We start from the raw sequence: 144,179 nt of genomic DNA on the forward strand, positions 1-144,179 counted from the left end.
ATTGCTTCCTTATAGCGATCGGATATGATCAAGGAACTGTCCTAAGTACAGTTGTCTCCTCTGGACACCATGCCGCAGTGATGGTCACAGGATGCCCAGTACTCGCAAAATTCCAAACAGAAATGCGACAAAAAAGTTGAGCAAATACCGAGCACGGGCTTCCAACATTATCGTAGCAGCGCATGCGCAGTAACGCCTGTTTTCTGGCGCTCTCTGGCAACCGCTCAAACCAACCGATACGAAAGACTAATACAACATCCGTCTAAAAAGTGTTGTATTTTTGATTTCAACCCATGATGGTCTTTGGCGTGGTGTCCGCGGTTTTGAAAATTGTTTTGAATTTGCATGGATTTTTACGTAAGATGCTCTTGAGCTGACAGAATTTGCGTATTTTTTTTGTTGAGCAGTAAGAAAATGTCGCAGAGAAACCTTTCGCAAGATGCATCTGAGGAACGGCTGGATGCCTTAGCGTCGGAAACATTAAGATACTTGTTGGGAATGGCACATACTAAGTTACCTGTGAAACGACAAGATATTACCAAAAATGTGCTGAAAGATTATAGTAAGAACTTCAAGGCAGTTATGGAAAGGACGAAAAGATTTTTAAACGAGGTACATTTCTTGCGTTTTCATTAACGATATCGAAAATTTTGTGACAAGTATGTTGTCTCTGTAACAAAGGCCAACTTTGATTTTGGCTAATTGTGAAAGTACTCATTGTGTTGGTTAATCTGATTGACCTTTCTTGGATTAATGTGATTTCACCATATATTCAGTCTTAGTGTTACTTAAAAAATTTACATTTATTTGCTGGTTGTAGTATTGACCAACAGTTAGGTGCATTACTCATGTGCATATACGTCTTCGTTAAAGTATGTTGCTGTTGTTAGCAATATATTATCTGAGAAAGCGTCTGATTTTGGTGCTAAAAAAGATCTATTTTCTATTGATTTCCGACAGATTTCTATGTTACAGATTTAGCTACGTTTGAACTGAGTGCGTACTGTGTGGTGAATAATTTCAGATCTGCCCCAAAAGTTAACCCATTTTCACTTATGCCTAACACAATGTACCATATTTTTTGCTATGTTTATCCCACAACTATTGGTGGCATTGGAGGAGATTTAATCTCTGACTCTTATTTGTGCACACAAATATAACTTTCTTCTCTGTTGCTAAATTTATATTCATTTGACCGATAAAACACGTTCACTACTGTATCCAGATTAAGACCCTTGGATCAGAAATTGATGGCCGTCGCCCCATCCACTTCTCTCTGACACCTTGGCTGTGGCTACAAGCTGATTAGTAACAGAGACTGGTCTATATTAGCTGTTGCCAGATTTTAGTTTCATATTTAATACACATCACCAAGATAGGGAGTGAACCAAACTTTGTGACTGATTGTCATTCCAAAATTTCAGTGAAGGCAGTCTGTGCCAACATTCAGTTCATATTTCTATGTAAATAACTTATGCATATTTTGCAGAAATGTGTCAATTTTGGGAAGTATTCCCGATTAACCATTTCAATTTTAAGTGCTTTGTACTTGGAAAATCTTGGGTGGTTTCAAGACTTTATATATCTTAAAGAAGAAATAAAGAGAGTTGACAAATTTTAATCAACCCTAGAACAGTGTCCATGTGATCATCTGAAGCCCTTGTGAAGGACAATAAAGTGAAAAGCTTTTTCTGTACTTTATTGTGAGCTATTCGATTTAGCTGCCAGAATATATTCAACAATTTCAGCACACACACACACACACACACACACACACACACACATGTGGTTTTTGTCTTCAAGCATTAGAGACTTCTAGATGCACTCATTTTCAGGCCCAGTGGCTAACGTGAACTGTGTTTTAATTGTTTATGATTGCCAAACCATTAAAATGCTAATTCCCATAGACTATTACAAATCAGTGCACTTTAACTAATTTGTTGTTGGCGACAAGTGTGGGGTGCTTGTGCTAGTACTTGAAGTACTCCTGATACATCTGTCGGTAGCCATCTTTTTGAATTATTTCTGGCTTGGCTTTCTGTTGGTTATAATTAGATGTAGATCAGAAGCAAGAGTATTAGCAAATTTAACTATCTTAAAACAACTAAAATCGAACAGTGGAAAATCTGAGATGAAACACACACACACACACACACACACACACACACACACACACACACACACAGAGAGAGAGAGAGAGAGAGAGAGAGAGAGAGAGAGAGAGAGAGAGAGATGAACATGCGCATGTGGTCACTGCATCTCCATGTGCTAAGCCCTGATTGCAGTAAGCAGTGACCTTGCTTTGGGTGGGTAGTGGGGAAACAGAAGATGCACTGGATGGGGAAGGGGCTGATAGCAAGGTGGTGTTGGAGGAAGATGCTGTCTTGCTGCTTATGTGATGTGTGGGGAATGGCAGTAACAGTTTTCTAAAAATCAAGGGATGTGTTAACTCACCGATGAAATTTACATTGTTTGGTTTGCAGGTGGCAAGCTATTGGTGCAGGATACCATACAGTTGGTCCTGCAAAACTGTATAATGTAAAATCACGGTGAAAAGCAAAATGAACAAAAACTTTGTTTAGGCCTCACTTTGTTAAATCAGTTACAACCTAAAACATTTTTATAGTTTTCAATAAAAAAAACACTGATTATGGCGCATACATGCTGAAGCATGTTTGGATAAAAAAAAAAATAGTGTTTGCATAAAGGCATAACCCATATCGTATAAGATCTTTGATAATTGCATAAAGGCATAACCCGTATTGTATAAGCTCTTTGATAATTGCAGTGGGCTTTGCACAGCTGTTTCATGTGCTTGCATCAATCAATTGCAATGTTGTGTGTGTATCTATGCAATGCCTCAGTGTTGTTAACATTCTGTAGACAAATAAGGTTTCACCTTCAGCTGTGTGTAATTGAAAGATGGCAACAGTGCTACCAGCTATAGGATATCTTTTCTCGCTAACTCTGCTAAAGTAGGGTACCAAGCTCATCAACTGGATGATTCAGCTGTCCCATGGCCACTGTTCAGCAGTGGGCATTCACACAGACAGACAGCGTTCCAGTAGTTGTACCCATATACCATGCCGTACTGTGGTCGCATGTAACTTGATACACTGCATGGCAGTTTCAACAGGTTACCCTGCTTTCGTTGAGGTAGAAGTTGTGTGTCAGGACACAAGTAGATGATAGTGGGAAGATGTGTGGGACAGGTGTTGCATCTGTGTCTTTTTATGCCTTTTACGTGGCTGTGACACATTGCACAAGGGGCTGACAGCAGGGGTAGGATAAGGATGGGTCACAGCCAGGCCACTGTACTCAGAAACAACAGTGACCATATGTGTGCGAGTTGTGGGTGTATGAATGTGTTTCTACATTTAAAAAGGACTTTGCACAATAGCATAATAATATCCAACCGTCTACTTTCAATGCTGCTCAATGTGTCCACCATGTAATGAGTGTTAATTTGACCAATTTCACATTGCCGGTAACTGTTATACTGTCCACTCACTTTAATGTGACCACCTGCCCGAAGCCTGAATAAACACCTTTTGCAGTGCTGGCCATCACGAGATGTGCAGGAAGAGAGTCAGTGAGGTTCCCAAAGGAACGCACAGGGATGTGGAACAATGCTGAGTGCCATGGCCATGTGCACTCGGTTTCTCGGTTGAGGATCCGTAGGACATATAGCCCAATCAAGGTGGTCTCATAGATTCTCTTGGGATTAAATCTGGTGGCCAGGGGAGTATGGTAAATGCATCCAGATACTCTTAGAACCACACATGTACACTATGAGCTGTGTGACATGTTGCATTGACCTCCTGGGAGATGCCATAGTGCGGAAGGAAAGCATACTGCATGTATGGGTGGATGTAGTCCTCAAGGATAGATGTATATTTGTGTTGATCCTTTGTTCCTTCCATAATGGTGAGACCACCAAGGGAATACCACAAAAATATTCCCCAGACTGTAATGTTCCGTCCTCTAACCTGGATGTTTGCATTCGGAAGTTTCATGCTGCACACGCTTACAGTTATCTGTCCATCGGATGCATCTGAAAAAGCCACCTGTTGCCACTCAGTTGATGTCCAGTTGTGGTACTTACATGCAATTCCAGTCTTCGTCACTGATGGACAAGAGCTAGCATGGGTGCATGAACTTGGTGCTTGCTGTAGAGGCCCATATGCGGCAAGGTTCACTGAGTGGTCGTTGAGGGAACACTGTTGGTAGATCCCTGGTTCATGTGGGTAGTAATTGCTCAACAGCTGCACATCTATTCGCCTGTACACATCTTCACGGCAATCATTCATCTGTGTGAGCTATGACCCATGGTGCCCCTCAGTTGCCTTGGTGCTGATTTTGGATAGCACCATTCTGCCATACACTGTATGCTTCAACTATGGTGGCATGTGAACAGTTTACAAACTTAGCCGTTTTGGACAAGCTTTCACCCATGGCCCGTAAGTCAACAATCGTGCCCTTTTGGACATCAGATAAATCACTCCATTTCCACATTACAACAACAATAGTACTGTTTTCCGCGATCCCCTTTACACAATTTGTACACCCCACTCCTATTGCTGCCATCTGTGAGTGTTACTGCGTGTTGATGTGGAACATAGGTGATAGCACATTAATGTGACTGGACCATGTATATATTACACACAACAATTGTTTGCATATCTTTGACAGTTGTATTTTCAATCTGTTTGGTAACCTTATTGAGAGGGTCTCCAAAAGAAAGAAAAGAAGGATTCGCCATTCAGAAATTCTTTTAATTTGTTTTTAAATGCTGATTGGCTATCTGTTAGACGAGAGACTTTTGTGGCAGCATAATTCACCCATTTCTGCGCCATTTAGATTTAACCTAGAATGGTGAGGATCAGCCGTTCTCCATGCACTTTGCTGTTTCTTTTGAATTTGGATGGGTTATTAATAACAAATTTTAAACACACACACACACAGGGTGGTCCATTGATCGTGACCGGTCCAAATATCTCATGAAATAAGCACCAAACGAAAAAACTGCAAAGAACGAAACTTGTCTAGCTTGAAGGGGGAAACCAGATGGCGCTATGGTTGGCCTGCTAGATGGCACTGCCATATGTCAAACGGATATCAACTGCGTTTTTTAAAAATAGGAACCCCTATTTTTTTATTACATATTCGTGTAGTACATAAAGAAATATGAATGTTTTAGTTGGACCAGTTTTTTCGCTTTGTTATAGATGGCAGTGTAATCATCACAAACATATGGCCCACAATTTTAGACGAACAGTTGGTAACAGGTAGATTTTTAACATTAAAATACAGAACATAGGTACGTTTAAACATTTTATTTTGGTCGTTCCAATGTGATACATGTACCTTTGTGAACTTATTTCTGAGGACGCGTGCTGTTAGAACGTGATTACCTGTAAATACCACATTAATGCAATAAATGCTCAAAATGATGTCCGTCAACCTCAATGCATTTAGCAATACGTGTAACGACATTCCTCTCAACAGCGAGTAGTTCGCCTTCCGTAATGTTCGCACATTCATTGACAATGCGCTGACGCATGTTGTCAGGCATTGTCGGTGGATCACGATAGCAAATATCCTTCAACTTTCCCCACGGAAAGAAATCCGGGGATGTCAGATTCATCGTGTTGGAAGTAAATCGCCATTCTGTCATGCAGTGGAACATCGGTAGAACATTACGTAGGAAATCAGCATACATTGCACTATTTAGATTGCCATCGATAAAATGGGGGCCAATTATCCTTCCTCCCATAATGCCGCACCATACATTAACCCACCAAGGTCGCTGATGTTCCACTTGTCGCAGCCATCGTGGATTTTCCGTTGGCCAATAGTGCATATTATGCCGATTTATGTTACCGCTGTTGGTGAATGACGCTTCGTCGCTAAATAGAATGCGTGCAAAAAATCCCTTCATCGTCCCATAATTTCTCTTGTGCCCAGTGGCAGAACTGTACACGATGTTTAAAGTCGTCGCCATGCAGTTCCTGGTGCATAGAAATAGGGTACGGGTGCAGTTGATGTTGATGTAGCATTCTCAACACCAACGTTTTTGAGATTCCCTATTCTCACTCAATTTGTCTGATGCTGATGTGCAGATTAACCGCGACAGTAGCTAAAACACCTACTTGGGCATCATTATTTGTTGCAGGTCGTGGTTGACATTTCACATATGGCTGAACTCTTCCTGTTTCCTTTAATGTAACTCTCCATCGAACGGTCCGAACACTTGGATGATGTCGTCCAGGATACCGAGCAGCATACATAGCACATTCCCGTTGGGCGTTTTGATCACAATAGCCATACATCAACACGATATCGACCTTTTCTGCAGTTGGTAAACGGACCATTTTAACATGGGTAATGTATCGCGAAGCAAATAGTCACCACTGGCGGAATGTTATGTGATACCACATACTTACACGTTTTCGACTATTATGGCCCCATCTATCACAAAGTGAAAAAAGTGGTCCAACTAAAACATTCATATTTCTTTACGTACTACGCGAATATCTAATAAAAATGGGGGTTCCTATTTTTTAAAAAAGCAGTTGATATCAGTTTGACCTATGGCAGCGCCATCTAGCGGGCCAACCATAGTGCCATCTGGTTTCTCCCTTCAAGCTAGACGAGTTTCATTCTTTGTAGTTTTTTCGTTTGATGCTTATTTTGCGAGATATTTGGCCCGGTCACTATCAATGGACCACCCTGTATATACATTTTGTGAAGTTACTATGATAAATAAATGTGTGTAAGATGGATCTTGGGTGGGCTCCAGCTATTATTATGATTGTATTGTATTGTGTGGAACTGGAGACATAGAAATGACGGAGAGGCTTTGTCCCTGCCGTAGCCCTCAGTGGTTCACAACCCCACAACAGGCTACAGCAGTCAACTCACCCCACCGCCGTCCCACACCGAACCTAGGGTTATTGTGCGGTTCGGCCCTCAGTGGAACCCCCCCTCCCCCTCCCCTGGGAACGTCTCTCACCCAATGAGTGTAACCCCAATGTTTGTATGGTAGAGTAATTATGGTGTATGCATATGTGGAGAAAGTGTTTGCGCAGCAATCGCCGACATAGTGTAACTGAGGCAGAATAAGGGGAACCAGTCCACATTTGCCAAGGCAGATGGAAAACCGCCTTAAAAACCATCCACAGACTGGCTGGCACACCAGACCTTGACACTAATACACCAGGTAAAGCAGTGCATTAGGCTGCACGGCTAACCGAGCGGGCTATTATTATTGTTATAAATATATGCTTTTGTGCAATAAATGATGAATTACTGCAAAATATACTAATACAGTGGAACCTTGGTTAACGAGCTCTTCCCATAATGCGCACTTCGCATAATGAGCAAAACAAATTGTAAAAAAGTGACTCACTTAACGAGTGATGTTTCGCATAACGAGTGACGATGATTTAATGTGACGTCATCAGCCGTTCGTGGATGGTTGGAGGAGAAACTATATGAACACCTTTCAGTGTCGGTAGTGGCAAATGAATAGTGTATTTAGTAAGTACTGCAGTCTGGGCTTAGCGATCTTTCTGTTACCATCTTAGTGCAGCTTGTGAACACACGTTTTTCTAAACTTGTGTTCACAAAGTGTTTTTTTGTGTACAAATTTTAATTACCTTTGTCAAAATGTCCCCAAAGATAAAATCACAAGAAGACAACCATAACAGAAAGAAAATGACTTTAGAAATGAAACTTAAAATCATCGAAAAATGCAAACGTGGCATGAGCGTTGCTGATTTAGCATGCACATAAAATCAGTCCACATCAACTTTTTGCACTATCCGCAAGAATAAGAACCAGATTAAGGCGATAGACGCTTCAAATGAAGCGACAAGAGTACAATACAACAGCTTTGTATTCTGGATGAGGGCAAAATGCTGCTCCTTATATGGATAAATGAGAAGCAATTGCAAGGCGACACTATTAACAAGAACATCATTTGTGAGAATAATTTTTGCCGATCTCGTTAAGACGACGTTAGGATGATCAGTAGCTCAAGAAGTTTTTAAAGGAAGTCGTGGGTAGTTTGAGAAGTTTAAGGGAAGAACCGGCATCCACAGCATTGATAGGCTCGGCAGAGCACCCAGCTCTGACACAAAGGCAGACAGCAACTTCAAGATGCATATAGGTTCTGAGGGTTATTTGGCCCAACAGGATTTTTATAACAGCAGAGGAGAATTCATTGCCCGGTCACAAGCCATTAAAGACTGACTCACATTGCTATTCTGTGCCAATGCAAGTGGCAGTTTGAAAATTAAACCATCGCTTGTGTACCATTCAGAAACTCTACGTCCCTTCAAGAAGTGCAAATTGCAACAGAGTGGGGTAAATGTGATGTGGAGGTCCAACAACAAGGCTTGGGTGACACCTGATCTTTTTGTGATTGGATCAATGAAGTATTTGGTCCTTCGGTGAAAAACAATATTTGCTTGAGATGAATCTGCCACTCTGTGTCTTGCTTGTTATCGACAACTCTCCTACCAATCTAGGCATTGGAGATATTAATTCATCAAGATCCAATCTTCCCAATACCACTCTGTTATTCCAGCCTATGGACCACCTTATTATTTATAACTTTAAGAACCTTTGTACTAAAGTACTCTTTGAGCATTGTATTGAGTTGACTGGAGGTACCAGTCTCACTCTGGAAGCTTTGGAAATATCACTTCAGCATTGTTGCCTGCGTCAAGATGATCAAAAGGTTGTGGGAAGGGGTACCAAGAGAACTCTCACTTCTGCTTGGAAGAAGTTTTTGTCAGAGTGCATTGTCAAATGTGACTCTGAGGCATTTGAATCAGTACCTGCGGAGCCTTAGTCAATGGGATTGTGTCTTTGGCCAAGAGCATGGGGGTAGAAGTTGATAACAATGATTTCAATGAACTTGTGGATGATCACAGCCAAAAAATGACCACTGAAGAGCTTATGGAGTTGCAGTGTTTTCACAGCAGGAAGTTTGGAGAGGAGTTCTCCAGAGGAGGAGGAGGAGGCAGTAAGCAATCTTCTGGTGCAATAAGAGAAATGCTGAAAGCATGGGAATGGTTGCGTCAGATTTATTTGACGATAATGCCGTCGCATTTTCGCAAGGACATTGAAGCATCTTCAGAAACGAATGACTATAGATAGCTTCCTAGTAAAAGGAAATTAGTTACGTATCATGAATAATAAAGTACATAATACGAATATAATAGAAAGAAAAATTCCACATGGGAAAAATATATTAAAAAAAGATGCTGTGACTTACCAAACGGGAAAGCACAGGTGGATAGATACGATAACATACACACAAACACACACACACAAATATCAAGCTTTCGCAACCCACGTTTGCTTCATCAGGAAAGAGGGAAGGAGAGGGAAAGACGAAAGGATGTGGGTTTTAAGGGAGAGGATAAGGAGTCATTCCAATCCCGGGAGCGGAAAGACTTACCTTAGGGAGAAAAAGGAACAGGTATATACTCGCGGGCGCGCGCACACACACACACACACACACACACACACACACACACACACACACACACACACACACACACACACACTCTGTGTCTGTATATGTGCAGATGGATATGTGTGCGTGCGAGTGTATACTTGTCCCTTTTTCCCCCCAAGGTAAGTCTTTCCGCTCCCGGGATTGGAATGACCCTCTCCCTTAAAACCCACATCCTTTCGTCTTTCCCTCTCCTTCCCTCTTTCCTGATGATGCAACTGTGGGTTGCGAAAGCTTGATATTTGTGTGTGTGTGTGTGTGTGTGTGTGTGTGTGTGTGTGTGTGTGTGTGTGTGTGTATCTACCAGTGCTTTCCCGTTTGGCAAGTCATAGCATCTTTTTTTAATATATAAAGTACATAATACTGTATGTATAATTTTCTTTGAATAAATGACATGAAAAAGGTTAAACTTTTAGTACTTTTTCTGCCTGGAACACATTATCATGTTTTAGGTTAATATATGTGAGTAAATAGTTTTGCATAACAAGTAAGATTCTGGAATGAATTATGCTCGCAATGCGACATTCCACTGTAACTGCTAGAGCACCCACAAAAAATGCTGTAGCGTAGTAGAATTCATAACGAGTAACTTCGCTGTAGAATTACGAAACCCAGTCTGTTGAAAATTATGGCAGTTACAAAATGGTCAAAAAACTGTCAACCGCACGTAGCACAATTCAGTGAGCTTCTGAAAGCCATTTAAATCCTTAAATTTTTGGTATCTTGATTGCAAAATTTGTTAGGTTTAGCCCATTCTACAGGGAACATCTGAGAAAATTTATTTTAAAATGGAAAAATAAGTTGGCAGTGATTTCTGAAATTGATCCCTTTATGGAGAACATGTATAAAAATATTGAAAACTTTCTCTGTGGTGATATAAAATGTCTCTGAATTTACCTTGTGATTTAAGTTATTTATATATGAATGTTGGCACAGATAGATTTTGCTGAAATTTTGAAATGACAATTACAAAGTGAGGTTCACTCATTGACTTGGTGATGTGTATGAAATATGAAACTAAAATGTGGCAACAACTAATCTAGAATATATAACTAAACTAGAATATGCAGATATAAAGAGACAAATTGTATGAAACTACTAATGTTGAACTTGGTTCTCATCTGTCTTATAAATATGTTTTAATATATTGTGTTATTTACATGATTTTCTATGCCACCTAGAGAAATATATGCTGTAAACTTTTACAGGACTATGGCATTGATGTTGCTGAAGTTGGTACATCAGCTGGAAACAAATCTTACATACTAATAAACCAGTTTAGGTACAAAGATATACCAAGCTCAAGCAGATTTGTATCAGATTCTATGAAGTCTCAACAAATACTGCTTATGATTGTCCTTTCCTTTGTATTCATGAAGGGAGGTGTAGTTAAAGAAGGTAAGTTTTAGATTTTTAATTATTTTCGGATTTTCTCATTTTCTTTATACCTTTGTCAGTAACTGTGTGCTGCTTACAGTTAATTTGTATAATGTGATGTAAAGCAACTAGCAATTTTTGCTCCTAATTAACTTCCTAAGATATGGGCTACTTGTGCGGTGCTATGCACAACAGGTAGATATCTGTTACTGACTAATTTAAAATGTATGGTGTTGTATGTGCAATAGATATAATATAAACTTGTTGCTGTGTTCTTAGAACATCAAAATCTGGGATCTCCAGTGAACTGAATAGATCATATGATGTGGGAGGAAATGAGGGTCCTTCCTGGGGGAAAAATATCTATAACATATTTTTAAGAGATCCTCAGTTGAAAATTATGGTATACAACCATTGTTCTGCTTGACGTAAGTCTACTAATCTCACAACACAACGAAACACAAGGCTACATTACCATTCCTTGTTGCACCTCTCAGTTGCTTGTAAAATGTACATTGTCTGTTATGAAGCAATCAGATCACAGAAGCTGAGGTAATGTGGTCCTATCATGGAAAGCAGGAAAAGTTAACTTCAGGGATTTGAGGAACATTTTGCTAGTCTACATTTTTTGTGGGAAATTTTAATTTTTCCAATGAGTAGAACATCTTTATTTATTCCATCACATATATTTGCTATTTAGAGTAGCATCAACAACTGATACAAGTGTGAGCTACAATTGCTGTGACCAACATGGGTGAATGGTGTTAGTAAAACATGTTTGTTGTTGACTTCTGAGAATAAACTGCCATGTACGGATGAAACCAAATGTTGACATTATTTCACTAGTGTACTTGTATAGATTTGGTACCTGTATGTGAGAGAATTTTCTGTTAAATGTGTATTAGAGGCACAATGTTAATCTCTTAGCCTTGTTCTTTAATATTTGTTTGAAAACTGTGTGGAGAGTTCTGCTGTTCACCAATATGGAAAAGAAGTAGGACAAACAGATCGTAAAGTACACGCATTTGACGCTTTCTTTGAATTATATAGAAAAAGTCATGCATCATAACTCAAATAAAATCCATTTACAGTGGGTCCTTTTGAAACAGCGATATGGCTTGTAAATTGTACCATTTATCCTCTCTCCAAATTACACTTCCAGAATACTTGTTCAAAGTGAATATTTATTTTAATAAAAAGTAACTGTCGTGCACCAAATACATTTTATTTCAATGGAACAAACAAGTTGCTTGCTCTCTGTTCTTTGAAACAGTACACCCGCCCACCCATCCTCTCACCAACCCATCCTCCACCCACCCAAGTCGCTGCATGATGGAACAGTAGGCCCAGTTTCTTATATTGTGTTTGAAAATTTGAAACAGTACCTGCATCTTAGTGCACTTGTTAAAGTAATGTGATGAATGAGCAACCCTTAGGTAAAGAGATGCTTAATGATATACTGATAGTAATGTTGGCATTAGACTTGATGCCTGACTTTCAGAAATGTGGATGGTAAGATTGTGGTGATAATGTCTTTCTTCCTAGAAGCACTAGTAAGTCAGTGGCATTGATAATGATAAAATTAATGTTGTAACAATGAAACTTGTCTGAAGTCCTTGATGTTACTATCTCTGGTTAAACAATTGTTGTTCAGTATGAAGACTGGTTTTATGCAGCTTTCCATGCTACTCTATCCTGTGCAAGCCTCATCATCTCCGAATAACTTCTGGAACTTACATCTTTTTGAATCTGCTTACTGTGTTCATCACTTGGTCTTCCTTTATGATGTGAATTCACTTGAATTGTCCAGAATGTTTTTCAAACCAACCATGAACAGTTTTGGCCCATGACGTGGCGCATTGACATCCATAAAAATTCCATCGTCGTTTGGGAACCTGAAGTTCATGAATGGCTGCAAATGGTCACCATTAGTCAAACATAACCATTTTCAGTCAATGATTTGTTCAGTTGGACCAGAGCACCCAGTCCATTCCATGTAAACACAGCCCACACCATTATGGAGTCACCACCAGCTTGCACAGTGCCTTGTCAGCAACTTGGGTTCATACCTTTATGTAGTCTGCATCACACTCAAACCCTACCATCAGCTCTTACCAACTGAAATTGGGACTCATCTGACCAGGCCATGGTTATCCAGTTGTCTATGCTCCAACCGATATGGTCATGAGCCCAGGAGAGGCGCTGTAGGTGATGTCTTGCTGTTAACAAAGGCACTCGCTTCAGTTGTCTGCTGCCACAGCTCATTAATGCTAAATTTCGATGCACTATCCTAAGAGATATGTTTGTTATACATCCCACATTGATTTCAACATTGTTTCAAACAGTATTGCTTGGCACCGACAACTGTACATAAATGCTGCTGCTCTCAGTTAAGTGAAGGCCATCAGTTACTGCGTTGTCCGTGGTAAGAAGTAAGACTGAAATTTGGTATTCTTGGTACTTGGATCTCAGAATACTGGATTCCCCAACAATTTCCTAAATGGAATGTCCCGTGCTCCAACTACCATTCTGTGTTCAGGGTTTGTTAATTCCCCCCATACAGCCATAATCAACTCTAAAACCTCTTCACATGAATCACCTAAGTACAAACGACAGCACTGCTAATGCACTGCTCTTTTATACCTTATGTTCGTGATACTAACACCATCTGCATATGTGCGTACGCTATCCCATGACTTTTGTCATCTCAGTGTATAGTATTGCCATCAAGTACATCTCCCACGAATAGACCCTTCATGTTCTCCTTCCACCTTCCATCTTTCCCTTCTTAGCTTTGGACTGGTTTTCAATCTTAACACTGGATTTTAATACAGCTGCTTATCTTTTCTCCAAAGGCCTCTTTAGTTTCACTGTAGGCGGTCTCTATCTATTCCCTAGTGAAGTATGCTTCTAAATCTTTACATTTCTTCTCTAGATTCTTGCATAGCCATTGTGCACTTCCTGTCAGTCTCATTTTTTAGACATTTGTATTCCCTTTTGTCTACTTCATTTTATGCATTTTGTATCTTCTCCTTTCATCAGTTAAATTTGATACCTCAAGCAATGGAAAGTCCAGGATGGAATATGGGAACATTATGAAAAGAATAGTTGCTACTCACCATATAGCGGAGATGCTGAGTTGCGGAGAGGCACAACGAAAAGACTGTCAGAATGTAAGCATCTGGCCAACGAGGCCTTCATCGGAAATAGTAAAACACACACACACACAAAATATATACATAGAAACACAACCCTTACACACACATGACGACACACTGTGTATGCTGAGACCAGACTGCGAGTAGCAGTGCATTGATGGGAGAAGCAACCAGGTGATGAACTTAAGGAGGAGACTGGGGCAGGTAGGGGGAGGGATAGAAGGTGGGGGTGGGGAACAGTGAAGTGCTGCTTGTGGAAGCATTCAGAGATGAGGTGGAGAGAGGGTACGGCAGCTGGGTGCAGTCTGGAGGTTAGATGTGGGGCAGGGGTAATGGAAAAGGAGGGAAGTAAAAAGATTGTGAGTGCTGTGTAGTACTGGGATGGGAATAGGCAAGGGAGTAGGTGGGTAAGAACAATTGAGGCAAAGAGGGTTCAGAAACATAGGATATATTGCAAGGAGAGTTCCCCGCCTATACATCTCAGAAAAACTGGTATTGGTGGGAAGGATCCAGATGGCACAGACTGTAATAGACCCAATGCAAGACCTGTCCCCTGCATCCTCTCACCACCACCTACTCCAGTCCGGTCACGTGCATCACTTATACCATCAAAGGCAGGGCTACCTGTGAAACAAGGAAAAATTATGGCAATAATCTGGATGATTGACTAATCTGGCCTTGTAACATCAACGAAAATGGCCTTCCAGTGTTGGTTAAACAGTCATGTGACAGGTATTTGTGAATGTGAGTTGTGGTCGGTAATCCAAACATAACTTTTCTGGTGCTGCAACATATGGATTCCCTGCAGCAGTATGAGCTTTGAATTTTTTTTTTTTTTTTTTACAAAAACAGTGAAAGAAAAGAAAAAAACAGTTTTGCATGTGTTTGATAAACCAGATCTGAGCTCTCTTGTTAGAACATTTTTTTTTAGATTGGTTGTAGAAAGATTCAACAGCTTCTTGAGGTGATGGAAATCACTATACATTGTGTGTTTGTTGTAAGGGAACTAAATGAAATTGTTTGCCAATAAATCAAAATTATTCAATGTTTTTCTCTGTCGGGCAATCATTGTTTGACATACTCTGTGACAACTTGTGTTGTCACTATGTAGAATGATTTGACAGTTTTGATAGTTTTCCGTGATCAGTTGATAATTCGTGGCAAACAAATTGTTATACAGCATTTAACATTAACTGTTCTTCAGTCCTCTGATGCAATGGTTGTGGCATGTCCAGAGTAAACAATGAAATGAATGCTAATTTTCTTGAAAGTGTTTTGTGAATGAACCACTTTTGTTGGCTTTTGTCCGTCCTGAAATGCCCAGACTGTCAATTGCTGCGTAGTTTCCAGCTTGTATGAATATATCAAACAGTTACAGTGTTGTAAATATGAATTTTGCATTTCCATGATTGAAATTTTTGAGCATATCCGTATGCAATTGACTCGTGCATGTTTTTGTGCTTCGGTCAAATTATGTGGAATCTGCTGGGAACATATCTTTTTCACAGCTCAGTCTTTTTCATTTGCTTGTGCCTTAGTCCCGGATCAGTGCAGGGTCGGCATGGTTATTAATGAATTTGGCATGCTTAGTTAAATGGGTGGTCAGATGCCCTATCTATTGCCACACAGTTACCCTCCAAGCCCCCTCCCTCTTCCAGGTTTGGAACATGTGTATCTCAAGTGTATATTCATATGACAGTGAGCGAAAGTTTTTCTAAATGTCTATGAATCATGTAGGTGACGTGGGACTAGAGTACCAGCAAGGTATTCACATAGTGGTATGTGGGAAGCCTCCTAAAACCACATTCAGGTTGGCTGGCACAGTTACCCTCTTCGTTAACCTGCCTGCTGGATTCAATCTGGGGTCAGTGCGCATGTGTGTTTATTTTTCCCCCACAGCTGAATGTTAATGCAAAATGGAGTGTTTTTGATATGCTTGTAAGTAACATACCAATTCTCTTCACTCACATTGTGCACAGTAGCAGCATTTTTTGGAACAACAATTGACTTACGTTGACCTTCATGAAACTCATTGCGGATGGAAGCACGACCTAGACAAAATTGTGAAAACCGATCATAAACTGTCTTTTCTAAAGATGATTGTTTACCAAAAATTGAATGAAGAGATTAAAGTCATTGTTATTAGTTAGACCTTTCACGAAAATCTAAAAAATAACCCAATAAAAACCTGCAAGTGAAACTTCCACTCCTTTTTTTTTTCCTGCAACACTGCTTCTTTAATCATGCATTGTTAACAAACTACTTGGCCAGTTTTGAGCTGCTTCATTTCAACAATAACAAATGTCAAATTTTAATACAACAGTAATGTCATACTTCAGTACAACCATCTAGCGGCCATCTGAATAACTGGAAAGGCCATTTTAAATGATCTGTTTCTGTTTCTTGCCTTTGGCAATCTGTGTTCTGCGTGATTGCCACGTCATGATGTGGAGTCTTGCAGTGTTGAGACTTTGAGTGAGATCTTTACCATTACTTGCCTTGTTAGTTTGTAGGTTAGATGATGTATAGGTCATTTCAACTATGGGATCAAAATATTTGCATAATTATTTTGCAGTAATTCTGCGTACAGAACTTGAAGTAAATTGTAATATGAAGTAGTACCCTTCCCCTCTGAGATCGCTGATCTCATCTTTTATTAACTGGAAGTTGATTTATAGGATCGAGTAATATTGCAATATATATTTAACCTTATGTATTTTCTCCTGCTTTACAAATGGTTTATTGACTTGCTGGAAGATGTTATTTCATGGTGGTCTGTGTGATCTATCTGCACAGTTTTGAGAACAATACAGCTACTATTTGTCGTATTTCTACCAATTAGTTTGCTCACCCCAAGTCACTCCTGTTATTACATTGAGTAGTTACATGCAAGCAGGCCACCATCTTGCAGACACCTATTGTTAGTCTTTCTCATATCAATCACCAATCACCAGTGTTTGAATACTCACTGTCTCAGTCCATTAATAATAAATACCCAGTTCTTTTGCATGAGTGAGTTTCATTGTACCGAGAGGTAGGTCATTGGTCACTGTTCTGGAAAGCAGATGACTGTTGAAGATGACGCATAGTACTTTTACAATAGTGAATTTTTCGTGGAAGATATGATAATAAGGCATTTTCTGTTTTCAGTAGTAAGTGCAGAGTTTGCTAAAAGCTTAGTTAAACATTTCAATAATCAGTCTTTTGGAGATTACAGAAATGAGGAAACGACGTCATATTGCCGGTTTTGGCTATAAGCTGAAAGTAAACACTGTATGTAACTTTTGGATAGGATTTGAAAAGTGATGATCTAGAATTAGTTGTTTGAGTACATAGCTATACGAATTCATTACTGTTGTGCATTTATTAAGTAAGTGTGTGTGTTCTGTGACTACCTTCAATTACTTGTGGGGTCAGCTGGTGTTTTCAGTTGTATACTGGCATGCAAACATTCATATAATACAGCATAGGAGACCAGAGTTTTGCCTAGCTACTCATGGTGGTAGCTTGTTTATTAATCCATTTCTTCCCCATGTTATGTACAGGGTGGCGCAGATGGATCGGGTGGTTTTGAAGTGGACTGTACGTCTGGAGGGGGGGAGCCAGGTGTTCGGCGACTTCGTCCTGTGGTGGGGGGGGACAGGAAGTTTCAGTTGCAGGCTGGCAGTCAGTCGCGATGGCTACGTGGTCCGTTGAGCATCGTGTTTTCGCAGTGGAAGAGTTCATACGCAATAACGAGTCAATTGTTGCTGTGACGCGTGCCTTTCGCCGGCGTTTCAACATCCCACCTCGCGGTAGTGTTCCTAAGCGAGATACGATATTGAGTTGGGTGCATAATTTCCGCACTACTGGTTCATGTGCTCCAAAATGGACGCCTAGACCGCCAACAATAACAACGCCTGAGAACGTGGAGCGTGTGAGACGCGATGTCACTGCGAGCCCACGTCGATCAACGAGACGTCGTGCTCAAGCTCTTGGAATGTCACGTCGGAGCCTTCAAAGGATTCTTAACGAAGAACTGAAATTCCACCCCTATAAAATCCTGTTGGTACAGAAGATTCTCCCAACAGACCATCTTCAAAGGCTTCAGTTTAGCCAACAGATGTTGGAGTTATTGGAAGATGTAAACCTGATTATCATGATGTCTGACGAGGCTCACTTTCACATTAACGGATACGTAAACAAGCAAAATTGCCGTTACTGGGCCGACACTAACCCAAGAGATCTACACCAACGGCCTCTCCATAGTGACAAAGTGACGGTTTGGTGTGGGGTTTCTAAGGTAGGGATAATTGGTCCTTACTTTTTTGAAAATGAAAGGGAGCAGGCGGTTACTGTTAATTCGCAGCGTTATGTGAACATGATTGAAGATTTTCTTCTCCCACAACTTGAAGAGAACAATTACGACATGGGCAATATGTGGTTCCAACAAGACGGGGCAACTGCACATACCGCTAGGATATCAATGCAAGCTGTACGCGCTCTGTTCCCTGGCCGTTTGATTTCCCGTAATGGAGATGTCCATTGGCCCCCTCGCTCGCCGGACCTCACGGTATGTGACTTTTTCTTATGGGGCTATTTAAAAGCAAGGGTCTACATGAACAAACCCCGGACCATTCAGGAGTTGAAGGCAGCAATTCACACCGAAATCACATCAATTCCTGGTGATGTGCTTGAGCGGGCAATGCGGAACGTTAAGGACCGACTCCAAGAATGCGTCGCTCGAGAAGGAGGGCATTTGATGGATGTAATTTTTAAAAACTAACATTACTATTTTTTTGTTAATAAACTTCCATTGTAACTACACGTTTTGCACTTTATTTCAATCCAATACCTTTACAATTGACAGTTTGACAAGTATTTTAAAACCACCCGATCCATCTGCGCCACCCTGTACATGCAACACGAAGTTTCCATTAATTAATTTTTTTCGTGACGTGCCAGACTAATTGTGTAATATAAAAAACAATAGACTGAGAACTTGTGAATGCCATTTAACGTATGCGTGATGACTTTTGTGCAATAAGTTCATTTTGACTGCATTTTGCTAAGTTTAGCTTAGTGTTGAGTGTGCACAACACTGGGAAGAAATGGATTAACACAGCTTAACTTACATTTGGTGACCAATCTGACAGTATCTTGTATTACGCACAAGCCTTGTAATAGTGGTGATATTGCCAGAAAAAAGAGAGAGGTACAGGGAATATAATTTCATTTTATTCCTTTAGTGACAGGATGTAGTACACTGGAAGTTCATTTTAAATTTGCAGTCCACAAGATCGTCCTGCTTTAGTGGTCCAAAAGAGTTTACAGTTTTTTAATTACCCTAGGTTTGAAGTTCCTTGGTCTGCCCATCAGGACTTCTGTGAAGAGGTCAGTCTCTAATTTTGCTTGATCCTTGTTGGGCACTTTCTATGAACACAGATACCAGATTGTGTGTGGATGTCATTTCTTAGGTAAGCAACTCTGTTCTTGTATGAACTGAGTTAGATTATTATAAAGGTAGCTGGGCTTTCTGCCATGATTAGCAGTACTTAGCAGATGCAAAGATATGATCCAGAATTCATGACTTGCTTAGGTGAATATGGTTGCTGCTGTTTCAGTTTTGCCAGTATTTGGTTCATTACTCATTTTGTCAGTAAATACTCAACATACAAGGTGTATTTTACAGACTATAAGATGCTATGGACTATACAGTGGAAAGACCCGTACCCAGAGATTGGAAAGTTGCAGAGGTCATACCAGTATTCAAGAAAGGTAGTAGACGTAATCCACTAAATTACAGGCCCATATAATTAATTTCAATATGCAGCAGGATTTTTAAACATATATTGTGTTCAAACATTATGAATTACCCGAAGAGAATGGTCTATTGACACATAGTCAACACTGATTTAGAAAACATCGTTCTTCTGAAACACAACTAGCTCTGTACACACACAAAGTGTTGAGTGTTATTGACAGGTGATTTCAAATTGATTCTGTATTTCTAGATTTCCAAAAGGCTTTTCGACACTGTACCATACAAGTGGCTCTCAGTGAAATTGCGTGCTTATGGAATATCCTCTCAGGTATGTGACTAGGTTTGTGACTTCCTGTCAGAGAGGTCACAGTTTGTAGTAACTGGTGGAAAGTCATCGAGTAAAACAGAAGTGATTTCTGGCATTCTCCAAGGTAGTGTTATAGGTCATCTGTTGTTCCTTTTCTATATAAACGATTTAGGAGACAATCTGAGCAGCCGTCTTAGGTTGTTTGTTGATGATGCTGTCATTTATCACCTAGTAAGTCCATCAGAAGAGCAAAACAAATTGCTAAAAGATTTAGAAAAGATATCTGAATGGTTCAAAAATTGGCCATTGACCCTAAATAATGAAAAGTGCGAGGTCATCCACATGAGTGCTAAAAGGAATCCATTAGACTTCGGTTACGTGATAAACCAGTCTAATTTAAAGGCTGAAAATTCAACTAAATACCTAAGAATTACAATTACGAACAATTTCAATTGGAAAGAACTCGTAGAAAATGTTGTGGAGAAGGCAAACTAAAGACTGTGTGTTATTGGCAGAACACACAGAAAATGTAACAATTTACAAAAGAGACTGCTTACGCTACACTTGTCTGTCCTCTTTAGGAGTACTGCTTACGCTACACTTGTCTGTCCTCTTTAGGAGTACAGCTGTGTGATCTGGGATCCTTACCAGGTAGTATTAACAGAGTACATCGAGAAAGACAACGAAGAGCAGCATGTTTTGTATTGTCGCAAAATAGGGGAGAGAGAATCACAAACATGATACAGGATTTGGGATAGACAGCATTAAAACAAAGGAATTTTCCATTCTGGTGGAATCTTCTCATGAAATTTCAGTCAACAACTTTCTCCTCCAAATGCAAAAATATTTTGCTGTCACTTACCTAGGAAGAAATGATGTTTACAATAAAATAAGGGAAATCAGAGCTCACACGGAAAGACGTAGGTGTTTGTTTCTTCCGCGTGCTGTTCTGGAAGGGAATAGTAGAGAATTATTGTGAAGGTGGTTCAATCAACCATCTGCCAGGCACTTAAGTGTGATTCGCAGAGTATCCATGTAGATGTGGATGCAGAAGATGCCCCTCAGTTTTTAAGCAGTTTTTAAAAAAATTAACACTTTTACAATTTTTATTATTAGATCACAAAGGCAGACTAAAAAAAAGTTTGTTACACCGAACTGACCTTTAAAATCCCTGAAAATTGTCATCTGAATTTTCTTCTTCTTCGTCATTGTTGTCCTTTCATATATAAGATGATCTTCAGCACCTTTGAGAGTGTTACTTCTGCTGCACTACTTGAAAGATTTAACAATAATGTCTTCTTTCACTCTAGACCAGTTGTTGATTGTAGGTCATTTTAAAGCTTCCTTCGGCGTAAATTTATGTTGAGTTTCATCCGTCATCTGTTTCTTACATTCCTTTCTCCTATACACTTAAAATGGTTTATTTATCGGAATAACAGTAAGCTCTGTATTTCCCTGACTCAATTTCTCTTTCACAGAATTTTTCAAGTGACTACTAAACTGATTTAGCACAAGAAGAGAACTCTTCTTCAATAAAGCACTTCTCCTTCTATCCCACACTCTTATTCATAATTTCATTCCAGCCTCGTCCATAAAATCCTTGTCACATATATGAACAAAAACACCTGGCAGTGTTTCAGAAGATTTTGGCATTTTTTTGCACTTTAAAATGATCATTGGATTAAGTTCGGTACCATCAGCACAACATGAAAGCACAATAGTGTAGTGGATTTTTTCGTGTCCACTAGTTTTTATAGTTAAAGATTTAGCACCTTTCATGGCTACAGTTCTGTTACTCGGCACCCAAATGTCAGAGGTATTTTGTCCAGATTTGCTATTTGGCTTAGTTCCACACTGGTTTTCTTTTTATGTTGAATAATATAGTGATGGAAAGATAATATTTTCACTTCATACATTTGTGGCTTTTCTGAGATGTTTTGATTTTGGTTCACGTGCTGAGTCCATAATGCTTCATAAACCTGTAGTACAAACCCACTCCAGCTGTAAATCTGTTCAGTTCACTGTAGCGCTAGCTTATGAGCATGTTTTTAGTCATTTTTGCATTAATTCCAGTGGCATTTTGATGGTGTCTTCCATTTCAATATGTCATCTTGTAGATTTGGCCACTTTGCAATTAGTCCTCAATTTGCACATTTAGTCTTCCTCATTTTTTTCAGTTCTTCTTTACTAGCTCACCAATCGTGAATGGTTTTTTTCTGTTGATGGAAGGCTGAAATGCCGCTTAGTGGCTCTCCTCCCATCTTCTTCTGCATATGCTGTTACTTCCAATTTATAGCTCGCGTCACATGAATACATTTATTTTTTTCCATTGCAAAACTAGCAACTAACAAAAATATTGTACTTTTATCAATAACACAAATCACTTTCTGTTCAGGTTCCCTTGTTCTTTAGACTGCAACAACACATCATAATCTGGACAGCGTTCTGGGTTTGTGATGTCGGGTTGGGAGGGAGACAGTGTTAGCAAGCTTGTGGATCCCTGCAACTCGTGTTCGTTGCATCGATACGCTGCTGCTGCCAGTTGAATGCGATGTTGCCAGAGGTCTCCCTGCGGTATGGAATATATGGCCATTTTTAAGACTGGTGGGAATTTCAAATGAAACACAGGATTTTTTTGTATTAATTTTGGGTATAAGATGCACCTGAATTTTGGAGGCAGTGTTTTGAAGAAAAAAAGAATCTTATAGTCCATAAAATACAGCAAAGGATTTTTTTTAATTTTGCGGGCTTTATACATCTGATGTTCAAATTTTTTTAAAAATCTTGTTGGTACACGTGTTCCTGATGTTTGTAGTTTATTGTTGACAGTTCAAAAGGTTGTACGTGGTTTTCAATGCTTGGTGAATTTTTACTTTAGAAGAAGATGCATCAAAGAATTTGCATTAAATTTTGCTTGAAAAATTGAATAAAGTGCAGCACCACATTCAAAATGTTCACTGTGCCTTTGTCGAATCGACCATGAGTAAGATAAGAGTTAATGATTGATATAAACATTTCAAAGAGAGCCGAGAAGACGTTGAAGGTGACAAGCATCCTGGATGCCCTAGCACGTCAATTACTGATGAAAATGTGGAAGAAGTAGCAAATGGTTCTGGAAAATTGGCAAATCACCATCAGAGAGGTTGCTGATGATGTCAGCATATCCTTTGGCTCACGCAAAGCAATTTTTTCATATGTTTTGAGCATGAAACGTATAACAGCAAAGTTTGTTCTGAAATTGTTGAATTTCAGCCAAAAACGACATTGTGTAAACATCACTCAGAAAGTGCTGAATGAAGTTGACAGTGATCTAAAACCTCTAAACAAGGTTATAACAGGTGATGAAACATGGAAATACAGGTATGACATCAAAACCAAGGCCCAATCAACCCAATGGGAACTGCCTGAAGATCCAAGGCCGAAAAAAATTCGGTAAGTTTGACCACATGAGAAGATTCTTGTCTCGGTTTTCTTTGATTACTATGGGATAATGCATCATGAGTTCCTGCCTTATGGTTATACGGTCAATAAGGAATACTACCTTGAAGTTATGCATCCTTTGTGTGAAGCAATCAAAAGAAAACTACTAGAATTCTGGCAAAACACAGTGGAAATGTGTGCCACGATAATGTTCCCACCCATACCTCGATGCTTGTTCATGATTTTTTGGCAAAAAACAAAACCGTTATGTTGCCTCAGTCACCTTATTCTTGTACATGGTCCCCTGTGAGTACTTTCTATTCCTGAGGCTGAAGAGAGGATTGTCATTCTGCCATCATTAGATGAGAGAAAAACAGAGTTGCTGAAGGAGCTGAACACCATGACAGAAACTGAGTTGCAGAAGTGTTTTCAAGATTTAATAAAGCTCTGGTACAAGTATATTAGATCTGAGGGGAATTACTTTGAAGGAGACGAAGTTGATGTTGATGAATAAAGATTCTTTGAGGAAAACAAAAATTCCCATTTCTATGGGATTACACCTCGTATAATGCTGGAAGTTGCTGCTGTGCTGAAGCATTGTTCCAACATGAAGGCTGACAATTGCAAGCATATAATTTGTAAGAAATCTTCAGTTTCTTTCATTTTAGGGATAGAAAGCTTCTTGTGTGGATGGTTTTCTGTATATATTCTAATTTGTAATGCCTATTTATTGTGGAATGACAATATTATGAAAAGGATAGATTGCTATTCACTATATGGAGGAGATGTTGAGTTGCAAACAGGCACTAAAAAAAAAAATAATAATAATAAACTGCTGTACATTTGAGCTTTTGGTCTGAAGGCAGTCTTCTGAAGTAGAAAAAGCATGAAGGCATCTCACAGAGATGTAACCACTGTGGCAGGCTACAGAGGTCTCAGCAACCAGCAACAGTAGTGTGTGTGTGTGTGTGTTTGTTTTCGAAATTTGTGGTAAGGTCTTATGGGACCAAACAGCTGAGGTCATCAGTCTCTTAGCTTACCCACTACTTAATCTAACTTACACTAAGGACAACAAAAACACACACACACACACACACACACACACACACACACACACATTCCCCATGCCCGAGGGAGGACTCGAACCTCCGAGGGGGGGTTGGGGGGGGGGTGGACCGTGACAAGGCGCCTCAGACCGTGTGGCTACCCCATGTGGCGTGTGTTTTTTCTACTGTAAAAGAAGACCTTTTGGCCAAAAGCCCAAATGTATAGCAGTTTTATGCTTGTTGTGACTCAGTGTCTCCTCATCAGATTAGTAGCAGTCTATCCTTTTCATAATGTTGTTGTTATTCTCTCCGGGATTTTTCATTATGTATTGTGTAGGTAAGTACGTGTGAGTGGAAAGTGGGAGCACTACATCAAGCTTCCTCTAAGTGAGTGCAGAAAACTTTGTAAAAACCCACATGCAATCAATTTGTTGCACTAGACAAATAACCATTAATCCTGTAGGTGTCTTAGAACCTAGTTTGGTTTAACCCCGTACTGGGAATAGCTAGTCAGTGGAGTGTCGTAGACAATATGTTGTGTAGAGCAAATGTATACAAAAATTTACTCTCCTTCTCTAGTTGTCTGTATTTGGTTATGAAATTTAGTTGGTAATTGCAATATTTGCCAAGTTGATGCTTTTTTCTGATAGAATGTTAGTAATTGGTTTTGCAAATGATTTTTGACTGAATGTAAAAAAAGTAAATTATTCAAAAAGCATCACCTGTGATGACAAAACCTGACTGAATTAGAACAGATAAAGTCGGCATTTTCTTACTCATACAGTTTAAGTCTGAGGTGAGTGCTTGAATACCATTGCTTTATTTCTGGAGAAAAACTGCTAGTGTTTTGACATTCATGTCTGAATGGTGCAATAACTTGAAAAATGCAGATTTAAGATTTACAGCAAATAACAGCTTTTAAAGCATAGATGTAAATAGTTATGTGCATTCAGAGCCATTACATACTTTTGCATTAAAATTGTAAATGGTTTACTTGCATGCAGAATGCAAAGAGTGGTGAAAGTAAAAGTAAGGGGTGGTGGTGGTGGTGGTGGTATTGTCTTCAATCTGAAGGCTGGTTTGACACCTGCCCAAGGTCACTTTAAAAGTTTTTCCATTCTTTTGTAAATAATTTGTCAGTATATTGCAATGTTGACTCATTAAATTGATGATTTTGTAGTACGAGGTGTATTCAAGTTCTAAGGTCTCCGATTTTTTTTCTAATTAACTACTCACCCGAAATCGATGAAACTAATGTACTTCTCGACGTAATCGCCCTGCAGACGTACACATGTTTCACAACGCTGACGCCATGATTCCATGGCAGCGGCAAAGGCTTCTTTAGGAGTCTGTTTTGACCACTGGAAAATCACTGAAGCAATAGCAGCACGGCTGGTGAATGAGCGGCCACGGAGAGTGTCTTTCATTGTTGTAAAAAGCCAAAAGTCACTAGGAGCCAGGTCAGGTGAGTAGGGAGAATGAGGAATCACTTCAAAGTTGTTATCACGAAGAAACTGTTGCGTAACGTTAGCTCGATGTGCTGGTGGGTTGTCTTGGTGAAACAGCACACGCGCAGCCCTTCCCGGACGTTTTTGTTGCAGTGCAGGAAGGAATTTGTTCTTCAAAACATTTTCGTAGGATGCACCTGTTACCATAGTGCCCTTTGGAACGCAATGGGTAAGGATTACGTCCTCACTGTCCCAGAACATGGACACCATCATTTTTTCAGCACTGGCGGTTACCCGAAATTTTTTTGGTGGCGGTGAATCTGTGTGCTTCCATTGAGGTGACTGGCGCGTTGTTTCTGGATTGAAAAATGGCATCCATGTCTCATCCATTGTCACAACCGACGAAAAGAAAGTCCCATTCATGCTGTCGTTGTGCGTCAACATTGCTTGGCAACATGCCACACGGGCAGCCATGTGGTCGTCCGTCAGCATTCGTGGCACCCACCTGGATGACACTTTTCGCATTTTCAGGTCGTCATGCAGGATTGTGTGCACAGAACCCACTCTGCCAACTCTGGAGGCGATCTGTTCAACAGTCATTCGGCGATCCCCCAAAACAATTCTCTCCACTTTCTCGATCATGTCGTCAGACCGGCTTGTGCGAGCCCGAGGTTGTTTCGGTTTGTTGTCACACGATGTTCTGCCTCCAATAAACTGTCGCACCCACGAACGCACTTTCGACACATCCATAACTCCGTCACCACATATCTCCTTCAACTGTCGATGAATTTCAATTGGTTTCACACCACGCAAATTCAGAAAACGAATGATTGCACGCTGTTCAAGTAAGGAAAACGTCGCCATTTTAAGTATTTAAAACAGTTCTCATTCTCGCCGCTGGCGGTAAAATTCCATCTGCCGTACGGTGCTGCCATCTCTGGGACGTATTGACAATGAACGCGGCCTCATTTTAAAACAATGCGCATGTTTCTATCTCTTTCCAATCCGGAGAAAAAAAATCGGAGGCCTTAGAACTTGAATGCACCTCGTATTTACAACTGTCATGTACTGCCTTCTTTAGAATTGGAATTATTATTGTCTTCTGGAAGTCTGAGAATATTTAATCTACCTCGTATAACTTGCACACCAGGTGGAATAATTTTGTCATGGCTGGCTATCCCAAGGATATCTATAGTCCTGGGGGAATGTTGTGTGTTCCAGGGCTGTGTTTCCATTTTAGTCGTTAAGTGCTCTGTCGAATTCCTCTTGCACTATATACCACCCATCACATCTTCACCTACTTCAACTTCTCTTTCTATAATACTTCCCTCAAATTCGTTTCCCTTATGTACAGCCTCTGTATATTCTTTCCACCTTTCAGATTTCCCTTCTTTACATTGAGTTGGCTTGCCATCTTCGTGTAGTTGCTTCTCTTTTCTCCAAAAAACAAATTAATTTTCCTGTAGGCAGCATCTATTTTTCCCCTAGTCATGCATGCTTCTACAGCCTTGCATTTGTTCTCTAACCATTCCTGCTTAGCCATTTTGCACTTTCTGTCAATCGTAATTTGTAGACATTGTGTCCTTTGTGTGCTGCATTTTTTGTTCTCTCCTTTTGTCAATTAAATTCAATATCTCTTGAGCTACTCAAGGATTTCTACTAGGCCTTGACTTTTTAATTATGTGATCCTCTGCTGCCGTCCTTGTTTCATCTCTCAGAGCTACCCATTCATTTTCTACTGTGTTCCTTTCCCCTGTTTAAGTCCAGTGTTGTCTAGTGTTACTCCTGAAACGTCCAACCACCTCTGGTCCCTTCAGTTTATCCAAGTCCCATCTCCTTAATTTCTTATTTCTTGCAATTTCTTCAATTTTAATCTGCAATTCGTAATCAATAAATTATTGTCATAGTCCACATTTATCCTTGGGAATGTCTTACAGATTAATATCTGCTTTAGAAATGTATGTCTTACCATTATATAATCAATCGGAAATCATCCAGTGTCCCGAATAGAGATCAGAAATGGAGTGAATACAAGTCTAAAGCTGCGGGTAGTATACATTAGAAATCGAGGCATTGCTGTTACCTTAGTAGTTCAATCAGTATATTAAATCTGAGAACGTTGGTTTTTTAAAGAAAAAAGGAAATTCACACTTGAATTTTGCCATTGTATAATATATACTATGTTTTTACTATACTGAGAAATGTTCTCCTTGCCATTGTAGGCTTAAAATATATATTCATTTGTTATCAATGAACAGTTGGATTAAAACTGTAACATAAAGTGTTGTGTTGATTAGAGTGTTGTATTGAGGTGTTACATAATAGTAGTTAATATCAGATTTTCTCACTGCTTATTTCTACCTTTTTAACATTTTTCCAGATGTGCTGTGGGAATTTCTTATAAGACTAGGCTTAATTAAAAAAGGAAGCAACTTCATACATGAAAGATTTGGGGATGTTAATAAATTTGTGTCTCAGGTGAGTATCTTTCATAATTTAATTTGTGTAGCTTGTGCCTTGTGCCTTGATTCCTTCTCCAAACTTCATAATTCTCTTGCTACTATACTGTCCCACTACTCCTGTGTAACTGGATTTTCCTTTAACTGCTGTCTGATTGTCTCCATTTGAGGGGGGGGGGGGGGGGGGGCGGGCTATCCCATTCATTCCTGTATCCAGCCAAGTCCAGATCAGTGCTTGTGTGGTACTTCCCCAGTTTCACGGAGAACCATATGTGATATAGTCTATTATTACTATGAGATCATCACATGCAAAAGCATTTTAAAGCTTCTACCAGCTTCTCCTTCCTGGGTAGGAATCCATGTCCCCCTCCTGTCTACATCTGATATAGGCTATATTATATTGTCAGATGTGACATTGTTTGTGCAGATTTTCTCACTGCTTATTTCTACCTTTTTAACATTTTTCCAGATGTGCTGTGGGAATTTCTTATAAGACTAGGCTTAATTAAAAAAGGAAGCAGCTTCATACATGAAAGATTTGGGGATGTTGAAAACGGCCTAAAAACCACCATGCCACACAAGCCCATCAATCCACAAGGCAAATTTGATCTGGAGCCAGCATACCCTCTATCCCATAAGCATGTGCTTTAATGCGCTTGACTACCTGGGCAGGTTGATTTCATGCTCATTCTTGCCTTCCATTCTTTATTTTCTTCTTTGCTCAGGCCACACCCTTCTCTCTTTTGCCTATTACCATTATAGTGCCTGTTTGCTAGCTGTGTACTTAGTACAGGAGTTCCTGGATACCCAGTGCACGATGTTTTGCATGTAATCCTGCACATCACGAAACTGATTTTTTCAAGTTTTTGTGATAGTGGGTGTCGGGATGACTTGAAATGAGCGAGTGATTCTCTACCAGAGATGGAGGCGAGTGCAGCAGAAGAAGGCAGTCTGTAGCTATAAATGCCCTTTATTGCTCCAGAAGTGCAGAGTTGGGAGGACCTTATTTCGAGCTCCGGAGGATGGGAAATGGCTGGATCTCAGCATGTGGACCTGCAGTGGTGGCAGAGGGCAGGGCTGCCAAGAGCTTGATCAGTCAAGTAGCAGTCAGTGGTTCAAGGCTCAGTGATGGTGTTGGCATCATCATCTTAGGTACTTTGTCCTCTTCATGGCATTGTCCAACATGGGGTGGGTGTCATAACATAGCCCAGTTGCCCCACAATGACTGGCTGGTCCCTAGAGGTATAAATATTGCTGTCTGGAGACTGATTATGCAGAAGAGAAAGAAGTTCTGCATTCTTCCATTTGATTCATCACATTCTTCCCTCCTTGGTTGAATTTGGCCATCGTAATTCCTGTTTAGAAGTTGACTACAACATAAGCACTAGAATGTTTACACTTATATCCACTTTGTGTCCTCCTACATGAGTTATATGAGTAGTGTTGTTGATGAAATTCACTCTTAGTATCACTGTTCCTTATCCATATTGACATTTTTATTGTTGTTTCACTAGTACTAGCCACGTACAGAGAGCTTTTATTTGTAAATTGTGCTGTTGTATGTCAGTCAGTTCTTTTTTGGTACCGATATTACTGATATGAGTTTATTAGTTTGAAGGTTGGTAGTGCTGGAACTTGGGCAGTTGTGCACGTGAGCTGATAGTAAGCAGTACTTGTTATGACTAGGAAAATGCAGATGGCTGACGTTGTGGTCCTATGGTTATGGGTTATTGATGATAATCTGTACAATACTTTTTTACATTGCCGAGTGGGTGTTCCATTGACATGTGGCCATTTAGTGCAGCTAACATTGGATATAAGGAGGCAAGAAGGGTTGGCTCTAAAGTATTATTTGGAAGGTCAAGTTTCCAGTGGGTGGGATCGCGAAAGGTAGGTCAGGTAGGTAAATGTACGAGTCATATTCAGGGTAGTGGTTCTAGTGATGATTGCAGGTAGTCAGTAAGTTGGTCGAAAATGACACATTTGGTGTCATTGATCAATAATCTTTGTCCCTGTAATTCTATGCACTGTCTGTCAATGTAATGTCGTTCTTCAGAACAAGTACAAATGATGACCACTGGGTTTGTCATGGAGAACTACCAGTGCGACCTTATCCTTTGTAAAAATTGTTTTATTTTTGATCACCTCTTTAGGTAATTCCATCCTTGGAGTGGAACACGGTGAACTCTCGTGACCCAAGGGTGGTGGGTATTCGGCGCATGGTACAGATGTTGACTGGCTTGGTTGAATAGCGCAGTAATTCCCGCACGCAGAGTGGGGCATGGGACTTTGTCATGTGCCACTAGTAGTATTTCTGGTACCGCACGCCGCGGAATTTGAATCCACGCCAGACGTCATGGATGTCGAAGACCCCTAGAGGTCTCTGCACCATCGCGCTGTAAGCTGTGGTGGTGCACGCCTCCTGGCCCACATTTAGCGTGAGGGCGCCACAGTGGAACACGTGGTTGCAACGGCCAATAGCGGCGTCCCCGATAGAGTACTTAAGCACCTGCCTTTCGCTCAGCCAGCCAGTCTAACATTGCATATGTCTCTGGACATATTGCCTCACCTTAGACAGCATATTTACTTTCGGGTTTTGTTTATGAGTGGACGTGGTTGTCTAGTTAGGTTTTCTTGACCCTGTTGTCTCGTCCTTGTTGTCGTAACGTCCTTCTTTGGTCGTGTCCGTCCTCTCCATTGTGTTGTTGTTCGTGGGCCGCTCTGTGGTTCCCGCCGCATTTTCTGTCACTTCAATCCTGCAACTGTTCCGGTCGCCGTTACAACGTATTTCATGTATTTTCAGATGCACAAGAGCTTTGCAGGTCTCTCCATGCTACTGGGTAGGTATGGAGCCTGTAACACTCAAATCTGTAGTACCTGTATGTTAATTGTATTTGTGTTTAAATCTTCAAGTTTGCTCTTGTGTACTAGTGACTATGGCCATGTGATTGTACGGCGATAAAAATTCTTCCTCCACTGTCGCTAATAATTCCAGCAGTTTTTTCAGTTTTACCTGAACTGTGCATAACCCTTCTAGGAACTGATTCAGAAGTAGGAGTATTGCAGTTGCATGACTGGAAACTACACGTTAAAATGCTTCCTACATTTTGGTGATTTCTGTATGTGTATCGGTAATGCAGTCAGCGAGGGTGCAAAGGAGATTCATAGTCATTAGCTGGGTGTCCATGTTACACAAATGGTCCCTAAGTATGCTCAAGTCTTGATTGGTGGTATCTACAAGTGCTTGAATGCGGGTCATGAGTCTGGTGTCCAAGGAGTGAAGCAATTTAGTGTTATTTACCATGCCCTTTTCAAGATGGCGAGTTGGATGGTGTGTAGTTCTAAGATTCACTGGTTGTCTTCTACATCCACTTGTTCGTGCTATAAAGCCCTATAGATCTTTTCCAAGTCTTCTGAACTGGCTGTACTGAAAACAGTTTTCAGGATTTTACCGCCCGCGTCAAGCCTGCCCCCCCTTCCATTAGTACTGTAAGTCTAACTTCATAGTTTGGTGTAGTTGCAACTTTGCAAAAGCTGACTGCATATAGTATTTTCCTATTTTTCCTTTTGTTCTGTATTTGATGCCTATAGCTGGAACTGCTACCCCTTACTTTGGGTGGATCTGGACTGAGCGCTAAAGGAATAGGAAATCCTCTGTTAGCTTACCATATCTGCTTGTGATCTAAGTACATCGGGATGAGTTGGGGTAACCATAGTCGTGTTCTGTTTCAGTTGTTTTACTCTGCCTTTGTTTTCTTTCTCTTCTGCTACTCCGCTTCCCCCTTTGGAAGGTGCTGCTGATAATGAAGGCAGCACCCCCAGGGTTTCTTTAAGCGGATCAATACTCCCTATGTGCACTATTGTGGTGCGTGTTGGGAGCTCTAATTTAGCCTTAATAGGCGATTTCAAGTCTAGTATTTGGTAATGTACTTGGTAAGGTGACCATACTTTTTTGTCTTCCTCCTCAGCACTTACGGATTGGTTTGCATTGCCCATTGTCTGGCGTGATATTTTGGTAATATTGCTTTTTTATTAAGTGTTCCTAACTGCTGTTCCAAGGCCTTAACATTTGTCTTTTTAACTTGGTGCCAAATAATTTTTAATAATCTGGAAAAACAACCTCATATGGGTATAAGCGTATATTCTCATCGACATTTGAAATGTATGCCTTGCGCTACTGCATAAGGGAGCAGGGTAGCCCCATCATTATGGTGACCATTGCCAGAGTAACTCAATTTTTCATGGGTTTTTAATGCATAATGGTCTACACAACCGTTTTACTAAGACTGACATAAAATTTGTGCCTTAGTCTGTTGTCACTGTCTCAGGTGTTCCAAACTTCAGTATCCAATGATTAACCATTGATTGTGCCACGGTTTTTGTCTGCTGGTTTGGTATGGTGATCATGGACACGAAAAGTGAAGAATGATGAATTATTGTCAGTACATTATTGTTCCCTGCTGGTGTTTGATCGAATGGTCCAGATATGTCCATGTCGATTATCTCAAATAGGTTATCTGCCTCTGGTAATGTCTGTTACACAATTTTTGGAGGACTGAGTTCTGCTCTTTGTACACATGGGACACAGTTTTTCTGTGTGTTGTTCTATATGTTGCTTATGTGTGTTTCACCTGTAGTTTTCTGCAACTTGGTGTTCTGTGGCTCGGCAGCTACTGCGTTTTGCTAAAACTGAGTCACAAACCTACCACAACAGCTTGTTTCGTAATTTTGCTTGTACCTCTAGCCACAAACCACATCTTGTATGAATATACAGCATACCGTCTTCATTACTGAATTGTGGTTGCTTCGCAAAGTGCTGACTCTCTGAGTTAGTAACTTGTTATTTCTGCCATTCTTCTGTGTGTACATTGGTGCATTCCACAGCACATACTTCCCCTCTTAGCCTGTCCACATTTCCAAGTAGTTTACTCAGTCGATGCCCAACTTGAAAATCAAATTTGCTTAATCTTAATGCCCATCTAGTTAAACAACTTGTTGGTTCTTTTTAAGTCCCATTAGCCATTTTAATATCTTATGATCAGTTATTATACCTTAAAATGTTGTCCATACAAACAACAGCAGAAATAAGTGACTCAGTATATATATAAGTCCTAGCATTTTCTATTTAGTAGTTAAATAATTTTTTAGTTGAAGAGTTTTTGCTGCCTTATTGAGTTATCTTCAAATAACAGATAGTCTAGGATGGAATAACAATATTGAAAGGGCAGATTGCCAATCACAGCATAGGGGAGGAGCTGAGTTGCAGACAAGCACATTGATAAAGAGCGCTAGGAATATGTCAGCTTTCGAACAAAGTCCTCCTTTTGAAGTCAAAAACTTGCACACAGTCCTGTATGAAACACACACACATGGCCACTCTCTCTGGGCCTTAAAGACCAATTGTGACTACATCTGACATGTGCAGAAATTGCTGCTCGTGTCAGGTGGACACTATGTGCTCATACAGTATTATCTTCATAAACAAATCTGTTGTCGAAGTATTGACTGTAACACCCCTCAAATTATGCTCAACAGCAATGAGAGGCATCCAAATCTATAGGTAATAGCAACCCAAAGTGTGACCAACATACCTCTCTGACAAACCCATGTGAACCCATGTTGGAGATGTGCATTGATACGTGTCTGCTTCCACATTGTTCTACAGGGAAAAAAATATGACACCACTGACCATGTTCCATCCCGGGTTTTCCCTTGCTCTTCTACTTCATGCACCAGGGTGCTATGGGGTTTGTACTAGACACCTTGAGGCACAAATTGATGGTGCACAGTTGCGTTTGATGTAGTCCTCCTGTTTTCCTTTCACTTGTGATACGTACAAGCCATAATTTGTAGGTAGCAGTCATCATCTGGTCTCACTGTAGTGTCTGAAAGTTCAAATGATATCACTATGATGTACACTAACTTAGATGGTAACTTTATGCTGGCAAGCCTTATGAAGTGAGAATACTCACACAGTCTGAGCTCGATGTGATGCTTCAAGACAAGTTGACAGACTGAACTATCACATGTCATGTTGTTCTGTTCACGATTGGAGGCACAGAGCACTCCACTGAACTGTAGTACCAATGCAGTTTGCCTTTTGCACCATTGAACAGTTGGCTGTGCATAGCAATTTGCTTTTTTAAAAAAAGCTTACAGAGAAAAAAGTTTCTTATCTTAAAACGTTGAAACAACCAGGAGACCTCATTGATAACAGAAAAAAGTAATAAATATTCTAAAAGAATTAACTTCTCAAAAATAATTAATGTTGTTTGCGAAATGACCACCTTTCCCATTCAGATATACAAGCTAATTCAGGCTTGTATTTTGTCATATACCACATTAAAACATTTCTGCACAAGTTCAAATGGTTCTGAGCACTATGGGACTTAACTTCTGAGGTCATTAGTCCCCTAGAACTTAGAACGACTTAAACCTAACTAACTTAAGGACATCACACACATCCATGCCCATGGGAGGATTCGAACCTGCAACCATAGTGGTCATGCGGTTCCAGACTGTAGCACCTAGAACAGCTCGGCCACCCCGGCTGGCTCTGCGCAAGTGAAGGATAAAAAAAAAAGGTGAGGCAATACATTGGATTTTGTGTATGGGCAATGTTATGTGCATGATTGGCATCTACCAACCAAGAATCTTTTAAGTAGCATACTAAATGTTAAAGAGAAACTAAGAATTTCCAGAAGTAACAAGATTGCAAACAGGCAAAAAAGACAACAAACTCGTTGTTGTTGTTGTTGTTGTGGTGGTGGTGGTGGTGGTGGTGGTGGTGTTCAGTCCATGCTAGTCTATTGTGTGTAAGCCTCATTATCTTTGCATAACTTTTGCAGCCTACATCCATTTGAAACTGCTTACAATATTCATCCCTTGGTCTGTCTCTAAAATTCCCTCCTCCCTCCCTCCCTCCTCCACTCCCCTCCATTACTAGACTGGTGATTGATTGATTCCTCAGGATGTGTCCTATAAATCCATTCTTTCTTTTCTTCCAGTTGTATCATAATTTTCTTTCCTCCCCAGTTTGATTTAGTACCTCTTCATTAGTTATTTGATGTAACCATTTAATCTTCAACATTCCTTTTTGTGGCACAACATTTACAAAGCTTCTGTTCTCTTATTGTCTGAAATGTTTATTGTCCACATTTCACTTCTGTACTAGGGTACATATTAGACAAATACCTTCAGAAGACACTTCTTAATGCTTAAATTTATATTTAATGTTAATAGCTTACTCTTTTTCAGAAATTCTTTTCTTGATATTATCATTCTTCATTTTATATCATCTCTATTTCAGGCGTTATCAGTTATTTTGTTGCCCAAATAGCAAACTTCATCCACTACATGTGGTGACTTATTTCCTAATTTAATTCCCTCAGCAGCTTTAAGCCTGGTGTGATTTAATTTGCATACATTCGGTCTCCCTTGTTTCATTTTTGTTGATGTTCATCTCGTAACCTTTCTCAAGACACTATCCATTGAAGAATCGCACTATCCATTCCATTTAACCTTCTTTTCCAAGTCCCTCCCTATCTCATACACAATTGCAATGCTTCAGCAATTCTTAAAGTTGTAAAATCTTCTCCCTTAATTCCAATCCCCTTTCCAGTTCTCATTGATTTCCTTTACAGATTTAATAAGATCGAGGATAGGCAACAACCCTGTCCCACTCTCTTATCAATTAATGCTTCCTTTCATCATCTTCGAACTCTTATAACTACAGCGTGGTTTCTGTACAAGATGTAGATAATCTTTTGCTCCCTTTTAAGTTAATCATTTAAAAGAGTGTATTCTGGACAACATTATCAAAAGCTTTCTCAAAATATACAAGTGCTATAAAGTATAGGTTTCCTTTTTCTATCGTGTTTCTCATGTGTTGTTGAAGTTAAGTCGTAGGGTCGGCGTTGCTTCATCTGTGTTCCTACATTTTTTCTGGAACTAAAACTGATCATCTCCAAAATCAGCCTCATCAAGTTTTCCATCTGTAAACAATTCATGACAGTATTTTGCAACTACGATGTAAAAAAAAATCTGATACTTTGGTAAAATGTACACCTATCACCACCTGCCTATTTTGGAATTGGAATTGTTACATTCTTGTTGAAGACTGAGTGTATTTCACCTGTCTCGCATATCTTGCATACCAGTTTTCTCATGACTGGATCCCCAAGGATCTCAATAATTACGAGGGAATGTCATCTACTCCTGAGGCTATGTTTCAGCTTAGGTCTCTTAATGCTCTGCAATGCTTCACAGTGTCTCTTATCTCCCATGTTAACTACATCTACTTCCTCTCTCCTTTCTGTAATATTGACCTAAAGTTCATTTTGCTTGTATATTCCTTCTAAATATTCCATTTACCTTTCAGCTTTACCTTCTTTGTGTAGTACTGGCTTGCTGCCAGAGTTCTTGACATACTACAGCTGTGTCTTTTTTCTCCAAAGACCGCATTCCTTTTTGTATTGGCAGCAACTATGTTTCCCTTAGTCATGCGTGTCTTGCATTTTACTCTTTATGTCAATTTTATTTTCTAATTGTGCCTGCCTGTGTGAATATGTGTGTTTTTTTTTTCCTTTCTTTTCTGAAGAAGGCTTTGGTCAAAAGCTCAGTGTATAAACAGTCTTTTTGTTGTGCCTGTCTGCATCTCAACATGTCACCTTTATGGCAGGTAGCAATTTACCTTTTAATAATTGATATTCCAACCTGGACTTTCACCCTCTGCCATGCACCTCTTGGTGGTTTGCAGAGTATAGATGTAGATGTAAATGTAGACTGTCCAGTGTGTGATTTCATTTCTTAGTTGTCTGTATTCCATTTTGTCTGCTTCGTTTGCTGCATATTTATATTTTTTTCCTTTTTTCGATTGTTGTTGTTGTTGTTGTTGTTGTTGTTGTTGTGGTCTTCAGTCCTGAGACTGGTTTGATGCAGCTCTCCATGCTACTCTATCCTGTGCAAGCTTCTTCATCTCCCAGTACCGACTGCAGCCTATATCCTTCTGAATCTGCTTAGTGTATTCATCTCTTGGTCTCCCTCTACGATTTTTACCTTCCATGCTGCCCTCCAATACTAAATTGGTGATCCCTCGATGTCTCAGAACATGTCCTACCAACCGATCCCTTCTTCTTGTCAAGTTATGCCACAAGCTCCTCTTCTCCCCAGTTCTGTTCAATACCTCCTCATTAGTTATGTGATCTACCCATCTAATCTTCAGCATTCTTCTGTAGCACCACATTTCGAAAGCTTCTATTCTCTTCTTGTCTAAGCTGTTTATCGTCCACGTTTCACTTCCATACATGGCTACACTCCATACAAATACTTTCAGAAACGACTTCCTGACATTTAAATCTATACTCGATGTTAACAAATTTTTCATCTTCAGAAATGCTTTCCTTGCCATTGCCAGTCTACATTTTATATCCTCTCTACTTCGACCATCATCAGTTATTTTGCTCCCTAAATAGCAAAACTCCTTTACTACTTTTAAGTGTCTCATTTCCTAATTTAATTCCCTCAGCATCACACGACTTAATTCGACTACATTCCATTATCCTTGTTTTGCTTTTGTTGATGTTCATCTTATATCATCCTTTCAAGACACTGTCCATTCCGTTCAACTGATCTTCCAAGTCCTTTGCTGTCTCTGACAGAATTACAATGTCATCGGCGAACCTCAAAGTTTCTATTTCTTCTCCATGGATTTTAATACCTACTCCGAACTTTTCTTTTGTTTCCTTTATTGCTTGCTCAATATACAGATTGAATAACATCGGGGATAAGCTACAACCCTGTCTCTCCCTTCCCAACCACTGCTTCCCTTTCATGTCCCTCAACTCTTATAACTGCCATCTGGTTTCTGTACAAATTGTAAATAGCCTTTCACTCTCTGTATTTTACCCCTGCCACCTTCAGAATTTGAAAGAGAGTATTCCAATCAACATTGTCAAAAGCTTTCTCTAAGTCTACAAATGCTAGGAATGTAGGTTTGCCTTTCCTTAATCTTTCTTCTAAGATAAGTTGTAGGGTCAGTATTGCCTCACGTGCTCCAACATTTCTACGGAATCCAAACTGATCTTCCCCGAGGTCGGCTTCTATCAGTTTTTCCATTTGTCTGTAAAGAATTCGCGTTACTATTTTGCAGCTGTGACTTATTAAACTGATAGTTCGGTAATTTTCACATCTGTCAACACCTGCTTTCTTTGGGATTGGGGTTGTTATATTCTTCTTGAAGTCTGAGGGTATTTCGCCAGTCTCATACATCTTGCTCACCAGAAGGTAGAGGACTGGCTCTCCCAAGGCTATCAGTAGTTCCAATGGAATGTTGTCTACTCCGGGGGCCTTGTTTCGACTCAGGTCTTTCAGTGCTCTGTCAAACTCTTCACGCAATATCACATCTCCCATTTCATCTTCATCTACATCCTCTTCCATTTCCATAATATTGTCAAGTACATCACCCTTGTATAGACCCTCTATATACTCCTTCCACCTTTCTGCTTTCCCTTCTTTGCTTAGAACTGGGTTTCCATCTAAGTTCTTGATATACATGCGAGTGGTTCTCCTTTCTCCAAAGGTCTCTAATTTTCCTGTAGGCAGTATCTATCTTACCCCTCATTAGATAAGCCTCTACATCCTTACATTTGTCCTCTAGCCATCCCTGCTTAGCCATTTTGCACTTCGTGTCGATCTCATTTTTGAGACGTATGTATTCCTTTTTGCCTGCTTCATTTACTGCATTTTTATATTTTCTCCTTTCATCAATTAAATTAAATATTTCTTCTGTTACCCAAGGGTTTCTACAGCCCTCGTCTTGTTACCTATTTGATCCTTTGCTGCCTTCACTATTTCATCCCTCAAAGCTACCCATTCTTCTTCTACTGTATTTCGTTCCCCCATTACTGTCAATTGTTCCCTTATGCTCTCCCTGAAACTCTGTACAACCTCTGGTTCTTTCAGTTTATCCAGGTCCCATCTCCTTAAATTCCCAGCTTTTTGCAGTTTCTTCAGTTTTAATCTACAGTTCATAACCAATAGATTGTGGTCAGAGTCCACATCTGCCCCTGGAAATGTCTTACAATTTTAAACCTGGTTCCTAAATCTCTGTCTTATCATTATATAATCTATCTGATACCTTTTAGTATCTCCAGGGTTCTTCCATGTATACAACTTTCTTTCATGATTCTTAAACCAAGTGTTAGCTATGATTAAGTTATGCTCTGCGCAAAAATCTACCAGGCGGCTTCCTCTTTCATTTCGTTGCCCCAATCCATACACCTACTATGTTTCATTCTCTCCCTTTTCCTACTCTTGAATTCCAGTCACCCATGACTATTAAATTTTCGTCTCCCTTCACTACCTGAATAATTTCTTTTATCTCATCATATATTCCATCAATTTCTTCGTCATCTGCAGAGCTAGTTGGCATATAAACTTGTACTACTGTAGTAGGCGTGGACTTCGTGTCTATCTTGGCCACAATAATGCGTTCACTATGCTGTTTGTAGTAGCTTACCCGTACTCCTATTTTTTTTATTCATTATTAAACCTACTCCTGCATTACACCTATTTGATTTTGTGTTTATAACCCTGTATTCACCTGACCAAAAGTCTTTTTCCTCCTGCCACCGAACTTCACTAATTCCCACTCTATCTAACTTTAACCTATCCATTTCCCTTTTTAAATTTTCTAACCTACCTGCCCGATTAAGGGATCTGACATTCCACGCTTCTTTCTCCTGGTAACAACGTCCTCTTGAGTAGTCCCCGCCCGGAGATCCGAATGGGGGACTATGTTACCTCCGGAATATTTTACCCAAGAGGACGCCATCATCATTTAATCACTGTTGCCCCTGCAACTACTGAAAAGGCTGCTGACCCTCTTCAGGAACCACACGTTTGTCTCGCCTCTCAACAGATACCCCTCCTTTGTGGTTGCACCTACGGTATGGCTATCTGTATCGTTGAGGCATGCAAGCCTCCCCACCGACGACTAGGTCCATGGTTCATGGTTTTTCGATTAAATTCACTATATCCTTCGTTTTTTTTTTTTTTTTTTTTTTTTTTTTTTTTTTAAGGATTACTGCTCAACCTCATATTTTTGCCTATTTATCCTCTGGTTCTTTCACTGTTTCACCTCTTAAAGCTGCCTCTTCATCTTCTGGTGCATTCTTTTCACCTGATTCAGTCAGTTGTTGCCTAATGCTCCCTTTGAAACTCAGCAGCCTCTGATTCTTTCAATTTATCCAGATCCCACCTCTTAATTTCCTACCCTTCTGCAAATTTTTTTTTTTTTTTTTTTTTCAATTTTAATCTGCTGTTCATAACCAATAAATTATTGCCAGTGTCAACATTTGCCCATGACAGTGGTTTGTAGGTTAAAATCTGATTTCGAAATCTCTGTCTTACCAGTATATAATGTGTCTGAAACTTATTGGTGTCTTTAGATCTTTTCCACATATACAACCTCCTTTCGGAAACAAACTGCCACAGACAGTGCAATTTACTCAAATTAATCGCAGAACAAAACAACCATTTAACTCTGATGAATGCCTATACGCAAAAAAAGACCAGTGAGGTTTGAAAACAGTTGATAATTCAGAGTATATGGTGATAAACTCGTACATATTACACTTAACACCATAAAACACGGAGACAGAAAAACAAAAGAATGGCTTACATTAAAATAACAAAGAAAATCAGTAAGGTTGTTTATAAATAAAAAATAATTATCAGTAACAGATTAAGTGCTCCAGAAACAACACAAGAAACACATTTACTGCTTGATTTTTCAGTTTTTAAATAGGCTAAACTTCCCCAATGTTTCCTATCCAGTTCTCTTACACAAGTAGACAAAAATACACTGAGCTGATGAAAGTCATGGGATACCTCCTAATATCGTGTTGAACCTCCTTTTGAACGGCGTAGAGTAGCAACTTGTTGGAAGTCCCCTGCAGAAATAATCGGCCCTCTATAGTCGTTCATAATTGCAGAAGTGTTGCAGGTGTAGAGTTTTATGCATGAACTGACCTCTCAGTTATTTTCCATAAATGTTGGATGGGACTCACGTTGGGTGATCAGGGTGACCAAATCATTCATATGAATTGTCCAGAATGTTGTTCTAACCGATTGTAAACAGTTGCGACCTGGCGGCATGGTGCATTGCCGTCAATAAAACTTCCATTGTTGTTCAGGAACATGAAGTCCATGAATGGCTGCACATGGTCTCCAAGTAATCAAACATAACCAGTCCATTCCATGTAAACACAGCCCGCACTAGTATGGAGCCACAACTAGCTTGCATAGTGCCTTGTTAACAACTTGGGTCCATGGCTTTGTTGGGTCTGCACCACACTTGAAACCTACCGTCGCCTCTTACCAACTGAAACTGGGATTCGTCTTACTGGACCATGGCTTTCCAGTTGTGCAGAGTCCAACCAATAAGGTCATGAGCCCAGGAGAGGCATTGCAGGCAGTGCTATGCAAAGGCACCTGAGTCGGCCATCTGCTGCCATAGTCCATTAAAATCAAATTAAATAGCACTGTCCTAATGGATACATTCGTCTTGTGTCCCACATCAATTTCCGCAGTTATTTGACATTTTGTTGCTTGTTTGGTAGCACTGACAACTCTATGGAAACCTGCTGCTCTCAGTCATTAAGTGAGGGCCGTTGGCCACTGCATTGCCTTTGGTGAGAGGTAATGTCTGAAATTTTGTATTCTTGGCTCTCTTGATGCTTTGGATTCGCTAATGATTTCTGAAATGGAAAGTCCCATGCTTCTAGTGCCAACTACCATTCCGTGTTCAGAGTCTGTTAATTTCATTCGGACAGCCATAATCACATCAGAAATCTTGTCACATGAATCACCTGAGTGCAGATGACAGCTCCGTCCGTGGAAAGTCCTTGTATATCTTGTGTACGTGACACTACCACCGTCTGTATACGTGCATATCGCTGTCCCATGACTTTATCATGCTTATACAGTGGAGTTATTTTCAGTTTATTGAGTACTTATTTGCAGATGTTAAGTGAGATATTATTTTAAAAAGTCAACAGCCAAAGCTGTCAGCTGTCTACCAGACTGAAGAGCGTGCCCCAAGTGTAACCTGCTGTGAATGTGTATTGATAGTGTTGATTTCATTGTCTTCCCTAACAACAGCTAGGATACTTGCCACAGCATGGGAGACATCAAATACATCACCCCAGCTGCAGCTCTTACAGCATCTGAAGAGGCTCAGAGGCTTCTATTGGCTCCCCCTGCAACACATGTAGGCTACATAGATGTTATTGAACATCATATATTTCAACAAAAGTTTAGCAATGCAATACAGCAGATTACTGTTCTACACCTGAACGTAATCAATCCCATTCAGTCAGACATATGTACACACACATTACAAGATATACTGTGGATGCATGGCAATTGGCTCCACTCTATGCATTCCGCTCTAAAAGAGCCAGAATTTTTGAATGGAAGGGATTTATGCAGTCTGCCAGTAACATAGTTAATGTTGAGAGAAGCATAACAACTTTATGGTCACTCTTAATTCACTACCACTTTTCAATACACTGTCAATAAAAGTCTGCAGCGAGGTGCCACATTTACCGATTCAATACTTCTTGCAACATCATTGCACAGATCACTAACCACATCACACTTATTAATTAAACAGCTGTCAGCCATTTTTTTATAGGAACATGTTTTATTTAAAAGCTCACTTAAAAATAAATACTCACATAATAAACTGAAAATAAGTCCACTATATGAAAATAACAAGCTCGATGAATTTTATCTATTCACATGAGGGAACTGAACAGGAAATACTGGGGAGGTATAACTTGTTTGTTAACTGAAAAATGAGCGGCACTCATGGTCATTCGCCTTTCCCAAAGAATGCTACAACTGCCATATAACATGTCTAGATGACTGAGAACAAATTTCTCCTCTAGCATGTAGAAGAGTGTGCAGCGATGTACATAGAGTCTGTCCATTTGTATTTTGTGTGTTAGTATTATCAGTAACTCATTCTGTATTCCATGTCAACTAGGGTTGCCAGGTTGTACGTTTTTCCCGTATTCTTACATTTTTTACTGTTAATTTCATCTTATGTTTTTTATTTCCCCGTACAGCACTTTCTTCTGTTTTTTTAATATTTGGCGCTAAACTATCACAAAACCCAACGCAATTCTTCCCCAGTATATATATATTCACATTAATTTGGTTATACTTGTTATTATTACCATTCAGATATAGATTTTAGGCTGGTCTACGTTTAAATTGGTACTTCACACGATCACTCGATCGCATAATCGATAATGTTGTCGATATACTTATTTCCGATTCTGATGTTTACAACTGCAGATGTTTGTAAACTAATAAACTTCGTTGCAGTGATAATTTCTTGAATCCATACAGTCAAAAGTCTAGTTTTCTTAATTTACTTTTGTTCAAGAATTGTAATGAGTTCACCAGTGAAGAAGAAACGCGGCAAGCAACAGCAGTACAGTCAAGTGTACTTGTTAGGCATGGTTTAACGTCTGATAAACATGCTTTTTGTACGTTGTGCAGGAAGGAATTCAGCATTTCTCGTGGTGGACAGTTTGGTCTCAAGCAACACGCTCAGTACAAAGGACATCAGTTAAAGGAGAAAGCAAGTAGTTAAACCACAAAAGTTTCCAAATATTTTGTGAACTCTAAGAAATCTGAAGCCAACGTTGTCATAGCTTGTGAGTTAGGACTTCTGTATCACACAGTCAGACACAACCTAAGTTATTCAAGTTTGGATTGTAGCATTAAATTGATGTCATGTATATTCACAGATTCAGAAACTGCTGTAAAACTTTCCTGTGGCAAGACGAAGGCAGAAATGTTGGAGAAAAACATATTAGCACCTAAAAGTGTCGGTGATGATGTTAATATTCTAAAATCTTCTTAAAATAGTAAGTTTTTCTCAGTAGCAACAGACGCTTTGAATAGAGGCAACAGAAAGATGTTCCAAATTTGTATAAGATACTTTGAACCTTTAGTAGGTGTACAGAACAAACTGTTGACATTTATTGAACAGCCTGATGAAACTTCAAATGCAGTGGCAAAGTTAATTGTTGATAATCTGGAGAGCCATTCACTAAATATTAATAACTTAACTGCATATAGTGCTGACAATGCTAATGTGAATTTTGGCAGGAAACAATCTGTTTATCAATTACTGCTTTCCATAAATTCCAACCTGCAGAAAGACAGTTGTTCAAACCACATGGTTCATAATGCGATGAAGCATGCTATGGAAGAGTTGGAAATGGATGTAGAGAATCTTGTTTTGAAGATCTATAATCATTTCTCAGTATCAGCTAAAAGGCGTGAGGAACTGAAATCATTTTTTTTTAAATTTATGGATTTTGAGTGGTCTGAGATATTAAGGCATGTGCCCACAAGATGGCTGCCCTTAACTCCTGCCATTAACAGATTGAGTGAGTGCTGGCCAGCTATAAAGAGCTATTTCAGGAGCATTGATGCCTGTCCAAAGCAACTTGCATCAGTATTTTTAGCTGAAGACCCAGTGAGAGGAATTATTCCTGAAATTTACTTGCATTTTGTGTCAAATATAGGAGGTCAAATGCAAACAGTATCCAAATACCTAGAGAAAAGGGAGCTAAGCATAATTGAATCACATAACAGTCTGTGCATGATGTATAAGAAGATTACACAAAGAAAGTGTAGACTTGCCAACACTACGCACACTAATTGAAAGAGGCGGCCAAGATGCACGCGCTAACTCACGAAGGATGGAGTGAGGTCTGAAACAGGATACGTAATGAATGTTATAAAGAAAAGTACGTAGCTCCTTGAATACTTAACTTTTAATATATCCTTGTATACATCGTTCTTGATGAGACATCTGGAGATTATGGCGATACAAGTGAGACTCTTTAGATACAAGCTATCTAAGGCTAATGGCGCCTTGCTAGGTCGTAGACATGGACTTAGCTGAAGGCTATTCTAACTGTCTCTCGGCAAATGAGAGAAAGGCTTCGTCAGTGGTAGTCGCTAGCAAAGTCGTCGTACAACTGGGGCGAGTGCTAGTCAGTCTCTCGAGACCTGCCTTGTGGTGGCGCTCGGTCTGCGATCCTGACAGTGGCGACACGCGGGTCCGACATGTACTAATGGACCGCGGCCGATTTAAGCTACCACCTAGCAAGTGTGGTGTCTGGCGGTGACACCACAGAAAGAAGGATAAATTCTATGGGAGTGAAACCAAGAAATTAATGGGAGAGATTTCATCAACATCTCTTAATAAGATTTCGTGTGAATTAGATTCTTTCTATCACACATTGTTGAAATATCTTGAAAACCATTATGACTCCTCAGCTAGTAACAAGTATGCAAGGATGGAACCTCTTTCTTTGAATGGGGAATTACAATATTGTGATTTTGAACTTGCAGTGGAAACACTTAATCTACAAGATGGGATCAACCTGGATCAGCTATATGAAGAATTTTGTGAAGTGAAAGATAACTTTACTAACTGTATCACTAAGGATAGTGAGGTTGCATCTAAGTGGGTAAAATTCTTCACACTAGTGCCTCAACAAAAAGTGACAAATATCTCTCGGCTCATGTGTTTTATACTAAGCATACCAGGTTCAAATGCATTTGTGGAACGAGTGTTTTCGATGAAGAAGAACAAGTGGACTGGTGTTGGGAACAGGTGTTCACCAGAACTTATAAAATCTGAGCTTCAAATAGTAATAAATTTTGACATGTCCTGCAAAGATTTTTTTAACCAACTAAAGAATGATAGTACATTCCTACATAAAGCTAAATCAGTTTCAAAATACCGTAGTGATATGAAGGAATAGGGCTTAAGATGTAAATGTGAGCTATTTTTTGATTGAAAATGGCATTTAATAAAAATATGAATGCACTAACCATTAAAAATATGTCCATGAAAAATCTTCCTTTTTTTGTGAAGAAAGTGGCAACCCTAATGTCAACTCACCATGTGAAAAATAAACACATTCGGGCATGTATATGCACTGCGTCACCCGTGATTCGTAAGACAAGCTGCGGAAGAGTCCGTGTAACCGTATGAAACCCCTTGAAGTTGCTTTTTGTGACATAGTGGACTGGAGAGAGTGAGGACTTGCTGCTCACAACACCGAGCAAGGTGGCGCAGTGGTTAGTACACTGGATTCGCATTCGGGAGGACGACGGTTCAATCCCGTCTCCGGCCATCCTGATTTAGGTTTTGCCTGATTTCCCTAAATCGCTTCAGGCAAATGCCGGGATGGTTCCTTTGAAAGGGCACGGCCGATTTCCTTCCCCATCCTTCCCTCAACCGAGCTTGCACTCCGTCTCTAATGACCTCGTTGTCGATGGGACGTTAAACACTAATCTCCTCCTCCTCCTCCTTGCTGCTCACTCTTCAGTTTATAGACCTATGATAGAGGGAAATGCGAAACCACAACCAGGTGACCCACAGAATACAATTTATCCCTTAATAAGGTTCTACGGCACTTAGCTGTGGTTCACACATTTAATATTTGTTCTCAGCCCATTTCATTTAACTATAACAAATAATTCCATATCATTAAAGCAATATTTTTGATAATCTGTGATTTTTCCATCCTCGGCAATGCAGAAGCTATTAGTCCCAGAGAAAAAAGTTTCATTTTGTACTAGGAAACATTTTTGCTAGGAGTAGTGGCATTAGTTATTAAAGAAAAACATCAAATGTGACCATTGAACTACTCATACCCATATTCGTATCCCACCAGTCAGTTTTTTTAATAAGTTCTTCATGGCACTACCTTCTATCACAATAACTACACAGATTTTTTACCCTTTCGATCTTTTTTGGGTCTTCTTTGACTGGGCTATTCTAGTTTGTACAGGTATTATGTTTTAGTTTGCTTGTAACTTGCTGCTTATTGAACACTCTGCTGTTTCAGTGTCAGCTATTAGCTAATACACTTTACTGTAACTCCCACGTTCTCTTCTTCTTATCCCCCCTCCCTCCCCCCCCCCCCCTCTCTCTCTCTCTCTCTCTCTCTCTCTCTCTCTCTCTTTCTTTCTCTGATTTTGCCCTTAATGTACTGCCAATAAAGCCTCAACAGTGTTTTTTTTTTTTTTTTTTTTTTTTCCCAGCTCCCCTTCCTTTTCCTTCTTGCTTCCAATAAAAGTTTGTACCAATTAAGCTCTTGTATTCTGAACGTTAATCTTGTTTTTTACTTTTTGTGTATTCATTTTTGATTATTATTGATTATTAATTCTTTTTAGTCATTAACTGTATGTGTTCTTGTTTCTATCCACCAGGATTTTATTCGACAACTGTATCTGGAATATAGAATTGTTCCAAATACAGATCCTCCAAAACATGAATTTGCTCTTGGAAAGCGGGCAGAGTTAGAAGTTTCATATCGTGGCCTCTTGGAATTCATGAGCTCTGTATGTGGTATATTTTGTTTATAAAAACTTTATTTATGTAGCAAACTTTTTAAAAACATAATCAGAGACAGGGCTGCCTACTTATCAGTTGTTGAGACAGGTACATGGATCATTCCAAGTCATATCGTCTAATTTCGGAACATTTTCCTGCTTGACCATCATGGATTTCGATGGTATTTTATGTGAATATTTACTCATGTCTCCAGTGAACATTGGTGAAGTTTAACATTCATCAAAGCAAGACTGCTGACCAAGATACAGTCACTTTTTTTGACTCTATGTGCAACTTTGGACAGAACGAATGTGAATTATTGGCGATTTTGAGGTGTTAAAACTGGGACACTGTTTTTTTTGAAAGAAATTAAATTTGGCCAGTTTTTGTACAACATTGTGAGTTCTCTGAAGAATAAAAATGAAAAGATTTTTTACAAGCCTTATTTAGCTACAAAATTTTAGGCAAAATCGTCCAAAAAATTTTCAAAGTTGGACATCTTATGTCTCAGGGATTAAAGGCCTGACAGATTTGAAACTTGGCCTGTAGTAACCTAACAACATAAGGCTCTCAGATATTAAGTTTCATTTATGTACCACTGTACAGTACTGAATAAATTAAGTGCAGAGTTCAAGATTCCATAAAAAGACAAAAAAGGTGGTATTTTTTACCTGATTTATGTGTGTTAGATTATCCAGTGCGGGCCAACAATGTTAGGTAATTTACGAGTGTGAAAATCGTGGCAAAAAAAGTAAACTTAATACACAATATGTCAGAAGCACAAGCAAGTCGAGTACAAAAGTTCATTCACATGCTACTTTCTAATAGTCTACAAATTGTCGATAAGATGACAATTTTTGTTGAAAGGTGAAAATAGAGTATATTTGACACTTCTTTTATAAATATCATTTCCTGTTCAGGCTTCAAACCGTCTCATTCAAACAACCCTCCAGAAGGATTTAATTTCCAAACTGGACTTACAATGCTACATAAACTGAGGCAAAGCAGCTGGAAAGATTGTGCTGTGAATGAAGTTTTAATTTCAGCTTCTTCTATCCTGTTGATTAAATGTGTGATAAACATATACAAAACAACTTAACAATATTAGGTTTTCCACTGTAAAATATAATTCACACACTGCTTTCCATGTTCTATAAAACCAGTTCAAACTTTATTTCTGTAAAAATTACAAAATACGATCACATCCAGTCTACTTGTAGAAAATCTGTTTTTTGTAACTGATTTGAAACTAATCGCCATTGGAAAGAGTATATTTTTAAGAATGCAGAAAATCACATTCAATTTTCCAATGTGCACTACCAATACCTGAAAATGACAGATGAATTTTAGGGAATATTCCACAACAATGGGCTACATTTCAACAACCTATTGATTGTGTTTAGTTGCATGTATTTTTTTCATTTGTGTATTGACAAGTAATATATCACTATATTGTGTTGGTCAATGGTTTGAGTACTATAAGCACTTCTCCACTGGAAAGTCTGAGGTTAACTGCTAGAGATTAACCTAAGTATATAAAAAGGAAAATTGAACACATGAAGAATCTGATTACAAACAAAATCATGTCTGCTGCCGGATTTTCTGCGTGAGAGGGGCAACAAAGCCAATTTGAAAAAGATGTTGCCACTTACGTAAAGATTATGTTGGTCTCATTGAAGAACTAAGCAAGGAAACTGATACATCCAACAAGCCAAGAGAACTAGTGCTACAGACTGGTCCCAAAAAGTTGGTCAGTACAGGAAATAGTAGCAAATTTTGGCATTGCAGAGCACATTTCAAATCAACATGAAAAAATGAGAATGGCTTTTATGCTGTTTAGTACAGTATGGTACAAACAGCTCTTTCAGATTAAACAAAAGCAAACACTTTTGTATCTGTATTTGGAACCATTTAGCCAAACTAAGACATTTTCTTTTTTACCTGAACACATCCTACTGAATTCTTTGTCTTCCTAAATGTTTACAACTCTATCAGTGACTGATTTTGCCATCTTTCACTTGTGGTATACATGCAAAAATTGACAAAGCTCTGGCGAAATAGCATGTGGTATGCATGTTAAAGTTGGCAAAACACTGGCACAATTGGTCATGAGTAGAGTTGAAGACTTTTATGAAGACGATGAATTCGGCAGGATACGTCCAGGTAAAAAAGATAGTGTGTCATTTCAGCTAAGTGGTTCCAAATAAAGATACAAAAGTGATTGCTGTTGCTTAATCTGAAGGAACTATTTGCAGTGTACCATAATAAATATGGAGCTGAAGTTAGCTTTTCAAAATTTTGTGACCTCAGACCCATGTGCTCTGCACCATTGGTGGTTCCGGTACACATTCTGTTTGCATCTGCACTATACGCCAGACTGTGAAGCTCATGCACCAAGATGCAAATATCAAAGATGACTAAAAACAACCGACAGAAAGACCATATATAGTGTGAATTCGAAGGATTGTGTGTTACAAAGATGGGAGAATTATCCTGGTGGATAAGCACACTTGGAAAAAAGTGTTTAATGACTGGGATCGGGAAGGATCAATAGAAATCAAACAGTGTGTCCACACTGACCATGAGACATTGGTAACAAGTGTATTAATTGTTGAAAACGTCATTGAAAAACTTACCGTCAAATTTTGGAAGTTGACTAGTCACCATTAATAGCAAAAACACCAATCAATATTTGAAGTTGTTGAAGTGTGACTTAAGAGAAAATGAATTGATTGCTCTGTTGGACTTTGCTGAAAGTTAGTTGTTTGTTGTCCAAAATGATGCTCAGGGATTTTGTTGGGGAAATTTCAAGCTGCATAGTTTGTTGTCAATGAGGGCATGTTGTGAACTGTTAGTTGTTACATTATTTCAGATCACTTGCAACATGATACAATATCTGTACATGCATTTATTTGAAAATTGACAGACTTTAAATTGAAGAGAGCAAAAAGTTTCAAGAAGACAGATGATGAGGTACAAAAAAGCTTCATGAATTTCAGCCAGTTGATTCAACCTCAGTTTATATCAGCAAAGTTTCTAAGGACACAAATTTTGTTGCCAGAGTATTCAGTGCAGACATGCTTAGTCTGGAATTGACGGAGTTGTTACCTGGCCATTACATTGCCTGGGTATTGGATAACAAATGCTGGATTGGCAACATTATTGACATATAAACGCAACAAAATGATGCACTGATGAAATTTACACATTCTCATTTTATTGGCCCGGAAGATAGGATACTTGTTGGGTACCAAAAGAGCACCTCATTTGTATGCTCTAGCTCCTTCAGTATCATAATCTGGCTGACAGTATCAGTTTAAAGAAAACCAACTCCAGAAAGTGGCTCAGAAATTTCAAAAAATGTAAACAACAATGCTGAAGAGTTTGAAATAAAAATTGATATTTCCTTTTACTTGCTGCCTATGTGAGGTATACCTTCAGATCTGAGAATCAGAGAAAATGTACTTAGCAGATGGCTTTGTAAGCAGACGGGTATAATCACAAGGCTTTGGAACCTAAATTAAGAAACCAGATTGCAGGCTTGGGAAGTGGAAGTGGAAGTGGAAGTGGAACAGGCACGTAATGATTGTATTGGGGAAGGCAAATGGCTGACATCGGTTTATTGGGAGAATTTTAGAAAAGTGTGGTTTATCTGTTAAGGAGACAGCATATGGGACACTAGTGTGACCTGTTCCTGAGTACTGTTAAATTATTTGAAGCAATCCAGAGATGAGTTGCTCTGTGTTGCCGATGGATTCAAACAATATGCAAGTATTACAGAGATGTTGTGAGAACTTGAATGGAAATCCTTGGAGGGAAGTCGGGGTTCTTTTCAAGGAACATGTAACAACCATGAAGGTATAAGACGAGAGATAATGGCTTGTACATAGACATAGATATAGTTATTTTCCCTCATTCTGTTCGCGAGTGGAACAGGAAAGGAAAACACTAGTAGTGGCACAGGATACTTTGTGTCATACACTGTGTGAAGGCATGTGGAGTATCTATGTAGAATTATAAGAAATCCATCCATAGCTGGTATTGCCCAGCTATCGGGCGTTACCCGTATGGAGTTGCTGGTTCATGTTCTTCAACTGATAGTGTCAATGTTACCATGGACCAAAGCAGTATAGTGAGGTATTACTTGTCAAAAGTAAAAACCTTGTGCAACAAAATACAGAGAACAGTTTACTGCAATGTATGTACACTGTTGCCCTGGTACGTTCCCTCAGATTTGTCCATCGTTTCAGGTCTTTGTTTGCACATATTGGAAAATTGAATGTGATGTTATAAATTCTTGAAAACATGCTCATTCCCACTGTGATTAGTTTGAAATCAGTTGTGGAAAACAGATTTTCAAAAATAGAGTGAATGTGATCTATTTTTATAATTTTTATGAAAAACAAGTGTGAACTCATTGTGTAGAAATTTATAAAGCAATACATGAATGACATTTCATATTAGAGAACCTTGTGTCCAAAGTTTCATGTTTATCACGCCTTTAGTAAATGAGATATAAGAAGCCAAAGTTAAAACATTATTTGCAGTGTGATTTTTGTGGCTACTGTACGTCGTTGGCCCTTTGGCAATTAATCCCACCGTTCGAGGGGGGGGGGGGGTGCTAAAACATTTTTGAAGCTTTTAACAGAAAATGCTATTTGTAAAAGAAGTGTGAAATATACCTTATTTGCCCATTTTCACAAAAATCATCATTATTTTGACAAATTTGTAGATTGTTGGAAAACAGTAGGTGAATGAGATTTTGTATTCCAAATCCTTGTGCTACCCACCTAGTGTCTATTAATTTACATGTTCAGCAAGCATTTATTCTAAGAGGTTTAAGAATCTGAAATTTACATTTTTGTCGCACCACAATTTTTACGTCTTGCTTTGGTTCAAATTATGTAGCATTTTTACCCCACATTGTATAATCAAATGCACTTTTTTGTGGTTAAAACCAAACCCTTTCCAATGAGCCCAATTTGGAAAGTTATAGTTTTTTGCTAAATTGGTTCATAAATACCGCATATTTTTTTAGCCTTTTACGAAATCTTCAACTTTGCACTTAATTTGTTCAGTACCATAAAGCAGTACGTAACTGAAACTTTGTATTTGAGAACCTTGTGTTGTTGGCTTACCACATGCCAAGTTTCATGTTCATCATACTTTTTCTCTGAGGTATAAGAACCTACACCCAGAAATTTATTCATATGATTTTGCCTAAAATTTTCTGGCTGAAAGTGGCTTGTAAAATTTCTTTTAGTTATTATTCTTAAGAAAACACGCAAAGTTGTACAAAAAATCATATTTCATTTCTTTCAACAAAATATTGCCTCAGGTATAACAGCTCAAGATTGCCATAAACTCATGTTCACTCTTTGCGAAGTCGTGCGTGGAGTCAAACAAGTGACCATATCTTGGTCGGTATCATTTCTAAGAATGTTAAATTTTACCAATGTTCATTGGGGACGTGTGAATGTTCACATAAAATTTCAACAAAATCTATTATTGCTGAAACACAAACAAAATGAAAACAGAAATAAAAATAGTTGAATTTCGTAAATTTACCACATTTCTCTAATTTGTGTTGTCAAACTTTCTCCAGTTGTTCCTGTTTCAGCAACTGTTTAGTAGATAAACTTCTGTCTTACAAATAAGTGATCTGATCTGCCTTTCATCAAGTAACTTTTTTTCCCTTAATCATAGTTAACTTTCTGTAAAATCTACATCCAAAATTTTACTTGAAAATAAGTATCAGAAAGTACTTTTAAAAAAATAATGAAAATTTTTGTTTACTTGTTTGGCATGTGCAGTAAAGAGATGGATACTCAGAATGTGGTTAGGTAACTGTTATTTTGACAAGCATAAAGCACATGATGATGAGAGATATCCAATAGACTTGCTAGAAGTGTAGTGCTCCTTAAAGAGGAATGTTTCATTCACAGTGTGTTAAAAGAGGACCTAACAGGAGTTTTTGTGACTCTGTCTCTTAGTTTCTGTTTAGTCCTTCTGACTAAGGTTTGAATCTCAAAAAGATTCTTTGTATTCCATCTTGCATACAGATAAGGAGGAAATTTGTAGACTTTGTGCAGCTTGCAATGGTGATCTACAAGGACCACCAACTGAAATCATAATAAACAGGAAACACTCTTGAAGATTATGTGATGTACAAGATGGTGGTTAAACTTTAAGGTGAACATTTAAATAAATCAACTCTGATTCAAGTAGCTGGTAATATGGACAGCAGCCATTACAGCATTAAAGCCAGTGACTGCCCTATCTTCAAGGTCTCCATAATACCTTTCAAGATAAAAAGGGCCACATGTAGCCTGAGCTCTTCTGACTTATTTCCATGCAGGTGGTGTCCAACTATTGTCGTGACCAGCATATACTTTTATTATCTCACCCATTGAAAACATCTACAATTTATGAATTTGGGCATAGAGTTGAAGCAGTGTGGAATGATGTACCTAAATCTGTAATAGAAGTTCATTTCAGTTCGCTATCTAACTGAGTGGCAGCTCTTCCCACGAAATTGCACACACTGTAAAGCTGCAGATCACCAACAGATTGAGTCATATATTCTTCCTACTATGCTGTATATGCACGATAACTAATTTTTTTTATTTCTTGTCCTTCCTGGCAATGACCTTTTAACGACTAACAGTGTAATATCATTCTATTTATACTAACACAAATTTAGCTGATATAGAAACAGTATTAATATTTTGAAATAAAAAGCAACCATTAGTGTTAGAATATTAAAACTACAGGTGCTCACAAGGAAAGGGGGGGGGGGGGGGCACTTGTCCCTTTTGTAATATGACAATATCTAATTTTTATTCATTCCAAAATTCACGTATTTCTGGTAATGATAGTCTGTGAGTCTACTAAACCACAGATCTAGCAGTTTTGAGATCTGCAGGAAATAGGCTTTAGCAGTCACTGTACACATTGAGTTTATTTGATTGTCATGCTATTCACAAAAAATTATGCCAGTTTGTCTGTATGGCAGTAGTTTATGACTGCTCCAGAGGTATGTATGAGCCTTCACAATAGTGTCTCTGACCTTTCCCATGTCACTTCCTTGTATAGTTCTTATTGAGTTGCAGGGGAAAAAAAAAAGAAAAACCTTGTTGGACACTGGGTCATGTAGATTTCAGTGTCAGTTCCCAGCACAACACGAATATTGCTCCAGTACACCTGCCAGACGTCTGTACCCAATTTTCATAAGGATATTCCCCCTCTCCCCACCCCTCTGCACAACTTAGTCTAATTGTAGTTCGCCAATTTCTGTGAACAAAGGAAAGCTATGACAATTGCTGAGTGTTCATTCAATTTTACATGGGAGAGCTATTGTTGTTGGCTCAAGAACAATAGCCGTGCTGTAATGCGTGTGTCTACATCTATAGAGCTATGGAGTCATAAGCAACAGTCAAGAACAGAGGAATAACAGCAAAATTCCAAGTTCAAAAGAATGTCCTGTGCAGGAACGGGGAAGTTCTCATACTTTATGGGTTGCAGCACATCACAATATGCATTAATAGAGCTACAAATGCTATAGTCCAGTTGACATGGTTGCATAATAATAAATAAAGCTGGGGAGACAAACATTTGGTTTGTTCGCAGGCTGTTAAGGGGCCCCTCACACACTCAAGATTTATTGTACAATAATATTGACTGACTGAGAGAGGTATTAACAGTTACAGTTTGTGCAATATATTGAAGGAGACTGCAGAGCATTAAAAATATTGGCACTCACTCAATATATTTTATTGTGTAAGAGTGATATTGCGCAGTACACAGCATTTGCTGCTGACGTTTTGTGACATACACACATGTAAGCGACTGATAAGAGTGACATCATCTGAATATGAGTAGATCAGGAAAGACAGATGTAACGAACCATCTGTTGAAGTGCATTCAGTTGGGTTATATGTTTACATATTTAATACTTTTTCGGTAATTAGCTATAGAAACACTCCACAAAAGTGTTTAACTCCGGGGAAACAACATTGCAACTGCTTATTTGTTTGTTCCAGAAACTTGAATTATTTGTTGCTGAAATACGTAACAGCACAATCTATCTACCCTTTACCATAAAGTATATTATTCTTTTCATATTTATAGATCACTTCCAGCCTTGTGGAAAGTAAAATCCTATAAGTATATGACCAGTATATTTTCTGTTCATGTAAGGTGTAACAGTGTTCACTAATCAGTTGAAACATTCCTTGTTCATCCTTAACAAATTCCAATAGTCATCCAGCTCTTCTGCAAGTTCTTTTACCATGTTAGTATGACAGTATGTAGAACACATTCCAGTCCACTTTTTTGCCAGTCAGTGCTTCCTCTTATTTGTGTTTCTGCAGCATGTAGTATTGCAAATACGTTCGATTGCTGACATGTTCGCTATGAAGGCAGATGTGTTCTGGGCACAAATATGGAGCCATAATGTTGCAGTGTTCTTGGTCTTGCACTTTCATGCAATATATTGACACCATAGTATTGCATATTAAATATTGAACGTGTGATGAGTGCCCCTTTAAGTCGGTTTACCAGCCAGTTTGAGGATGGTGTGAGTTTCCTGCATTCATTTAGTCACTGTGTTACTGTTTATCCAAACAAGCCAAAAAATATAGTTTTCAGAACACATTTCATTTAACTTAAGTCATCCTAATCTACATGAAGTAATAGAAGACATGAAAACAATGCAATAACCATTGTCAGATGTCAAGGTTTGCAAGCAATCAGCAAGGAAAATAAGGGAGAAGCTACCACTCTCCTATATCGGACTGTTGTGTGGAGTATAGATAAATGTAACAGGAAGCAGTGTTCACTTAGCTTGTGAACTCTTGCTCCTTTTCTAGTAAAATCTCACACACAAATACGTATAACCACACAGACGACCAAATGCATACTCCTGCAGTCATGGCAATTATTGATGTTCAGTTATTGGAAGTAGTTGTCTAGGTTAATGGTGGTGAGGAGGGGGTGTTGGGATAGAGGCAAGTCTTTTGGCAGATGATTCAGTGGTACATGGGGGAGGGGGAGAGGCACATGGGAGTGGGAAGGGGGGTCAGATGGGAAAAGGTAAGATGAGGCAGGGGGTGGTTTAGGCCAGGTGTAGTGCAAAAGTGCTAGAGAGATGATTCCCACCTGCATAGTTCAGAGAAACTTGTGCTGGAATGAAGTATCTAAATTGCCTGCCTGGTGAAGCAGTGCTTTGTGTTGTGGTTTGTAGCATGTACGGTGACTGGATGGTCAAGTTTGGCAGTGGCCATTCACTATTGGATAATTGTTAATTGTTATGCCCACATAGAATGCTGTGCAATAATTTCAGTGAAGCTGATATATAACCTGGCTGTTTTCATATGTGGTTCTTCCTTTTACTGTGTAGGAAATGTCTGTGACTGGACTATAGGGATGTGGTGGGTGGATGGGTGCATGGGACAGGTCTTGCACCTGGACCAACCACAAGGGAATGGCCCATCGGATGCAGGATTGGGAGTAGGATTGGAATAGCGAAGGAAAAAGATAATATTTTGGTAGGGTGGATGGCTGAAACTACTTTGGGTGATGTGGGTAGGATTTTGTAAGCAAAGTGTTGTGTATAGCAGTAAATTTGAATAAAATTGTTGTAGATAGCATCAAAGTTGAATAAGAAAAAGTGTCTGTCTGGCCAATTAGTTGATCCCACAAAATAATTGTCCTATAACTTTAAGCCCATAACCCCTACTTGCAGCTTCATGAATAATAAATAGTAATTCAGGTTAAAGTCACTATTCGGAGGACCTCTGAATGTGTGGTTGGATTCCTAAGAGTTGCCTATGCTGAGTCTATAGGCCAACCAATGTGTTTGTCATATACCTCTAAAAAAGAAGTCACAAAGTTCCAATAAGTGCAGGCAGGAATTTGCGTTGAAAAATAATGCTCACTACGCACAAGTGTTTTGAAGATTTAGCAAAAATGAGTTTATTCAGTTTACTGTTACACTTATCACAGGTTAATAATTATTTTATCGTTGAATTCGTGAATATCTGAGTGAGAGGTTATATCAGGGCTGGCCATGGCTTGCCAAACTTCACCCATGCAGGGTGTGCAGACCGCACGTAGGCCCAAGGCTTGGGCTTTCTCAGTTTTCCTTGGCTCTTCTTGGAAGTACCCAGAACAACACGACTTGTCATTGAGTATTGTGGCGTGCCATTTTTGGTCACCACTGTTCTCTTCACTTTGGCAGACTTGCAGTGTCAGCACTATTTAGCCTTCGCTGTTTGTTCATGCTATGAAGGACGTTCAGTGGCTATTTGCACAAAGAGAGGCAGTGTAGCGATCTACTGTCACAAGCTTTTAAAAATTAATGGAAATGACAAGAGAGGGATGAAAATTCTCCCAGTATACAGGGTGAACGTTAACAAAGCTGACAAACTGCAGGGCCAGATTCATGACTGGAAATGGAGAAAGAAAGCTCCTATGGAAATGGGTTCGAAAATGCATTGTTGCCATGGTAGATGACGCTGACAAATGACATTTCCTCTGACCACGTGCTGTGTGTTCCTTATGTATTGCAGGATGTGTGACTGACACAGCATATTGAAAGCAGCAGAATGGTCTGGTAATCATGTTGGGAACAAGCTGAGATGGTGTTTCTTTACGGCCAAGCAGTTGGAAACAGTCAAGAGGCAACACTGCTATGTAAAAACAAGTACCCTCACAGGCAACCACATTACACAGCATTTCAAGCCCTTTTTAGGTATTTGTATGATTACACATGTTCATGTTCATAAGACCTTTTTTCCTCTATTTCCAGTCAGGGGTGCCTGCAGTTTGTTGGTTGTATTCATGTTCACCCTGTATGTTATCGCACAGAGGATGGGTAATGCAGAGTTGCTATGAAATGATATTAGACTACCATCCAGAAAGAGTTGAAAGATTTAATTGGCAATTAAAGAACAAAATCTTAAAATGATCGACAGATGGGATTCATTGTTCTGTCATCAAGAAGCACTTTGTGGTAAATTTGCAGACATGGAGCATGTGAAGAAATTGGTGGTATGGATAGTAAAATTTCTGTAGTCACATGCATTATTCCATTGTCAGTTGCAACCATTCTCAATAGAACTGTATAAAGATTATAGAGACTTTATATATTACTGCAAAGTGCATCAGTTAAGTCGAGGTGCTTGCCTGGAATGATTTTCAGATTTTACACCTGCTGTTGTTGAATTTTAAAAGAACTGCAGACATGAAAATTAGAACATTCGGAACGGATTGCAGACCTCACATTTTAAGTAGATTTGACTGCATACTGCCCACAGTAAGATATTGCAAGTTGAGAAACAACTTCTTGTTCATGAAATGGGGATGCAGTTAGAAGAAAAATTGCATTTACAATTGGCACATTCTGATAAACACAGTCCAGTTCCTAAGCTCACTGGTGTTGAAGAAAACACAAAGTTTGAAGAATTTATTGTGGCCTTAAAATAATTAAAAGGATAGTTTCCTAAATACTTTGAGGACGTGTGTTCTTATATTTTCCCGGCAAATGAGATGCTTGAAAGTCTCTCTGGCATGCAGCCGGGTTGACTGGTCATTGTAGAATGAATTTTTGACGGCATAAAGTGTCATCATCATCAGGTTACTCCTGTTGACTGACATCTGTTGACTGACATCCTAGGCCGGCGGGTGGTGTGGTATATATACCTGTCACCTCTCCCCTCAACTGACTCTGCACATGGACCGAGGGATGTGCAGGCCGCGGTGGTGGGGGTAGCTCGTGCTGACGAGGTGACTGATGGGCGTCAGTACGCATGCCACCTTTGGCGGGTGCGGTGCCCCGTTTCCGCTGCTCCTGCAGAACTTTTATTGCTGGAATCCACGCTTGGCTGAGTTGAAATCCGTTGTCCTTGTTTCTCGTGCAGCCGGATTTCAACACCTGAACTCTATCCACCCCCAAATTCAGTTCACCGTGGAGGTGGAAAAAACGGGCAGCTACCATTCTTGGATGTTCTGGTATGGAAAAAACATGCCCGAGAGACGTTCAAGTACTTTGAGGACATTGTCAACTTTACATCGGTTTTCGGGGTGTTTTCAAGACCAGTTGCAGTTTCAGTTGAAAGTGCTCCTGTGCAAGTTCAGATGTAACTGATTAATCTGGAAGGTAATTCCAATTTTAGAGACAAATTCCTTTAACATTACAACTGTTCAGGCCATCAAGTTGATTTCCTCGTGTAGGGTTTGCATGTGTCTAGAACGAGATTGCAAAAGTTTCTATTCTCTACCGCTCCCCCTAGTGCAGTGGAAGTTATTCCTTGATATCTCAACAGATGTCCTATCTTCCTGTTCATCTTTTTTTCAGTGTTGTTTTGCATGTATTCCTTTCTTTGCTGATTCTGTGGAGGTCCTCCTCATTCCTTACCTTATCAGTCTGTCTGTTTTTCACCATTCGTCTGTAGCATCACATCTCAAATGCTTTGATTCTCTTCTGTCCTTTGATTCTCTTCTATCCTGCTTTCCCCACTGTCCATGTTCTTTGAAATTTCTTCCTCATATTACAGCCTACGTTTGATATTAGTAGACTTCTTTTGGCTTCTCTGCCCCGCATTTAACAGTGGCATTCCCATTGCCCTCTTAATGTTACTGTCCTTGCTTCTGATTTCATCAAAGATTGTTTAGACTTTCCTGTACGCTGAGTTAGTCCTTCTGACAATGATTTCTTTCTCTATTTCTTCACATTTTTCATGCAGCCATTTCACTGTAGCTTCCCTACATGTCATATTCATTCATTCTTGAATGATTTTTATTTCTGTATTCCTGAATTTCCCTTAACATTTTTGTACTTCCTCCTTTCAGCAATCAAGAGAAGTATTTCTTCTGTTACTCATGGTTTCGTCGCACTTACCTATGTTTGTCTTTCCAACTTTTGTTATTGATGTTTTTAGAGATGTCCTCTTCAGCTAAACTGCCTACTGAATTATCAAGTATCACAGTATGTATAACTTGGAGAACTTCGAGCGTATCTCTTCATTCCTTTGCACTTCCGTATCCCACTCTTTTGCAGTTTGTTTCCTACTGACCAGTCTCTTAAACTTCAGTCTACTCTTCATCATTACTAAATTGGGATCTGAGTTTATATTTGCTCCTTGATATGCCTTGCAGTTCAGTATCTGATTTCGGAATCTCTGCCTGACTGAAATGTAATCTAACTGTAATCATCCTGTATCTCGTGGTGTTTTCCAAGAACACATCCTCATCTTAATATTCTCGAACAAGGTATTCGCTATTACTAGAGTTCGCGTCATGTAAGAAGGTGCCCCAATTTTCAGCTGTTCTGCGCATCCCCCCCTCCACTAGCCACTGGCAGCCAATAATATTCAATCTCTTTCCGGGCGGCTAGCAAAGAGTTACAGCTAAAGAGTGAGAATGTTGCTCCTCCATGCTGCACTGTTGCCGTACTTCATGACAACATGTGTAGGCAAGAGAACTGTAAAAAGAGTCGTAAACAAAAGTGTCAGACTGTGAGAACTGTAGAAACAGTTGGTTTCGTATTGCCTGGAAAGCATCAAAATCACAAGGAACCTGTAAAACAAATTGATGCTTTTAACAACATTGTTTTAAAGTGCTTCATGTGAATGATAAATGCGCAACATCACAAAAATGTGTTACAGTTACGCAGCTTCGTCAATGTAAAGAATTTTAAGAGAGATTGGTGCCAGATATGTTAAGAAGAGAGGTTTTAGTTCAAAGAAATGACATAGGTGCTGCACAAACTATGTCCCGTATAAAGATTCACAACACAAGAGGAGGAGTTAGTTCAGCATGGGTCAGTTAGAATCATTCAATGATCTGCTGGAAAATGAGTGATGGTACTGGCAGTTTAAAGTACTCATAGGAATAGTTTCTTGGATAATTATTCTGAATGCTGTCTCCTCTTCTGGTTTTGTTTATGGGAGTAAACTTGTGTTTACGTGTAAGAAAAACAGCAGTGATTACCATTTGGAAATGAACGCTGTCATTTTCGTGACGTGATTCACAATTCTTGTCATACCTTGCTTTGAAGTCGGTCATTGCCAATTATAATTCAACTGTTATAGAGAAAACATCAAGTACAAACACCAGAAAAGCAGATATTTTTCCCCGGCTTAAAAATACAAATATTAAGCACCATTTAAACCAGACTCATGCTGATCTCCTGCATCTTGTTAATTTATACAAGTCATGTGACGGAACACACACATTTGACTTCCATGCGCGTGAATGGGGTCTCACAGTTTTGCATGTTATTGTCAGTGTAGCCCCATAGAATTCATTTGGGCAAAGGGTTTTAAGGTTATGTGTGTGTGAGAGAGAAACCATTGAAGATAACGCACAGTGATTCACTTGTGCATGAGACAATAGACAGTGAGTCAATAGACAACATTCCACGTGCAGCATGCGCACTATCTGTGCGACATGCTCTAAAGCTTCATAAAGAAGAATTTGACAAGGAAGTGATGATAGATGTAAGCTTTGAATCTATCATAAATTTACAATCAGATTGTTCGTAAACAGACTCAAATAGAAGTGACAATGGTATTACAATACAAACTTTGGAGCAAAGTAATGATATTTCTTAGTTTTAAAGACTCATGGTTTAAAAAATGTGTTTGTCAACATATCAGTTGCGTACACAATAATGAGAACTTCCTAGCCTTTTTGATTAGGAGTTTGTATCCTTTGAATTATGCAGGCTATAATGTTCAACATATTGCCAAAGGAGAGGTTAAGCTTCTTCCAACCATGTTGTATGCTCTAATAACATGTGAGAATGCGGCTGGATAAATTTGTCAAAAGTCCGATATTTTCACATGTAAACATCTGTAATTTTCAAGACACGAACTGGATAAGGCCTTAAAATGACAGTAACTGTTACTTGTCGAGATATCAGTGGTTTTCGATGTTATCGGTCAGCATTCCCTGGAGTTATTTGCAGATGATTGATAAATATTTGCTTCTTCAATGGATTATAAACGCGGTCTCTCACAGTAATATCAAATGTGTTAACAGTGAAAAGTATGACATCTTACTGACAGTTTTTACGATTGTCTTTTACATTAGTCTCCTCTACCAGTAATTCTTTTCTACACAGAGCGATTACACTTAACTACAGTCAAACACACACACACACACACACACACACACACACACACACCTTACACATTTTTAAAAATTTTATTGAGTAGAAGCAATTGTCAAGCAAATATAATGATTTTGGTTTGTGCTTGAAGTTAATTTTGTTGTGTATTTAATTTTTACTCATAATGCAGTTCAAATCGCAATGAATGGTAATTATTGCAAGCAGTTTCAATGACCTTGTTGTTAGACAATTGTCATTTTGAGAGAAATTGTACTTCACAAAGCTGTGTCAGCTGTTCTCGCCTCCCGATGTCAAGTGAAGTAAATCTGTGGAGCAGTAGACGCAACGTCGTCAAGATGTGAATTAATATTTCTCTCATGACGATTGATTGAAATTGTTCTTGATATTTATTATTCCTCTCATATATTTGAATGTATAATACAATGTACCATAGGCAAACAAGCCTGAAAGTTGTCTGCAGCAATGCAGTTCGGCAACATGGACTTTATTTGGCCACTCTCTGCTGCCGCACATGCGCAGTTCTCATCCCCCACGCTTCCTTTCCGCTCTGCCTCTATGTGCTTAAGCGCCATCATAGGTGACGCGGGCTTTAGTGAAATTTATTCCAAAACTCATTAGTCATTTCCCTCTTTCATTCCTACTACAAAGCCCATATTCCCCCTTAATTCTTTCTTACTTTCTTTCCTCTACAACCACATTCCAACCATCATAGATATTAGATTTTCATCTCCCTTTACGTACTGAATTGTCCATTCAACATCCTCATACACTTTATTGATCTCTTCAGCTTATGCTTGCAATGTTGGCGTGTACACTTGTAACATTTTTGTCTGCTGGATTGCTGTCGAATCTAATGAGAACAGCCCTATCACTGAACTCTTTACAGTAACTCACTCTCTGCTCTACCTTCGTATTCATAACAAATCCTACTCCTGCTATACCATTTTCTGCTGCTTTTGATTTGGTCACCTCTCACTTTGCAGTCCATTCCCGCAAATCTGAATGGGGGGACTAGTCCAGAATCTTTTGCCAATGGAGAAGTCATCTTGACACTTTCTCAGTTACAGGCCACTTGCAGTATCGATACACATTGTGTCTTTAACCCTTAACTACTCTAGTGAAATGCTTATACACTAATACTCTAGTGGGGTTTCAGAGTATCCCAATAAGTCAAACAAAACTGTAATTTAAAGAAATTTTATTTTGAATTGCCCTTTTATCACTGAATATTATAAACATTTTTATGCATTTGAGATGTGATTACAAACAATTTTTGCACGCTGAAACATGTTTTTGAGCATTTTTCACACACTATTTTGGTTTTCTTGTCTGCATTTCATGCACACATGTAGCATCTTGCTTTTCTCATGGGTTCTGGCTGTGAGATGTTAAGGCAAGAGGAGTACCACCAAGTTTAACATCATCTCTCAGTTCACGAGAAAGGGGTAGGACATCTTGATGTTGTATATGGGATTTTACTAAATCCATTCCAAGCCTCTGTAGCAACTCTCTTCCTTTTTAAATCATCAGTTTGATCAAGTTGTTTGGTGTGCTGAAGTAAAACAGCAGCATTGACTCCTACTATGTTTAAAATGGCATAAAATACAGACACTGGCCGTCTGCGTGTTCGCCGTGATACTGAATAGTTGGCGCACATTTGGTCCAGTGTGTCCATTCCTCCTTTTGTGGCATCGTAATCAATGATCATTTCAGGTTTTTTATGATCATAGTTCATAGATGGAAGCAACACAACACTCGTCCATTCCGAGGAACATAAGAACAAATTGTCTTTCCTTCATTGTGCCCAAATAATGCTGATTCTACTGGGCGCTTTCTTTATGGTTTGAATTCTTCTGGGATCTGCAGTTAATTTAGCATTAGAGTGCACAAGACAGTCAACTTTTTGGCTTCCAGTTGGTCACAGAGTTCAAGTGACATGAACCAATTATCTACTGTCACATTTCTATTGCTTTCCTCAATTGGTGTTATTAATTTCAAAACATCCTGTGTTGGAATTGATAATATACTTTTATTTGTCCCTTTGCCTGTGTAGACAAGTGCATTGCCTAAATAGAATGTTCGTGAATCACAAAGGAACATAACTTTGAGGCCATATATGGCTGGCTTCTTAGGCATGTACATGCAAAATGTGCACCTACCACGAAAGAGTACTAACATTTCATTGATTGGCATGTTTGCTCCTGGAGTATAATACTTTTCACATTTGTCTATAAAGAGTTCCCAGACATCTCTAATAGCTGCAAGTCTGTCATCAGCCTTCCTAGCATCTCATGTAGTAGTACAATTGAAACACAAACAAGACAAAATGAATAAAAATCTATGAATGTTCATAGTGGCTCGAAACGCATCACAACCAGTTCCATCATTAACGAAAAGTCCAACAACATTTTCGTGAGTAGATTTCATTACTCCAGATAAATAAAGCAGACCTAGAAATGCTCTCAGTTCTATTATATCTAGCGGCTTTTGAATGCTGATTGAGGAGCTCTGTATTTGATTGACATGTCATGTATCTTGACTTTTGTATTGGTGACTATTAGTTGTAATAAATCTTCAGTAATAAACAATTCCCAAGCATTTAATATGTCAGTTGAATCAAGCATTTTTGCTTCACGTCTAGCAGCTGGAAGGTGACTGACTATATTGTGAGCATGGTCACGAGATGTAGGAGGAGCTTCTTTTGACCATTTGTAGCACAGCTTTTTTTCAAAAAACTATTTCTCGGCGGAAGGCCTAATACATGCCACTTCATTTGATTCTTCACAACTACTTTCTGATGTAACTTCAGAGGTGGAATCATGATCATGTAGTATAAATTCATCCTAATCTTCTGTGCTCTCCTCATCAGATTGCAAAAGCGCAGGATCATTCACTATTCTTTCCAGCTTGTAATCTGTTAATGACTTCGATTGTGCCATTCTGAAAAATAATGCATACATACTCGCATAACCTTAAAAATTGATGATGTTCCCGAAATTTTGCTCTTTTCAGAGTACTCTGAGTTCAGTTGCGTAAAACAGTAATTGAGATAATGAAAAACAATTTTATGTTAATACTCTGGTGGGGTATTCTGAGACCTCTTTCTATTTATCTCACAAAATATTACCGGAAGCACCACATCTGACGCTCTGCGTTACACGGCATCACTTCACTGAGGACTGCCAAGAACACAGGCGCTAGCTAGCTGTTGTTCCGTTCACGTACTGTGTATTGTATTCATATTGCCTGGGGTTCTCCAGGACCCCACTAGAGCAGTTAGAGGTTAATGCATTGGTGTCCATTGCCTTCTTCATTCTCATGCCGTTTGTCATTGCTGATAAGATTTCCCACCCTTAGGACAGTAGAGTGCCCTGAGCCTCTGTCTGCTCCTCCGCCCTCTATGACAAGAACATTGGCAAAAGGGGGTGACTCTTGTGCCAGAAGTCTTCAGCCACCACTGCTGATGATTTTTATTCAGAATTTAAGCAGTGGTGGTGTTCGAACCCAGGACACAGGATTTTTTGAATACTAGTCAAATACGCTACCCTTGATTGATGTTGATTATGGATCTAAATAAGTCACAATTACATGGCAACGTGAGTGTAAAAACCTGTGAAATTGTCTGCGTCTTTGTGTATGCCGACAGTTTGTACCAGATAAAAATCATAGTATCCCCTCAGCATGCCAAAAATGATTGAGTAATACTGAAAATTTGTTTGGTTTTTGATCAGTATTGTTGAGGAATTTGAGATAAAAAACCCAGTCAGATACAGTGCAACTGCTATGGCACTCATTCCAGGGATTAGGTCGCGATCCAAATTCTTGATCACACTTTGATTGAGCAGTATCTCACATTATGTATTGCGTAAAGTCCTGGAAAAGTCTCAGAAAGAAAGTGAAGTCCGTTTAGTACAAGTTTAAAATTTGAAGTTTCACAACTGCAAACTAGGTATATTCGATTACAGATCACTTGTAAATTATTGTGTTAAAATTTGAGAGTTCAGACTAGTTTGCATAACACAAAGTAGTGAAGTCCACATGTGTAAGATATTTCAGAGTATTCACTAGTGACGTGTCAGTATTAAAAGTCCAAACAAAGTGTTCAGTGCAAGACGGCTGTCCCTATTTAAGCACTCGCTTTGACGCGAGCCAAACTTCTGCAACATGAATTATGAATTTAATGTTTTACACGTATATTCACATCAGTTTATGTGTAAACTTCCTCAGATGTCTATTGCTTTTCATAATTTTTCTTGTTAAGTTAAATAGTCTGTTCAGAAATAACGATTATGTCAAGGAAAATGCTTCCTTATGCTGTTTTTGTTGCTAATAAATATAAACAGACACAAACTTACACATTAACACATGATCTTCTATATGGAATTAATGAATGTTAGACCTAACCGCAACTTTCCCAGACGTAAAATTTTGAAGTAAACAACTTTTCTATATTAAGTTCTGTATGGAAACCACAGAATCTGGTAACGAGGTGTGTGTGTGTGTGTGTGTAAAACTTCGTCTGTTTTTCAAGTTTGTAAATACTTCCTTAAAAACTCAAATCTGTATGTGTAAAAGTATTAAAGAACATTTTTCCTGTTTAATAGAAGGAAAATAAAAGCTGACTGATGATATACTGAAAGTGCAACAAAACAAGTCTGAGTAATAGAGGAAAAGAAAAGAATTGGGTTTGCTCAAGGAGGACCTCCTCCAAAAACAATTTTAAATTAGTCCTGTGGAACATATGCTATATTGTACTTTCATTTATACACTGAGATTTGTAGTTACAGTTCCACTTAGAGATCTTATATTCAACACCATTGCATCAAATTCACAACTAAACATTCAGTGTTCCAGATATTTTTAATTTATATCAGGTGTTTTGAACATCACAGTGCTTTACTAGGCATGGTCCTAATGAATGTGGCATAGGTACCCTTGCATTAACCCAGCCTGTCAGGTCACTTACTTAGTAATAGTGGAATCTGGATCTTACTGTTACTTGACTTTTTCACAGATGCAAAACATTGCCAGATGTAAAAGTTAAATTAATTACTAAGAGAGAACTGGACTGATTGGAAATCATTCAAAACCTTTGGAATTTAGTGCTCCACAAACATGCTTTCAAAACTGAGAAATTGAATGAAAGAATGATCTTTCTCTATTCCTGTACCTATTATAGAAACCAATTTTTTTTTAATTTTTAAAAAACAGAGTCCAAAAACATAGAAGAAACATGTATATTCTTTAACATTTTGGAGACTGGCTACTTAGAACAATGTCAGACCTAGGAAACTTGTATTTATGCTGTTATTTAAAGCGTTACTGGCATGTATGTGATTGATGTATCTTCAACAGTAATACAAGCAGCAAGATTTATTTTCATATTTACTTTAGTTCTTTGATAGACCACAAATGTTAAAATCATGACAGAAAGTGTATTTATCCTCCCAAGAAAAGTGTGCAACGTGAGTTATTGGGTAATTTCTTCCTCTTGAGCTTTCCAGGTGTCTTGCTCACCTAACAGATGTGACATTTATTGCAGAATTATACAGAACTTTGAAAGTACATGTCAGTGTGATCATATTGGTTCAGCCATTTGCGATAGCAGCTGTTATGTTCACTAATTTTTGTTTGAAATATGTCCAGAGATTGGCAGCAGAAGGCTGAGTCCAGTTTTCAAGTGATCGGTGGCTCATGCTTTGAGAAAATGGCGGCCCAACTCATAATCGGGTGCTGTCTTTTTAACACAAAGTTGTGACCCAAGTTATGCTAAGGCTTGGTGTCCAAAGTGTTAACACATTGACTGCCACTCACACAGCGATGGATGCTTCACAGCTAGGCCAGACCATGGTGTCAAGCATGAGATGCTGCTGCGGCCACAGGCTACCTCATGAGAGTTAATGTATTAAATATTGTTCTAATGCATTACTCATTTTACGTGGCTATTCAAATAATTTGAATTTAATGTTTGTTTCAAAAGTTAAAAATTCCTATAATTGCTCTTGAAGACTTAAATAAACACAATTTGCTCAAATGTAAAAATATTAGAGAAGGAAAGTTGCTACTCACCATACAACGGAGATGTTGAGTTGCGATAGGCACAACAAAAGATTCACACAATTATAACTTTCAGCCATTAAGGCCTTTTTCAGCAACACACACACACACACACACACACACACACACACACCACAAATGCAATTTGCACACATGTCTGCAGTCTCAGACAACTGAAACCACAAGTGTGAATCTTTTTGTTGTGCCTATCGCAACTCAGCATCTCCACCACCATATGGTGGGTAGCAATTTTCTTTCTCTAATATTATTATCGTATTTTATTTCATTAAGAAACATTGCCCATCACTGGTGTTTTCCAAAGGGAACTTAATATTTTCAATTGACATTAATGTTTTAAAAAATTTGGATTTGGGGTTGGAATGAAACATGGACGGACATATTTGGCAGCATTTTCATACTTTTGTATCAGAATTTTTGATTTGTTGATTTTACCCCTGTGTTGAGCAGTCAAGGAAGTATAATTCCCGTGAATTATAATCATTGCACTGTCAGTTTCATTTTCTGCTAATATCGTGATTCTAATTTTTTGGTATAATTCTTTCCAATTTAGTTTAATGGTAGGTCCAGATTGCCAGGTAATGAAATGCATAACTTTTATACATAATTAAATGGCACAGTTTCAGAAATTGTAAAATGTGCAACACCAAAAGTTGACTACAGCTGGCAGAACAGTTTGGTGTATAATAAATGGCATCATCTCTGAGCAGTTAGCAATAATCAGTAGAAATAACACACTGAGAGTTCTGGTTTGGATCAGCAATACAATACTTAACTTGATAGTCACTTTTAGCAAGAAGTATGGAATGACTGTGATCTTGTCTTCTTGCACAGCCTGTGCTGTGTCAGCCTCATCCAGCCAGCCATCTCTGTTGTATATAGACACTCACAAATGTGGCTAATATGCAAATATTTGTAAGAAGTTGTAACAGTTACAAAAATATTAAAGTATTTCAAAAACTTTTAGTCTTTCTCATTGGATATGGCATCAGTGCTGTGCTTTCTTAGCTGTACACTATACATGGTTAGCTCTTAGACATTTAAAAAAGAAACTACACTAAGGTATTAATTGTTGAAAGATTGGGAAAACATTGCCAATTACAGCCACAATACTGCCAGCACTAGATGGCAATGCTGTTCACTTGCACGCGTTCATACATGTGCACTGGTCTGAGTAGTCACCTTTGTAAAATCAAAAAAGAAAAGTGTCAGTGGGTGCGCACGCCTTTGTTACAAGTGCCACTTATTGTTTCTCTGCGCTTTGGTCTGTATGAAAAGTATGCCAGATCACAAATGAAATGATTCTATGTCCCCTTACTTGCATATATATTGTTGCTCCCATTCATCTCAGTGGTTTTGCTATATCTATTGTGGCATCCTTACCAGTAACAGTATTTCCTGATATGCTTTTGTGGTATGTAATCAATGTGATAATTAATAACTGTTAAAATGTTAGAATATTAGTAAGTAACCAAAAACTCATTTCTTAAGTTACATATTCACATTAAATAGTGCTGTTTAATGTTGTAGGTTTATGGAAACTCTAACATACAAGTGTGGAATACCCAGTATGAAGCTGTTATGCAGCAAGAACATATGTGGATGCAAAGGAATCGTGGGGGAAGTGAACTATTCACTTCTTCACAATCCTCAACCCAGTGTGATACATCGCCACCTTTGTCCCAGACAGCAACAAATTCATCTTTGCGGTCCAGACAGTTCTCATTGTCACAACCTGGTCCTTCTGGCTTACAGAGCAGAGGAGCAGGCAGCAACAGCAGCAGTCAACCATCTGGGACATTCTTGCATCCATCTAGCCTTTCCCAAACAAGACAGCGCAGCAGATCCAACACTTCTCCGCAAGGGCCAGTGAAAAAATTGCGGAGCTAACAGTGACAGATGATACGTTGAGGAGGAGAGAAGTTCTTATACTACTTTCCAACTCCTTTTTTTCCCCCACAGACATTGGAGATAATGGCACATTTGTGCAGGGGCCAGTATGAAAACTCAGTGTTCATTGGTTTTACTACAAATAAACGTAATTTCCATGTACAAATTTTTTGCAGAGGACAAAAACTGTTGGTATAATACATTCTGCAGATTCCCTATGCAAATATTATTATTAGAGAGAAAAATCAATTGTTAAAAAGCATTGTCCTCAGATTGTTAAGTGTAAATGAATGTGTAATCCTTGTATTTTATGACCAAGATGACACACAGTAAGCTTAACATGCTTAACTCTAATTTGAAAAGGTTAGTTTCTTTTGACCTTTTTCAAACAGTATTTAAAGTGATTAGTTCTTTAGCTAATTATGTGAAGTAAGAATTTGGAATTAATTGCAGATTTTGTTCTGTAATTAATCTGTTCCTCTGCATCCTTGTACTTCATCTTTTTTTTCTGAGTGTCTTGTGTAATTTATAAGCAACTTCTACCAGGCAAATCAGTTTTCAGAAACTTTTATTATTTCAAAATATTTGGCCTTTTTAACAGAGTATGTCTTTACAGGTGTTTTAGTATTCTAGTCAAATAATTCTTTCATTGTTAATTCAGGAGTGGAGTCATGACCATAAGCACTATTTGATTAATGAGTCCCTTTTACATTTCATTTTGTCCAGTTCCTCACTGTGTTAAAGCATCATACCAATGTTTATAATGGTGAGCTTGAGGTACATCTGGAGGCTATAACTGGATTTGGCGTGTACAAGCAATCTTTTGAAGGTTTCACTTCTTCATCATAAGATGGAGGAGGGAAAATTGTTCTGAAACATGTGGTGACTTATGAGATGCTGGTACACGTTTGTACTTTGAAATCCATTGTTTAGTTTGTCCTTTTGTGTATTTACTTGTGCTTATCAACTAATTCCACAACAAAAGTAGCAGACAGTGGTTGGCCAATGCCAAACATCCACAAGCTTCTTTAGTAGTTCATAATTCTCATAAGATTTGTCAGTAGGACTTAATATTAGGTATGTTAAGCATACTATCAGATAGTTGATGATATCACATTGCAGTGGCTGGTACCCTTTTTAACATTTTTAATAGCAAAATTTTTTCCATTACTTGACTGTTGACATTGGTCTGTTTGAACAGATTTGATGAGGAGTAAACACCTCTTTTAGAACTGGTTTTTGAAAAAGACTAAAATGTTCAAGCTGACCTTCAGGCTGTCAACTGCTTTACTTTTAAAAAATTGTATATTGTTTGTCCAGCACACTATGCACAAACGTGGTTCTCTTTGTGCAGCTGTGATGGTGTAGGTGTGTAGATTGATTTTATGACAACACTTATATTGTTTTCAAGGAAAGATAAAAATATTAGTACCAAGCACATTTTTTAGATCTTCATTATTCAGTACCATATCAGTTCAAACATTTAAACTTTCATCCATAATTTACTTAGCTCAGTAGTAGGACCTGGGTCACTATTGTGAGATTTTGATTATGGGTACTTTTAAATAAATGTTATCTGTGTTATTCATATGCAGCTTGAGAAATGTGAAACACTCAGTCTCATTGCTCTTGGTAGCAGTAGTGCAGTGTCAGGAGAGCTTCCTGAAAGTGTTGCAGGAAATGCATGCAGGTAGTAACTTATTTTGTCAGCAGGTAGCAAATGATGTTCCACATAGTATCTATGCATGTGGATATGATGGGGAGTGATAGGGACAGTGTTGCTCTCAAGTATGTATATTTTATCCTATGAGTTGTATGTTCTGTGATACACTATGTGAAGTTTTCTTAGGAAGTTGTGAGACTATTTCTATTGCACTATTATGTTGCAGTTTTACCATTTCACGGGAAAGTCTCATTACTTTCTAGAAACACCAAATATGTGATATTCATGTCACATCTAATGTGACAGAGGATATTTTTGTAACATGCCAGTGCAAGTGTGTACAATATAGCAGCCATGACTATTGTCATGTTGCAAGGAAAATGTATTTTATTATTTTCGTAATAAAATTTATGAGGAAAAAATTTTCTAATGCTTGCCTTTGTAAATTCAATACCACTATCATATTCTGAGGAGAAAAAAAGGAAATACCAGGATCACATACAAATGTTCAAGGGACTTGCCAATCTTTGTGTGAGTAAACCACAGCTTTGTATCGTAGGCAAGTTCATAAGTTTATGTTTTTATATAACTAAATTGTATAGAAATTTTCTGGTATGTGAAAACAATTATTCATATTAAATAAGGATTTTATGGTTCAAGATACCCAGAAGTTTGTTTTTGGTATAAACTGTTGATGATGCGACCTGTGCGCACACTATGAAGCTGTGAATGTTCAGGGTTCAATCTTTGATATGTTGTAGAATTTTTACTGTTACTTCTCACTTCTTTCATCTCTGACATGATTTATACATGCAAAAAAGAACCAGGTCACACTGTGCATTGGAGCCCACTTTAAACTGTAAGTCTCTATGTAACTAACTGGGTAAGTTCATTTCAGTGGCTAGATGAAGGGAAGGGCATCCCATCTTCAATAGGACTATGCCTAGTAAAGCATTGCAGTGTTAAAACCAATATTTGGGTTGGAGATAACTTACCTAAACTGTTAGTGTCTGAACTAAAAGTGGATTTCAATGAGAATTTAGTCTTCCAGTATAGTAACAGTCTAAAGACTGTTTCTTGATCTAAAGCAATTAAACAGGTAAACCACACATCACTCATCAATGAAGTTCTTATGCAGTGGCTGTTACGCCGGTGTGAAATTGAAACATGAAAGACATTTATTGGAACCTGTGCCACATGTTTGAAATTTGTTGAAAGTTGGAATGCTTTTTATTGACTGACAATAACATATAAACATATTGCATACTAAATATGGATGCCCCAAGAAGAAATTTGTATATAAATGAAGTGTTGTTAATATGATGCCGTGACAGGTGCAGAATACATTCTCATAAAACTGGAGGAGGAAAGTTTAATCATATTTTGTGTGAAATGATGTAACTTTTATATGCAGTGGTAAATAATTAGACATGGACTCTACACACAAAATTTATATGCAGACACTGCATGCTACATCTCTGAATTCAGATTACTTTAAAGTGAGATGGCAGTCATTTTGTTATGTTACCTAAATGTTCATATAATGACAAATGCAATGGGTGGGCAGTTCAGATGTTTTAAAGGGTGTCAGTATTTTCTGGAAATGTGAGGTGTGGGGAAAAGGACTGTGCATGAAGGCTGTTCTCATGGGCTTCTAATCAGGAACAGTGGGGAAAGTTGTACCATTCCTGACTTGATTTCCATAGACTCTCCTTGGTAGCAAGTCCACAGCTAGCAGCCCATGGATCCCGAAGTCAGACTTGAACGGCAGCGATGCCATGGAGGCAGCTCTTCTGTGAAATCCTGTGTGATGGAATCCTTGCAGAATTGGCACCTGGCCAAGAAAACTATTTCAAAGTGAACACGTCTGGTCTGTCCCGATCACTGCTCTAAATACTTCTCAGCCGGGCCTATTTTTGATCACATGACTTGTAGAAGAGAATAAGAGCATGTGGTCCACAGCCTCTAGCAGCACTTGGCTCGCCTCCTGGTGTACAGTTGGAGCATGGCTGTCTGTCTTCTGGAAAACTGTCACCTGTCTGTTCAACATCTTCAAAGCGCTGATGTGACATTGGTTGCTGACGCTGCAGGTGTTTAGCCTTGGTACAGCATTAATTATCTATATTAGGCACAATAAATAGTTCAGATTTAGGTGAAAAAGTCATAGTTTACAATTGAGCACTATTGTAGTAATTTATCAGAGAAAAACAAACTGTGGCAGTTCAGTTTAGTCAGTCCACAATGAGAATCACAATGTCAAACAATAACTTGCTCCAGTGGCAGTGACATCACACACATTCTTGTTACCTGCAACACAGTGCAGTTAAAATGTTCATTCATCTGATATACAGAAACTGCTTGAAAGGTTTCATGGATATCTGTGCACTTTTGTGTGTACAGGATGTGTAGTGTAGTGTTGTTAGTCAACACTGTGAGGACACTCAACATAGAGCCTACTTGTGAGCTTCCAAACCACGAACTGCCAATTTTACTTGATGTCTGACTGCTTGAAGATGGGCATAAGAATGAAATGTTATTTCATGAACTATGTTATGCTTTGAAAATTGCTTAGGGTGGATTTTACTGTTTTGGATGAACTACAAAAACAAATGTAATTTTTGGCTTGTAGAAAATACTGCTGGTTAGAAATTTAGAAGAATATGTCGACACTATTATTCTTCCACAAAGTGGCTCTCCTCATATACAAGTGTAAGCGCTATGTTGCAAATAAGTTTAAATCACATGAAATTGTCAACTGATGAGTTGATTAATCAGACCTGTATATCACTTTGCGTAGAAAAATTAAAGTGAAATAAGTATGTAGTCATAGTTTGGAATATAGCAATAGCTATGACAAAATCTGCAGTGGAAAATAACAGACTGGTGGTTTGATGTTCATTATAATGTATGCAAAATACTTTCCAGGAAAGTGGGTCATCTTTCTCAAATATACTGATTAACTCATAGGTGCGAACTGTAATACTGACATCAGTTAATTATATTTTCAAATTATGAGTGCCATAATGAAAACTAATTACATCAATGAAAACGGAAGAACCAAAAGGATAACCTGAAAAATTAAATTCAAGAGAAATTAAGTCTAAATAAGATATTGATATTTTCTTGTAAGCAGTACCAAGCCAGCAGATAAAAGTATAGAAAATAAGTTAAATGTTAACAAAAATGTCTATTTACGGGAGTAGAAAAACATAACAAGTGGGAGAATGCACTTTGCTGTGCCACACAACAACCACATTGGGTCATATAGAAATGTATTACTAAATAACTGACAACATAATCCAATGTTAAGACATTTAAATATAAATCACAAACAAAAAATGTAACATTTTCATTAACCATGAATTCACAGTATTAGACAAGCAAATGAAATATATACAAATAGTGGTCATTGAGAAGCTATAAAATATATACATTTTATATAAACAACAATGTAGGAAAAGACAGATTGCTACATACCATAAAGAAGACATGTCAAGTTGCCGATGAGCACAATTAAAAGACACTTACATAAAGCTTTCGTCCACAGCCTTCATCAGTAAAAGAGAAACGCACACCATTCATACACACAAGCAAGCACATCTCATGCACACATGATCGCCAACTCCATTCCCTTGGGCCGGCATGCAACTATCATGTGGGATGCAAGCAGCAATCTGGAGGGAAGGGGGAAGGTATGGTAGTATACGTGTAGGGGGAGAGACGAATGCTGTGTGGTGGAGTGTGCAGGTACTAGAACACCAACAGGCACAGTATCAGAGGTTGTGGGGCAGGGAGGTGGGAGAAAAAAGGAGAGGAGTGGGGAAAGACGGACAGATGCGTTGGCAGTGGATAGCAAATAAACAGGGTGAGATATGAAAATGTGGAGGAGGTGATAGGACAGAGGGGTTGGAAACTGTTGGGTGGAGGATGTGAGAATAGTATGTTACTGTAGGTTGAGGTCGTGATAATTATGGTAGCAGAGAATGTGTTGTTAGGATAACTACCATCTGTGCAGTTCAGGAAATCTGGTGGTGGAGGGAAGGATCTAGATGGCTCAGGTACTGAAACAGCTATTGAACTCAAGTGTGTTATATTCAGCTGCATGTTGTGCCACAGGGTGGTCTACTTTGCTCTTGGCCACAGTTTTCTGGTGGTCGTTCATCTGCCTGGACAACTGGTTGGTAGTAATACCAATACAAAAACCTGTGCAGTGATTGCAGGAGAACTGGTAAATGATGTGGCTACTTTCACAGGTGGCCTGGCCCCTGATGGGGCAGGATAAATCTTTTACATGTCTGGAATAGGAAGTGCTGGGTGGCTGGATTGGGCAGGTTTTGCACCTGGCTTGCACAGGGATACGATCCTTATGGTAAGGTGTTGGGATTTGGAGTGACAGGGATGGACTAGGATGTTGTTGAGGTTGAGGTTGGGTGGGCGAAGGGGGAGCCTTTAATCAGATATTGGATAGGCTCACTCTGGCAGAATTTATAAGTGGAGGAGTCAGATAATTGGCAGAGGCCTTCTGCCAGGTAGTCATCGCGTTTCATAACAGCAGTGGAGGGACCTTTGCAGGTAGATAATTAGGTCAGGATTTGTTTTGAGGTTGTATATGACTGTTCTTTCTTCTCCTGAAATGTTGGTGTTCTGAGGAAGGGACCTGGGGAAGGATGGTAAGGCAACGTTTGAGGCAAGGAATTCCCGGAAGGTGACTAGCGTGTGGTTAGGTGCACGGGGGGGGGGGGATCGTGGTTGGATGGTGGTATGAACTGGAAGAGGCAGGGTCCATTGTTGGAATGAGGGTGATTTTTGTTGGAGGGATTGACAGTAAAGAAGTGCTTACATTGCAGGGATCGGGAGAAGGAGAGTAGGTCTTTGACATGTCCAGCATGGTTAAATTTGGGTGTAGGGCTAGAGGTGAAGCCTTTGGATAGAACTGAAACTTCTATGGAGTTGAATGTTTTGGTGCGAAGGTTAACGACAGTGTTACGGGAGTGCTTTGGTACTTGATTTGGTGGGGGTGTTTTGGAGGTGGTGACAAGTTGAAAAGGTCTGGTAGGTCGGACAACTTATGGAGGTGGTATCTGGATTGCTCCTCCAGTTGCTGGAGAGCAAGGTATTCAATTCCAGAGATGTGATTTATGTAGTAGGGATTGCAGAGTAGTAGTATCTTGTGGAGGGAGCACGATGGTTCTGGGATGCCTGTGCCATGGAAATGTGTTTTTGCCGTACCCGTTTGTGAGGGTCAGGTATTGGAGGAATCTGAAAAGGTGTATGTCATGTGAAAGGAGAGGTGGGATCCAGAGAAAGGAATCTTTACGGTTACTCTGTTTGCAGGGATTCCATGGTGGAGGCAGCATTTGAGAAACAGGATGTGGGTCGAGGTTTTAACCAGGGAAAGGGATACTTTTCGAACTGGTTTAGGAAGACAGAGTAAGGGTCCTTTGGTCCAGGAATGGTGTAAAGGAAATGGGAATGCACAAATACTTGAAACCACTTAAAAATATAAACAAGTACATTAAAAATGTATGTAAATGTGGGAGAAGAGGAATGATGAGGTGTGTGTGTGTGTGTGTGTGTGTGTGTGTGTGTGTGTGTGTGTGTGTAAAGAATCTGCGGCATCAGATGCTGCATCAACAGCCCGCATAGTCAACGAAGTCTGTGTTGTGCATGCACGATCATTGATACAGTGTGGCTTGGAAGTACATGCAATATGGAAGGCGGTGAATAAACATAGGAAAGGAGAGGGAAACAGATATTGAGAAGAGTAATTATGTTGAGGAGTGTAACAAAGGAAAATATCACAGAACTGTAGAATGGAAGAAAGCTGTTCAGGAAAGTCAAACAATGCAATATCAACAAAGCAGAAAAACCCAGATTGTGACTTATAAGGAAGATATGTTAAGTTGCAGACAGGCACAATTAAAAGACACTCACATAAAGCTTTCGGCCACAGCCTTCTTTGGTAAAAGAGAAACACACACCTTTCATACACACAAGCAAGCACACATGACCGCCAACTCCAGCACCTTGGGCCAGAACGCATCCATCACGTGAGATGCTAGCAGGGGGCAAGGAAGAGCAAGGGATAGTAGTGCATGGATGGAGAGCGAGACAAATGCTGTCTGATGCAGAGTGCAGGAATTAGAAGGCTAAAAGGCGAAGCATCAGGAAATTATGGGGCAGGAAGGTGGGGAAAAAAGGAGAGGAGCAGGGAAAGACGGGCAGATGCATTGGCAGAGGGCGGTAAATAGACAGGGTGGGAGATGAAAATGGGGAGAAGATGGTAATACGAGGTGGAAACTGATGGGTGGACGGTGTGGGGACAGAACATTACCGTAGGTTGAGGCTGGGATAAGTACAAGATAAGAAAGAACAGCCACACACAATCTCAAAACAAATCATGATTTAATTATTCTACCTGCAGACAAAGATTCCACCGCTGTTATGAATTGCAGTGACTACATGGCAGAAGGCCTCCGCCAATTATCTAACTCCTCCACCTATAAACTCTGCCAGAGTGATCCCACGCCAGAAGTCCAACACAACCTCCAGTCCCTGCTTAAAGCTTTAGGCCCTTCCCAGAACATCTCCCAAAAATCTATTTCTCTCCTCACCCCTATGACAACCCGCACACCCACCTTCTACATGCTCCCCAAAATCCACAAACCCAACAATCCTACACACCGCATTGCGGCTGGTTACTGTGCCCCTTGAAAGAATTTCCACACTCATTAATGAACACCTCCAACCAAATGCCCATAATCTAGCCTCCCACGTCAAAGACACCAACCATTTCATTCACCAACCCCTTTACCTCTCGAATTCCCACTTGTCACTGTTGACTCCACATCCCAATGCCCCAACATCCCTCATGCCCATAGTCTTACCGCTACTGAAAAGTACTCCAAACCCGCTACCTCATTCCTCATACACCTTACTAACTTTATCCTAGCCCACAACAATTTCTCCTTTGAAGGGAAGGTATATAAACAAATCTGTGGCACAGCCATGGCCATCTGCATGGCACCCTCATATGCCAACCTTTTTATGGACCACCTAGCTGCGTTCGTAAGTGTGAAATTCAATACGCATCCGCAAAAGACTGAAGGGCCAGGTAAAATCACTTGGGCACCTACTCCATTCTTCGTACAGATAGCAATATTATCAATAGCTTTATGTACTTCAAGGTGGGAACACCTTCTCCTTTAATAACGCAGCATCACTAATCTGTGTCACTGCTGCTTTAAGAGTGGCTGCTCGACGACTGATGCAGTCTTAAGAGAAACGTCACTTATATAGCACTTCCTTATCTAACCACAGTGCGGCTTACCCACCCTACCGGAAGTGACTTTCAGCCCGGCGGAGCTCAAGTAATAACTAGGAGCTCTGCCTGCCAGGCTCCTTCTTTAACACACTTTCTTAAGTATCGCAGATAAGCATATTACATTCTTCTATGGAACTTATATATCAAAGTATGTTGCAGTGGCGGTGAGACTCAGAGATGCCCAGAGGTGCCTCACATAGAGAGCGTCCCAGGGTGCCCATGAGAGCTACAGCGCCAAGAAGAATCGCTTATCGGCCTGCCAAATGACTAGTGCAACAGATTAGTGATGCCGCGTTATTATAGGAGGAGAAGAAATTCGTGCCTTACAGTAATAATAAAGCTATTGATAATATTGCTATTAGTATGAAGAATGAAGTAGGTGCTCAAGGGATTTTGCATAGCCCTTCAGTCTTTTTGCAGATGCATATTGAATTTTACGCTTACAAATGCAGACGCTAATTGACATGGTAATGGTTAGATTACAATGGCTGTAGTACGTGGCACTAAAATAGACACTGTAGCTGGTCTTGAGACTTTTAACAGTCGAGAGATTATTGCGTACCAGACATTTCAGATTTGTGACATCTACAATAGAGACATAGGTGCATCTTATTATATGTCTACAATGCTGTTGGCTCTTGGTACGAGCCATCATCTCAAAATAAATGAGTCAAGAGTCTGTGTCTGTATGGCTAAAGAAGCTCTTAATTGCAGCAACATCAAAGTTGTTGGTGATATGACACATTATTATAGAAATTGAAATAAAGTACTTATCCTTTCCTTATCTCCTCTGAGATAAAAAAAAAGACTTCACATTGATTTTGCCAAGAGCCGAGAAGCAATTTTTCTTGGTGTTGTAGGGGCACCCTGGGATATTCTCTCTGCGTGAGGCACCTCTGGGCGTCTCTGTGAGTCTCGTTGCCGTTGCAACATACTATGTGTGTGTGTGTGTGTGTGTGTGTGTGTGCGTGCAATAGAATAGTGTAATATTCTTATCTGCAATACTTAACCATTTTGCAGACCTTCGTAGCCTCCCAAAACACCAAACCTATAGCCTGGTTCAGGTTTATTGATGATATCTTCATCTTGGGCCCTAGACACCCTATCTTCATTCCTTCACAATCTCAACACCTCTCTCCCATCCGCTTCACATGGCCCTCCTCAACCCAGCATGCCACCTTCCTAGATGTTGACCTCTTCCTCTCTGATGGCTCCATCCGCACCTCTGTCCACATTAATCCCACTGACCACCGACAGTACCTGCATTTGGACAGGTGTCGTCCCTTGTACACAAAAAAATCCATCCTATGTAGCCTGACTACATGAGGATAGCGAATCTGCACTGACAAAAACTCCCTTGCTCAGTATGCTGAGGGTATCATAAAAGGCCTTCACACACAGGCACTATCCATGAGACCTAGTCTGCAAACAGATCCTCTGTGGCATTTCCACTCACACCTCCAATCCTCCCACCACCCTGAGAACCATCCAAAATGGGGTATCCCCTTTATCACACGGTACCACCCCTGACTGGAACAACTGAACCACATCCTTCACCAGGGCTTTCATTACCTATCATCATGCCCAGAAATGAGAGACAACCTACCTACTTTCCACCCCTCCTAAAGTGGTGTTCCGTCACCCACCCAACCTCAACAACATCCTAGTTCGTCCCAGTGCCACTCCCAATCCCAACTCCTTACCTCAAGGATCATATCCCTGGGGAAGACCCAGGTGCATAACCTGCCCAGTCGACTCACCCAGCACTTTCTGTTCCAATCTTGTCAAAGCTTTATCCTATCCCATCAGAGTCCGGGCCACCTGTGAAAGCAGCCACGTCATTTATCAGCTCTGATGCACTCATTGCACAGGTTTTTATATTGGTATGACTACCAATCAGTTGCCCACATGGATGAATGGCCCCCACCAAACTGTGGCCAAGAGCAAAGTAGACCACTGTGTATCACAACATGCAGCTGAACATAACACACTTGAGTTCAGTGGCTGTTTCACTACCCAAGTCATCTGGATTCTTCCCTCCACCACCAGCTTTTCTGAACTGTGCAGATGGGAGTTATCCTTACAACACATTTCCCACTCCTGTAATAATCCCGGCCTTAACCTATGGTAACATACTGTCCCCACACCCTCTGCCCAAAAGTTTCTACCTCTTCTGTCCTATCATCTCATCCACATTGTAATCTCCCACCCTATTTATTTGCCACCCTCTACCAGCCCATCTGCCTGTTTTTGCCCACTCTTCTCCTTCTTTCCCCACCTCCCTGCCCCACAACTATGTGACACTGTGCCTGTTGGCATTCCACTTCCGGCACTTTCCACGAGACAGCATTCGTCTCTCTCCCCACCTGTACACTACAGTCCCTTCCCCGCCTGCTTCAGATTGCTGCTTGCATGCATTCTGGCCCGAGATGCTGGAGTTAGCAGTCATATGTGCATGAGGTGTGCTTGCTTGTGTGTACAAATAGTGTGTGTTCCTCTTTTACTGATGTATGCTGTGGCTGAAAGCTTCATGTAAGTGTCTTCTAAGTATGTATTTCTGCAACTTAACGTGTCTTCTTTATGGTAAGTAGCCATCTGTCTTTCCCTACATTGTTGATATTCATACATTTTATACAGTATTTTTATGTAAGTGTATACATTAGAAGCAAAGGTTTATAGGCTTTTATAAAAATGTGCTATAACAGTAATTTCAAACTTTTGACTCACTATACTCCATGAGTAAACTATTGGATTACAGGCATGCACTTCTATTCACAGCTCAGCATTGTCCAGGTGGTGAGTTTTATTTCCAATGTTCATCGTCATCGTCATGCTCAGCAATCAGTGAGAACATTACCTGCAAAAAAGTGCTTTTCTTAAAAGAAAATTTCATTCTGCAAGTTATCACTTAATACTAAGGCTCTGTATATATTACATAATCAGTCCAGTTATGGTACTGGAACCTATCTCTTAATTTCAACCAATTTTATTCAGAGAAAGTTCTACAACTTCTTTGAAAACAAAATTGCAATTATTGTCATTTAACGCGTGTCAGGCAGTTCATGGTATCCCTTGTATATAAGAATATGTCATTCAAAATTTTATCTCTACTCTCTTTTTGTTAATGAAACCAGAGCATGGAAGATGTTCCAAGTGCAGTAACTGTAAGAAGTGTGTAAAACCAAGAACTCAGGTCATAACCCTGTTTGGGGACTGAACCCTAGTTACTCGAGAGATGTAACTAAAATAGGATAGACCCCGGGATAGAAAAATTTAGGGCACAATGACTTAGAACCCAGTACAGGACAAAGGTAGCTGTAAGTGTATCAGAAAGGAAAAATGGAAACACTTAATTACTTTACTTATCACTAAAAATGTCTCCAATTCTCTTTACAAAACAAATATTTCATTAGATTTAGTTCAAAAGCGTCATGAGTAATTCTAACTACTTTGAACTGGTTTGAATGGACCATGAAACACATGCCATATTTTGTTCTCTCTTCAGTTACCTTACTGGATTTATCCTTAATCTTCATAAATACTAATCCCTCGTAATTGAACTGGGTAGGTTGGACATAGTTTGTCTCTCCTCTTCCTTCCCTTGACCTTTTCATCATCATTTCTTTAGCTGCCCTAATCTTTTCATCCGTGATAATTTCCCCCCCAATATAGGAAACTCCATCTCTTCCCCAATAATGTTAGTAGTGAGGAGGAAGTTCGGGTCAGTTACATCAAACAACACTCTCATTTTGCAGTAGTTTGTTTATTCACCTGAACACATCAAAGGCTAACACAGAACTGACATGCGGAACTGCGCAAAGATAATGTTTAGCTTAGTTCAAAGACAATACTCAGATCGATGCTGGTGTCGACCTCATCAGCGCCTCATAGTCCCCCCCCCCCCCCCCCCAGTGTGGAGTACTCTTGGGAGGCTGGGGGGGGGGGGGGGACTATGGCGTCGGCAGGGGTGGTCCGCAAGAGCCAGACCACGGTCAGATCGACAGCGTCATCAGGGAGTTGTGTGGGTAGATGTCGTGAAGGAAGGTTTGGCCACCGGACCTGGAAGTCGTTGAAGCAAGCCGGGCGTTGTGCTGGCCATGCGGCATCAGGTAGGCCGGCGGTTTGCGGGAGAAACGGAGCGACGATGGCGATGTCTCCTGTAGGCATGGCAAACACACGAAGCATGTCCAGGTCGACGTCGGGTGAGAGGGGAACACATTTCACCAGGTGGCAGGGAATGGCGGAGGTTGTGTCATGAGCACCGGATGAAGGAAACAGATGACGAACAGTGTCTCATCGTGTAGTATTATAGAGATGTCATGGATTATGTCCAGGGGGACAGGCACAAACACCTCGAGTGAGGGCACGTCTAAGATGGGGGGCCGTGAGAAACCTCGACAGGGCGAGGCAGGCGACGGGGGAGACGTCGAAGGGACCGGCGAAGGGCCCGGCGGCGAGGGCGTGATCATAGGTAAGCTCAATGTGGGGAGCATGTGATCAGTCGATGGAGTGCGTGAGACCGGAGTAGAGGGTGAGGTCGGAGAAGAGCTCGATGATTGGAGCTGGAAGTCACTCGACCGAGTGTGTAAGTCCGATGTGGAGGGAGTGGTTGGAGCGTCGTGAGCCACGACAGTGATTGGCGTGGTCGTGGCCTGAAGGGGGGTAGAAGTGGGTTCGACATGAGCAGGCTTAAGTCTGTTGAGAGAGACTGTAACAGCTGAATCTTTTATCTGGATGTCATAGGTGTTGGCTGAGCTCCGGAGAGCTCAGTATGGGCCGGTATATGGAGGTTGGAGGGGAGCACGGACAGTGTCATCTCGGAGCATGACGTATTTGCAATTGTCCAGAGATTTCAGGACGTGAACCTTAGGGCGGGAATGGCTGGCGGGCGGAGGGATGTGGAGGTTGATGAAGTGGTGTCTGACGTGGTCCATGAAGGAAGGTAAGTCAGACTGAGGGGGAGAAGCAGAAGGGCTCATGAGTTTGCCAGGGAGAACAATGTTCTGGCTGTATACAAACTCGGCTATTGTGCCTTATAGATCGCATGAATGCCAAGTAGCACAAGGGGAAGGGCCTCCGTCCTTAGAGAGTCGTAGCATCGAAGAGCCGCCTTGAAAGTGCGGTGCCAGCTCTCAACTAGCCCATTACTTTGTGGGTGATATGCTGTGGTATGGATGCTTCGGATGCCGCAAATGTTACAAATCTCGTTGAACAGGGCCGACTCAAATTGTCTGCCCTAGTCAGTTGTGATGATAGCTGGACATCCGAAATGCTATACACATGGCTCGACGAAAGCTCGAGCAACAGTTTCTGCTGTAATATTGGGGAGGGGGACAGCCTCGACCCAGTGAGTTGTTCAGTCGATAGACGAGAGAACATAACGAAAGCTGTTAGAGGGGGGGGAGAGGGTCGACAATGTAAATATGAATATGCTGGAAACGCCCAGGAGGGATCGAAAAGGCGCTGAAGGGGGTGAAGTCTGCTTGTGTACTTTGCAGCATTGGCAAGTGACGCTGGCAGTCCTTGTTGATATTTCCCCACACAAAGCGCTCCGCAACGAGGCGGGTGGATGCACGAACACCGGGGTGGGCTAAATTATGCAGTGCGTTGAAGACAGTTCGACGGAGCATGGTTGGGATGAGGGGGCGTAACGTGCTCGTACTGTCGTCGCACCAGATCTCACCAGAAATGCCAGGGAAGGTGGTGTGGATGAAGTGTAGTGAAGAAGTAGAGTCTGAAATCAGGTTTTGTGTTTCCTCGTTGGCGGGTTGGAGGTTAGGCAGTTCAGAGAGGTCTAACAGCGAATGAGCGGTGTCGACTCGTGAAACGAAATCAGCAACTATATTTTCAGCACCCTTTATGTGTCTGACATCGGTGGTGAACTGAGATATGAAGTTCATGTATCTGAAGCAACGAGGAGCTGGGTCAGCTGCCGGGTTTGTAATGGCCGAAGCTAGGGGTTTCTGGTCTGTTAAAACATAGAATGGGTGTCCCTCAACATCAGTCTTAAAATGCTTGATCGCTTCGTAGACCGCAAGCAACTCCCTGTCAAACGAGGAACATTTCTATTGTGCATTGGTGAGCTTGCGCGAGAAGAACTTACAGAGGTGAAGTCTGGCCGTCGATTGTCTGGCTAAGGACAGCGCCGATGGCAGTATCGCTCGCGTCTGTGGTGATAAAAAGCTGCGTATTGGGATGAGGATGCGCGACGGTGCAGGCCTCAGCAAGAAGATTTTTGAGGGCAGTGAAAGAGTCAGTCATGGCAGGAGTCCATGGAACGGGCAGAGATCCAGAAGTGTGGGTGCCTGCCAAAGCACCCATCAGTGGAGTCTGAATCTCTGCAGCCCGAGGTAGATGTCGGCGATAATAATCAACCGTCCCCAGAAAGCGCCGGAGCTCTTTGAATGACACAGGTCTGGGTAGGTTTAGTATTGTTTGTACTTTCTCAGGGGGCGGTGAAATGCTGTCAGCAGAGACGCGAAAACCAAGAAAAGTGACAGCAGGTTGATGTAGCGGCAATTTGTGCTGGTTGGTCTCGGTGCCTGCTGCCGTGAGTGTGTTCATAACAGTTTGCACATGTCGAATGTTGTCCTCGACGGAGGAGCTGAACACAAGAATGTCATCAAGATATGCAAAGCAGAATTTTAGGTCGAATAGCACTTCGTTGATGAAGCGTTGCCAGGTCTGGGTTGCGTTTTTCAGACTGAAGGGCATGAATCGAAACTGAAATAACCCGATTGGGGTGGTGATTGCTGTCTTCTCGATGTCTTCAGGCGCCTTGGGGATCTGGTGGTAGGCCCGTTTGCAATCAATGACAGAGAACATGGTCGCACCTGCAGGGGAACTGGTAAAGTCAGAAATGTTGGCTATGGGGAAGGTGTCCATAATTGTTTGTGTGTTTAGTCGACGGTAGTCTCCGCACATGCGCCAGGACCCGTCTTTCTTGGGTGTCATATGGATGGGCATAGACCAGCTACTGGCAGAGGGTTCAATGACGCTGGAGCTTAGTAGTTCAGAAATCTGCTTTTTAAGGTTGGAGAGACGCTCGGGACAAAGTCGACGTGGTTTACTGGAGTTCGGGGGACCTGGCGTCAGGCGAAGTTTGTGAACCGTGCCGTTGGTGACGACGGAAATGTTGCCAGCGGCGCGGGAGGTGGTTTGTTTACAATGTGTGGTCGGCTAGGCGTGGTTGTGGTGTTCAGAGCCACTCGACGGATCCGACGGGAGCCGAGGCGGCAAAGTGTCCCAGGACTCACCGCAACAAGATGGCCGCCAGCCCGAGGCAGTGGCACCAAGGTCAGGTGAGCCGGTAGTGAGTCCATTGTCCGAGGGCACGGCCTGTGGCAGCACGGTCGCGGGTGAAGTGCTAGGTGCGAGTGCACTGTTTGTATTGTCAGTGGCGGTCGCATGGCGGCACGCAGGAGCCGAAGTTGCATAGTTTGAGGTGCTGTCTGCGAGGGGTGGGGTAGGAGCCGTCAGTTTGGGAACATGTGACGCTCGTCGGAAATTCGCACTTGCGTCCGGCCGAGTGTCAAACGCTGCCGTGTTAGGAGGGTGTGGCCCTGCGGAGTTGTCAGTACATGATATGGCAGTCTTGATAGCACAGTTGCGAGGGGTAGCGGGAGGTAAACACATGGAGGCTTGATTGCTGGGATTGCAAGCAGATTCAGCGCACTTACTGACCTTGCTTTGTCCTTGCTGTAGTGTCTGTAATTCCTTTGCTGCATCGGAGAGCTGGAGCTGTGTTTCGTGGAGCCGGAGGGAGAGCTCTAAGTTTTCCTTACGTAGGTGAGCGACAAGGCACTTACGCCTGATTTCTTGTAAGGTCGTCGACAGAGACAAGCATGTACGGATGAGATGAGCCCGGACCTACGTGTCATGGGGGGGGGGGGGGGGGTTGCTCGACGGAGCACAGGGGAAGTGAGTCTTGGACGGATGGTAAAACACGGTGTTTCGCACTAGGTCTGTTGAAAGTTTGTGGTGTCGCAAGAAGTCAGTGCCTAGTATAGGTTCGTCAATTTTGCACACTAAAAAAGTCCACTCAAGTTTGCAGTTTGCAGAAAATGAAACAACATGTGAAGTTGAACCCGAGCATTGTAGTTTAGTTGAATTCATGGCTTGCAGTGAAGTATGATGAGGGCGGATGTTCGACGACGCTAAGGACGACGGCAGCAGTGAAACATCGGCGCCTGTGTCCACTAGGAAAAGGTATCCTGACAAAATGTCTTTAATGTAAAGTCGTTCCTGGACGGAATGGAGCACTGGGGGGTGCCTGTCATGTTGTGCGCAGGAGGCAGCACCCGAACCTACCTGCGATTGGCGTTTGGGAAGTAGCAGTGTGGTCTGCAGTTCCGTGCCGCCTCACCAAATCGTGTGTGGAAGTAACAGTATGGGTAGTGCGGTTGCATTTCCTGTGGAAAGTTCGTTGCCAGTGGTGGTGGCCGAGGTTTGGTGGCCGCAGCAGGTTCGGTTACAGGAGGTTACAGGAGGGGGCGTGACCGCGGGAAGAGCCGGTGACGTCCCAGTTGCTTGTTTACTGCTTCCCGTAGCGAGTGGAATGGTCGGCACAGTACGGCCCCGGCCGCGTCCGGCCGCAGGGCGATGACCCTGATCCTGAGACTTGGCAGTGGCTGGCGATGTGGAACAGTGATGCATCATGTAGCTTGTCAGCAATCATCATTCTTTGTTCGACAGGTTCAAGAGGCCTTTGAGCCAAAGCAAAGCGGAAGTGAGGAGATAGTTTATCTGACAAGATGGCGAGGAGAGCTATGTCAGAGAATAGATCGGCGCTGACCAGGGCACGTAGTCGTCTCCAGAGCTGGGAAGGTTTGTCATTGCCTAGTTGCTCGACATGGAGCACTTGCTGTATTGCTGCCTCAGTTGAGCATTCCAGCTGACATAGAACTGTCTCTTTGGCTAGAGTGTACCGGGTTGATGAGTCCGGGGTGTTGACCAGGTCAGCAATCAAGTCGTCCTGGTCGTGCAGGTGGGTGATGAGGCACAGAAATCTGGTTGGCTCGTCAAATTTGTAATGGTCGAACACTTTGTCCGCAATTTTGAACCAGGTTGTAGCTTTGTCAGGATTAAATGGCAACAGCGTCGGTAAGCATTGTAGAATGTTCGGAAGAACAGGTTGAGTTGAGTTCATCGGGGCACTGCTTGAAACGAGCTGCTGTTGCTGTAGTATTCTAGGAGAGTGTGCCTCCAGGGGATGTGGCAACGACAGCTGTTCAGGAGGCAGCGTGAAGGTGACACGTTGTGGTTGAGCGTGATCCATCGCGACGCGGAAGGCCGATGCGGGTGAGGCACCATAATGTGTCGATTGCGGTTGCGAAAGATCAAAACATTGCAGGTGTGTTCGAATTGACGAGTTGCGGAAGACCGATGCGGATGAGGCACCGAGGTGCGCCGAGAACGGTAGCGAAAGCTCGACTGGAGCCGGTGCGTGGGCGACAGGTGAGAAAAAGTTCAAAGTTTGAGAACGCATGTTAGTCCGCGGAAAGCTCGACATAGGAGCAGAGTCGGGACCACCTGTGTAGGGAGGTTGCGGAGGTGCGGGCTGTCCAGAAGCACAGTGTGGGAAATGATGTCGAACGTGGGACGGAATGTGTGAAAGTTCACTGTTCATAGTCACTCCACTCAAAACGGTGTGCGGATAAGGTGAATGTCGTGGCACAAAACACTGAGACATAGCTGTGGGATGGAGGTCGAGGTCAGGCACATATAACAAGTTATTGTTCCTGTTGCAGGCCGAGGTATCGAAGTAGGAAGGCAAGTGCTGATGCTGAACTGAGGCAGGCACGGGCGTGGTCAGATGCTGAGTAGGTTGACCTATGAACGAAGCAGTTCTGGCCACGTGGCAGGTATCCGCGTGGTACTGCACAGATTGCGGCATGGCAAATCGTTGTCCTGGCGGTGGTAGGTTGTCCAACGAAGCATCTGCAGAAATCGGCATTGGTCCTACACTGCACGGAGATCCGTAAGAGGCAACTGCACAGTCAATGAGGGAGGGCACATGCGGTGGGAACAAAGGCGTTTGATAGCCAGAGTCATGCACACTCCTAACCTCACTTATTGTTGCAGGATCGAAAACATCCGGTGAAATCGGCATAATCGTCGAGTGAGACGCATCGTGTTACAGTCCTGGCAGGTGTACATTGCCCACAACACAATGCATGTCGATCACAAAATCCAGCATTAGGCGTTGGGCCAAAGTCATAGTTCTAATGTTGTGTCTTTGTAATACATGCGAAAATAACCGACGCGGAGGTCGCGGACACAGTAAAACGGCGAAAACAGAAGACATTACAACTCGGGGTCACCAGTGAGGAGGAAGTTCGGGTCGGTTACACCAAACAACACTCCCATTTTGCAGTAGTTCGTTTATTCACCTGAACTCATCAAAGGCTTACACAGAACTGACATGGTGGAACTGCACAAAGATAATGTTTAGCTTAGTTCAAAGACGATACTCAGATCGATGCTGGTGTCGACCTCATCGGCGCCACAGTAGGTTTCTGCCCAAACATAAATTCACAAGGAGCATATCCAGTAGATTTATTCCATAGTATGTTAATTCTCAAAACTGTGTATGTGAGTGGCCCAAGCAGTGTGTTTTTTCACCACAGTATGTCCTGCACAATCTACTGACTTCCTCCATGACCCTTTCACTCATATTCCCTTGTGGAAAATGGGCAGTGATTTTAATATGGTTAATTTTATGCATCCCATGCATTGCTTAAAGATAAAACTTTGAGAAGTAAATTGAGGTCCATTGTCTGACAAAAGAGACTTTGGTACTACCACATTGGAAAAGTAATCCATTCATATTTTTGTGTGTTGGCTCTTTTTATGAAATAAAGTTTTATGTGTTTGGAAAAAGTGTGTAACACTACAAAAATATGACGAAAGAGGAATTCTGACATTAGCTGCAGTCAGGCATTGAAATAAATCCAGTGGAGACGAGAGAAAATTGTGCCAGACTGAGACTCAAATCCAGATTTCTTGCCTTAACCTCTTTGAACATCTGAGCACAGGTTGTGTTCAACCCAAATTTCCATTTGCTGCATACTGCATACTTAATGTCCCCTCTCCATTATTCTCATTACTTGCAGCCTTACCTCACACAAGAGGTCGAGTGAAGAGTGCATCCCCAATGGAGGTATTATTATTTGCCATCAAGCAATGTATAAAAACTACAAAAAAAGGTCTACAGCATCCTTTAGATGTTAGAAAAGAGCCCAGTAAACCCACAGCAATTGATTCTTTTGGTTCATTAGGAACAACTGAATGCATTAGACATTTAGATTGTACACCAGTGGTTTTCATCCTTTATGTATCACACACTTCCAATTTTTTTTTTTAAATCATTGCCACAATTCATTAAATATTTCTGTTTTTTGAGTCTTGCTTCAATTTTTCTGGTGCCGCAGTGTCCATAACTTTCAAGAAGGTAACAGTTAATTTCTCCACAATTTCCACTTGTGTTTGTGTAAGGTTTTCCTCCTAAATAATAATCCCTGATGTGTGGTACAATACTGTTTTAATTCTGTGTTGTTATTTGAGTTGTAATTTTGCTTATCTAATCTCAAATTTGGATCTTCTGTTTGTTCCCTTCTCATGTTTCTATGAATACACCTAATCCGTTTTTCATCCCCGAGTCCATGTATGTGGGGGTGTATTTAGCCACATGCAGCATGTGGAACTGCACAGGACATCTTGATTTTAAATTATATGCCAGTTGGACTCATATCTTAATGATAAAAGTAAAAGTGAGCTGTGTGACTCCAACATTCAGCTGGAGTTGCGGTTCAAAACAGTAACAGTGAACAGTGTATCTCTAGAAACACAGGTGAAATTAGAGGTCTAAATGGTACACAAAATGCAGAACTTCTAACTTTCAGAGTTCCAGAAGGATGTCAAGCATCTACGTGCTGTAAAGCAGAGGTTTATTGTGTTCCCAGTAATGACCCATTTCATTGGGAAAACACTGGCCGCACTGTATTATTTGGTTAAAAATGGTATTAATAAAAAAAACTGCTGATTTTTCTATGTCCTCATGACGATATACCAACTGATCTCAGTGATTTTATGGCAAAAAATTGTTTCATTGGATTTTGGTAAAAGCGGAAACTATCAACCATGAATATCTTGCATATTCTCCTGCCCAAGGATCATTTTTCTGTGCATGTTGTAAAGTATTCTGTGGTACATCTCAGTTTGCAACATCTGGTTTCACTGATTGGAGCCATGCTAGAATACGAGCAGTTGAACATGAAAATTCTACCTCTCACAGAGACTGCTTGTTGAAACTGAAAAACGGGGGAAATGAGATGAATAGAATTGACAGATGGTTGCTCACTGAGCATGAACATGAAGTTGTGTGTTGGAGTAATGTGCTAAAAAGAATTGTTTCTGTAGTTAAGAAACTATGTTTCTTGTGGTTTAGTATTTTGTGGAGACAGAGAAATGTTTGGTTATGTGAAAAACAGAAATTACCTGATGTGTCTGAAATTTATTGCAGAGTATGATTCACCCCTGCCGGTCCGGGGGTAAGAATAGGCCCGTGGTATTCCTGCCTGTCGTAAGAGGTGACTAAAAGGAGTCTCATACGTTTCGGCCTTTATGTGTTGGTCCCCTGTACGGTTTGACCTCCGTTCTTCAAAATTTTTCCGAAGAGCGAGCCAATTGGAGAAGGGTGCCTTACATGGTGCATCTTGTCCATAGTGTGTTGAGATCTTTAGCCCCCTTTCTCATCTTGACATTGCAGTCCCGCTCATTCTCCATCTCTTGGGCGAGAATACATTCCTGGGTGCAATTTCGACCATGCACTATGCAGTGTCACTTTCTGCGCCGACGACCACCATGGACTTCTTTGCACCTGATATCCAGCACGGTAGCCAGTCCGTTGTGGTGGGGCCACCATGTACCCTGTTGGTTGTAGCCCTCTGACAACACAGGGATCGCTCAGCTGATGCCTGCGCCGTTAACTCCCCACGTATGCCAAGGAGTAGATGTTTGTCACCCTGGGCCATCGGGACTCCCGGCACTGGTCATCCTGCCAGGTGGCCCTTGCTGCGGCTGGGTGGCGCCCATGAGGAGGGCCCTTCATTGAAGTGGTGGCATCAGGGCGGATGACACGCAATGAAGTGTGGCACATCTTCTCTTGCTGGTGGACAACCAAAAGCAGTCTCCAAGGTTCAAGGGCTCAATTCAGTGCACAGAAGTATGACCCCAAATTGTTCCCCTCCCTGGCCACACCATAGGAGGAATGAAAAGGCTAAGGATGGCAGTGAAGCTTATTCTCCCTGGTACCTAGTACGTACGAAAGCTGATGGGGAGCCTTTCATGACGATGAAGCTTCAGTTTTTTGTAGACCATTTAGAAGACAAGTTGGAGAGGTGGAGGGCTTGTCCAAAATGCGCTCTTGGTCAGTTTTGATAAAAACAGCATCCTCTGCCGAGTCACGGGCAGTACTCACTTGTGACATTTCGGGGAAGTTTCTGTTACCGTCATGCCCCATAAAAGCTTAAATATGATCTGGGATATTATAGTCAGTAGGGACCTTCTTTTGCAGTCTGATGACGAGCTGTGCACCAATTTAGAGTGGCGAGGTGTTCATTTCATCCAGCGCTTTCATCAGGGTCTGAGGAATAATCAGGTTGCCACCGGTACCTTCATCATGGCCTTCGAGGGTGATACATTGCCTGAGAAGGTCAAGGTGAGGGTCTACTGCTGTGACATCAAGCCCTATATCCCTCCCCCGATGCAGTGCTTTAAGTGCTGGAAGTTCAGCCGTATGTCTTCCTGCTGTACTTCCAGCTTCACATGTCGAGATTTGGGATGCCCATCACATCCCAATACTCTGTGCCCCACCTCCCATCTGTGTCAACTGCAGAGAGCATCATTCACCTTGCTTGCCAGACTCAGGATTATACAGAAAGAGAGGAAAATCATGGGATATAAGACCCTGCACAGACTGACCTGCAATGAGGTTAAGCGAAAGTTTGAAAGCCTCCATCCTGTTTGTATGCCCTCCTCTTACGCTGCCGCTACAACTGTTCTAGCCCCATCAGCTCCATCTGCGCTGGTCACCTCTCACAGCCAGAAGTCTACACATGCCCCCTTGATGGTGGGGTGTAATTCCCTCCTTGTTGTTCCTGCATCACCTACTTTGGAAGCAACACCCCCCAACCATCGGGGACGCCCATCCCCACTTCTAAGCCAGAGAAGCGTCCAACTTCTTCGACTCCTCTTGCTCAGAAGGGGTCCCTTGGGTCCCTCCCTTCCCAGGTTTCCACCAGTAGGAAAGATGATGCCCACCAGTGGCTGAAGTGCCCAAAAGCAGCTGGTCACAGGGCTTCACGATCCTCCTTAGTCCCGGAGACTGAATCAGGGAAGCCTTCCCAGCCAGAGAAACCCCAGGGGCAGTGAGAAAAGTCCAAGAAGAAGACCCCCAAGACCAAGGAACTTGAGGTGGTACCCACCCCAACGCTACCTACAAACTCTGTGTCTGAGGATGAGGTGGATATTCAGGCATCCACTGAGGACCTGGATCTCGCTGGACCCTCAGACACGATGGATATTGACTCCTCAGGAAATCAGTTGGTGGCAGCAGGTGAACCTGAGGCATAAACCGCATCATTGAATGTTCAATGCCTTCCCAGCCTCACAATCATATTATCCTCCAGTGGAATTGCAGCGGTTTTTTCCACCACCTTGCTGAGATCCGACAACTTATCAGCCTTCACCCTTTCTTCTTCATTGTTCTCCAGGAAACTTGGTTTCCAGCAATGTGAACCCCTGCCCTCCATGGCCATCAGGGTAATTATAAGAATCGGGCAGCCTGTGTGAGGATATCTGGTGGAGTCTGCATCTACGCCCTTAACTCTCTTTACAGCAAGTGTGTACCTCTTCAAACACCTTTAGAGGCTGTTGTCGTTAGGATGTGGATGCCTCAGGCTGTTACTGTCTGCAGTATGTACCTTCCACCATATGGTGGTGTCCCACAGCATTTATTGGCTGCACTGATAACCCAACTGCCGCCACCTTTAATGTTACTGGGCAACTTCAACGCCCATAACCCTTTGTGGGGTGGATTGGTGGCAACAGGTTGAGGCACTGTTGAGCAAGTGTTGGCACAGCTCGACCTTTCACATTTCAGTGGCACATGACACATTGACCTTTTGGTCTGTCCAATGGAGTGTGCATTATGACTTGTGCGGTAGTGACCACTTTCCCATCTTTCTGTCACTGCCACAGTGTCGCTCTTTTGGGCGTCTCCCCAGATGTGCCTTGAATAAGGCTGACTGGGACTCATTTGCCTCATTGCCACTATTGAGCCTCTTTCTCATGATGCCATTGATGTGGTGGTTCCCCTTGGCGGAGGAGTGTGCCTTGGTGGTCACCAGAGATCACTGGGGCGATTAGAGATCGCAGGCAGGCCTTCCGACGTCATAAGCGGCAACCATTCCAGGGACACTTCATTGCCTTTAAGTGGCTATGTGCCCGAGCCCTACGCCTTATTCGCCGTTGGAAGATGGAGTGCTGGGAAAGGTACGTCTCCACCATTGGCATCCGTACCTCTCCACCGTAGGTTTGGGCTGAGATTAGGCGACTCTATGGATATCAGACACCCGTCAGCATACCTGGGCTTTCCCTGAATGGAGCAGTTTGTACTGAATCAGACACGATTGCAGTACTCTTAGCAGAGCGTTATGCTCAGAGTTCTGGTTCTACGAATTCCCCACTGGCCTTCCGCTCCCTGAAAGAGTGGTTGGAACATCAGAGCTTTTCGTTCCATACGCGCTACTCCGAATCGTACAATGTTCCATTCAGTGAGTGGGAATTCCAAAGTGCCCTAGCCGCTTGCCCTGATATGGCTCCCGGGCCGGATCGCATCTACTATCAGATGCTGACACCTCTCGGTGGACTGCCAGCGACACCTCCTAGACCTTTTTAACCATGTCTGGGTTGAGGGTGAGTTCCCATCACAATGGTGGGATAGCATCGTCATACCAGTGTTGAAACCTGGCAAGAACCCACTAGAAGTGGACAGCTACCACCCCATAAGCCTCACCAACGTTCTGTGAAAGCTGCTTGAACACATGGTGAGCCAGAGGTTGAGTTGGCTACTTGAGTCTCAGGGCCTGCTGGCTCCGTCTCAGGGTGGGTTCTGTAAGGGCCGCTCTGCCACTGATAATCTGGTCTGCCTGCAGTCTGCCATCCGTAGCCCAATGCCGCCAGCATCTGGTTGCCGTCTTTTTTGACATGCAGAAGGCATACAATACAACATGACGACATCACATCCTCACCACACTTCATGGGTGGGGTCTTAGTGGCCCGCCCCTGATTTTTATTCAGAATTTTCTGTCACTTCATTCCTTCCATGTGCAAGTTGGTTCCTCCCATAGTTCCTCCCGAGTCCAGGAGAATGGGGTCCCGCAAGGCTCTCTCTTGAGTTTCTGCCTCTGCTGAATGGCAACTGCAGAGCGCTATCCACAAGGCGCAGTCTTGGGCTGTAACGCATGGCTTCCAGTTTTCAGCTGCCAAGACTTGCATCATGCATTTCTGCCGGTGTCACACTGTTCACCCTGAGCCACAGCTTTATCTTGATGGCAAACCTCTTGCTGTGGTGGAGATGCATCAGTTTTTGGGATTGCTTTTTGATACCCGGTTGACTTGGCTCCCTAATATTCGGCAGCTTAAACAAACATGCTGGCCGCATCTTAATGCTCTTTGTTGCTTGAGTCACACCAGCTGGGGTGCTGATTGGTCTACCCTTCTACGACTGTATCAGGCATTGATTCAGTCCCGTCTCGATTATGGGAGCTTGGCTTATGGCTCAGCATCACCTTCCACATTGCGGTTGCTTGACCCCATACTTTACTGCAGGATCCAACTCACAATTGGAGCTTTCTGCACAAGCCCTGTAAACAGCCTACTTGTGGAGGCTGGCGTCCATCCATTGCGGTTCTAGCGCCAACGACTTCTGGCAGCTTATGCTGCACATGTTTGTAGCTTGCCCGGGTATCCAAATTACTGTCTCCTGGTCCCCAACTCGGTTGTCCATCTTCCAGACCGGCGGCCCTGGTCAGGGTGTATTACTGTGGTTCACATCCGGTTTCTTCTCTCTGGGCTTGAGTTTTTTCCTCTCCCACCTCTTTTCTGGGCCCATTTACGTAGACCCCATGGTGTGTTCCCTACCCATGCCTTCAGCTGGATTTGGCACAAGGCCCAAAAGACTCAGTCACTCTTGAGGCCCTCCACTGATGCTTTCTTTCCATCCTTGCTTCATTTCACTGCTCTGACATAGTCTACACTGACGGTTCAATGGTTGCTGGTCAAGGATCGATCTGAACAATGCTCATATCTGGATGGCTGCAGTGTTTTCACTGCAGTACCGGTAGCCATCTCTCGTGCCCTAGAATATATCCACTCCTGCTCAGGTGAATTCTCCATTATCTGTAGTGACTCCCTGAGTGGTTTACAAGCAGTTGACCAGTGTTTTCCTCACTCTCATCTGGTGATGGCTATCCAGGAGTCCGTCCGTACTCTTGCCATTGCAGCCGCTCCATGGTTTTTGTGTGGACCCTGCGTCATGTTGACATCCCGGGTAATGAACATGTGGACAGGCTGGCCAAACAGGCTATCAGTGAACCACCCCTGGGCAGTGGCCTTTCAGAATGTGATCTCCAGCCAGTATTGCAGCAGAAAGTCCTTGGTATTTGGGGTGATGAATGGCGCACCCTGCCTTCACCCAACAAACTTCAGGTCATCAAGGAGACTACAGGTCTGTGGCGCTCCTCCATGTGAGCCTCTCGCAAGGACTCAGTTGTTCTGTGCCGGCTACGCATGGGCCACACCTGGCTAACGCACGGTCATTTATTGCATGACGAGAACCCACCTCTGTGTCGCTGCGGATCATCATTGACAGTGGTCCACATCTTGTTGGACTGTCCACTTTTAACTGCACTCAGACAGACGTTTGCGGTGCCTGATACACTCCCTGCTCTTTTAATAGATGACGCTGCAATGGCAGGCTTAGTTTTGAGTTTTATTCGAGCCAGGAGCTTCTATTGCTCAATCGGAGGGTTTGTCTCTTTTGTGTGTTGAGTCTGGCCTTTAGCCTACAGTTATAGATTGGGGTTTTTAGTTTGTCTCTTGGTGGTTGGCTTTTCCTTTTTTTTGTTTCCATCGTCAGCTAACCACTGTCCAACTCTGTGTGCTTTTAATCCCTTTTTTCCTGGTCTTTGTCTGTGTCTTTCTTGTTCTGCATCGTCCCTTGTTATCTCCGCTGCTTGTTTTTATTCCTTGTGTGTTTTCATGGGCGTGGAAATAGGGACCGGTGACCATTGCAGTCGGGTCCCTTTAGTCCCACAAACCAATCAACCAGAGTATGATTCTTTTTTTTGGCTGACCATATAGTGATGTTTGTTAACTCTGGAAAAGGATTTACTTTCCATACTTGTCAACAACAGTTCATGAAGATGTAATATGTCTTATGGGGGAGGTTGGTCACCTAAAAATAGGTAATGAAGCTATTTCTTCTAGATATTTGTCAGTAGATTCTCTCTCAGATATATCCCATAATGACCATCAAAGCGAAAAAACAAATAATTGTGTGACATTGATGGCTGGGAGTCCCCACCTGGGAAAGTTCGGCTGCTGAGTTGCAAACCTTTCCAGTTGGCTCCACATTGGGCAAATTGCATGGTGGTGGTGGTGGTGGTGGTGGTGGTGGTGGTGACCCAACACCTAGGCCCCGAATGGAGAAAATCTCTGACCCTTCCAGGAATCAAACATGGGCCCACTGCATGGCAATCAGACTTGCTGACCACTCAGCTAAGGGGACAGACACCAGTTAAATAGGATCATTAGGTATGTAACTGAAGATGGGTTCTCAGTTGAAAGGTTCCTGTGTTATATATATTTTCTGACACAGTTTTGAAATCTTTAGAGCTACGTGGACTGAAACTTTACAACTGTAGAGATTAGTCATGTGATAACACAGTCAACATGTCCAGTGTATATGCAGACTTACAGGCAAGATTCAGGGATTGAAACTCTTCAATTTTCTTCATTTCATGCTCGGCTACTTGCTGAGTCTAGTTGACTCACAAGCTGCACAGCTACAGTATCATTTTTTCAGTTAATTCAAGGTTTATGCAGCTTCTTTAAGAGTATACAGGTAGCTGGAATACGTTGGAAACTTTTTTGATTCTGCAAATATGACACTGAAATCCCTGTCTTCAACTCGATGGTGTGCACATGAGGATGCTTGTAGGAGTTTGAATGCAGATAGGAAAGCTGCATTTTCTGCATTAAGAACAATTTCAGAAAATGAGAGTAGCAGAGTTAGATGCAAAGCTGAAGGTGGTCTTTCGAAGTTAGGTAGTATTGAGGTAGATTTCAGGATGTCGGTGTGGGGTTGTATTCTACAACAGTTTGGCAAAGCAATGAAAAAACTGCAAGCCAAGGATGTAGACATTTTTACTTCTGTTGAAATGTATGACTCCCTTCCAATGTTTTTAGCTGAGCTGCAGACATTTTTTCAATGAATAAGGAGTCAGCTGAAGAGAAACTTACGGAGATCAGGAGATCGGAATAGGTTCCATCACCTTTAGCTGCTTATAATCAAAAAGGGAAATGTTAGATAAAACACAAGAAATTCCTTGATTTCGACTGAGAAGAGGAACCCAAATTCTTGAAGAAGAAACAGAATCAGATTGTGTTGGGATCTGGAAAATAATGAAAATGTCATAGAGAAACTTAGAGCCCTCAGAGTCTCAGCACTTGTGTGCTGGGTACAGGCTTGGTGATCCTGGGGTTCCTGAGCTGCAGACTGATAAGCTCCACCAGTCCCAGGCATGCTTCAGCGACCACTGTGCAGCACAGCAATGGAACATTTTGTGTCACAGGGAATGGGGATTTCGGCCTGAGCCTCCAGATCATGAGGATGGTAAAAATCTCTCTAAAAAAACCATAAATCTCAAAGTGTGCTGCTCACTGATCAGATGCATGACTGTTGAGTTGGAACATGTGCTGTCCCAGCAACAGTTGTCTCATAAAGACATTTAAAGCAAAAATGGTTGGAGCGAGAAGTGTATCTCATAACAAAATAAAAGTACACAAACCTTATGTGTTTCATCGACCGCATAGGCAGTGTAAAATTTTCCTGTTTTGTAGTAAATATTAAATTTAATCTTAGTATCAAGGAGTAAATTCTTTAAATATAATAACTTTTGTGATATTAATAAGGGAGAAGAACGCTCCTAGGTTGTTCTTCTCTTTCTCTCTCTTGACTTGTTTCTAGTAATATGAAGCAGACATGTTGTACCACAAAAATAATTTAAGCATTTATACTATTAACCTTGTTAATATAGTATGTTAAAGTTTATGTGTGAGTTATTTTGATGTACAGTGAGCCCTCTGCCCTCTGTCATGTTCCTTGCATTGAATTAATTTTTCTTAAGACGTTTACAGCTCCACAATTTTAGCAAGTGCTTCTTTAATGGATGCCTTTATGCGTTGACCTATAAAGCAAAATCATAGTGGAAGTGCCCAGATCACCTGCTTTAATATTTAACAAACGTTTTTTCACAGCAATGAGCTGCAGCAGAGAGGAACATTTGTTTTAAGATCTTGCTTTTCAGCGTACGCTGAGAACCAGGATTTGACTACCACGTCCTGAATATGATGGTAAGAGGAATATTCTTTGAGTATTGTTTGGGTCCACAATAATTTCAATATTTGAGTCCATGCTCTTAAAGCTCAAATACACCGAGGCTAAATATAATAATGTTATATTTTCATTCTCAAGTAATATTCTTGGAAGTCAGTCAGTCCATTATGTTTGATAATTTTACTGCTCAGTTGTGAGTTACATTAAAGTAAAACCAATTTTGAAATAATTTCCTAAAATAGACAAATAACTCAAAAGTCAAAAATCAAAGTGTGCATTTAAATCTCATTGAATGATAGATTTCAAGTAAATATCATTTAACAATTTTTGCATATGGGACAACACAATTACATTCATGTGTGTTTTTTAGACATCGAGCTAATGACAAAAAATATAAATAAATAAGCAAATATACTCCTCATGTAGAACCTATTCATTTGGCACCCAACTTTGGCACATGCAAATTTATATATAAATATATGTATGTGATTTATGTACTTACTTAACAGTTGCGCGATATTAATGTCTATGTAAAAAAAATTTCCATGCACAACAACCAACACCCTGAGAAAGAAGATGTTCTTGAGAAAGGAAACAAAAGGAATTGAAACAGCAATACCTGTATAACAAAAAGGTAAGGCTTAAAGTGCAAGATTCCTGGAAAAACATGTGCGAAATATCAAGGCCATACGCACAAGAGAAATCCTTGGTAAAAGCGGTAAGCAGTTCTAACAGTGTAGAGAGTGCATTTGTGTATATATTTCTGTGTTCTATTTTGGAAGGGATATATGTACATTTGTGTTAGTGTTTGAACTTTGTACATGTGTGTTAGTGTTTGAACTTTTAGTTTTGCCAAATTAAAATCCATGATGGGTGAAGTAGGTCAGGCCAAGGCACCTGTATCTGACGAGCACCATTTGCTCGATATGGAAGTAGAAAACAATGTTCAGAATGGAAATGAATCCCACAGCTCTGCATCGGAAAACATACCTTCCAAAGTGGGGGACGAGGGTCTGTGGATACCAAATAATACACCACAGAGTAATGAACATGAGGTACCTATAACTCAATTGCATATACAAGGGGATGAGTCAAGTGGTAGGATGGGTGGAATACCAGTGTGTTCACTGTTGCCGACCCCTTCGAAAAATTTTTGCTATGACTCGATCAGAAAGAGCGGGAGAGAGAACAAAGACTATTTCAAATGCTCAATGAGCATGAACAAGAGTGTGACAGGAAACTTGAAGAAAGAGAACAAATTTTAGAGAGAAAACTCAGTAGAATACTACATTATGAACTTGTGGAAATGCATGGTGTATGCAAAGAAATACCGACTCTAGTCCAAAACTTAACTAGTGAGATGAAAAATTTACAAATAACTCACACTAGCCTTAAAGACGAGATTCAAAACTTGACAAGCTGTGTTAAAAATGTAGAGCTTGAGGCACATCAGAACATAGACAAATATCTAGACACCCAAGAACTAAAGGTCAAAAAAGAATTTGATGAGTGGCTATCTGTAAAGGATCCTGAAATCTCATCAAAGATCGAAGTAAACATAAAATCAGCTGTTGAACAAGTGACAGCAGATCCGAGCACAAAAACTGATACCAGCGTTGCCACGATTCAACCAGAATTGGTTCAGCTAGAGTCATGTGTACCAGCAGAGTTACCTGTTTGGAAAAGAGATGTCGTTCGGAGACTAACCAAACTGCAAAAGCAAACTGACAGTCGAGGACCGGTAGCCACTCAGGTTACTTGGTTGGAAATGAGCAATAACATAAACAATGCGTAGTGCACTTATGCACATGCACCACCGGTTGACATCAGCAATTCACAATGCGGAATGCCTTATGGTTCACCGCCAGATTGAGTATGAAAATGGACAGTGGTAATTCACTGTACAATAAAGAGGATAATGTTATTAAACATAGGAAGTTCCAAAAGTTCAACAGTGAAAAGCAATCTGTACACCCATGGTACTGGCAATTAAAATGAAATTACCCAGTGACATAAAAAAAAAAAAAACTTTATTAATGTACTGGAATATTACATTGAACAGTTTATGTAGGTTGTTGACTCTGTGGATGTGCTTATCAAAGACATGAAAAGTGAAAGTAAATTTAATCATGCAGGTTGTAGTCAGCAAAAAGCTGAAAACAACTGCAACATCATTAACCAAATACCTAACAGTAATGGTAACCGTAACGAATAGAGGCAACCAAATTGGGGGCCGAATAATGGTAATGAGTATACAAATCAAAGTAGGAAAAGGCATCTTGATGGGTGGGCGCATGAACAACAGATACAATGGTAACGGAGTAACCGTAACCAAGGGTGTGAGTACAATGAACAACCAGCACAGTGGCAACCTTCGAATATGACAGCTGATTATAGCAGCCACCAACAGTATCAAAATAATACAGCTTATCAAACTACACCTCAGGGAAGGCAAAACAGCTGACCCAACATTCATGATAGTAATCAAAATCATAACGTGAAGATAGTAGAGGTGAACGACAACTGTCAACCCGCTGTAACCGTCACATCAAACTAAAACCAGCCACAATCTGCTCTCCATTGCTGGCTGTGAGAGGGTGTAGTCAGGGCACATTGCATACACAAGACGCAAATCTAAAAATGTTGAGGTATAATAATGGAGTTAACATTGAGGATGAAATAATCAACATACCTCAGAAGTGTCAACAAACTGATAGAGATGTTTTGCAGGCCCTATTACAAGCAGAAATCTACGGCGTTCCGATACAGGTGATAGTGGACACAGGCGCGTTGGCGAACATCCAGAGGTGCAATCTGTGCACAATCTCAAGTGATAAGGTTCCAGGTACAAGTTGAGTTCAGAGTAGGAAATGAAGCTGTAAAGAACTTGTTTCTATTAGTCAAAGGGTTGATGCTTGCTAGCACATAATACTGAAAGAATTTTAATTTGAATTTTCTGTTAGTGTCTAGAAAAAGTGTTATTTCTTGTTAGTAATTAAGTATGTAGATATAAATGTTGTATATTATACCCTTAGAATATATGTTGAAAAAAATGCGAGATGTGTGAACACTGATGTTAAAGGCGAAAGTGAAAGTAGGGTGTGCTGACACCAAAGATACCTCGTGTGTCGTGTGTGCAGGAAATTACACATTTAACGTAAGTGTCTAAAGAAAGGCCCTTGTAAAATGCAACCTTGATTGAAAATAATAAGATTTTTTCTATAAATAATTGTGATTGATTTGCAATTCGTTAGACAACCATAAACATAGGAGCTTGCACTTTGAACCTATGTGAACGCCTTGGACATCAAAAAATAAATAAAAAATACATAACAGTATGGGCAAAGTTTCTGTAAAGTTGAGCCTGGCTCTGGGAGACAAATGGGCAAAAAGTGCAGACATGACATGGGACTCACCACAGATAGGACAAAAATGCAATAGTATTGTCTAAAATCTGTTGGAGACATTTTGTATATATGCAAACATAATTATGAACTGTAATTTGTAAAGGAAAAAACTGTAGAACCCTGAGTGAACTGAAAAACAGACTGACTTGAATTTAAAAATGTCAGTGCTGAATTTGCTAGCAAGACAATTAACCTTGAACTATGTGAAACTGTGAAAGTTAAACTCTTTATTGTAGGCAGTGAAGTGCAGATATTGAATGTTATACAGTGAAAAGACATGGAAGACGACAATATCGTGCATGAAAAACTTTATGTGTGTTCTCTAAAAGTGTGGAAACTTTAACACAAAATGAACACAAGGCCAATGTCTTTGAGACAGACTATCATTTAGACTAACAATAAGCATTTGCTCTGCTATGCCTGGACTGTTAGAAATACGGCAAATGCAGAGGCGCAACGAATGCTTGTTAAATACTAGCATAGTTGTCATTGGACACTAAAATGTGCCTGCGAGTGCGACATGTGCAGTAAAGTGTTATTCATGAAACTAAGGTGAGACATGTACACGAAAATAATGTTATATGTTAATCAATACAAAACATTTCATGAGTTCTGCCACAATGTGCTAGCTTGTGACTTCAAGACCAGCAAAAGCTTCACATTAGCTGCCAAATTAATGATCCATCCTTTTCCCACTAGTTATAATGTCTGTAACGGGAAGGGAGTGTTACGTTGTATGTATGTTTTTCCATGTACACTGATGGAGACGAGTTGCTGTGCGGAGTCTTGTCAGAATGGAGGTGGGGGAGCAGACATCACTCCACTCCAACTCGCCCAGCTGCCAACAGATGACAGTGGCGAGGCACTGCATCAGCTGGCCACAATTGACACGCCAATGGGTACTGCATCTGCATGAACTGGGTGTCGACCTCTCCGCCTTCAATGGTTACCGGTCAGCCCCTACCAGCACTGCTAGGAACCAGCCTCATCAATTCGATGCAGAACAGCTTTTTCCACAACGAATGAACAATTTGTCATACATAAATAACTTCACATTCACACATATCATTGCAAAAATCAAACACGTCCTATTGGATTACCGAGATCTTGCAATAAGTAATAGTTCAATAACAATGAAAATGGGTTAGTCTATGGCTCCGCCTAGGTTTTCACCTGGGGTTTTCCCCAGGCCTTGCCAAATAAGGAGCGAATAGTCACAATCCCTGGGAATTTGCAAAATCTTAAGACTATCACTTATATGAGTGCCTATGAGCACAATCTGAGCTGCAACAGCCAAAGTCAAAGCAGCCAAAGTAAGATACAACCTCGGTATAGCAATATAGCTACATCATTTTACAAAACCAAGCCACAGAAGATTTATTAACTATAATATTGCTAACTGTATATGTAATGTTTATCTTATTTAAATACTGTGTAATTTCATGTTTTGTCTAAATGACAGCAGATGAAAATGAAAACCAATCTAAATGACTATGCATGAAAATGAAAACCAAAAGAACTTGTAAACTCAATGAGATGTTGAAACTGTTACTAAAGTGTGAACAGCGAAGACTTTACAAATTATGCGAGTGCTGTGGACACACAGAAGGGAATGTTAGTGAGAAACAATTAAAAAAAAAAAAAAAAAGATGTGCCACGAACATTTTGGGGGGAGTTGTGCCATCCCAGCAGCAATTGTGTCACAAAGACATTTAAAAAAAAAAAATGCTTTTAATGAGAAGTGTATCTCGCAACAAACATGAACCTTATGTGTTTCACAGACCGCATAGGCGGCATAAAATTGTGCTTTTGTATAGCAAATATTAAATTTAGTCGCAGTATCATTGAGTAAACTCTTTAAATGTAATAAGTTCTACGATATTAGTAAATGAGAGGAAGGCTACTAATTGTTCTTCTCGTTCCCTCTCTTCGCTTGTTTCTCGTAATATTAATCAGACATGTTGTACCATGAAAATAATGTAAGCATTGGTACTGTTAATTGTGTTAATATAGTACGTTAAAGTTTATATGTGAGTTATTTCGAAGTATAGTGGGCCCTGTGTCATGTTCCTTGAAATTGAATTAATTTTTCATAAGACGTTTCCACTATTTTAGCAGGCACTGCTTCAACAATCACCATTATGTGTCAACCTATAAAACGAAATCATAGCAGAAGCGCACAGATTGCCCGCTTTAATATTTAACAAACATTTTTTCATAGCAATGAGCCGCAGCAGAGAGCACTATTTGTTTTAAGATTTTACTTTTAAGCTTATGTCATGAGCCAGGATTTGACTACCACAGCCTGAATATGGTAATAAGAGGAATATTCTTTGAGTATTGTGTGGGTCCACAATAATTTCAATATTTGAGTCCATGCTCTTAAAGTACAAATATGACAACGCTAAATATAATAATGTTATATTTTCATTCTCAAGTAATAGTCTTGGAAGTAAGTCAGTCCATTATGTTTGATGATTTTACTGCTCAGTTGTGAGTTACGTTAAAGTAAAACCAATTTTGAAATAATTTCCTAAAATAGTCAAATAACTCAAAAGTCAAAAATCAAAGTGTACATTTAAATCTCTTTGAATGATAGATTTCAAATAAAAATCACTGAACAATTTTTGCATATTGAACCATACAATTACATTCATCGTGTCTTTTATACACCAAACAAATGACAAAAAATATAAATAAATAAACAAATATACTCCTCTTAGAGAGCCACTTCAAACAGTCATTAGCGGGCAGTCGCTGGGGATCCTGCCACACCTCAGTTGTATAAGGCTTACATAGGCATGCAGGGCTCCGTCTAGCTTGGCTTTTATTTCCCCAGCTGCTCATGGAACTTAATTGGAACCCTTGAAATTATCTCTTTCTCCTCTCAGCAGAAAGGGTGGATCACTGGTAGGTACTAATACCCAATAAAATAAGAGGTATTTTGTAGCCAGTCATCCTGGCCCAGGAGTGAAGTCTAAGAGTTTCAGGTCTACTAACAGAATACATGCTGGCAGTCAGAATGTGTTTTTAATAGTAAAAATTAAAAAGAGTAGCTTGTAGAAAGTTTTGCCTTTCTAATTTCAAAACAGGTTGGAAGGCATTGCTGTCAGTTTTAAATCAGGTAAGCGATTATGTACTGGGATGCTACTGGTAAAAACAGCTAGTTCCCAACAAGCTAAGAACGTACAGAAAGCACAATGCCTTGGGGAGTATGTTATCGCAACTGAGCTGCAAACCACCTTAAATTACAGCAAAGTTGTTGTGACATGCAGGGATCTGGTGGACATTCCCAAGGACAAACTGAATGATGAGTGGGCTTCTGAAGGTATAGTCAATGTACAAAATATCATGGAGAGAGTGGGTGGGGATCTTGTAAAGTCCAACTCCTTCATTCTGATGTTTAATAGCATGTTAAGACAGGTTTCCTTTGCCTAAGTGTGCAGCCTTATGCACCCAATTCAATACAGTGTTTCAAATGCCAGTACTGTGGGCATACTATCTTGGGTGTCTCAGAGAAGCTACTTGTGGCAAATGCAGTAGGGCCTCCCATGAATGTGTACCTTATTCGTCTCTGTCGAAGTGTGTGAATTGTTCTGGAGCTCACTCTCTCTCTGGAGTCAGGTAAGCAGCGTGTATCTGGAAGAACAGAAGATACAAGAGCTTAAGACTATGAAGTGCATCCCATATAATGAGGCCAAAAAAATGTATAAAGCCATGCTGCCCCCAATGCTCGCTACCTTCTTCACTTCAGTTATTAAACAGCCAACACAGAAAGGTGATGCTGCTGCACAAGTGGAGGTTGCTACTGTCAGCACTAGTACCTGCTTTTGTCCATGCACTTGTGCTGCTGCTGTCATTTTGAAGCCTGTCCCTCTCCCCAGAACTTCAGAAAAAGCTATAGTTGCCGACATTGTGGTGTTCCTTGCCCTTCCAAAGATTCTGTCTGGCATGCCATCCTATGCTGCCGCAGTTGTGGCTGCAGAGTCTGCACAGGGGAAAAAATCAAAGGTAAAAAGTGCACCACAGATAGAATTGGGAAGTAAACAGCCTGACAATGTTGGCGTCACCCTCTCTTATGTCTCTCTTGATTCTTCTTTAGAGGCAATGGACCTTGAAGTTGGACTGGGACAATCATCTCGCCCCAAGACTGAGCCTCCATCCGTTGTGGGCTGCCCTCCATGGCAGAAAGTCAGGATGGAAGTGCTACCCCTGTGATAGATGGCTCCCAACCTCCATTTGAATGTTAATGGTTTCAGGAAACATGTGGAGGAACTGAAGCTCCTAGCACAGGATTGCCTCCTGTGCATGTGTTTTTAGGAAACACATTTTAAAGCATCTGATGCCCCTACACTATGGGGCTATACACTATATCACAAAGATTACCTGACTGGGGAAAGGGCCAGGGGGGGGGGGGGGGGTTGTCATGTTTGTAAACAATATGCACCAATGCACCACTCTTCTACTCTCCCCCTGGCTACTAACCTGCAAGCAGTTACAGTTGAAGTTCATGCACATTGGAGGATTACTGTTTGCTCACTGTATTTACCTCCACTAGGTACAGTAGACTCTGAGGCTCTCACAGATTGTATGGAACAACTCCCCCAAACATTTCTCCTCCTGGAAGACTTCAATGCCCATCGTGTCCTGTGGGGTTCGACCTCTACTTGCCCTCGGTGTCGGGTTTTGGAGAGCCTCCTGACATCTCAGGAGCTGTGCATCCTAAACACTGATACTCCCACTCATTTCTGTTCTGCTATTGAGTCATTCTCAGCCAACAACCTATCTTCCTGCTCTCCAGCCCTCACAGACTGTTCAGTAGGAAGTCATTGACAATCTTCATTCCAGTGACCACTTCCCACTCAGTATTCACCTGCTGGATGGAGGATTGCCTGAACACCTGTCACCAAAATGGATGGTCAACAGAGGTAACTGGACTCTGTTCAGCCAGCTGGCTGTGTTTTGAACACCGCAACAGTGTCCAGGAATGGATGGACCACATGACTTAAGTGATCCATCATGCCACTGACTTATCCATCCCAAAGTCTTCCAGTCATCTTAGGGGCAACCTGTCCTTGTTGAAATGATGAGTGTCATTCAGCGATTGGGGCAGGAGTACAGCTCTTCACCAGTTTAAATGCTGCCATACAGCAGACAGCCTCACAGTGTTTTGAGTCGTGAGAGCCAAGGCTTGACACATAATTAAGTAGAGCAAGAAAAGGTTATGGCAAGAGTTTCTGGACTCCATCAACCATTCCACTTGTTCTACAAAAGTATGGGAAGCCATCCGGAGGATTTCTGGTAAACAGTCATTTACCAACAGCAGCAATGATGAAACAGGGGGTCTCCAGACAACACCAAGAGACATTGCTCAGTCGCTGACAGAGCATTTTGCAACACCTACTGCCAATTCAAGCCAGGATCTGGCATTTCATCACTACCGTGTGGCTGTAGAGAGGAGAACATTGGACTCCAAATCCGACAATTCTGAGTCTTACAACTGCCCTTTCTCCATGTGGGAGCTGGAATCGGCACTGTCTGATACTCATGATACTGCACCCGGTCACATCCAAATCCAGTACTGAATTCTTCAACGTTTACCAGCAGTGTAAAGGAAATACTCCTTGAATGTTTTAATTTGATGTGACAGTCAGGTCACTTCCCCAACTCAAGGAGAGAGGTTATTTTGATACCTCTCCTAAAACCAGGAAAGGACCACAAGTGTCCCAGTAGTTATTGGAGTATCGCCTTAACGAGCTATGTAGGAAAGACCATGGAGCGAATGGTAACTGTCGTCTGGTCTGCTTATGAGAGACCAGGAAACTCCTTAGCCACTCTCAGTGTGGAGTCCGGAGATTTCGGTCCACTGTTGACAATTCAGCAGGCTTTCCTACGTTAACATGACTGTATTGGTGTAGTCTTGAATATCAGCAAGTGTACGGATTGGCAAGGCCTTCTTATTTGAAGATCATTGACACTGTCCCCCACGAGAGGATCAGGCTTGCCATGGGTGCTTATAGGACCAGCACCATACTTAGTTTCTGTGCTGAGGCTGGAGAACTGCCTCGTACAATTCAATCGCAACTCCTCATGGTGCATCAGGCATGTAAGTTCGCCGTAGCTCTGAATTCGCCCGCATACCGTACAGTTGCTCTTCCCACTCTGGAAAGCCTTTTCTCCCATTGTCCACGAGCAACAAAATCATTTGGGATCCATGTGCAGCATGTGCTGTAGTCATTTGGCATGGAGCAAGTACAACCGCAAATCCAGGGTTTTAACTGACTGTTACTGTAGAAGCCCAGTGTCATTTTAGATTTAATGCAGTACAGGAAAAATTGCTCCCATTCCTTTTTTTAATATATATTTTCTGAAATTTGATATGAGCACACTACTTTGTAGATGTCTTTACGGATGGGTCTAAACAGAAGGATTCTGTTGGTAGCTCTGTCCTTTTCATGGATCGTGTCCTCAAGGTCCGACTGCCTCAAGAATTCACTGTCTTCGATGCAGAATTATATGTAATACTGTTCTGCTGAAAGGTCCTTTCATGTTTTAAAACAGATTAACAACTGCCTACAGACAGCAGAGAATCAAGAATGACTAGTCAATTTTTGACTACTAACCATGGAATCGGATATGACAGTTCAATCCTGCATCCAGCCATCCTGATTTAGGTATTCTGTGATTTCCCTAAATCACTTTGAAATGGCACGGCCGACTTCCTTTCCCATCCTTCCCTAATCTGATGAGACTGATGACCTTGCTGTTTGGTCTCCTCCCCCAAACACCCAACCCCCAGGCATGGGAGTCAGTCTAAATGTTGGGGAAGTGATAAATGAATTGGCAAATAAAAATGTGGGAAGGAACTCATTTCTCTAGGTTTGCTAAATTTTGATAAAGCCAATTAAATGGTACAGTATAACATATATCAAATTGACTAAATTCCACATATATTTAAAGTAATTTTGATGTAGGATATAAATAATAGTGATTTTATTCGTATCTTTTACCATATATTGTGTCCAAGTTATATCTTTAGATGGTAAATTTTTAGTAAAAGGGTCTATTGAACTATAATAATTATTTTAATACCCTCTAAATATGGACCTGCCTGTAAGTAAAACCATGATATTTGACTGTCAGTTGCCTCATGACCATAATTATTCCTTTTCTCCACAGGAATTCTGGATAAAGCATCCACTATGATGTTGTTTACAATTGAAGTATCTGATTTCTAAGCCACAGTGGAAATAATCATTTTTTTTACAATATAAAGTAACTGGATAGACAAAAAATCTGCTTTCCAAGCAGTAGCAGAACACACACATAAAAGAAGGTTGTAATTAGGCAAGTTTTTTCAGCCAGTGGGTACATCTTCAGGCAGAAAGGTTGAAGGGGGAGGAAGAGGGGTGAAGGAAAAGTACTGGAGAGATCTAGGATAAGGGGTAGATTTCGGAAAAATCACCCAGAACTGGGGGTCTGGGGAGACTTAGCAGACGGGTGAGACTTCTCATCCTGTCTGGTAAGTCTTCCCTGACCTACAGTTCTGGATTTCCGAAATTGCTCCTTCTCCTAGACCTCTTCAGTCCTTTTCCTTCACCCCTCTTCCTTCCCCTTCAATCCTTCTGTCTGAAGAAGGAGCCGCTGGCTCCAAAAGTTTGCCTAATTATAACCTTCTTTTATGTGTGTGTTCCACCACCACTTGGTGAGTATATTTTTATCTATATGATTGCATTATGATTTCTAAGTCAATTTGCTGTAAATAGAATGCCCTCTTGGTTAACTTAGGATGTTTTAATCTGCACTGTTGTAGAAAACTGAAAGTTTTGTGATCAGTGTAAACTATTATCTTTGTGCCCTAGTAAGCATCCCTCAAATTTTTGAAATCCAGTAACTATTGTTAAAGCTTCCAGTTCAGAAATGTAATAGTTCTTCTGATGAATATGCAAAGTCTCCCTGGAAAAGCAACTGGTCTATGTTCCACTTCTGTATCCATTTCTAGTAACTGAAAAATTTTGACCTGTGATGGCTGTAAACTTTTGTGAATGTAAAGTAAGATGTCTTACAGCTATCAAATGTTATTAATGTAAGAATTGTCATGGAAACTATGAAAAGAAAGGAAACTTTGTTAAGCAATAACATTAGCAAAACACAGGCATAGTGTGGGGAAGGCATGATGTGCGTGATGCTGGGCTGGCAATAAGTGGAACAAACATAATGGTGTCACCAGACAGAGGTGAAAGTGGAATGTTCACAACCATAGTCACTGCCAGGCCTTAACATGTCTGTATGTAATAGCTGTAACAGCAGTCACAAAAGTTGACGTGAACTTGGGATTAGTAACAAGGCTGCCATGTTTGAGAATCATTTTGACTGGGGCTGGATGTTTTCAGAAATTAGACACACACTTGTGAGCATCAGTGGAAAGCAACACTACCAGAGAAACTCATCCACACGTCTCTGAAAAATCAGTATATAAGTCACAAGCACAGACCAAGACTAGTCAGTCAGTCACAGTCAGCACCAGGAAGCAAAAGAAGCAGTACTATAGCTGAACCTCAGAGTCACTATAGAGTGAGAGTTTGATGCTGCTGTGGTAACAACTGTGAGAAGTGTTTACCCATTTTAACCCTTTCAGATGCAAAATAAATAAAATCATTTTTTAACCTTCTTTTAGTTTTATTAGGATATAACTCATACAATGTTATGGAAAAATGTGAATTTTTTTTCATGCAATATTTCAGCAGGTACAGGGTGGTTTCAAATGAAACCACTGCACACTAAATGCGGTGGCTTCAAATGAGACCACCACCATAAACTTCATTACTTTCCGTGATAGGGAACAAAACAGTTCTTTTCCCCTGATAAACACAAAGCAACTTGGCTAGAAGAACATGTCCATCTGCTTCTATGTGGATTATTTTTTGTGCTGCAGTGTACACATCACTTTTTGGCGCATGGTTCAGATGATGTGCTTGGGCAACCAGGGCTGTCTTTGAAAACACTGGATCCTACAATGCCAGCTACAACTCACCGCCGAAATTCCTTACCTTTTTCTTTTCATTCGGCTTGGTTAGTTGAAACAATATAAATGCATTTCCAATAGAAATATCAGTCATATACCAAAACAGTCTGAGCCACCAGCGTCTAGATTTTCTGTCAATTGCATAGAAACTATTCATCATGTCCACATTATCTACACATCCCATGTTCGAATTAGAAGATTTCACTATCTGTGGGCAAGGTATTTTTGTAATTGTGCCATCCTTTTCTTTCCTACCGACTTCTTTCAAATTACAGGTGAGTCAATTGTTCATAGTAATGTGACAACATGTTTATCTTTCCATTTCATGCATGCAATCCCATCAGAATGAACTGACCAGTCACTTCCTCCTCTTCACAACTCTTTGTCCGGTTTCAGAGGAGGAAGTCCTTTTCTGTGGGCTCTAATGGTACCACAGGCTAGGATACCATCAAGTTTTAGTGTCTGCAAAAGTGGAACACCAATAAAAAAATTGTCAAAATATATGTGATATCCTTTGCCTTCTAAGCCTTTACACAAATCTCTTACAATCCTCTCTCCCAAACATTTCTCCACTGCACCATCTGATTTCCCAGTATATACCTCAAAATTGCAGATATATCCCATTTTGTCAGCTCTGACCCATATTTTGTACCCCCTCTTGATGGGCATTTGAGGCATATACTGTTTGAACGATATTCGCCCTTTGAATTTCACCATGCATTTGTCAACAGATTGCTCCTTAGTTGGAGCATAATATTCTTTGAACCTTGTCAGTAATTGATTTATAAGTGGTCGAATTTTATACAATTTGTCATAACATTTATTCCCTTTTTGTGGCATAAGGGCATTGTCATTTACATGTATATGAGATAAAAATCCAGTTGAATCTTTTCAGTGACATAAGTGAAGAAATGTACTGATCTCCGAGTTTGTTGTGTGATGACCAGCAATCACGATATGCACAAGGTTGTTTGATACCCATTAGAATATTTATAGCCAAAAACACCTTGAGTTCATCTTTTTCAAGAGGTCTGTAATTCTTACCTTTCTGAGTCGCATAAAGATTAGTCTGGAATACTGTGTGTTCTAGCATATTGTCCCCAAATAGATATAAAAAGAAATCAACTGGCAGCATACCTCCACCTTCAGTTTTCAGTTTTCCTTTGACATCAACATCCTCTAAAAAATCAACAGAATGCATCGTACTGTCATCCCTTGCCCATGTAAAATTCACAGAACTTATTAGTGGCACTTTATCTTCAGAACTGAAAGTGTAATCACTGTCATTTTCTGAACGATTACATTTTCACTTTCAGAAACAACATTAGATATCACTGGTCTTGGCACTTGTGAATCAAGATCACTGTCTTCAGCCAAAATACCACTTTCATTATCACTGGTACTGTCAATCTCTGAGTCCACATCAGAATGAATTTCTTCTAAAAGACACGCCAGAACTTCGTCATCCTTTAATTTGCGAGAAAACATTTCGTGAAACTGAAATTTAAAAAATAAAATGATAAGCTTCTAATACTACCCCTGCAGCTGCAGTGGTTTCAAATGAAACCACCAGAGTAAATACAGAAAGACTACATGATTTTCATTATTGTTGCAATACATATAGCATGTACTTATATAAGAAAGTATTATGAATTTGTTCCATGTATGAAACTTACATTTCAAAGACAAATTCAATCACAAATCAAGAAAAAGAGAACCAGCACACCACAAACAATAGAGGCACTTATACTTGAGTCGCTAACTGCAACCACGTGAGAAATATTGACATAATTCAAATTTTCATCGTTTGATGGCAGCACCATCTATGTCCAAAAGTGTGGTTACCAATGTAGCCACTGTGCTCTTGCCACAAAACCAAAATATCATGGGTGGCTTCAAATGAAACCACATCGTCACAAAGGGTTAAGGAGGCAGCTGAGTGTCTGGTAAGTATCTAGCAACAGTTATTATCTTGAGTTTTCTTCCTGTTAGTAAAGAACACGACCTCCGCCCCAAATTGCGGACTGTTTTTGGCCACTAACTTCTGTGGCTGGCCTTTGGTGATGAAAATCTATGACACCACTATGACTGTGTATTCTGCCATGATTGTATAACAGTTATCAGTGTATGGGAACCTAGGAAGAGCCTCTGTGATAATGAGCCACATGGTATACAGGAAGGGGTGTGCTAAATCGAGATGCTGGGTGCTGGCCACGGCAAAAAAAAAAAAAAAAAAAAAAAAAAAAAAAAAAAAAAAACCCTGACGTGGGGCCACCTGCTTTTTCATACACCTGCTGCATTGATGGACTAGGCTCTCCATTCCCTGGTTGATGCCCAGCTAATAGGTGTGGCACCAGGCGAGCGGCTTGGTTCTGGAAATGTCCCATGTCCCTGGTGCAGCAACTGAAGGATCTGTCGTAATGCATCTGGAATCATTACACGTGGTGCAGTGTGATCTGGGGTTAAGAGTGTTGGAAGTGTAAGTGATGGGGTTCTCTGAGCCATCATTATCTTGATGAGTCAGGATGGCTCCCCACCCCATTGTCTGATGTACCTTGCAATACCACTGTCTGCTCCCTGAGTTAGAATATCACTAAACAAGGTGCTGAGAATAGACACCATATGGGCTCCATGAATGCCTTTTCACATGTGGCAGGCCACACAAAAGCCTCTCCTTTCTTACATAAGTGATGTAATGGATGAAGCAATCTGAAATGCAACTGGAATGGATTTTTCGTAATTTGTAATTTTTCCCAATAAAACCTAGAGCTGCTTAAGGTTCGCCAGCCGAGGCATGGGCGCAGTTGCTTTGAAATGTTTCTGCATTGGTAAAATACCTTCATAAGAAATGAAACTGTCTCAATACTCCACTGAGGGCTGAAAAAATCAAATTTGCTGAGATTGCACTTTAATCCTGCCTCCTGCAAAATGAAAAAAAGTGACTTCAGGTTTGCTAAATGTTACTTGGTGGAGGTTTCCATGACAATGCTGTCGTCCAGATAGTTAATGTGACCAGGCACATTTCAAAGCAGCTGTTTCAGAAATCTCTGAAAAATTGCAGGAGCACTGGAGACCGCAAAAGATACCTGGTTATACTTGTATAAGCTGTGAGCTGTGTTAATCATTAAAATCTTCTGTGAACCTTTGTCTAATGGGAGCTGTAAATATGCCACAGTGAGGTCAATTTCAGAGAAAAAATGTTCACCCACCAGTTCTATGTATAGTTCCTCAGGGTTTGGAGTGGAATTTGTGTCCCCTTTGGCTGGAGCATTCACTGTGACACTGAGGTCCCCGCATAGCCCAAATTTGTTGGACAACTTCCTGATGATAAGCAGGGGAATAGCTCACTGACTTGAGGAGATAGAGTCTATCACATCTAGTCCCAGAAACCTATCTAATTTGTCCTTGACTAGCAACATAGTGCCAGTGGAACCAGCTGGAGGAGAAAAAATAGAGACCATATTGTAGGTTTCCATGAAATTTGAGCTTTGAAATTTTTCATTTCTCCCAAATGAGAAGAAAAAATGTTAGGGAATTCCTTACAGGACACATCCAGTTGTTGATAAGGAACCTTCTCAGAGACCAGATTTGTGGTGTCATTGATGGAAAATCCAAAAGACATAAATGCGTCCAGATCAGAAAAATTATTGGTCTGGGCAATGTTTACACTAAGAAAGTTGTTTCCCTTGCCATGTTTTTATAAATGGCTTCCATGGCAAATTGATCTTTTAATGGAATATATTGCTTGGTTATAACTGACCAATTGTCAAGCACATGAAGTTAGCGCCAGTGTCCCCAATTGTAAATATGCTTGAAAAGTGATAAGACGAGTGGTGAAACCCACATTGATTTGAAAGCTTACTAAAATGTTGAATAAAACCACCTTTGACATTTTACCTTGAACAGCTGAGGTCCCACAAACATCTGTATGAAGATCGACTTACAGAGACTTGAAATTTTACAGTCTTGCCAGCTACATACAGTAAAATTACAGTTTGTTGGAGGATAGTCCTGGAGTGGATGGTAAGGAACGAATAACATTAATGTCCATATGATGATGTGGTTGTGAAATGGGAACAGCCGCTTGACAAACAGATAAGAGGTGACCCTGTCTTGCGCATTTAGGGCAATCTGCCCACTGAAATGGTCAGTCGTCTCTAGCCCGCTTCTGAAAATACGCCAGGCAGGATGCATAAGACTGTTGCAGTATGGGGTGAAATGGGGTGCTTTGTTTATGTGTGGAAGAACACATGTGCTGTTGTTTGTATGCTGCTCAGATGTCACTTTCTGGGGTTACTATTTACTGGAGCAATGTCCACCCATGAATTTAAGTGGTGGTCCACTGCTCTGTAACTTCATAGAACAGTGCTAAATTCAGCACTTCCTCCAAATAAGGGTCATCAGATTGTAAAACCTACAGTTGGGTGCTGCACAGATGATCACATCTCTAATCAAGAGTTCTGCATAGATTCTTTGGTGGTTGACATGAAAAACTTGCATTGGGGACTGAACCCCGAGAATTCAGCTGCCCATGATAGAATTGACCTGGTTGCTTGAAACACTGGTAAAACTTGAGGCAAGCACAAATCACTTGACAATTTCTTTGGTAGGAGCACTGAATAAAGAACAAATTTCTTTGAAAGGAAGTTTATTGGGTTCTGTCAGAAGGGGCAGCTTGCACAGTAACTGATAAGTTTTTGGTGGAATCCATTACAAGAAAAGAAATTTAGCAGTGCCATCGTCTTTTACCATAAATGCTGTAAAGTGCTGCCTCATCCATTTTTAGTATGAGTCCCAGTCTTCCGATTTTTCCTTGTATGGAGGGAACGATACAGGATTGATCATCTACTGCTGCAGTACCCTTGTCAGTAGGTCCTCCATACACTTTTGACTTTCCAATCATTGAGCTATCAGCTGCTTCATAACAGCAGCAAGAGATTTTTCAGCCATGCTGGCTAGAAAGAAGGAAACACTGATGGTTGTTCAATACACAAGGTCTGCTTTTCACTGAAAAGTTCACACTCCTAGAGTGTCAGCAAGTTGCCACTGTTTGAACACACACAAGTTCAGTCTGCAGTCACCTTTTTTGTTGTGGCACACAACATGAATGAAAATTGGCTTTTGAATTTGTTTAGCTGATGCAGCACACGATGACACAGCTTATGATAATATGGAACTACACTAAGAAGTGATACAAAGTCTGTAGCATAACAATGTGTCCAAATCTCAGGAGCTAAACAATAGTTAACAGCATGGTGTATACTGGCCCCAGGAGGCTTGTGTTGGTCTAGATATAGGTAAGCATAGAGATCACTGGTGCCGAAGGCACTAGCTTTGAATTGACGCACACAGCCGATGACGTAGACTCGCACTGGAGGTCAATGGTGGAGCCTCTGGTGTAGGTCACCACATCCATAACTAATGAGCCTTAACTCAGTGCATAAGGTAACATCTGTGGCATGCCAGTACAATGAATTGCTCATGCGATTGATGCAACCTGCTGGTCTGGAATACAGTGTTAGGTGCAGGGTACTGGTAACTGTGGGTTTACCAGATGTAATAGTGGAACTTAAACAAAGGGAGAGCCATGTGCCATAATTGGAACATCAGTTCACAGTTGATACATTCATTGACAATTATTCTCTCACAATGAGGGCAAAAAATAATAGAACTGTCAAACCGTAATCGGACGTGAATTCCGTAAATATTTGAATCATCTTCCTCTGTAAGCCTATAAAGGCTTTCTGCCATGTGGAATTCATGTTATATTCAGTGTAAATGATGTACTAACATGCTTTTAAGGTGCTGGAATGGACTACGATTGAATTATGCATCTGTTGGTTAGCATACAGATTTTAGCCAATTGCTATTGACTGTGGTCTGGTAAGACAAAGTAATAGAATTGCTCTGCAGCTCAAAATTATGTGTGGAAGGTGCATTGTAATATTTATTTGTTGAATATGTATTTCACATTAAATGTGATGGGAAAAGACGATTTTTCAAGAGAATTATTCAAGGAAGTAGTTGAAACTATTACTCATTTAATCACGACATGTACAGAAAAATCTCATAAAAGCCTGGCTACAGGGCTGGATGGTGATGTGTTGTCTTGCTTATCTGTCTCTGTTGGGTGGGCATGGGGGGAGGGGGTGGGCCTTTGCCCTTACTGTGTTTATCCAAACGAGGTGCTATCTGTGGACTTCCACATGTGCTGCAATTGCTAGCTAGCTCTCACTGGACGATGGTAGCTATTCAAAACACTCACTTATTACACAAATGGTAGCAACATAATATGCACAGGAAAAGAATGTGCATCACAAGATAAGTAAATAAACATCATCATGTCCATCCCTTCCCTTCGCCAAGGTCTCTCGGTACTTGAACAAGATATGAAGATGACCAATGTGTCATTGATAATGGAGTACACAGGGTGTCTCTCTACATGGGTGTGTTTTGCATGGTGTGGTCAGGTGCACTATGAGTATATTGTGGGACAGATCCTACTGCACTTATTGTTTGTTGTGTGTAAAGAAGTAATTTTTGCCCTTTTTTCTTCCTAAATGCTGGGTGGTAGAGTGTGATCACATAAGTTGGAACTCATAGACATAGCCAGGATTTGATTTCTGGGGAGGTTTTTAACAAATGGACATCATGATAAAGTGGACTTGTAATGGAACAACAAATAGCAAACACACACACACACACAAACACACACACACACACAGTGTGTGAATTAATATATATTGTATGACAACAAACATTGTTTAGAGATGACACTGAACATTTGTCAGCATTACACGTTATTCCAGTAAGTGGTACAATTTCAAACAATAATGAGTTAGTGAGTAGGCAAAGCAGAACAATGAGTACCACAAAGAAAAGAGGTCAGAATTTCTTTCTTACTGTGCTAACAACACATACATGGTTCCCACTTAACAGGCATGTTGATCGTCTGCTGTGGTGGAGGTGAGGAAGTAAGTTTAGTGTTTTATGTCCCGTCAACAGCTCAGATCATAAGAGATGGAGCATTGCTCGGATTGTTTAATACTGTAGGGAAGGAAAGTGGCATGGTATTTTTACAGAACCATCCCAGCATTCCCTTAGGGGAACTGAGGAATGTATGTGAGCGAATCTTTAATACACTTTCACACAACATTTACTTCCATGCCACATCAGAAAATGCTAGTGTTCCACCTTTCACTAAACACTTATTTCATCACCATAAAATGTGCACTATATGAGAATTGCCAAATCTTATGTAAAAATTTCTAGGAGAAAAGTTGTAGAGTGTTGAAATGTGTTTTCAAAAAGATGAAGAATATGTTGAAAAACATGGTTAGTAAATATGGCTATTTATCAGTTTTATGCAAATTGTGTGGTTAATGACCATCGATTTTTTACTTCCCATTCAAAGGTTTTTTCTAACATTCACTTTTTTTTTGTTTCATTTACTTATCAGCACAATAATTCTCAGTAGTTTGTTGCTGGGTCTTTTATTGATCATTGATAAATCTGGCAGTGGAGCAGGCATCAGTCATCAACTGACAGTTGTTCAGTTATGTTTGTCAATGGAAGTCAGCATGACATCTGCATTTTTTATTTGTGATGAAAGTGTTATGGGAAGGGTGGATGTGATACAGTATATGGGAAACACATACAAATGTTTATTCAGAGGATTAAGACAAGAAATGATGTTGACCATGTTGTTTTGGTGAACTGCACTGCTGCTGTTGTTCATAAACTGTTGGTCATAAACTAAAGCATAAAGATCTGAAAATTTTATTTGTGAGAGAGAAAGTTTTACCAAGAAAGTTATGTTAAAGCACATTAGCACAAATGACCAACAAACTGATGTTCTGACAAAACCACTAGCTAAAATAAAATTTGAAAAATTTAGAGCTATGTTAGAACTTACTTAGAGCTTGTAATTTGCTTTTGTAAAAATGATAATTAATATTGAGGGATGATGTTAATGGTACAATTTTAATCTTATCTTAAAGAAGCAACACTATTTTTCTTTCATTTGTGCTATCTTCTATTTTTAGGTGCTTTGCTTTTGCTGTTTATTCTGTGTGTGTATTGTTGTCTGCCATTACTTGTAAGCTGTTATACATTACAATAAACTCTTCACAAAGAGTCTTATTTTCAAACTTCATTTACTGCTCCTGATCACGGCATTTGAAGAAAAATGACAGCACAATTTCTACATCTACATCTGTACTCTGAAAACCACCTGGAGGTGCATGGCAGAGGGTGTGTCCCATTGTACCAGTTATTAGAGTCTCTTCCTAGTCCATTTACTAGCGAAGCATGCGAAGAATGACTCTTTGATTGCCTCTGTGCATGCAGTAATTATTCTGATCTTACCCTCAAGATCCCTATGTAAGTGATAAATAGGGGGTTGTATATATCCCCAGAATAATCATTTAAAGCACCTTCTTGAAACTTTGTTAATAGACTTTCTCGGGATATTTACTTCTGTCCTCAAGAGTCTGCCAGTTCAGTTCCTTCAGTATCTCTGTGACACTCTTCCATGGATTAAACAAACCTGTGACCATTCATGCTGCCCTTCTCTGTATATGTTCAATATTCCCTGTTAGTCCTATCTGGTTCAGATCCCACACACTTGAGCAATATTCTAGAACTGGTTGCATGAGGGATTTGTATGCAATCTCTTTTGTAGACTGGTTGTACGCCCCCAGTACTGTACCAATACACCAAAGTTTACAACCCACATTACCCACAACTGAACCTATGTGATCAGTCCAGTTCACATCCCTACAAAGTGTTACATACAGATAGTTGTATGAGTTGCCAATTCCAGTAGTGATTCATTGATATTATAGTCAGTGGATGCTACATTTTTTCATTTTGTGAAGTGCAAAATTTTACATTTCTGAACATCTAGAGCAAGTTGCCAATCTCTGCACCACATTGAAATCGTATCAAGGTGTGACTGGATATTTATCCAGCTTCTTTCAGATAGGACTTCATTACAGATACCTGCATCATCCGCAAAATGCCTGATTTCACTACTAATATTGTATGCAAGGTCATTAATATACAACATAAACACAAAGGCTCTCAACATACTTCCCTAGTGCAAGCCTGAAGTTACTTCTAACCTAACAATGGCTCTCCAAAATAACATGCTGTGTCCTCCCTAGCAGAAAGTCCTTAATCCAGTCACAAGTTTCACTTGACACCTCACATTATCATACTTCTGACAATAAGCACAGGTGTGGTACTGAGTCAATCAAGAAATAATGTGTCTACCTGGTTGCCTTTATCCAAAGCTTTCAGTACATTATGTAAGAAAAGTGTGAGTTGAGTTTCACATGATTGATGTTTTTGAAATCCATGATGGTTGTCATTGAGGAAGTAATTGTGTTTGAGATACCTCATTATGTTTGAGCTCAGAGTATGTTCTAAGATTCTACAATGAATTGATGTCAAGGATATTAGACAGTACTTTTGTGGATCACTTCTACAGATGTGCCCTGTGCCTTTTTCCAATAACTGAGCACGGTTTTTTGTTTGAGGTATCTATGATAGATTATAGTTAGAAGAGGAGCTAACTCACCTGCAAATTCAGTATAGAATCTGATTGGTTTTTTGTTTGAGGTATCTATGATAGATTATAGTTAGAAGAGGTGCTAACTCACCTGCAAATTCAGTATCGAATCTGACAAACATTTCATCGGGCCCTGGAGTTTTGTTCCATTTAACGATTGTACTTGTTTCTCAACACCACTGACACTAATACCTATTTCATTTATCTTTTTAGTGGTACGAGGATTAAACTGGTGCAATTCTCCTGGGTTTTCCATTGTAAAGCAACATTTGAAAATTAAGTGAAGTATTTCAGCTTTTGCTTTGTTACCCACAATTTCAGTTTCTGTCTCATTTGCTAGAGATTCGATACTAACTTTGGTGGCACTAACAGCCTTTACACACAACCAGAATTTTGTGGAACGTCATTTGACAACATTCTCGCACAGTAGTCATTTAAGGCATCATGCTTTGCTGTCTTGACAGCCAAACGCGTATCTACATCTATCTACAATTCTCTATTGTTCCAGTCTCATATAGTGCATGGAAAGAACGAACACCTCTATCTTTCCGTACGAGCTCTGATTTCCCATATTTTATCGTGGTGATAGTTTCTCCCTTTGTAGGTCAGTGTCAACAAAATATTTTGGCATTCGGAGGAGAAAGTTGGTGATTGGAATTTCGTGAGAAGAGTCCGTTGCAACAAAAAATGCCTTTCTTTTAATGAAGTACAGCCCAAATCCTGTATCATTTCAGTGACACTCTCCCATATTTCACGATAATACAAAACGTGCTGCCCTTCTTTGAACTTTTTCGATGTACTCCGTCAATCCTATCTGGCAAGGATCCTACACCACGCAGCAGTATTCTGAAAGAGGACGGACAAGCGTAGTGTAGACAGTCTCCTTAGTCGATCTGTTACATTTTATAAGTGTTCTGTCAATGAAATGCAGTCTTCGATTAGCCTTGTCCACAACATTTTCTGTGTGTCCCTTCCACTTTAAGTTGTTCGCAGTTGTAATTCCTAGGTATGTAGTTGAATTTAAGGCCTTTAGATATGAAACTTCCTGGCAGGTTAAAACTGTGTGCCGGACCGAGACTCGAACTCTGGACCTTTGCCTTTCGCGGGCAAGTGCTCTACCAACTGAGCTACCCAAGCACTACTCAGCCCTGTCCTCGCAGCCTTCATTCTGCTAGTACCTCGTCTCCTACCTTCCAAACTTCACAGAAGCTCTCCTGCAAACCTAGCAGAACTAGAACTCCTGGAAGAAAGGATATTGCGCAGACATGGCTTAGCCACAGCCTAGGGGTTGTTTCTAGAATGAAATTTTCACTCTACAGCAGAGTGTGTGCTGATATGAAACTTCCTGGCAGATTAAAACTGTGTGCCGGATCGAGACTCGAACTCAGGACCTTTGCCTTTTGCAGGCAAGTGCTCTACCAACTGAGCTACCCAAGCACGACTCACGCCCCGTTCGTCTAAATTGTTTGTTTCACTGTTTCTGCAACTGTGTTCTGACCCGTTTTGTGTGCCAAGGAGTACCAGCTCCGCCGTTAATTTATTTGTTATAAATCTCTCAATTGCTGGTGATACTATTTCTTTGAATTCAAGCGACATCTGGTCTACACTTATATTATTAATTTGGAAGGAGTGGAGATTGTCTCTCAGGAAGGCGTCAAGTGAATTTTTATCTGGTTTTTTGAATAGGTATATTTTTCATTTATTTTTGGAGGATTCGGGGGTTACAATATTCAGTCTTGCTACGACAACCCTGTATCCATTTTGATGCTCGTTATTAACTCAGGGTTATTTGTTGCTATGAGGTCAAGTGTGCTTTCACAACTGTTTACTACTCAGGTGGGCTCATGAACTAATGGCTCGAAATAATTTTCAGAGAATGCATTTAGCACAGTGTCGGATGATGTTTTATGCATACCTCCAGAATTAAACATGTATTTTCACCAACATGTTGAGGGTAAATTGTATGAATCGGGTACATGTTTGAAATCAACCTCAGGTTTTCTTTGAACCTTTCAGCAACTATATCACCTGATTTGGGAGGTCAGTTAAAGGATCCAATTATTATTTTATTCCAGTTGCCAACAATGACTTCTGCCCATACTAACTCACAGGAATTATCTATTTCAATTTCACGAAAAGATAAACTACTTCTATCAGCAACAAACACGCCACCGCCAACCGCATTTAGCCTGTCCTTTCGGAATACCATTAGGTTCTTCACAAAAATTTCAGCAGAGCTTAGCTCCAGCTTTAGCCACTTTCAGTGCCTATAACGATTTGAGCATCAGTGCTTTCTATTAGCGCTTGGAGCTCTGGTACTTTCCCAACACAGCTATGACAATTTACAACTGTTGTACCAATGGTTCCTGTATCTAAGTTCTTCCTGTGTTCAGCATGCACCCTTTGTGACTGAAGCCCTTCTTGTGTTTTCCCGAGACCCTCTAACCTAAAAAACCGCCCAGTCCACGCCACACAGCCTCTGCTACCCGTGTAGCTGCCTCCTGCGTATAGTGGACACCTGACCTATTCAGCAGAACCCAAAACCCAATCACCCTTTGGCGGAAGTCGAGGAATCTGCAGCCTACATGGTCGCAGAACTGTCTGAGCCTCTGATTCAGACCCTCCACTCGGCTCTGTACCAGAGGTCTGCAGTCGGTCCTGTTGACTATGGTGCAAATGGATAGCTCTGCTTTCATCTTGCAAGCGTGACTGGCAGCCTTTACCACTTCTGTTAGCCGCTTGAAACCAGAGAGAATCTCTTCTGATCCAAAGTGACACACATCATTGGTAACAACGTGAGCCACCACCTGCAGTTGGCTGCATCCTGTGCTCTTCATGGCACCCGGGAGCATCTGTTCCACACCTGGAATGAGGGAGCCTACATTGGTTTTCTTTCCCTTCTTGGTAGGTGTGTCCCTAAGGGGCCCCATAATGTGCCTAATGTTGGAGCTCCCAACTATAAATAATCCCACCCTCTGTGATTGTCCAAATCTTGGAGGCTGAGCGGTTTCCTCTGAAACAGAACAGGCAATGGCATTTGGCTCAGCGACAGTGTGAGCCACAGACAGCATCTGGAATGTGTTTGTCAGATAAACTGGGGAGGCCTTACATGTGGCTGCCTGGGAAGTGTTTCACCACCTGCTACGCCCCGGAGTGACCTCCCACTCGACCACAGGTGAGGGGTCAACCTCAGTGCGACCAGTGAGGACCGATCAGAGGATTCAGACTTGCTGGATGCCCGTTGGATCCCCATAGCTGGCCTACAACAGCAGTGCCCATCCACTGCAGCCTCAAGCTGTGTAACTGAAGCCATCACAGCCTGGAGCTGAGAGTGAAGTGTCACCAACTCGGCTCGCATCCACACCCAACAATCACAGTCCCTATCCATACTGAAGACCATGGAAAACTAAACTATGCAGATAAATGGACTATCGGGACATGCTGCGCAACTCTAGATACTGATGAAAACGCAGGAGCTGTGTCTAATAAATTAGATTAATATGCAGAGAATTAAAAACGTAGCTACTGAAGCACTCAGGTTAAACTAAATAATTCGCCCCTGATTAGGAACTTGTAATATGTCACAAAATCGGTTTACTTTCTGATGCGAGCGAAAACGCGAGAACTGTGGCTATTAGATATTAAATTAACACGCAGAAACTCAAGAAACTAAACTATTAAAGCACACAGGTGATATTGTAAAATTTGCTCCTGTTTATTAACTTGTAAAAGTCACAAAATGGGTTACTTACCTGTTGCTGTGTGCCTCTCGGCCAGTTGCTACTGCCTGTTTCGTTCAGCATCTCTGTCTATAGACCTATGCTTTGTTTTATATATATTATGATGTAATCTCTGTTTCCTTAGACGTTTCTTTACAGTGACTGTATACCATGGAGGTTCCCTCTCACTATGAACTGTTCTACTTGGTACATTTCTATCAAGTCTGTGGTCAACTATTCTTTTAAACTTGATCCAGAGTTCCTCTACATGCTCCTGACCTGTGCTGCAAGTTTCAAGATCCTCATTAAGGTATGACACTATCGATATTTTATCTGGTTTGCTGAACATATATATCTTTCTACTTATTTTAATTGTCTTTTGTACTTTAGTAATCAATGTTGCCACAACCATGTCATGGTCACTGATACCAGTTTCCATGTGGACATTCTCAAAGATGTCAGGTCTATTTGTTGCCATTAGATCCAATATATTTCCATCGTGAGTGAGGCTCCTAACCATCTATTCTAGGTAGTTTTCAAAGAAGACATTTAGTTAAGTTTCACAGGATGTCTTTTTTCATGAGCACCACTGCAACTTTCCCAATTAATTGTTGGATGATTAAGGTCTCCATTGATGATTACAGTATGATTGGGGAACTTGCATACTGGTAACTGAGGTTTTCTCTAAAGTTTTTGGTTACATTGGGAGATGAGTCTGGTGGGCAACAGAGGGATCCAGTTATCATTTTGTGCCCACCTCTGGTGCTGAGTCTTGCCAAAAAAATCTCACATGCAGTTTCAATTTCAATACGCCCATTCAGAAGTGTCACAGAAGACATGGAATGGATAATTGTCAGACATAGACATTGCATGTTTCCATAGATCTTTTTCTGTATATATGATGATTTCTAATTAGTATGGATGTGATTTCTGCTGGCCAAAGTTGTAGAAGGTCATGATGTCTGCTGTTATTAATTACAATACACTCCATATACAGGCTTACGGCTGTCTGCAGGTCGATCATGCAGATGAATCAGTTCTACAGTGGCTTCTTCTGGTGGTAAGTGGCATTACACGTTTACACACAACTCCAATAAATTGCAGGTATAGAGCTGACGTCCAATAGCATACCAGATACATTCAGATCAGACCTATTTGATGGCTAAGACTTTAACATGAGTGTTTCTCATACCACTGTAGCACAATTGCATTACCAGTGGCACACCCAATGTTACAAGTGAAGTGTGACAAGCTGCCCCCTGCTACAGTAAAAATAGTAACAAATTACCCAATACATCACAACATTAGACTAAAACTTAGTGAACACATGGAAACTGTGAAGCTCCATGAGAGCTCTAAGATAGGCCCAACACTACAGGTCTGTATAAGTTCTATGTCACCCACATACCGATCATATTGATATTGGCCTATTAATAGGTGTAACATCATAACTTTAACAATTGTTCAGTGCTGTTACCATAGCACCAACAAAGTTGTATTCTGCTGGGATTTTTCCTGATACCACATTGGAAGAGGTCACTTCTGATAAGTATAGAATCCACTTGTAAAATTCAAGATGGCATTCAGGATGGAAGGTGTGTGGTGTCACAATCCAAGATGATGATCTAGGGTAACAACAATGATATCATAATCAAAGATGGTTGATCTGGCACAGCCAAAAGTAGTTGTTCCGATTTCTGTGGTACTGCAATCACTTTTCCCCAACATTTCTGCACACCAGCTAGTTATCAGACGGGCTTGGTAGACATGTTCAGTTTACCCTATTGAAAGGCTGGTCATCATAAAGTGTCATCAGAGACCAACCTCCGTACAGGAGGCTGTGTGATGGTCAAATGAAGGTATGTTTGTATGATTCTTCTGCATGAAAAATTTTGTAAATTCGATATTTAAAGCTTTGGCTTTCCATTTGCTGTCTTCTGCTGCCACACAGGACTGGTCAATGAGTGACTGGATAGAAGCCTTAGACCACCTCGGTGATTTTACATAGGACTGGAATTTCCTTGGCAAGATCTTTTGCTAAGATATAACTATGGCAGTGGCTTGTGAAAATGAGTAAGCTCTTTAAAAACTCACCTTTACAGTTCTTTGCTACTAGAGGTTTGTTAGTGTGTTTATGAAGTAAGCATGGCAACAAATACTGGACGAAACCAGGGGTGTTCTTCTCAGCTCGTAATAGGTATGTCCACATGGAAGAATATGGGTAAGGAGCAGATTTTAAACTAAATTTATTGATTTACGTGCAACCTTCACTGAGTACAGCAAAAAAATTGCCTAGTTTCAATGTAAATGCAATAATTTGTTGTACACAGGTAGTGGTAACACCTACTGTGGAGACACTATGCAATGGAATCTACTATTGTCGCTGACAGCACACGTTGTTGACATACCTACCTTACCTCAGAGCAAATGGACTCACTCGTCGCACTCACTGGTGTGTGCACAATCTAGGGAAACACAGTCACTTGTGAGTGAGCAGTCTAATGTAACGGTGTCACTATGTTTTTGAAACACAAACAATGGAGTTGGATCAAAATTGAATGTGCCAAATGTCGTACAGCGCGGCTGTCATCAAGGCATGCGGGGTATCAGCATTGTAACACTGGATAAAGACATGGGCCACATCGTACGAGCCAAAACTGAAACGCCAATCCAACGAATGGTGTCATTATGGGTCGTTGCGAAAGTCGAAAGTGTGTCAGAGCCCCAGTATTGTGAAAGTTATGGTGGTTCTCGTGTACGACTGTGATGGTATTATCCTAACGCATTACATTCCCCTACGGCAGACTGTCAGTGCACAGTATTACTGTTCGTTTTGGAGCATCACCTGCGACCAGCTTTGCGAAAGAAACGGTGACACTTTCTGCGCAACCCGCCCATCATTTTGCACGACTATGTGCAGGTGCATACAGTGCATGCTGTGGCTGCTCTGTTCGGTCAATGGGACTGGGAAGTACTGTACCATCCTCCATACTACTCACACTTATGTCCTTGTGACTTTGATTTGATTCCAAAGATGAAGGAACCACTTCGTGGCATTCGTTTCAGAACTGTTCCAGAGATATAACAGGCAGTTGACCGCTCCATCACAGCCGTGGCTCCATTCCCACTATCAACAGAACAGGCTCTGCTAATGGTATACTACACCTTCCACATCACTGGCAATGGCTTCTACACAATGCTGGAGACTACTTTGAAGGACAGTAACAGCTGCAAACATGTAACTCTTTTGTATTGGTTGTGAATAAATAGTTGGAACTATTTAAGTTCCAACCCTCGTATTTACCCGCTATACTGTGAATTTGTCTCGTTGCTGCAAAGCAGGAGTACCAGTCAATGCCACCCACTTATGAGCATGAAAAGTCTTGCATATCAGTAGCACTTGACTCCTGTCACTATGTAATGCAGCGCTGAGAGTCTTCTATAGCCTATCAAGCACCATTTCACTCACACCCATGGCTGGCTGCAGGCACACAGTGGCTGGCTAGCTATGGGTGCACAGGTGTATAGGTTAATGCAAAACAACAGTGCTCTTCTCAGATCTAAAAGTCAAGGCGTGGTTAAGGCTTTAGGAATGTGTCCACATAAGCACCTGTTAAGTGGTGGTCTTTGGTGGAATGTCCTGCTTGCCCCAACATGCTAGTTGTAGATATTGTGAGGGTATTGTACTGAGTGAGTGCATGAGGAGAAAGGATCAGTGAGCACAGGGTAGTCAGGGCAATACAGGTGTGCAGTCCTTAGGCTCTGACACAAAAGTAAAATCAGTGTGATGGTCCACTGAAGCCGTGTTGGTGCCTTTGGTGGGGTAGTCAGTGGGTCTTTTTTCTGATATTCATATTCAGTTCTGAATACAACGCTGCTGTGGCAGATCGTCAGGCAAGCACTGTAACCTGCCTGAGCATGTGACCCAGTGGACTCACAGCAACTTGTGTGCTGCTCCCATGAGCCCTGTAATGCATGATACGGAGTGGCTGTTGACTGACAGCCGAGGATGTTGAGTGGAATTCTGTGAAGGGATCAGTGAGGCATGTTCAAACAAATAAAACTGAAGCGCATATCTCCCACATTCCAATGCTGCTATGTGTACACACAACAGTGACAAGTGGTTGACTACCATACTGTGGGTTATATTGTTTTAAAGTTAATCCAAGTGCTCTAGTTCCGACAACCAGTGGGCTTCGTAACAATATAAACTTGCTGTTGGTGTACGTAGGATTTGAATTTGTTGCTATTTGAAACTTAGGGTAAGTGAATGTTTTTAATTTTGCCACCATTTTAAACTTCGAAGTGAGCTCTTATGTTTCAGACTTAAGGTAACTGGGGTGGGTTAAATTGTGAAGCTGTAGCGTCAGAGGGATTGGGAACTGTTTAAGCTTGGGGCAGGTGACCTGGCAACTATGCAGGCAATACTCATATGCCTGGGTCCACTATCCTCAATTTTATGCTTAGCAAAAGTGGTCTTTCAACCATGTAGGCTGGGCTTGTATTACAATCTTGAATAGTGACATAGCAAAGCTGTGCTCGTGATCCCAGGTCCACCATCTTCGTTCACCATCTTGGATACTGATATCACAGGGCTGGAGCGATCTGATAGCCATGCAGCCTGTAGCTGTTTTCCCAGATCTTTCACCTTGGATTGTAATGTCACGGTGTTGCACTCGTATTCCATGTTCACCATTTTAGATCGCCATCTTGACTTATATGTATTTCACACCAATGAGACAATGCCCAATTTTGGATTTCTGAATTTGCCGCCATTTTATAATTGGAACAACTACCCGGCTTCCACAGTGACGGTATAGAAGTGGGGTATCAGCTGCAGCACAGTTGGGCTAAATAATTTTTCCAGCAATTTTTGAATTTCCTGTGATTTTATACATAGAGCTATTGGGCTGCACCAGCTGGAGGAGGGAAGGGTAAGTCTAGCAACAGCACTTGACATAATCAGTGGGGAAGGAGGAGGGGAGAATTTGGCAGCAATGCAGACTGCTCTCAAACTGTCCCAGCCCCATGACAGTATAATCTTAATATGCCTAGGAGCAATGGCACCCATACATGGGCAAGAGAGGGCTGTTCCCCCCTTCTCCCCCCCCCCCTCGCCCCAAGCTCCCAGGAAAAGGAAAAAATATAGTGTACAGGTGTTTTATTTCAAGAAAATGGTTGTGAAGTCGGTATTTTGTAGTTTAACTGGGTCAGATCTGGATCTTTTTAATGACTACTTACAAGTCTCCATTCAGCTTCCAAAATATTAAAAAAATACTATGTGTGCACAGGTCTTTCCTCCCTACCCTACAAACTATAGTAAGGGCGCCCTAGGAGTGAACTAAACTCATAAAACCATATAAAACTCGTTGTTGACAAGACAAATGGCAGGATGAGATACATTAGAAGAAATTTCAGGAAATATAATTAATCTCGAAATAGGTGGCTTACAAATAATCGTTTGATCAATCCTTGAGTATTATTTGTCAATCTGGGACTGTCACCATGTATACACTATCTGATCAAGAGTATCATCAAACCTATTAGTGGACATGAGTATGGGGTGTGTCCACCCTTTGCCTTTATGACGACTATAACTCTACTGGGGGGACACTTTTGATAAGATGCCTGAATGTCTGTGGAGGAACGGAAGCCTCAAGAGACTAACCAGAAAAGGTAGTTGACGCTGTAATCTGGAGTAAAGTCTTCCAGATGTTCCATAGAGTTCAGGTCAGAACTCTGGGCAGGTTGGTCAATTTCAGGAATGTTATTGTCCACAAACTATGGTTTTACAGATGCTGGTTACGACTGGATGCACTGTCATGCTGATACAAAGTCATCATCGTCGAACTGTTCTTCTACTGTATGCAGTACACAATGTTGTAAAAAGTATTCATATTTATCCACATTTGGCATTCTCCTGAGCACAGTAACGGGGTCACACACTATGTACGAAAAACACTACTTCCTCCATACTTCACTGATGGCAATACTAATACACATAATGGCAGATTAAGTTCTGCAGGCATTCGTCAGACTTAACTCTTCCAATGCATTGCCACAGGGTATATTCTGATTTATCACTCCAAATCACTGGTTTCCAGTCATCCACTACCAAATAGCATCACTCTTCACACCACCTCCAACATTGTTTAACACTGACTACAGCAATGTTTGGGTTATGAGGGACTGCTCAACTATATTATCCCATTCTTTTTAACTATTTACGCACAGTCATGGTCTTTTTCTAGAAGGAATACATCACAGAATGTTCATGGCATTGCTCAGCTAGCTCTGGTGAAGACATGTATGGTGACAGCTGAAATCTGAGCAAACCTTATGGTAAACTGGATTGAGATCTCCAGTTTCCACGCATTATTTACCGCTGACACCACACCACAGATGACAGAGACTTGTACAGATACAGCTAGAGTCAACTGAAAGATTTGGTGGTATTTTGTGATGCTCAGCAGTAAGGCTCGCAAATGTTTGTGGCTCTCAGGTTGATGTCAGTGTGTCCATAGGCGACCTAGTGAAACGTCAAGGAAGCATCAGTTCTCAAGACCTATATCTCTCCAACCCCTGGAATCATGATGTGGGGGCCGGCCGGAGTGGCCGAGCGGTTCTAGGCGCTACAATCTGGAACCGCGAGACCATTACGGTCGCAAGTTTGAATCCTGCCTCGGGCATGGATGTGTGTGATGTCCTTAGGTTAGTTAGGTTTAAGTAGTTCTTTCTAGGGGACTGATGACCTCAGAAGTTAAGTCCTATAGTGCTCAGAGCCATGATGTGGCGAAATATTGTATATAACAATTGGACTGATTTGGCATTTGTTGAAGGGAGGCTAGATGCTCGCCAGTATGTAGCAAGAACGGTAAACCCTGTTGTCATATCCCCCATAATGATACACACTGACGGAATAAAAACGTGCTGTGCGACATAAATGAAAGTCGGTAGACATGTTTCTTTGTGAAAAAGACGATGTCTATTGAGATTTCGGACCAGTCGCATAAGAGTGGCGCTAGTAGCGCCATTATGAGGATGCAAATCATGTTTGCTTTAAATAAACGCTGTAACAGTTGAGATTGTATATGTTGAGTTGATGGTAGTCAAGAATACCTTTAAGGCGACAAAGAAACTATTATCACCATCTCAACCGGCCGCTGTGCTCAAGCGGTTCTATGTGCTTCAGTCCAGAACTGCGCGGCTGCTACGGTCTCAGGTTCAAATCCTGCCTTGGGCATGGATGTGTGTGATGTCCTTAGGTTACTTAGGTTTAAGTAGTTCTAAGTCTAGGGGACTGATGACTTCAGATGCTAAGTCCCACCACCTCACTGAGTTTGAAAGAGGTCGCGTAATAGGGCTACGAGAAACTGGATGTTCCTTCTGCAATACTGCAGAAAGACATGACAGGAATTTAGCCACTGTACATGATTTTTAGTAGCAGTGGTCACGAAAATGTATGGTTGCCAGAAGACCGGGCTACAGGTGGCCACTTGGAAATACCGAGAGGAAAGACCATCGTGTTCGGCAGATGGCTCTAGTGCATCACACTGCATCTGCAGCAGCAGTTTGAGCAGGGGTTGGCATCACAGTGACGCATCGAACTGTTGAAAGTCTGTTACTTCAAGTACAGCTTTGAGCCAAACGCCCTGTAGCATGCATTCTATGGATCCCAAACCACCGCCACTTGTGACTTCAGTGGTGTCAAACGAAAGGTCATTGGAGGGCGGAGTGGAGGTCTGTTATGTTTTCTGATGAAACTTGGGTCTTGCCTCGATGACAGTGATGGCCGTGTTTTGGTTAGAAAGAGGCGAGTTGAGAGCCTGCAGCCAACCTGTATGCATGCTAGATACTCGACCTACTCCTGGCTGTAATGATCTGAGGTGATATATTGTAAGACAGCTGCAGCACTCTGTTGGTTAGCCCACGCAGCCTGACTGCAAATTTGTTCACCAATTCGGTGATTCGGCCTGTTGTGCTGCCGTTTATGACCAGCATTCCATGCGGTGTTTTCCAACAGGATAATGCTCGCCCACATCACGCTGTTGTAACCCAATATGCTGTACAGAGTGCCGACATGTTGCCTTGTCGTGCTCGATCACCAGATCTGTCTGCAGCCAAGTACTCATGGGACATCATCAGACGACAACTCCAGCATTAATCATTCCTTTATTGACAGACCAAATGCAACAGGCATGGAACTTCAATCCACACAACACAACGTAAACACGTTTGCATGCTTGCATTCAACATTCTGGCGGTTACACTGGTTATTAATAGACCAGCATTTCACATTTGCAATGGCCTATCTTCCTCTTGCATTAACCCAGTGGCAGATACAGAAAAACCTCAAATAGGGGACGCTACATTAACTTTTACTGTAATAAAGAATAATCAAGTCACATGCAAAGTTTAAGATAGTTTTATTTAAACTGATTATATGCATATACAAGACAATGCCATCTTATGATATAAAAAGGTTACAATTGTGGTCCTCTTCCTTAAATGGTGAATTCGATGGGCCTATTCTTCCTGGTAAATTGGTTAGTTACGTCGTCAATAGGACAATCAATGTCAGGGTGAGTGTTCAACAGAGCTAAGCCATTAAGTTGATCCTCCTCTATTGTCGAATCGCTGCGACTTCTCTCATAGGCGTGTGTTAGCTATCTATGTGACAGACAGAAATGTATAAAATACGATGATGCGGACGTGCTACATAGGAAAGTACAATTACTCGATAACTCGATCTAGCAATGTTAACCACTTAAATATGTTACCTAGACAAATGTATCCCTGAAACTTTATTAGTCTACATCAATCATTTTTTTGTATTACGACATTTTTTTCTGTGAGTGTATTCCATCAGAATATTGCAAGGCCTCACACTACAGTTCACACCAAAAGTGCCTTGAGGAATGAGTGGATCTTTGACTAGTCTACTTGGTCCTTAGATTTGTCATCAATATAGCATATCTAGGATGCAACGGGAAGAAGCATACTTTCATATCAAGCTCCAGCCGGCAATCTTATGACCTGATGCAGCATGTGTTTCAGGAACGGCAATAAATTCCTCAACACGGCCGATTGATTTCCTTCCACAACGCTACGAGAGTTAGTAGTGTTTATGGGCGTCACACATCGTACTGATATTGATGACAGACGTTAGTTCCGAATGTAATGAAAGCTCAGTCGCATAATACCTGTTAAGTGATGAAAATCTCCACAAACCATGATGAATATCGGGCTCATTCTGGTCCACAGCTTCCATACATTTTTAAAATGATATCATCTTACTTTAGCTGTTAGTGTTTTATTTTACAATTACCACTTTGGTGTACTACCATTTTCAAGCATAAGATTTATTACATAGGTTTTAATGTCAACCTATGACCAAAAAAATCTTATGCTTCAAAATGGAACTGTGCCAAAATTGCAGTCATTAAATAAAACACTTACAGCTAAGGCAAGATGAAATATCGGACTGTGCTTCATTCTGTAACACCTTCCATTCCTTCAGCGTATAATGAATACAAGGGTCGGAACTTAAATAGTAGCAACTATTTATTCACAACCGAAACAAAAGAGTTCCATGTTTGCACCTGTTACTAGTATTGGAACAACCTGCATACCATTCCAATGTACCGTTATCCGAGATGGTGGCGATGACGTCATCCAAGATGGCGGCCGTGACGCCAATCAAGATGGCGGATTTTGGCGGGAAGTTTGAATTTTGGCAGGAAAGTGTCACACCCCCCTTGCCCAGAAAAATGGTGCGAAGTTCAAATTCCAACATGATAATGCATCACACCATACTTATGTATACTAAGAAAAGAAAATGGCGGGAAAAAGGACTTGTCTTTATTATTTAATCAATTTCAAGCACATGTGTTCTCCACTGGGTCTGGACTCCAACTAGCTTAGTTCATATCGTCACCATCAGAGGACACCACTGTGACGTCAGGTGATGACGCAATCACCGTTATTCAAGATGGATGCACCCGGTGTATCCGCCACGAGCTCCGAAGCCCAACTGGCTTAGTTCGTATCAGTGCCACCAGAGGGCGCTCGCCTGACATCAGATCATGACGCAGGTACCAGCATTCAAGATGATGGCACCCAGAGTGTTCACTGCGAGCTCCAGAGCCCAACTGACTTAGTTCATATCGTGGCCACCAGAGGGCACTAGTGTGAAGTCAGGTGATGACATAAGATCGTCTGCTCTCTCTCACGCGCGTGCGTTTTAACTGGACACGCACCACGTCAGTGGCGTTTGAGCGACCACTTACATCGCAGCCTCAAGCTCGCACCTTTATACTCGGGCCGGACCTAATCTTCTGTAATATGCTAACTAATTTAACTGAACACAAGTGACACCAACATCACTCATCTAACCTATCAGTTAACTAGGTACTTAATTCCATTTCAATTTCAAGCATATTCAATAAGTCAGTTTTCAATTTCAATATTCAATGATCAAATGAGAAGTTCCACATTTTCCCTCTATCAGCGCAGTGTTCATTCATGACTTAGCACACCACGCTAGAGATGGGCAAAACTGTTCTTTTCAGAGATCGGATCAGAACTGTTCACTCCCTGAAATGAACTAGCTCTTTTTCATGACTCACCATTCATTCACAATAGAAAATAAATGGAAGGCACACTGCCCTTTAAACTTGGTTTATTCCAGTACTATACCTGTATTTTGATCTTATTTGATCCTATTTTGAAGTAACACAGATAATGAGTAAGAATTTTGTATTGTTTATTGAAATTTCCACGATATGACAAAGTTTTCGACTATTGATTTATTTTGCACTATCGTGGTTTTTTGGGTGATCGGAAAATGTTGTAACTTGAGATTTACATTAACAATATATTTGGCTATAATGTATTAAAATTTCATTAACCTCGTACAAATACATCGCAAGCCATATATTTTTAAAGTGAACATTTCCTTCCGAAGACGCCTAAAATCGCAAAATCCATACCAGAATAAGAAAAAAAATATATATATAAATTTGACTGTAAGACTAAAGTGTTGCATATAGCATTACGCAGAATAAAACAAGGAAAATATTGGTGTATCACATTTTGCGATATGTTAATCGGTTCGCTCGTAATTAAAGCGTAAATTCGAGTGTCCATAATAAAAATCCTATAGTAAGAGGAGTCGTCAGGAACCTAATCTGATCAGTTTAAACAAATAAAAATAAAATAAAAACAAATGATGTATACATAACATAATAATTTAATATACATAGCAATATTACTACGAAGAACAATATCCAGTACAGACGAACTTCGATGCAGAGGCGCTGAGTCAAGCAGGTCGAGCTGCGAGCTGTATTGCTGCGCGAGCTAAGACCGCAGAGACCAGAGAGACACGTGAGTTGCTTTGCTCAACGCTCTGGCTAGAGTCGAGTTACGGTGGGGTGAGCGTTGAGCGGGCGAGTTCCAAGAGTGGGGGGAGTGGTGAACGGCCACCAGTCACCCGCTCCGAGACAAATCGTCCATTCTCTTGCGAGCAGGTTGTTGCAAGTAGTTCTTATGTTCTCCGCTAGGAGGTTCTCTGTCCTGTTGCTCGCGTCAACTGCCCAGAGGGCAGGACGTGCAACTGAAACGATCGCCGACGGAGTGCGATGCTAAGTTAAGCTGCGCCAGACACTGCACGCGGCAGAGGAAGCACAGAGAGGGCACGGCATATGTGAAACAATATCCAATGGGGCGCTGCACAATGCAGGCAGCCAAGGTAGAAGAAGGGCAGAGGCCAGCGCTGGCTGTGTTGTGTGGTGTGCAGTGTGCTCTGACCAGCAGAGGCCCTACTGATATGCTCCGTTTCTTTCTCTCTCTCTCTCTCTCTCTCTCTCTCTCTCTCTCTCTGCTGTAGGAAACGTTTGGAGCTACCGTTCTTTTTTTCTGAATCACTGATTGTTCACTCCTTTGAAAGATTTAACTCTATGAATCAGTTCAGGAGCGGATCCCCCATCTCTACACCACACCCCTAGAATGCTGCACTCCTATTGGCTACTGCATTAGTCATGTGATTCAACTTCATAGAACATAGGACTGGAATCAATTTTCACCAATGCCACACCAACCTGGACTTGGAATCAATTAGTTAAAGTCTTCACCACGATCCTCAACCCAGCACCATGACCCCTTACTGACCCATGTTGGCGGGCTAACGTGCACGAACTGTCCTAACGTGTACTAATGTGCACAGTGCATGACGTCATCCAGGATGGTGGGGCAAAATGGCGGGAAAACAGATCTCAACACAAGTCTTTACAGGCAGTGTCTCTACCACGAGATTTACTGTTGAACTGACATAGTACACATTACCGCCATCAGATCATACTGTCATCGCTCCTATGACCTAATCCCACACTGTGGTCTGTAAGGGCTAGAATCATGCTAAAATTACTCAGGCTGTGCTACGTTGCTGGGGAGAGTAAGGAAGGAGTCCACTCTACTTACTTTCGAACATTTTAATAGCCTCCTCCTCATTAGTTATGTGATCTACCCATCTAATCTTCAGCATTCTCCTGTAGCACCACATTTCGAAAGCTTCTACTCTCTTCTTGTCCAAACTATCTATCGTCCATGTTTCACTTCCATACATGGCTACACTCCATACAAATACTTTCAGAAACGACTTCCTGACACTTAAATCTATCATTTGATCATTGAATATAGAAATTGAAAATTGACTTATTGAATATGCTTAAAATTGAAATGGAATTAAGTACCTAGTTAATTGATAGGTTAGATGAGTGATGTTGGTGTCACTTGTGTTCAGTTAAATTAGTTACCATATTACCCTCCGCCAACAAGCAGTTGAACGGAATGGACAGTGTCTTGAAAGGAGGATATAAGATGGACATCAACAAAAGCAAAACGAGGATAATGGAATGAAGTCGAATTAAGTCGGGTGATGTGGAGGGAATTAGATTAGGAAATGAGACACTTAAAGTAGTAAAGGAGTTTTGCTATTTGGGGAGCTAAATAACTGATGATGGTCGAAGTAGAGAGGATATAAAATGTAGACTGGCAATGGCAAGGAAAGCATTTCTGAAGAAGAGAAATTTGTTAACATCGAGTATAGATTTAAGTGTCAGGGAGTCGTTTCTGAAAGTATTTGTATGGAGTGTAGCCATGTATGGAAGTGAAACATGGACGATAAATAGTTTGGACAAGAAGAGAATAGAAGCTTTCGAAATGTAGTGCTACAGGAGAATGCTGAAGATTAGATGGGTAGATCACATAACTAATGAGGAGCTATTGAATAGAATTGGGGAGAAGAGGAGTTCGTGGCACAGCTTGACAAAAAGAAGGGACCGGTTGGTAGGACATGTTCTGAGGCATCAAGGGATCACAAATTTAGCAGTGGAGGGCAGCGTGGAGGGTAAAAATCGTAGAGGGAGACCAAGAGATGAAGACACTAAGCAGATTCAGAAGGATGTAGGTTGCAGTAAGTACTGGCAGATGAAGAAGCTTGCACAGGATAGAGTAGCATGGAGAGCTGCATCAAACCAGTCTCAGGACTGAAGACAACAGCAACAACAATAGCGATCGAATATATTTGTCACACTGAGGCAAAACACTCTCCATCTTATCCTGGCGCTCACAACACACACTCTACAAGCACGCAAACAACTCCTGATTTACGCAATTAATTTAATTACAGACATTCACACTCTTCCTAAATAATTCAGCACATGTATGTCTAGACACGGTCAGTGCTCGTAAACTGTCCAAATAACTCATAGCACAGCCTACACACCTGCTCGCAAAATAATTCAACCAACACCCGCAAGCACCCTCCGCCAACTCCCGTCCAGCAGAGCGCACAGACAGCCCCTATGACGTGGTGCAGCCGTCAACTGGAACACCACACACAGGCCCCCACCTGCGTCCCGCAAGCGGCCACATCTCATTCATACTTCATTTCTGAGAAATTCCTATCCAAATACGTGTTCACCTAGACACACATGCTGGCGTGATTGGGCGGGAGAGCAGCCACAAGATGCCCCAAACGCAGGCGAAAGCTTCGCCTATACAGTTTCCCTTATACCCACGTCACAGAACTCCATGTCGAAGCCCCATACTTGAGACACCTGGGCCAGCATTGTCTTCACCGTGGATGGCAGAATAGCGCAGCATGCTTCCATGTAACAGAACATACATGACGTGTTCAGCTGGGTTTGCCCGCCACAGCATGGCTCACGGCGAAACGTCCGCGTCACGGTTCGCCACATAACAACGTCCCAATCTTATTCTTACCTCGCATTACTTTCTTAAAAAAAAATAATAGCCAACTAGACCTCGCCGGAATAGTATATTCTCCAAGAAATAGTTAACGCTAGCTTTCTGTAAGTCCCAGCTTGTATGCACGGAAGTTCCTGCTCTAACAGAAACTCCTTACGAAAATAACAAACGATGGAGCATTCTTATTTGCTCTTATCGAATTTACACACCCAATTACTTATGCAGTCGGTATCGAAGCATGATCCACCTATTCTTTGTGGTGCTTTTAGCCGTTATATTACACAGAATGCTAAACTGCATTCACAGTTAAACCCCCAATATTGTCTCCCCATTACCAAATACATACCACATTCACAAGAATATTGCAAGCCAGGAACATATTTACCACTCTAACTACAATTAAATATTACTATTCCTGCTACAGTCTGACACGAATCAATGTACACGTAATCTCACCCCTTGACAACTGTACTTCAGTATTTATAGCGAATATAATTTTGCACTTAAAAATTCTCATTCATACCCTCATAGTTATCAACCTGATCAATCTATACGTCCCTCGAGATAGGACACACAGTCATCCTCTCTAGTCATGCCATAACATAAACCATACTATCTTTACAATGCAATATATACACAGTTTACACGGTGTAAGCCACAGTAGCTTTACAATACAATATATACACATTTTAGACAAACAGTGCAGTTATCTTTTATATCTGTACAGAACCCAAAAAAAAGTTTTTCTACAGATCATCAAATACATACAAGACTCGCAAGAATATTGGAGCGTGAAATGGAACACCATCCCAGCAGTATACCACCGAGTACCTTGTTGATATAGTAAACATGCAGTTCACATCCCACATCATACAAAATCACCCCTTTCACATCAGCGAACCGAAGTCACTCTCAGAACTGTTCTACAAATTAGAGATCGTTTCCCCTCGACACAAGCACATTACTGTCTCTGCTTCCTTGCCTGCTCGCTTTTCTATACACATCTCCAGTCTCGGAAATTACAAGAACACACGTATTTTTGCCATAATATTATACCATTTTCGTTATACTTCTCGATATCAAGTACACAGTAGTAGCAAATGGTTCAAATGGCTCTGAGCACTATGGGACTCAACTTCTGAGGTCATTAGTCCCCTAGAACTTAGAACTAGTTAAACCTAGCTAACCTAAGGACATCACACACATCCATGCCCGAGGCAGGATTCGAACCTGCGACCGTAGCGGTCTCGCGGTTCCAGACTGCAGCGCCTAGAACCGCACGGCCTCTTCGGCCGGCACAGTAGTAGCCTCCCAATAGCTAACGCAACATAATTCCCGACAGATAGACTCGATATCGTTTCTCTACAAACACGAAACTTTAGCTACGTGGAGCATCCTCTAGACCACTGAGTAAGTAGAAACAAACATATGAAAAATCATATTTCCAACCACGAATACCGATCTCGCTGATCTAACATACTCCAAATCATCCATATAATTTACAAGCGAACAGGCAAACGTATCTTCCACACACCACATTCGATCTTCTCTCAACTAAATAAAGACGCTAAATGTGCACAAACAGGCAACCGAACAACTTACATGCGCGGGAATAACACTCCATCGCAATCGTGCCATCTTCTCAAAGTTCCACTTGATCACGAAAGCCGCCCAACACATACTAAGTATTAGCTCGCTATCTGGTCGTCTAGACAAGGGCAAAGTTAACTCATATACATTCCTACAATCCAACAGACCTCTACATTCGCATGGATGCTGCTGTTAACAGGAAACGTGAATCATTACCACTTCAGACTTTTCATACACGTAGACATTCCGGAAAACTGGTCGTATAGATCTTTATCATTATACTTGCAGTTAAATGTTAGGATCGCGGGCTCAGCTGAACAGTATTCGACAATGAGCGAAGTATGGGAAATACACTCTGTTGATCGCTGTGGTTCTGGAAATACCTGTACCTTCCTTATGACTAGACACACTCTTCCCTTCGCTATCACAGTACTCCAAGTCAAATCCATACCCTCCCTACAACAGGACATAGGTATTTCCTTTACACAAACACATATACTTTATAAACCTGATGCTGAAATGCGAGCATATCACACACCCAGCACTAATACTAAATGTAATATTACCTCATCAATAACTGGATGCATACGATACGAAATAATACTGACCGAAAATCAACGATGGCTGTGCATGTCTCTTACGTTCTTCCTGCGAGTCATACTACCGTGTCATGGACATAATTGAGGAGATGTTAAAGAAAACACGAAGCCGGCCGCGGTGGTCTAGCGGTTCTAGGCGCTCAGTCCGGAACCGCGCGACTGCTACGGTCGCAGGTTCGAATCCTGCCTCGGGCATGGATGTGTGTGATGTCCTTAGGTTAGTTAGGTTTAAGTAGTTCTAAGTTCTAGGGGACTGATGACCACAGCAGTTAAGTCCCATAGTGCTCAGAGCCATTTAAACCATTTTTTAAAGAAAACACGATCCCAACAACTACTGCATGTTACTGTCACAATCAGTCTTGGTTCTACATGTGCACCGAAGTATCCATGTTTAAACCTATACCTGCACTACGAACTGCGGTACGACATTACCTCTGAATGAGGTGGTGATCATAGGAATGTGTCTATTAACAGCCAACAATTTAACCTCAGGATAAAATCACATAACTTTGAAAGTGATTCAGCTAAGGAACCTGGTATGTACGCGGTATTTGCGACTCCATCACACCGGTCGGTTCTTGTTCTTCTTAACTGTATGCTATTACATGACGCCACTTTTAGATCTGTTACTATACATCGATAGGGAGTGCTTAGCTCCTCGTCATGGCGACATTTTGCGAAATCTCAGGACTCGGAAAGCTCTATGCATTCACGAAGTGTGGAGTGTAGCGGTCTTCTTCTGATCGGTTGCATATTAATTCGGTGACGGTGCTGCAGGGTGGGTTGGTCACTGACAGTGTGAGGATGGTCTTTTACCCTAAGACGGCGAGAATGCTCTGTGACTCCCATACGCAGAGAGATGGATCGTAAATTATGTACTATGCTCGAGGTCTTAGAAATATGTAGAGCGCCGTCTGATATACGTTGATGATTTATTTGTTCGAGAATTAACTGTGAATGGGCGGGCTGAGCGCTCATCTATCCATGTTCATATGATACTCGCAAAGTAGAGAAGGGATTGTTTAGCAATGATACTGAAATTGGGGAAACGTGATGTCACTTGACTGACCGGCGTTGGAGTTAATGTAAAATTCTTCGCGCTATCAAGTGTGTTGCTTAATATTACAGTACATCGGCGGTGTCTTTTTCATCACATCTGTGCATTGATGCACTGATGGTTACCACATAATGATTGAGTGAGATCGCTTGTTTGAGTTGGGGAAGAAGTTTTGTGGATGGGTGACAACTTCTGGGGGTTGCTAGCAGCTAAACAGTGATCATGTACACGAGTGCAA

General features: G+C 40.9%; 1 protein-coding gene across 2 annotated transcripts; it reads left to right on the plus strand.

Annotated features, from left to right (window-relative positions):
* Positions 1 to 303: 303 nt before the first annotated feature.
* Positions 304 to 73,108, plus strand: LOC126236157 (non-structural maintenance of chromosomes element 3 homolog). Of its 2 annotated transcripts, XM_049945243.1 has the most exons (5): positions 304 to 612; positions 10,738 to 10,927; positions 28,409 to 28,506; positions 47,805 to 47,936; positions 70,670 to 73,108. In XM_049945243.1, exons 1-5 carry the CDS (start codon positions 415 to 417, stop codon positions 71,027 to 71,029), a joined length of 978 nt encoding a protein of 325 aa, XP_049801200.1. In that variant the 5' UTR covers positions 304 to 414; the 3' UTR covers positions 71,030 to 73,108. The 2 variants fall into 2 exon arrangements, with proteins under 2 accessions (XP_049801200.1, XP_049801201.1); XM_049945244.1 differs by lacking the exon at positions 47,805 to 47,936.
* The last annotated feature ends 71,071 nt before the right edge of the window (positions 73,109 to 144,179 follow it).

The sequence above is a fragment of the Schistocerca nitens genome, chromosome 2 (assembly GCF_023898315.1).
Source record: "Schistocerca nitens isolate TAMUIC-IGC-003100 chromosome 2, iqSchNite1.1, whole genome shotgun sequence".
Classification (NCBI taxonomy): Eukaryota; Metazoa; Arthropoda; class Insecta; order Orthoptera; family Acrididae; genus Schistocerca; species Schistocerca nitens.

Coding starts and splice junctions, on each gene's coding strand:
- LOC126236157 (XM_049945243.1), top strand. CDS start 415: ATGTCGCAGAGAAACCTTTCGCAAGATGCATCTGAGGAACGGCTGGAT. Junction 613..10,737: donor CGAAAAGATTTTTAAACGAG/GTACATTTCTTG, acceptor AAACTTTTACAG/GACTATGGCATTGATGTTGC. Junction 28,507..47,804: donor TTAATAAATTTGTGTCTCAG/GTGAGTATCTTT, acceptor TCTATCCACCAG/GATTTTATTCGACAACTGTA.